Consider the following 144,179-nt stretch of genomic DNA (forward strand, 5'->3'; position numbering starts at 1 on the left):
TTGAAGTCTGAAGACATTATTAAAGAAGGGAAATATTTGTGCAAGTTTCATATGGCCAGTTTCTGTATTCTGCTTTGTTACAGTGCTACAAAGCCTTTAGTCCCACTTTTAGAACATTAGGCTTGTGAAGAACCTTGCCACGGTTCTATGAGACAAACTACATTTTATTCCATGAATAAACAGCTAGACCTTCTCTCTCTCTCTCTCGTCTACAGGTTCACTGAGCCCCCTGTAGTGAGTGTACTCCAGAACTTAACCAAAGAAGCTGAAATAAACTATATGACACGAAGCCACACTAGATTATAGGTGTTGTCCATTGTGGATCCGTGTAGAAACCCTATCATGTGAAGATGAAAGATGGTCCAGTATTACTAAATTACCAAAACGCGGCATTACGACCTACGAAAAGAATGTCAATTCTATCTTACCAGAACCTGCATCACAGTTGTATGCGCGCAGTCAGGTTTTCACGAGAACTCAAAGCTTGTCGCATCATCTGATAACATTAGCTATCTCCTCTATGAGGTGTCATTACAATCACTGGAACTGTTCATTGTCTAGCAATATGGATAAATGGTATATTAACGCTAGCTAGGCAGTCCCAATATTGGGTTATAATGTAGCCAAGCAATTGATGTCTTGCTGAACTAGCGTTAGGTTATATTCTGCTTACTAGGACAACTAGCTAGCCTAACAGCTAGGTTAGCTCGAAACAAACACACCCAAATTGCCACTCTCCACTTTGAAGGTCCACTTTTGGCTACAAATACGTTATTAGATAAATAAGTATTGCTAGTCATATAAACCTATGGATTACAACATTTTCTATTTTCTGGAAAAGAAAATTGTACCTTACAAACTAGGTAGCTAACTAGCTAGCTAAGTGACGTGCTAACCATACATTCAAGCACCAATAGAGCAAAACCGCTGGCTAGCTAGCTAGCTATATAGCAAACTGCACTACGTAAAAACACAATCTTAGGAGCATATTTTTATACCTTTTGAAATCTCTCATTAGTCGTCTTCTTGCTGGAGTAGACATGTCTCAAAAACGTGTAATTATATTAAGTCATATAATGGATAGGGGCCTGAAATAAAGGAACGATTCAAGAATAGATAGCCTGCTAGCTCGAGATACCGTGGTTTTTCTCTTCTAAACAACCAGTGACGTCATGCCCCATCCGCGGAGGAACAGGGATGTTGGAAGCGATATGTATGTTTAATAAATTGTAAGCTATTGGCAGTGTATTGAAACATTTAGAAAAGTATTTCGCACCCATAGTTTTATTTCACATAATGTATATGCTGTCCATCTGGGCATCATGCTGTCCATCATGCTATCCATCTGGGCACTCCATTACTTTACTGACCTTGACTTTCTGCTGGGTGGATCTAACTTAGTGGTGTTGTAGAACCAGTGTGCACTAACCTACAGGTAGTGCAGTGTGAGTAGCAGCTGCCCAATTTTGGGTGTCAAATCAGGAAAATAAAAAGGGCAACCAGTAAGTTGGAGTCACTAGGTTGCAGAGTGTTCTGTCAATGCATTAATCCCATCCCGCATCCTGTGGTTGTTGTTCTCAAAGTTTTCCTCAGTGCACTGCTTTTCTGCACACAGCATCCTTGATGTCTTTCTCAAGACTCCCTGAAGGTTCTTATTGGCCTGTTTGTCTTCTGACTTAAAAGCTTCATCACGTTCTTTAAGCAGTGCTGCACATTTTTCATCCATTGCTTCTGGTTGGTGAGCACTTTTATTGTCTTTTGTGTGAGGGCATTCGCACTGTATAAGTTTATGTATCCTAGGACAGATGTGGCATATTTGTTTAGATCCAATTCCTGTGCATAAAATCCCAATCTGTGCTATCAAAACATTCTTGTAGCATGAACGTTTGTACAATTCTATACGTGTCTTATGATTAGTACCTGAAAAATATTACTTACATATTTGTGCATAGAACAAAATCATTTCTGATGGGTACTTCTGATTTGGACCATTGTCAGCCAAACTAGAAGGTGCACTGGTTTATTGTCATTTGAACTGGTAGGTGCACAGGTTTGCTTGTCTTTATTACTTTAACTCTCAACAGGAACTTATTGCATCTCATCAGTGCATATGCCAGGTGAAGATCAGCAACAGCACAGGCTGATTCATATTATTTAACTTTGCAATACACAGTTTGGTTTTTTTTATCAAGTAAATGGTGGTTAGGGGATGTGAGTTTTATCTTTCCTATCTGGAAATTAAAAAGAATCTCTTGTGAAAGCCTTTTAGTCCAAGCCTAGACTGTCATCAGAAGCAATTAAAAAAACAAAAAACAAAAAAAAAACCCATCCTGAATATTTCTTTTGTTAATTGATGCTGATAAGAATAATCAATCACTGAAAAATATTTTGTATAGTCAAACAGATAAATTAAACATTGCCAAAGTAAAAGATAATTGTGCTTGCATATATCAGCCTTTTATATTTTTAGGAAATGATTGAGAATTTTATTACCTATTAGTCAAAACCAAGGCATCATTAGATTTAGTTTAATGAGGCATGCGCCCCAGTAAAATGTTTCTAATCCCCAATATAATCATGCAGGTTAAACAGTGAATATGAAAGCCATAATGTTTGAGTTTTAACCTGGAATGTTGAGCAGAACTACATGACAAAAGCATTATCAACTCATTTATACACTACAGTTGTTACATTTCCTATAATGCCACTTGACAGGGTAACTGTCACACTGCCTGATCCCCTAGCAGACTACATTACCCAGCAACCCATTTGTCACCTGGTCAACGAGTCAACCAATCAGAGGTGTCCAATCAGATCAGTGTCAATATTGAACTCACCTGTGTGTCCTGACTCTTGTTGTATATAAGACTGTTTTAAACTCTCAATCATTATGAAGTTGCTGATAGTTTACTAAAGCATACTGAGCATTATTTTGGATAGTCTTTCTGTGTACTGCACCCTGTCTTTGTATTCCTTGTTGTTGTATTTAGCCTGCCCCTCTTGTATTTTCTGCCTTGTTAATTTTGTGATTGGTCTTCTGGTTTCTGACTCAGACTGTGTTATTCTCTAAGATTTCAATTTTCCTTTTATATGCACTTTTGGTCGTCATCCTGAATTATTTCTCAACCCCTGAACTACGAGTAAATCAACCTCCTGTTTCATATCCACAAGCATCTGATTTTGCCCAACCCATCACAGAATACTTAACCAACATGCACACGGTGGATTCGGAGGCATTGAAGGAGGCTCTTACAAACCAGCTACTCAATCAGCACCTACAGGTGCTTGAGGTTTCACACGGTCTATGGACATGATGGCTAAACAACAGGCAGATCAACAAACACAAATGTCTGAACTCAGTCATTGTCTCAGGGAACTTACCTCCAGGCTACAGATGACAACTCCTTCTACCCAGTTCACCCCCACACTGGTTTCAGCTACTGCGGTCACCAGTTCTCAACCAACCTTCCCAGTGAGTAAGCCTGAGAAATACGACGGCTCCCCTGAAAGGTATCAGAGTTTTCTACTACAATGCTCCATATGCTTCAAAAGCATTTCCCCCCTGCTCTAGTCAAGATAAGATTTTGTTCCTTACCTCTCATCTATCAGACAAGGTGCTAGATTGGGTTACCGTTATATAAGAGAGTGTACAAACCTCTTCATACAATGAGTTTATCACTCTATTTATGGCAGTTTTTGATCATCCACATGAGGGAAGAGCAAGCAGAGAATTGCTAATCAAATTACGCCAAAGCAACCAAACTGTAGCTGACTATGCACACGAGTTCCGCACTATAGCTGCAGGTAGTGAGTGAAACGAAGCAGCTTTAAATGTACAATTTAGAGATGGCCTTAATTGCAAGTTTTTGCATGAGCTCAAGTTGGACGAACTTATTTTTCTGGCAATCCATCTGGATAATTACCTCCAGGAATGAAGACCACGGAAATCCGGTAATACTTGCTCCAACTACCCCCATCCTAGATCAGAATTTAGATGAGAACACATGGTGGAGTCAATGCAATGTGACTCCTCTCCCTTATCTGAGGAGGAGCGACGGCACTGGTACCAAGAAGGTCTATGTCTTTACTGTGGATCAGCAGGTCATCTGGTCAGGGAATGTTGTCTCAAACCCAACCGTAATGTGTCACAAAATCATAGAGGAAGCAAGACTTCCACCCCACAAGCTCAGGTAATGACCCTGCACAAACTTAGTATGGTTGCTAAATTATTCATGTTGCTAATGTATGTTGAATCTCACACTCCATCATTCATTTTCACAGCCCTAGTTGATTGCTGGGCAGAGGGCAACTTCATTCTTGCCCATCTTGTACAAGACCTAAACATCCCTGTAGAGCCATTACCCAAGACCCTTCACCTGGCCACTTTGGACGGATCATCCGTAGGGGCTAGGACCATATCTCTCTGCACTACACCTGTTAAACTCACCCTGCAGTGCACTCCACTCTGAACTCATCTCTTTTCTTGTCCCACAAGTCTCTTCATTCCCAGTCATTCTGTGCCTTCCATGGCTGGAACAACATAATCCAAGTATATCATGGCCCCAGAAGGAGATAACTCAGTGATTGGCTTATTGTCATAGGAACTGTTTGACCTTACCCACACTTAAACTCTGCTCCACGACGGTTGAGAGTCCTGCTGACGACCCGGGTTTTTTTTTTCCTCCTCAAGAATATCAGGACCTTGCTAGCAAGAAGAAAGCTAGCCTGTTGCCCCCTCACCATTCCTGTGATTGCTCTATTGAACTCCTGGAGGGTGCTACCTTACCCAAGGCATGCATATATCTCTCAAGTAGAAGAGAGAGCCATGTAACAGTATATAGAAGAGGTATTGAGGCAAGGTTTCATTCAGCCCTCCACTTCCCCCCTGGCATCAGGTTTCTTCTTTGTAAAGATGACGGCGGCCTTCACCCTTGCATCGATTACCGTAATCTTAACCTGATCTCCAAGAAGTATGCTTACCCACTACTCCTCATCCCCGTCGCCCTGGAACAGCTACAAGAGGCAAAATTCTTCACAAAATTAGACCTCAGTAGTGTTTACAACCTTAGATGGATCAAGAAGGGAGATGAGTGGAAGACCATCTTCATCACCACAAAAGGACACTATGAGTACAAGGTGATTCCATACGGTCTCAGCCTCACACCATCTGTGTTTCAATCCTTCACTAATGATGTCCTTGAAACGGTAATGGGGAGATATGTAATCGCTTATATCGATGGCATCCTCATTTACTCACCCAACCTTCAGACACACATCCATATTAGATCGGTATTGAAAATTCTCCTGGAGAATGGACTGTATGTGAAGGGGGAGAAATGTGAGTTCCATACCACTACTATGACATTGCTGGGGTATGTAGTAAGCTATAGGAAAGGAAATGGTTGACAAAAAAATAGAAGCCATCCTTCATTGGCTAGTGCCCACTACCATCAAAAGGCTACAGAGTTTCCTGGGTAATTGCAAACTTTTATCAATGCTTCATAAGAAACTTCAGCAGTATAGCAGGCCCCTCACAGCCCTCCTTAAAGGGTCCTCTAATAAACTTAGTTGGAATCAAGCAGGTGAGAGCACATTCATCAGATTAAAAGCTCTCATCCTTAGACACCTGGATCCGACGGTCCCATTTATAATAGAAGCTGTTGCTTCTTACATCGGTATCAGAGCCATTCTTTTTCAGAGGCTTAATGGGGACAAACTCCATCCCATGGCATACTTTTCTAGAAAACTGTCCCCTGCAGAACAAAATTATGGGATAGGAGAACACGAACTGTTGGCCATTAAATTAGCCCTGGAGGAATGGAAGAATTGACTGGAGGGGGCTAATCATCCCTTTTTAGTAATCATGGACCATAGGAATCTAGAGTATATGCGTATGACAACTGAATATGACATGACAACTGAACCCCTGCCAAGCCCAATGGTCATTGTTCTTTTCCAGGTTTAACTTCAAGATTATGTATCGTCCAGGAACTTACAATACGAAAGCTGATGCCCTATCCTGCGTCCATCTAGGGGAGCATAAGGAGACAACAGAGGTGAAAGAAACCATTTTATCTACCTGAGTTCACTTGGCATCTATCAGATGGGAAATTGATGAGGAGATAGAACAAGCCACACAAGGAACTGTCACCCCAATGGAATGCCCGATGGGTAAGCGTTACATACCTGCTTCTTGCCGGAACCATTTGTTAGCATGGGCTCATTCCTCCCTCACTACGGGTCATCCAGGGGAGACACGTACACGTCAGCTCCTAGCTAACTGGTATTGGTGAGAGAATATGACAAGTGGCGTTCACCGCTATGTTTCGTCATGTTCTGTCTGCAGTCAGAGCAAGACACTTAAGACCCTCGCTGCAGGAGAACTCATGCCACTTCCCGTGCTTGAAAGACCTTGGTCTGACATTGCATTAGATTTCATCATTGACCTTCCCTGTTCCAAGGGAACAGATATTGATAATGCATACATTTTAAGACTAGCCACTTATAACTTCTTAACCTACCAAAAACACATACGCTATATTGCCAAAAGTATTCACTCACCCATCCAAATAATTGAATTCAGGTGTTCCAATCACTTCCATCACCACAGGTGTATAAAACCAAGCACCTAGGCATACAGTCTGCTTCTACAAACATTTGTGAAAGAATGGGTCGCTCTCAGGAACTCAGTGAATTCCAGCATGGTACCCTGATAGGATGCCATCTGGGCAACAAGTCCAGTCATGAAATTTCCTCGCTACTAAATATTCCACAGTCAACTGTAAGTGGTATTATAACAAAGTGGAAGCAATTGGGAATGACAGTAACTCAGCCATAAAGTTGTAGGCTGTGTAAAATGACAGAGCCGTGTCAGCGGATACAAAGGTGCATAGTGCGCAGAGGTCACCAACTTTCTGCAGAGTCAATCGCTACATTCCTCCAAATTTCATGTAGTGGTGTAAAGCACGCCACCACTGGATTCTAGAGGAGTGAAGACATGTTTTCTGGAGTAACGAATCATGCTTCTCCATCTGGCAGTCCAATGGATGAGTCTGGGTTTGGTAGTTACCAGGAGAACAGTACTTGTCTGACTGCATTATGCCAAGTGTGGTGGAGGAGGAGTTATGGTGTGGGGTTGTTTTTCAGGAGTTGGGCTCCTTAGTTGAAAGGAACTGTTAATGCTTCAGCATACCAAGAGATTTTGGACAATTTCATGGTCTCAGTTTTGTGGGAACAGTTTGGGGATGGGGATGGGGATGGGGATTTTTTTGTCCAACATCAGTGTCTGCCCTCACAAATGCACTTCTGGAAGAATGGTCAAAAATTCCCATAAACACACTCCTAAACCTTGTGGAAAGCCTTCCTAGATGAGTAGAAGCTGTTAGAGCTGCAAAGGGTGGGCAGACATCATATTAAACCTTATGGATTAAGATTGTGATTTTACTCAAATTCATATGTGTGCGAAGGCACTTTTAGGCAATATAGTGTATTAGACTTCTAAAACAAAGGCATTAGCTACTTAATTTAGCAAAGGCATGTTATGTTAGCAAAGGGGAGCACTCAGAAAATGAGCAGGCAACAAGACTACAAAGAGAATTAAGAACATAGAGAAAGAGTGAAAGCAGGTGCAGAACAACTAGAAACAGTAAGAAAGAGCATAAAAAAGAAGCAACAGAACAGGGAGAAGGTGTGAGCCTTTATAAAACAAAAGCATATGCACAATTCTGCCTCTTCAACTCACTGGCAAGATAGAGTTTGGTTTGTGTTCCTTTTAATTATGTATGTGCCCCAGTTCAACAGGTAGTCTAAAACTGTCCTTGAGTCAAAAGTATTTTTACACTCCCCAGTCACTTTTTTAGGTACACCTGTTCAACTGCTTGTTAATGCAAATATCAGCCAATCACATAGCAGCAACTCAGTGCATTTAGGTAAGTAGACATGGTCAAGAAAACCTGCTGAAGTTCAAACCCAGCATCAGGATTGGAAAGAAAGGTGATTTAAGTGAATTTGGATGTGGCATGATTGTTGGTGCTAGGTGAGCTGGTCTGAATATTTCAGAAACTGCTGATCTACACACACATCACCCATGTACATATTTTACAGAGAATGGACCAAAAACAAGAAAATATCTAGTGAGCGACAGTTCTTTGGGCAAAAATGCCTTGTTGATGTCAAAAGTCAGAGGAAAATGGCCAGATTGGTTAGAGCTTATACAAAGGCAACAATATCTTAAATAACCACTCATTACAACTGATGTATGCAGAAGAGCATTTCTGAATGTACAGCATGTCAAACCTTGAAGCCGATGGGCTACAGCAGCAGAAGACCACACCAGCAGCCACTCCTGTCAGCTAAGAACAGGCAACTAAGGCTACAATTTGCACAGGCTTACCAAAATTGGACTATAGACAATTGGAAGTCTTGATTTCTGCTGTGACATTTGGATTCTTGGGTCTGAATTTGGCATAAACAACATGATCATGGATCCATCCTGTCTTGTAGTTCAGGCTAGTGGTGGTTGTGTAATGGAATGGGGGATATTTTCTTGGTACATCTTGGGCCCTTTAATATCATTTGAGCTTCATTTAAATGTGACAGCCTACCTGAGTATTGTTGCTGGCCATATCCATCCTTTCATGACCTACTTTATAGCTACTTCCAGCTTTCGGTTTTTGCAGTTTCTTAAATTCACTTTAAAGGTACTTACTTTTAGCACGATACCTATATGTTTCATATCAAAATGTTCAGAACAATCTCAGCTCTCTTTGTAATGAGGTAAAATTTGACCTAAAGCACTGCATAAAGAAATAATATGGCCCTAAATCAGATATCATATTTGATGTCTGATTTTGGAGATTTTTCAACTCGTGAAAACATTTACTCATATGAACCAACTGTTTTGGTGTTTGAAGGTTTACCAAAGTGTTTGGTTCACAAACATAGTGAAATATATAAACTGGTTTCTTTAACATAACAGTGAGTTCACTGTACTCAAATGGCATCAACAGTCACCATATCTAAGTCCAGTAGAGCACCTTTAACACATACATTTTAAGGATGTATACATTTGCAGCATCATGTCAATACGACCAAAACTCTTGTTGAATCTATGCCACAATGGATTAAGGCAGTTCTGAAAGCAAAAGGGTGTCCAGCCTGGTACTAGCAAGACGTACCTAATAAAGTGGATGGTGAGTGTATATTATCAAATTATACCTTCAAATGAGGATTATACACAGGAACTTTATTCTATCAGAATAAATGAAATTAGTATAAATGAAATTAGAAAAAACAGATAAAAGACAACTATACAGGATGCTGAAAGCAAAACAACCTTTAGTTATATTTTATTACATTTTCTCATTCCCAGACTAAAGAATCTACATTTTCAGCGTGCGTCCATATTTATCCTAGTGATAGGGCCTAATAGTCTTTTGTGCTTATTGATCATTTTAACAAAATCATTTCTGTGATTTGGAGCTTTATAGTTTAGTTTAAAACATGCATTTAAAACATTTGTGATTTGTATTTGTAAAGTACTATTTCCACACATAACAGTCCCAGGAACAGCTATGATACTACACAGATCTCTCAAGCTCCGGGTAGGGAGAGACTGCAGAGGCAGCAATAGAGTTTCTTCATTCCCCATCAAAATAAAGTGGCACAGTGTTGAGTGCGCAAAAGCAAACAAAAGAAAGCAGAAGCAAAAGTGCTGGCAGTAATCTCTAACTTGGCAGCTGTGGGCTTGGACAAGATAGATAAGATAGTTTTGGAGCAATGGGCAGCACTGGATGTAGGTACCTGTGGGCTTTAAATAGGCAGAAACAGAAACAAGGTAAAGCTGAAGGTGATTAATAAACTAGGGATTGTGAACAAAGTAGGTGAGTGTGTGTGAATACACTCTGGCTGGGTGCCGGTGCATAGTAACAGGACCCCCTCTCAAGCATCCTGAACACCTCTGGGAACATGGCCTGCCCAGCTGATGTAGTGCAGACTCGGATGGATACACACAGTGGAAGGAGGCAATCAGGTCAAGATCCAGGATCTGTGATGCAGCACCCAACTTCCAGACTGTACCTCTCCCAGTCTACCTAGTACTGCAGCTACTGTCCTCTAGGAGCTGAGCAGGGCACTCACTCGGTATGCAGGGCTTCCATCCAGCTCCAGTGGAAGAGTTCAGGCAGTGGTGATGTCATCATTCAGGGGCTCAATGACCACTGACTTCAGGGCAGAGACATGGAAGGCCAATCATGCGTGACTACTCTCCAGCAAGTCCACCCTGTAGGTGACATCATTGATCCATCTGATAACGGTATATGGACTGGCGTACTAGGGGCCAAGCTTTCCTGTGGTTCCCACCCAGCCCTCCTTAACCATTAACCTTGATTAACTCATCACCCTGTCCATTCGTTTGGACCAGCTCCTGTGTGAACGCATGACTCATAGAACCAGGACTTCTAATCCTCCCATTGCTCAGTGAACAGCTATAACATCAGAAATTCCTGCAATGAAGTAAAAAGGTCTGAGAGGAAACTAATGAACATATTGAAGCTGTCCTGCCGTGTAAAAATGAGATGGCAGACGATCATTGTGGCAGAACACTGTTATACCACCCTGAGGACAGAGTTTGGCTATCAACCCATGATTTTTGTATGTCAGAAGGGTGTATAAAACTTAACCTGAAGGTCATAGGTTCATTCAAGATCCTAAGAAAGATCAATGATGTTACTTACCAGTTAGACTTACCTCCTAGATTTTGAGTTTCTTGTTCTTTTCATGTCTCCCTTCTCAAGCCTGTCTTGGCAGGTTCATTGGACGAGGTCATGTCTGATGAGACACAACCCCCACCAATAGATGTAAATGGATCCCCTGTTTATGCCATGCACCAAATTTGCTAAACTGCAAAGACACAATGGTGCCCTACATTACTTGGTAGACTGGGAGGGATATGGTCCCAAGGAACAGAGCTGGGTTCCTGCCAGAAACATCCTGCACCATTTTCTAGTGGAGGACTTTCGTTGGCGATTCCCTGACAGGCCAGCACCTCGCCCAAGGGACGTCCTCATGGACAGCATATGGATTGGCACCGCAGACATGTCAGTGCCCATGAGCATTCTAGAATTTCTCCATCCTCCAGCGCCAGGGATTCGCCCAGGTCATCATGGGCATCCTCGTGCCTTGGCTGGCTCGACCTCCAGTAGCCCTAACCAATGAAGCTAACACCAGGGTTCCTCACTACATTCCCCAGAATCCCCAGGAGAGATAATTGTCCCAGAATACTGATGTGAAAGTTTTCTAGCAGTATTTAAGTCCTTTGTGTTGGGGAATGTATGAAGTATTGCATCTGTTCCCTGAGCATACTGAATGGTATTCTTGTGTTAACATACTCCTCGTGTATTGACAAGTTTTGCTACTACCTGACTTTGTTTTTTGGATTTTTCCTTTTAGATTTGGTTGCCTGCTAGACTGCTCTCTCTGGCTCTATTTTGGACTGTTTTGGCTTCTCTTCAGATGTACCTTTAATCTGATAATTTTATAGGGTTGGTTTTGACCTTGGCCTGGTTTTTGACTACAATTTTGGATTTTCCCTTCACTTATAAAGATATTTGGCTGATCCACACACATCTGGGTCATCCTCAAGCAGCATTAATATTATGTCTTTCTCTGCTTATGTTCAGACCTTTTTCTCTAACACCATTTTGTGTTTTTTAAAACACAACATGCTAAATTCGTACTACGATAGGAATTACTTCACCAAGTATGCCATTCTACTGACCTTATTAAGGACTTTATTAAATCGAAATGCCTGTGTATATGTATCATCATTGTGTAAGAATAAAAAAAAGTGGACTCATACTTTGACACATACAATAGCTTGACATATTTTTTTTTAATTAATTTAGACTGAATTAATAAATTCCTTCAAAATAAGTCTTGCAATAATGATAAAATCTAATCTAATAACCTATGAAAAGCAACTTTATTTTTAGGATCATATCAGTTATATTAGCAAATTTACCCTACCACCAGGTGAAATTCTCCCAAATACCTACAAACTCATAGACTGGGAAGACTTGTTGAAATGGCCACCAGTTCAGAGACCATATATCTTTATTTATTTGATTGAGAAGCCTTGTATTTATACTAAGGTGAAACTGCACTCATACAAGTAATACATGGCATACAGCCATGTGGTCATGTACAAAATGTCAGATATCATGACATATTTCCAAAATTTTGCATCTTGGAGTCACATGTTCTACCTAGTCAAGGACACAAAAACACAATATATGAGGCTTGGGCGATCATAACATTTATTCTTGTACTAACTGAATCAAATGCTCCTCAACCCAGATAGGATTAATGTACATATCGATTACAAATTAATGTAAGGTGATGTGTGGATCTAAAAGCAAAAAATACAGTGGTATGCTGTTTTGTCACAACTAAGTTAAAAAAAATAGAAGCAGACTCAAACAAATATACATTTCAAAGAAGTAATAGAAGATGCTCTGTTCAAACATGTTGACACTTTTCCAAAAATAATGTAAAATATTCTAAATTTAAAAAGTTTAGCAATTTACTATCATAACTTCTATTAGCCAAGTTTGAAGGAGACTTGCTTGTGCTTTCTTTCCTCAACACATCAACAGGCATCAATCCTATAGTACAGAAACTCCCATTTCCTGCAGGAAAAGTGAACATGGATTGTGTATTCTACAAATGGCAAAACTGTGTTCCCAGGACTGAGAAAAGACAAACATACATCAGGAAATCTCTGTCCACAAAAGAGATTTTTCCGAAAGTCATTTCTGATTCTGTTGAGCCTCCAATGAAATCAGATGATTGTGATAATTTATGTTGCATTCCTAGAAGTCCACACCCTCTATGAAGAAAGGCCCATTGAATAGCATAAGACATTTTAAAGGAAAGTCATAAAATCATTTGCCCTGGAAACATAGCTCATCTTTTCATCAGAACCCAGGTGAAAAACAGCTCCTGGAAGGGTTGGCATTAATGTAAAGTAGAATTCAGTTAAGGATAAAGAGAATCCTGTTGAGGATTCCAATCAATCATTCAAGTGCTACAAGAGGAAGTCTACAGTCAAATTGAAATGTATTCAAAGACATGACAATTTAAAAGCAAGAATACTGAAAGATAATGAATAGTTTTGAGTATGTTTTTTGGAATTTTAGTTTCACCTTTCCTTGCAATATTAATAAACATGCGGACAAAAACATGCGGACAAAGACTCTTCAGAGTCTTGATGTTAGGAAAATGTTTATCTGGCTGTGAAGTTATATATATCACATATACCAAGGACAACACATAGACATTTTAGCACATAAGAGCTGAAAAGCTAAATACCAGTGAATAACATTGTTCACAAGTTACATGCTAATCACAACGATAATATGCTGACTCCAAGTGGCTAAGCGAACATAGATTGCAGTCCTAGTATACTGAAAACTAAACAACATGTTAAACTCTTCAGTGCACGCACACACAAATAAAACAAGGAAAGGGGATCAGATGTGGCAGGGGAGTGTCAACTGACAAGCCCTGGTTTAAATACTACTAGTTACATGACAAGGTCAAATTAGCCAGGTCTCCAAATAAGATGTTCACTTTTGGGGCTGATCAATATGGTGTGTAACATGATAAATTTATTTGTAGAGTCTTAAAGTATATTCCACCAGTACTGCAAGACTTTTATTTCTAAAGGATCTTATTCAATCTAAATGCCTATGTATATGCAAAATAATTGTGTAAGGATAAAGTGGAATAAGGTTTTGACTTCGCACATACAGTCTTGATATATTATCTTTTATGAACTAAATTAGCTGTTAGAAATGGAATCACCACTGTGGGTCAATTACATAAATCTCCACTTACCACTACCCCATAATGAGCGCACATCTTTCTGATATCATCTTTCGTTACAAAATTCAAAAGCTCTATCTTATACGCGTCATCACTGTGAAATGAGATCAATAATGTGGATATAATGTGACACAATCTCCACTGCTGTTGCCAAAATGCGCGCGCATCTTTTTGGCGACGTCCCGAAACCGTATATAGTTCAACACCAATGTGCATCCGCCCACGGATCACAGTTTACTCAAGTACATCGCTCATCGGCGACAGGGTTTGACGGCCAGTTTTGTTAATGTATTTTTCAAATGTATTTATTTTGTTTAGTTAACGATAAAGAGGGGTTAAAAACAAAGGTATTTACTTCAGAATAAATATATTAGGCTCAATCAGAATTGGATATTGGGGTCTTTTCTTTTTCGTACTCTTTCAACAGAAAAAAGACGAAAACGGTGTGCTGTCTTTTAGTTTTAAATGCAAAACAAAAAGCATCAATTGACGGAACGTATACCTGCCATGTTCAATAGCTTTATTGATTAATTTCAGTTTTACAAGTTAAGAAAGAAAAAATATTCAGGGAAGGAGAAAGGAAAAATAAAGTATACCCAAAACAGGTCATAATTAGTTCGATTGTGGTCGTGTTGTTTTGTGGTGAAAATATTCACTAATTAGTTTACCTTGCCGTTTTATTTGAATCTTAAGATTCCCTAAAATTCCACACTGGGGAATCAATATAATTCGACTGCTGATCTTAACATTTGATAATCTCAACAGAGAAGAATAACAGAAGAAACACTACAAAACTACGCTTGCAAGTACTAAAACTAAGAACAAATCCCTTTTAGTTTTGGACGATTTCAGTTGAGGCGTAGCCAGCTAAAATCTGGTTGTTAAACAACGAAAAAGAAAAACGGGATCTTTTGCGTATGACCAATTAGGGCTTCTACACAGTACAGGCTCTATGAAGGAGGCTGGGTGGGGCTCAGGGTAAGACAGTGAGGACTTACGTCTTAGTGTTTCCTGGTCCAATTTGGCAATTTTTTAAATTATAAAAATTAAAGAGTAGCAGCCACATGAAACCCTCAGAGTAATCACACTTAAGAGAGTGGACATTCTCGGAAAGTGGATAAGGGCTGCGAAAGCAAGAGGTTTTATTTGTAATAAAATTAGTATATATATCGATTGAAAAATAGCTAAGTTAACAGAACAGATATGGATGAAAAGGCGTTTACGAAGGAACTTGATCAATGGATCGAGCAGCTTAATGAGTGCAAACAGCTGACGGAAAATCAGGTCAAAACGCTCTGTGAGAAGGTATGTATAACAATATAGGAGAATTGTTATTTTTGTAATAATGACTGGTTCCAAACTTAAAATACGGCAATCTGAAACAAATTGTGCCTCCACAGCTGGCTAGCTAGCCAAGTGAACTGAATTATAAGATGGCGCCGGAAGGTTTCTAAACAGTTGTTACCATAATACACTACAACTTTACCACAATGTGTCCGAAATAGTTTAACTTAATTCACAAATAAAATTCACTCTTGAACCGGATAGTTATTCGCGCAGTGACAATGCATAGCGATTAGTAGCTATCTAGCTAGGTTAACATTCTCGGACTTGCTAGCGCTAAGTAGCTTGTGCTAGTTCATTCAGAACCGTTGCTTTACTGGCGCTTTATCTGGTCAGTGACAATCGTAAGTCTAGCAGGGGCCTGGAGAACATCCAGCTAAAGCTTAATGCTGGCGGTTTAGATCGATAACGCTGGCTAGCTCAAAGATGCCATGAGCTATGCTGTATGGTTAGCTACTGAACCATTTAACATGTAACGTTATATCGCGTTGGAACGGCGTACATTCACTTTGGCTTTGTAAAGATTTTATTCAAGTTTCCTTTGTTCACTTAAATTACTGGATAGAGCTCTTGTTGACTGCGTGGATCCTCAAAATGGCGCTGTCTTTTATAGTCATTCGTTTGCTAAATTGATCAAATCGTGTATTTCCAAGTGCCGTGTTTTTATTCACGATGCTGGTTAAGGTTTGTTATGGTTTTGTTTCCTGTAACAATCCATTGTATCTGAACAATTAGAAAATCTGTTTGCAGGGCATGATTGCATTTTTTTAGACAGGTTTCTAACAGGATAAATCGTAACATGATACTGTCCTAGTTATAAAACTCGCTATGTTCTGTGCTGACAGATACCTTGTCAAGCAGTCGTTGAGCCAGTATTATAATAATTGCCAAATAAGTGATTTGAGAGCTTCAACTGACATGTAAAACAACTCGACCAACATTTATATTGTAATATATTTTAATTGAATCATATTGTACACTGTTGATATTTACACAAAGTGGTGGATTACATACATGTGGCTCTTATTTTTTTAAAGTCTTCATCCTACTGGGCTTCCTGTGTGTGTTTTAATTACAGTATTCTCAGCTGACAGTAATCAGTAGTCACACCGCTGAGCTACAAATATGTATTCATCGTATGTTTGTAACTAGTTTTAGAACTGATTCATGACACCAGAGGGTGGCTTAGCCTAAAGTCATGGACACACTGCAGAAAATTCACAGGCGTCAGATCGCTGTACTACACAACTCTTTATCTTGTAAACGGGAATCTTGGAAGTCGTTGTGGTTTGCACACTACATGACTTGTCGGCGACACACAAGATGTTTCAGTGTCCGATGAGAATGTCTGGCCTCCAAACTACGCTTTATCACGAAAACACGTGAGAGATTACACAGAATTATGCGATATCATGGGACTGTTTTCTCTGAAAAGTAATGTTTTTACATTTTTATCATATAATCTATAGATAGATACAAGCTCCCCTGTCTGGCATCTTTCTTGGATACTTCGTGTGTATTTACTTGTAGCCATCCATGTTGACCAAACTCCTGCCCCAGGTTTCTCCATATGTTGTGGTCTCATGGGCTGTAGCTTGGCATCTCACTCACTACTAGTCATAACCTTGTTGCAACACTTTTCACACTACAGGATTTGGACTTGCTGACATGTTCAGATATTTAGCTTGTTAGATATTTTTCGGGACTCTGCGAATGATCTGCAAGCCTCTCGGATTGTCTCTGAACAATTCACAGACAGAGCCGTTTTCAAGCACAGAGCAAATGCCAATTTATCCCCAATCTGGAACCTTTCTTGGTGACCTTGGTGACCTTGGTGACCTCCAGAACCTGTCAGTGAGCCAACAGGATAGAAGCGCCATTGATCCTATAAAATCTCGTGAATGTGGATGAAGGCAAATTGGCTGTTGCACCAATATCAGCAAGTGGGAACCCTCTAAGAACCCACTAGCCCATGATGCTGAAAGACATTTAGTTGAATTGCTTACCACATAGTGTCCACTGTTTTAAAAGACAAACATTAAACAAAGAACTGGTCAGTTTGATGAATAGATTTAGTAATTGACACACATGCTTGAACATGGTTAAAAAGTGAGTGCTGCTCATTCAAGATCTCACACAGACACATTGATCAACTGGTTGACAGGTTGGTGACATCATTTTTAAGTAGAGAGGATTGATTAGTTCATAAGGTGGCATCAGAAATTGGGCTTCCATCATGTTTCGGTGCAATAGGAAGTGCTTGCAACTAACCAGTCCATTTTTGCAGAGACTATTGCCAGTCAAAAAGTGGTCTTAAGAAAAACTCACCTGTAACCTGCCTGTGTCAATAGTATAAAATGTGCCGTGCACAATGAATTCAGCACTTGGTGTTGGAGGTCCGCTATGATGTATCAGATTTGGGTGGATATCACTAAAAATGCTGGGTTGGATATCAGTGAAGAGATTTTTAAGGAAATCAATCCAATTCAATCACAAATCCAGCCTGAAAATAGCACAACAGCGATTTGCATCAGCGCAGCACATGTGATGACTGCCAGGTTAGTTTTAGCGGTTCACATAACAGCTGAAATTTCAGCACAGCTTATACACTGGTGTAAAGTTCAATTAACGACTTAAAAACTATTATGTTCAGATGCAAATATACATGCACTCACACACACTTGATTTCCATTGCTATCATTCTGATAACCCAGTGAGGGGAACAGGCTACCTAACGTCTAGTGAGAGCGTTTAAACAAGATAAAATAGCATTTCAGCACTGTTCACTGTTGTATCCTTGAAGGTGATTTTGTTAATTAATTAATTTTTAAAAACAGTGATGTTTCCAATTTGACCTTGAAATGGAAAATTCAGGTCTGGGCAAAGAAGAAAGAGCAGCAGAAACATAGCTGGAGTGGAGAAGAAATAACCAAACTAGTAAAGTACTTGCCTTCTCTAAATGCACAAAAGTGAATTACTCTATGACTTTAGCATATTGAAACCGTTTAAAAAACTGAAAAAACCCCCAAAACAAACTCTTGATAAAGACTTGATATTTTGAATAAGAAGCTGGAGAATAAGCTAAGTTCAACTAACTATACATAGATTTATTTATTTGGCTAGAAAGAAGATACCAGATTACATTTCTGTTGGTTTACTCAGAACTTAAGTGAAGGGAGACTTGTAGTACCAGTACATCACTGCACACTTGTTGTGCGTTTGGTGTGTAGAGGGTAGAACAGATTTACCACTGAAATTCACGATGTTATGGTTATTATTTAGTCGATGTGAATCTGCAGTTGCACTCAGTAATAATTCATCTGCTAATTTTTTTTATAGTGTAAATTTCATTAGTGACTGAGCAGAGAGAGAGAGTGTGTATGGGGGTGTATGTGTTGCATGTGGGGGTGTGTGCTGTGCTGAGGGTGAGTACAGTAAAGCTAAGAACCAAACCATTTGGATGGTTTATGCCCAGTCATTGCTATGATGGTTAACTTGACCATTATACTGGGGAAATCACATTCATTATTTGTGAAGGGCATTCCACCTTTCAAAAAAAATTATTTTTGCAATAATTGCACTAATATTTCTTAGGAAGAAAAGACATAGATTTTTTTGGAACTCTGAAATGGTAAGAGCCTCGGTCATTGTCCCTAACTTTATTGCTTTCCTGCTTAATCTGTAAATCCCCTCTAAACTTTCTGCAGTTGTTCATTTTCTCGATTATGTTGTTCATGTGACAGCAAGTAATGTTAGTCAGTGTTACATGTTCTTCAAGGTGTTCCAGTTTTGTACTATATATGCTGGATCAAAAACTTAAATAGCTGTCTACTCCCACATGTATAGCAGAAATGGAAACCGCACAGATTTTCACTGTGGAAAGTCATTTACTTAACACAGGGATTCCACAATGTCTTGGTGGTACTTTAGAGTCTTGCACCAGCAAGACAATAGTTTCTGTTGGTTAGCATACAGCTCTCTTGTAGATGGAGCTGTCGCATTCTTAACAGTATTTCTTCCCCAGGGTCAAGTTGCTGCATTGACAGGGAGTCAGCTGCAGAGTTGAGTGCCCCAGGCATATGAACTACCCTTGGAGAGTTTAATCTGGGGAATGCCCACTTCAATATATGACAGGTCAAGTACAGAGCTGGTAGGGAGTGGGTACCACTCAGGTAGATAATGTGCACAATATATATCAGCAGCTGATCTTAAATTCAAAATTATTAATCATCAGTAGTTTGATTTTGCATGTTCAGCCGATAATTACAACCAATATTTTTTGCCTGTCCAAGAGATTAATCTCTGTATAATTTATTTGTATATTGGTACCATTATTTAGTTTTTTTTTTTGGTTTTGTTTTTTTGCTGTTTACTTTCTGCATGTATCATGCTGCACTAAGTTGACTCATGCACATCTCCTTTGCAATTTATCAGGCCCAGAAATTGTGCTTATTTTAACCCATTTATTTGTCATTTAATGTTTTTTCCTTGGTAGTTGACATAATTGCAAGATCAATGCCATACAGTATATAGCGATTACTGCCTTGACTGGCAAAGGTTATGCATAAAAGGAGTAATTATCTTAATTTTTAGGTACGCATCTGGGTCTGGTAGGTTTCTTTTAAATGGGCAATAAACAATGGTCAGAACAAATTGAATTCAGGTTCGTAGTCTTTGAAGTAAGGGTTGTAAGGTTGAGCAGTTAATTTTTAATTCTGTTTAATTTGTATCATGTTCTTTACAACAAACTGCCATAAAGCATCTTTAAAGAGCTGTAAAAACTGTAGTTTCTGTCTGCTTTTTCTGGAAGATTATTTATCATTCAGGACATATAAAGTTGTAGATTGTACTCATTATGTACTGACCATTGACTTGACTTATCAAATGAAAACACTCAAAGCATGACCTTTGCTGTAATGGAGGAAATTAAACATACAGCCTCATACAGATCCAGCGGCAACCTAGACTCCAGCAAGAGTTAGGGTGTTGAATAGATCATGTATGAAATGAACAAAAAATTTTTTAGATTGGTTTTCCTTTCTCAGAAGCAGGCTTATTGGGGATCATAGCAGTTGTGAAGCCTTTGGTACACCTATCTAATTATAGATTGTGGGCCTGTCGACTATCTGTGGTAGTTTTTGTAGTGTGCCCTGCAGCACTGGCACTAGCTGGATCTTGCCACTACCTGTTGGCTGATCAAACATGTTGGACCAGTGTTGGAGTACAGCAGTGAAGTTTGCTCTCTGGTTGGTGTCCAGGTTCATGAAAGACTGCTCAAGAAGTGAGAGAATCAGTTTTCTTTTTTTTCCCCTTCTTTTTTTGGGAAAAGTATAGGCTGCTATCACCCACTGACATAGAGATATTTCATTTCACATAGAAGCAGAACGCAAAGTGGTTGATACTGCTGTCACTTGCAGTCTGTTCAAATGAAATATTTCACTGAAGATATGAAGGAAAAAAAAAATCAGGTGTCCTTGTTTGTATGTTGAGTTTTGGAATGTGATTATTATTTAATTTAGTGAATTGGATGTATTTAGAAAGTTTTGCTTATATGCCTGTTCAATAAATCCTTGAGCAAATAATGAGAAGTTGTGTAAATTCCATTCCATGGGTTTTCTTTTGTAGGATTTTGAATGTTTTGAAATCAACATTTTATCAAATTGTAAGCACTAGAGCATGATCTTAATGTTTTCTTATTTACTATGATGCTTGGTTAATGGACTAATTTTATTACTTTCTGCCAGGCAAAGGAGATTCTGACAAAGGAATCCAATGTACAAGAGGTACGATGTCCAGTAACTGTATGTGGAGATGTCCATGGTCAGTTTCATGACCTAATGGAGCTGTTCAGAATTGGAGGAAGGTCACCAGACACAAATTACCTTTTCATGGGAGACTATGTGGACCGAGGCTATTATTCTGTGGAAACAGTCACACTGCTTGTTGCTCTGAAGGTACTTAAGGTTATTTGTATTGGGATAAAATACTGCATTTTTTTGTTTGTTTTGCAAAAGTGTTCAGTAAATGTTTAATTTTTTTTCAGGTTAGGTATCGTGAGCGCATCACAATTCTCAGAGGGAATCATGAAAGCAGACAGATTACACAAGTATATGGCTTTTATGATGAGTGCCTAAGGAAATATGGCAATGCAAATGTTTGGAAATACTTCACAGACCTCTTTGATTACCTTCCTCTTACAGCTTTGGTAGATGGCCAGGTACCTTTTATGTTCTAATTTGGTAAAATTTTAACAAGTCGGCAGTTTTTAGATGTACTGCATGTTGAGTCTATGCGAGGGGGAAAAAATCATGAACTTGTTCTTTTCAGATATTCTGTCTTCATGGGGGACTGTCACCATCTATAGACACACTGGATCACATCCGTGCACTGGATCGTTTGCAGGAAGTACCACACGAGGTATAGAGCTATACAGAGCTATGGCTTGGAATTGGAGAAACACATGAAGTTCTTCTCTGGCACTCTAGCCTTTACAGCCACACAGAGCTTCAAAAAAGTGTTTTGGAAAGAGTGAATTATAATTATAAATATTACAATATTATAAATTATAATACATTAAACACTCCCTTCTCTTCAGGGACCCATGTGTGATTTGCTGTGGTCAGACCCAGATGACCGTGGAGGTTGGGGAATCTCCCCTAGAGGTGCAGGCTACACCTTCGGGCAGGACATATCTGAAACCTTCAACCATGCCAATGGCCTTACCTTGGTCTCTAGAGCACATCAGCTCGTGATGGAGGTAGGTAGATCAGAATCTTTTAAAACACATGAAGCCTCAAGAACAATGTTGTAACACCTTTTATTTTTGTAATTAGGTTACACTTGCTCTTTTGGGCACACAAAAGAGTGTCCTATGAGTACCATTCCAAAGTTCAATGATTTGGATAAAAAACAATTTACTGGACTGAGTCAAAGTTTTTCCCCTTCCATTATAAAATTGATGGTCTGTATGTTGGGTAAAATTTACCCAACATAGGCTACACTGATGTTAACTAGAGAAAAGCTCAAATGTAGTTCAATTGCAAAATCCTCATTGGTTCATACATGTATGATTAGATTCCCAGTGCTTGCACCATTATAAATTCAGCACTGCTCAAGTCTGTGACAGTGGGCTATCAGTCAAGCATATCCATTTGAATATAAGATGGTTCATCAGTCCTAGCTGAGAACAAGTTTGGTTGCGTGTGGTTTTTTTTTTTTTTTTTTTAAGCTGTGATTTATTACATTTCTTCTAGTTTTTGATTAAAATCTTGCTAAATGTTATAATCTAGCACTCTAGTTTGCCATACAAAATTTTTTGTAATGTTTTATATGTTCCCTGGGTCTTTAATGCAGAAAAAAGTATTGTCTTAAGAAACAAGGAATTATTTTGTTTATATGGGCAAACTTATTGAAATGTGTGAATCACATCCAGCAGATCTTTTATAAGCATGTACTGAAAACCAACCATAAAAGTTTCCCACATGAGTCTCTGGATGCACTGACATAGCATTCCATTCACTGCAGTAATACATGCTTTTGTTTTCAGGGTTACAACTGGTGCCATGATCGCAATGTTGTAACAATTTTCAGTGCACCTAACTACTGTTATCGATGTGGAAATCAAGCAGCTATCATGGAGCTAGATGACACTCTGAAGTACTCTTTGTAAGTCTTTCAAAAGCTTACCGTAATTTTTCAGAAAAATTATATTAATTCTGTATATTGTTCACATCATATCATTCTTAATATTAATGTTATCTGATAAACAAAATAACCTGATATGTGCTAACTGGATTAGAAATATTACATTTTACAGAGGTATACAGTTCAGGTTTAAGTACAAGAACTCTCCAGGGTTTTACAGCTATATACATTTGTTAATTAGCTATAGTGAATTCAGAAAGGTGATATAAAACTTTAACTTTTTGGTATCACATATCAAGCATGGCAGACTTACTGCCACTCTCACAGACTTCTCACATCTTATTTTGTCAGTTTTTTTGGATTACTGTTAATACAGCTAAATGTCACACTAAATTCTTAAGCCGTTTTCAAGTTATTTAAAACACTAGCAGTAATTAATAATATGGCATAAACTTTGACTATAATGAATGTTTTTCCAATTTGTAACATTAGCAGTAGTGGATTCCAGCTTCAAATTCACTATAACAGGTGTACCTAGTAGTCAAAACACATCAGTTAAGTGAACTTAGCAGTGTTGAAACCTCCATGCCATTGATAAGGTAATTTAAAGCATTTGCTTTCTGCTAATGGAGAAACACTGCTAACTTTGTTTTCTAAACAGCCTGCAGTTTGACCCAGCACCTCGCAGAGGAGAGCCACATGTGACCCGCCGCACACCAGACTACTTCCTTTAGTTCTATACTGTGCAGTATTGCCATGATTTAATAATCTAATTTCACCTTGAATCCAGGGCAACAATATAGAAAACTGAAATCTTTTAAGATGGCTATTTAAAGTGACGACAAAAAAATAACATATTTAATCATTTTCAGGAAAAATGCCTGTGTACTTGGACCAAAAGGTGTGTGCCATGTCCAGTATCTTGACTATATTACCAGGACTGTTTTTTTTCACTTCGTGCTCCTTTTCTCCAATCTGTAAGCATAGCTAGTAAACAGACATTGTTGATCATTGTCCCTTCTATAGTATACTTTGTGAAACTCATGTTTGCACTTTTTTGTAATTTTTTTTTTCTTTTTTTTTTCTGTTCTTGTATTCATCCATTCCAGCAGTCATTTACAGAAGGAAGAAATAACTTGAGAATGAACATATTATTTAACAAATGTTAGCTCAGTTTGTGTATGGCAGGCAGGAGAAAAAAGGAATGAACTAAAACTTTTGTGATGGGTAAATGTCTGTACAATGGGCACCAGCTAGGTAATAAAGATGAAGTTGCTCCTTAATTATTTGTTCTGCTTCTTCACTTGACACAACTGCAGTTAAGCCTGACCATGCATCATCGCTGTAATCGTGTGATGCTATGGGTAAGAAAATAAGTAAGATTCAGTGCTGTTGGACACAAAGTTAAAAAATTCATGCTGAGAACCATAATTACTGGATGCAGGCAAGAGGGGTCATGGATTTTAGTGAGATGCTGAGGGTTGCTTGTTTTTGGTGTAAAATGCTAATCTATCAGTCACCACAGCTGTGTGAATGCCTAGCTAAGTACATTGATTTTGTCACATCTCTCCTACAGAGTGCCTTTTGTGACTATATTGATGGCCTTTGTTGCACTGGGCATAAATGTGAATAATCTTGGAAGTGACTATTGGTGACCTGTCCTTCAGAGCACATGTACATATTACTAAGTGAGCCTTCATTCATCAACAAAATATTGCAAAACTAAGAAATGTGCTATCATCTCATGATTGTACTATTGCAATGCCCTGGTAACCTGTTCAAGTAGGAGTCTAGACAAACTTCAGTTGGTACAGAATATGGCAGCTAGAGTACTTGCAAGAACCAGAATGTTGAGCCATTTTAGCCTGGTATTTTTAATACTTGATGGCCTGACATTTCATATTGATCACTAAATTGTTACATATGAAGCTCCTTGATGGCCTTGATCCTCAATACCTAAGTGAACTGATTTCTTATGAAGCATCACTCCTACTTGTATCAGAAGATATTGGTTATTAATATGTAGAATGAGTGTTACAGCGGAAGAGCATTTTAGTAGTTTTTCCCATCTTTGGAATAACCTTCCAATCAATCTCTGGGACTCAGACACTTGTTTATTCAAACTTTAAAATTAGTTTTCCTGTTAGACAAATGGCAATCGTGGGGTTCATGGGCATAGAGAATTAAGTTAAACTGAAATGTGGGTGCTGTTGCTACAGCTGTTTTCACATGTTTTGGGATTTGTTGATAACAGCACAGAGTTTCAGTGAGCCATCATGCCTGTGCTACCTTCCCATCTACCTTTTAGCTAAGCTGTTTTATCTTCTGGGGTCTGTGTCTCCTGCTTGCCTGCCCTCCAGACCAGTGTGACCAATGTGAACCTGCCAGCATGTGCCACAGAGCCTGAAAGGCTCATTTGCATGCGTCACACCCTCCTGATGACATTAAAGACTGTGCCTGGGCATCATGGAGGCTTTAGTGAGTAGTTCATAACCACCTCTCTCAGCTCGCATGTTTAACTGTTTCAATGATTCCTTTACAAACTCATCAGAACTACTCACTGATTCACACTGATGAATCTCAATACCTCAACCAAATGATTGTTAGTAATTTCTTAAGGCCTATCTGTTTATAGCAAAACAACTTTAGTTTGCCAAAATATATCAGCTGGAGGAGGATGGATTCCCCTTCTGAGTCTTGGTTCCTCCCAAGGTTTCTTCCTCTAGAGCTCAAGGAGTTGTTTCTTGCCTTTGGATTGCTTTTAAGGGGCCTACATTTCTGTAAGGATGACTTGTAAAACTAGTTGTAAAAAATGCTGTGTAATTAAATATGAACTGAATTGAGCTGACCACTCAGTGTGTGGCTATACATCTTAGTGTAGTGTTAAGAATAAGAGAGACTGAGAATGAAATTTTCATCTCAGAATTAATTATAGTGACACGCAGGAGTCATTTGACATGAGACATAGTACAATTCCTAGCAAGACTGACCTAAAAGGATACAGGCACAGATGGTATGCTTCTCAGAAGTTAAAGATATCAACCACCAGCACAAAGGAACCAGAAGGCTACAGGTGGATGTTTGGAACCTGGAATTAAAGCTGAAAAGGAAGATGTTTGATCCTGAAGCTTTAAACTATGACGCCTCAATTGTGCATCTATGATGGCAACTTAATAACAGACAATTTTTTGCAGAAAGAGTATATCTGACATATGGATTCTTGCAATAACTTTTCACATCCAAGTCCTTTGGCATAGAACTGTACACAGTTACAACACACATGTATCAGGCTCCATTTTGTGGAGGCTGTGGAACAGATGGGTGGTTGCCCTAATTATGTTTCTGCATTAACTTACAGTGAGTCAGTTCCTCAGTCATTATAGGCAGTATAGAACACTCATTGCATTTACATTATTTGGCAAACAGGAATCCTAATGTGATGTATGAGGTTCTGAAGACCATCATTCCATATAATGATCTTAATGCATGCAAAGAGTTACTGCAATTAATTTGTGCAAAACTACTCATGTGACTCTTATAGATATACATTTTCAGCATTTAGCAGACACTCTTATCCAGTGACTTACATATTATTTGTCAGTATATATAAATACTGATATACACTATATTGCCAAAAGCAGAATCCCAGTGAGCAAGCCAAAGACAACAGTGGCAAGGAAAGTCTCCCTGGAGCATGAGGAAGAAAACCTGAGAGGAAACAAAAGGGGTGGGGGGCCCATCCTCTGGCTGTCAACAGAGACAATAGCCAATAGCAACAATATAAACCATAAAGAGCAGAATAAGTAGTGAGAGAGACAAAAAACAAAGAAATAAGTAATCAATGTCTATTCTGGTTTTCTAGAAGTCCTAGTCTGGTTTCAATGGTGTGCATGTGTCCAAAACAAATCTCGCATTAGAATGTCCATCAAGGGCAACGTAGAAGTAGTTGTCTGGGGTGGAGATGTGGTGGGCTATAGCAGGGGGGCATCAGTGGGTGGTGGTAGGAGTCATGGCAAGCTGAGATGGGTTGAGTAAAAACATGATATCAGGGGTAGGTGTAGCTCGGCAGAAAAAGAAAATAGATTAATAAGCATGTCTAGATACGAGGGTGCGTAAAGATGTACTCCGGCAGATCTAGCTATGGCCGCACAGCTAAAAGGATAGTCAGAAGGAAACACGGGCCTGAGGGAACCCTGGAACATCAGCACTCAGCCAACAAACTTGAGTGACAAAATAGAGGACAAGTGAAAGCATCATAACATCCTAGTTTACCATAACTCTGAATGCCCTTGGACCCCCAGATCTACACCTTTACCCAAGATGGGAAGTAGTTAAGAAAATGCCTGACTGTACAGATAGGTTTTCAACTTGGTTTTAAATATTGAGATGGTGTCTGAGTCTCAAATATTTACAGGAAGGTTATTCCATAGTGTAGGAGCTTTATAGGAAAAGGCCAGTGGTGGATTTTCTTATTCTGGGTACTAGTAAAGAGCCTGCACCTTTTGATCTAAGCAGACATGGTGGGTGATAATGAACTAAGAGTTCACTAAGGGACTGTGGGGAAATACCATTCCATGCTTTGTAGGTTATTAGAAGTATTTTATAATCAATAAAATATTTCCTGTGAGCCAGTGTAACCTAGTTAAGATAGAAGTAATGTGATCAAATTTTCTAGTTCTAGTAAGAACTCTCGCTGCTGCGTTTTGAACTAGCTGGAGCTTGTTTAAGCATTTAATGGTGCAGTCAGATAGTAAGGCATTACAGTAATCCAATCTTGAAGTGATGAATGCAAGGACTAGCTTTTCTGCATCATGTGAGGAAAGTATATTCCTAATCTTTGCAATGGTCCCAAGTTGGAGAAGTTTCTTTCACATTAGTTATGTATACCCTCACCCCCATACACTTTTTTAAAAGTCTGGCAAGTGGTGCAGGCCATTTTGCACTGTTTGATTGCATCCTCTTGTTAACCTTTTGAGATAGATGCATGGAGCAGCACAGATTTCTGACTGAAAGTGAAAAGTATGTTGTTGTTTGTAAAACTCCCAAATCCTTCACTAAACTCTTAACAACGAGATCATTATTACTTTTTGAGTATTTTGCTTTGAACTTACTGTGTACGTAGCCTGTGCAATTTGGTGGCAAGCTTTAACTAAGAAAAATAGCAAGCAATACTGCTTGTTACATGTTTATGCGCCTGCTTATGTCACCCCCCCCCCCTCCTGGTTGTTCGATCGCTTCCTCATCGTTTCCACAGGCGGTTCGAGCTGTCACTCTTCATTCGGATCACAACGGCCAACCGGAGTGTGCCAGCTGAGTCTCAGGAGGCAGGACTTTACCTTTTTTAATCTTCCAAGGCCGATAACCTGGCAGTCTTTTGACTCGATGGTTATGTCGCTAATATTATGTTGGACCGGCTTTAGCTTTGATTATTCGCTTTGGCATCCTTTGCGTAAGCTTCTGCAATGTCACAACATTTATTTCTGTCCAGAGTTGCATTCATTTTTCCACAAGATCTTGTATTGATGGCATTGTCATCTTGGAAGATACCTGTGTCACCAGGGAAGAAAAAAATCCATTGATGGAATAACCTGGTCATTCAGAATATTAAGATGACCTCATTTTCTGGGCACATAACATTGCTGAACCTAGACCTGACCAACTGCAGCAACCCCAGATCATAGCACTGCCCTCACAGGCTTGAACAGTAGGCACTAGGCATGATGGGTGCATCACTTCAGCCGCCTCCCTTCTTACCCTGATGCGCCCATCACTCTGGAACAAGGTAAATCTGGACTCATCAGACCACATGACCTTCTTCCATTGCTCCCTAGTCCAATCTTTATGCTCCCTAGCAAATTGAAGACTTTTTTGCCGGTTAGCCTCACTGACAAGTGGTTTTCTTAAGGCTACACAGCTGTTAAGTCCAAATCCCTTGAGTTCCCTTTGCATTGTGCGTGTGGAAATGCTCTTAATTTCACTATTAAACATATCCCTGACATCTACTGTTGTTTTTCTATTATTTGATTTCACCACACATTTAAGTGATTGCCAATCACGGTCATTCAAGATTTTTTTCTGACCACATTCCTTCCTCGAAGATGATGTCTCCCCACTGTCCTTCCACTTTTTAATAATGCATTGGAAAGTTCTTAACCCAATTTTAGTAGTTTCAGCAATCTCCTTAGATGTTTCTCTGCTTGATGCATGCCAATAATTTGACCCTTCTGAAACAGATTAACATCTTTTCCACGACCACAGGATGTGTCTTTCGACGTGGTTGTTTAACAAATGAGAAGCAAGGTGCTCCTGAATTAGTAGTAGAAGGAGCCACTTTACATATGAAAAAGTGGATATTTGAATCATAACATTCATTCCATGAGGTTTTAAAGTTCCAAGAATGTAGATGAGTTCTTTTTCTTTGTGTTTCCTCATTTTATTGCTGCCATAGCAACAACAATGCAAACAGATATGTCATTAGTGCAATGTCCATAAGTATTAAAATGACTTGCCACTAGAAATGAGAAATCCTTAATTCTGATTATCCAAATCATCAACAAACTGTTTAGTAAGCCTTCTTTTGGTTTCTCCATTTTAAAGCTGATTCCATCGCTTACAAGTAATACAGTAGACAACTCCTGCTGTGATGCAGGAGGAATGGGTGATGACAATCAATCCTTTTGTGCCAGTTATTTTAGTGGCTGTGTTAATAAATTTACATGCAGCACATCTCTGTTTACATTTACAGCATTTAGCTGATGCTTTTATCCAATGCGACTTACAATTATGACTGAATACAACTTGAGCAATTGAGGGTTAAGGGCCTTGCTCAGGGGCCCAACAGTGGCAACCTGGTGGTGGCAACCTTCTGATTACTAGTCAAGTACTTTAACCACTGAGCTACCACTGCTCCCTACACATCTACCACATCTACAGTGGTTCCTAGTTAGAGTACCACAGCCATTACACAGCCACAGCATGTCTTTGATGTTTTTGTCTCATCTGTAGGACATTAGTGGAGGATCCTTAAAAAGGATTTGTCCTGCAGGATTTAGAAGTGTATAATATCAGCTACTGTTTTATTTGTAGAATGATAAGTCGGAATCAAGGTAAAACATACATATAATCTAGGCCAAATGAAATGCCGTTATTTGGTCATATATACATGTACAGTACATTGAAATGCTTCTCTTCACACATCCTTCTCTTCTTTGTGAACTGAGGTCAAAGCATTGAAGCCGAGAGGGCTAAGGGCCATGCTCAAGGGCAAGCATTTTGACCCACAAGCATCCAATTCATAGCCCAAAGAGTGGCTAAAAGGCAAACCTTGGATTTTGAGGGGGGGCATAGTGGCATTTTTATTGTTCGAAGGATTGTGTTCTTTAAATAAATAATAAAGCGTTCAATTTATAGCGCCTTTAACAATCCCGATTAGACATAACCAAGTACGCGTTACATTGGGAGTGAGGAGAGATGCCACCTAGTGGTCTCTCTGAACAAAGCATAAATATAAAACATCTGTAAATTGCTTCTGGGCATACATCATTCTGTGATTTGGGATGTTTCTTTGCCCACCCTCACAAGCACGATTATATGGACAAGGATGCTCTGTTTAGATCACCTGTCTAAACAGATACTTCAAATAACTGTGCGACTTTCATGGGGCCTGATACTAAGCATGTGTGAGGGCTACTATAACTATCAGTTTTTATATTTTGAATTTTCTTATTGTAAAAATGAGCGGTTTTTAAATCAGAATAAAATTGGAACAAGAGACACCTGGTGTCTCATGTACAGTTGGTGATTTCTTTTTTGTATTATTTGAATGCCTTGGATAAAATTTGTCACACAGAAATGGCTGAAATGTCGAAGCAGAAACATGAAATCAGAAAACGATATGCTAAGTGGTTGTTGGTATAAATGGAGAGAAATGTATGACGCAGGCAATGTTGTTGGCTGCTTTGACGAAGCCCCCTGCCTGCTTGTATTTCTGACAATGCGCCTGTGCTAACCACACAGTTGAGGTTGTGAACGGCCTTGTTGACGTTGAATTTCATTTTTAAATTGGTCAGCAACACAGTCACTGTAAGTACATTGTTATTTTAAATTGTCATTCCTTAGTCTTCATGAAAACATTTGGTATAAAAAATGTGGATCTGTCAGTTTTCTGCAATATTATTCATGAAAGTAATGGTTGCTAGGCGAGGCCTTGATATCACCAAAGTCGCTAGGTTAGATAGCCAGTCAGCTATCAACTCTTACGGAAGACTTTCTTACCTAGGTTAGCTCGCTAGCTTCTTAGAAAGAGGGTTGTTGTTCCACGATACAATCAATATACGGTAAATTAGCTATATAGCTAACTACAGTTACATTTACCTGGCAGGTCTTGTACTGCTAGCTACCTAAAACATGAGGGTTGTCCTGTTGTCTTTGTCACAGAGCTTGATATGTGACAGTTTCTAGCATCTAGCTACTAGCCTAACGCTTGATTTGCGTTTTGCTAACGATAGATTGGGTTAGCTAGCGTCAGCTAATTTTAGTTAATTGAGCGTGTTCATAAACTGCTGGTGTCTGATAGCTAGCGTTAGCCAGCTTGTTCCTAACCAGCATGCTAAACGTTATCTAGCTAGCTACGTAACCGTAAACACTTCTGCTAAAAACCAAGACAGCAGTCGTTTTTGACTATTATATTTTCCCCTAAGTTGTAAACTGTATTTCCCATAGTTACACAGATATCTAGCTACCCAGTGGTCTAATCCAAATTAATATGGTTATCTAACTAGATTAGCTAATTCAGTTTCAATATTAGCTAGCTAGCGTTAGTTAACTAGGTCAGCTAGCTATTTTAGCTAACATATATTCATCTTAGCCATGTACTTTGACTCAAAACACCCGCTTTGCTTTCTAACTTAAGATAGCGAGCTAATGTGACCACTCTGCCGGAAAAGGTAATGTTGAGCTACTTTATCACGTTTGTTTTTAACACTATCATTTCTCGTAGATGCCAACAATTAAACTGCAGAGCTCCGACGGGGAGATGTTTGAGGTGGATGTAGAAATCGCCAAGCAGTCCGTGACAATAAAGACAATGTTAGAAGGTAAACTGGCTAACTTCATTAGCTAGCTAGCTAAGATAGCTAACGCGTTAGATCACTGACTAATAGCTTCATTTTGTTAGCTATACTACTGTTATAATCGAAGCTTATTAATTAAAATACTGTATTTTGTTAAGTTATTTGAAATGCATTATCTAGCTAAATGGTGCATCTGCTGTGTTTCTGAATTGTTGAATTGCTGTTTGTTAGATTTGGGCATGGATGATGAAGGAGATGATGATCCTGTCCCTCTTCCCAACGTGAATGCAGCTATCCTTAAAAAGGTTCGATAAATGTTGAATGTGTAGTACTGTCTTTTATGTAGCGTGCTCTGTTTTTAATCTAGTAACACTGTATGGTCTGATTGTAAGGCTAAGTATTGTTCTGGCGAAAGACGCAAAATATAAATTGTGTGTATATTTAAGAAATTTATAAATGGCCTAAACCTAAAAGGTGTGTGTGTGTGTGTGTGTGTGTGTGTGTGTGTGTGTGTGTGTGTGTGTGTGAAAACAGATTTATATTGAATTCTAATTGTTTAAAAATTTCTCCAAATGTATGAGTTGGTTTAGGAAGGGCTTTACTTAATTGCAACCTTGAAGAAATGATCATTATAGTTTATAATTATTTGTAAACAGATCCGTAAGGCTGCTATTGACTACTAGCTGATTTGTAAATATTGCATTTGCATGAAACGCATTATTAAGAAAACAATGCCCAGCACAAAAAGAAACTAAAATTGATTATCCATTTTACATGACGCATTTAGAGGTTTCACACAAGAATGTGTTCACACACTGCATTTAAAGCTGTTTTTAGCAACTATGTAGATAACGCTGCCGGGTTTCAAATCTAATGTTATACATGTATACTTAATGAATTCACAATTTGGCATGTTTCATTATTTAACCTTAATGTAAGATTCCAATTCCAATATGGACATTGGTAGTTTGACTAGTTATCAGAAGGTTGTCAGCTCAAGCCCCACCGCTGCCATCAAGTTGCCACTAACATAATTATAAGTCACTTTGGATAAAAGTGTCAGTCAAATGTCATAAATGTAAATCAAAATTCTAAGAAAAACCCAGTTCACAGGTTCAAATGAGGAAACTTTTGTAAGTTCCCTGTGTACCAGTGTACTGTTTTTGCTTAACACTGTTTTCCCTTGTACATACATAATTTGTCGTGCTTCACATTGATTGTAATGCACATTAAGAATACCAGGTCACTCATTCTATAATATCAATACCAGATAACACATTATAGGCTAATAAACTTTTAATTGGTAATAAATAAATAATAAATAACACTGGTATTTAATTTGTGTATATTAACTAGACAAATATCAGTGATGTATGCACAGCACAAAAGTCTGTAATGCTAAAGCAGCTGTAGCCTGTTCATATGCAGCTTTCTCTTTAATCTCTGGTGGTTGCTGCTTGGACATCAAGTGGCTGCATGAGCAGGTTGTGATTGGTGGGTTCGGTTTCTCTTAAAGGTGCAGCCTCTTGTACACGTTTTGTAGATATATCAGTAATTTTGTTGTGACTTCTTTAGGCCCCTGTAATAGTGTAGTGAAACACTGATATCATAATGTCCCTTATAATCTGTTAATTATTGTGAGTAGTCATTGTGAGTTTAGAGTATGAATGCATGATAACATGCTCATGGTTCAACTGAAACTGTGTTTGCATGTGAATATTCATACATGCAGGTGATTCAGTGGTGCACTCATCACAAAGATGACCCTCCTCCTCCTGAGGACGATGAGAACAAAGAAAAGAGGACGGATGACATCCCTGTATGGGATCAGGAATTCCTGAAAGTGGACCAGGGCACGCTCTTTGAACTTATTCTGGTTTGTCATATCTCTTAAATTCTGTGACTAAGGCATTTATGAGCTTTGTGTCTATTTATCTTTAGAAGCAAGATTGGAATATGCTACTGATTTGCTGTGTAAATAGAATGAAAAGCTGATAAAATTGCTAGTCCACCTGGATGGTCAGAAATCATTTGCTAAATGCATTACATTTTCTTTTATTGTTCCACCTATATTATAGAGCACATCTGTAAAGTGTAGATTGAAAAAAACATTTTTTTTTGGTTATATGGTTCTCTTATGTATACTCTAATGTACATAATGAAACCCTTGCCTAAGTTAAATCTTGAAGAAATGAATGATGTTTGTTAATGTTTCTTTTGGGATGCTCTCGGAAGCTGTTTTCTCATTTAAACTCTGGACAGTGTCTGGAGAATTGAGTCTAGACGTTACTCACTTGTCCTTTCACATGTAGCACACGGCTAGAGATTGTTCCAGATCTCACTACAGGAAATGTTTAAGGCAAGGGACAGCACCTGTGTAGTGTGTGCGGGAGGTGTGGCATGATGCCAGAATTACGCTTCAGAAATTGCTGTGCTTTGTTTACGAAACAGTGGTAGGCCTACTGCTTTTTCAGGGCTTTTATTTTGCTGTTCACCTAAGCTTTTGTTCAGATAACACTGTAGTCACACAGCGACCAAATCTCTTGCCATTTCTTGAATCATTTTATTAGTCTTACTATTTTAACATCAGTCTTTACAGAGAGACGCTCACAAATCTCCTTGTCTATCCACTTTTTCGTCTGGTGGTTCTTTTGTTTTTATTTTCGGTTCCGTGTCAGTCGCATGATGGAAACCTCAACAGGCCCACTGTGAATTCTCTGGAACATTACCTACTCTATTAACACATGGGTTCACTTGGACATTACCTGGACGTTGTACTACGCGACTGTGTCCGGTACAACTGATTCATCCAGAGAAGTTCAGGGTTACCTTGCATGTCTGAAAAGGGTTTGAGAGAATACTACTATTATCCTTTGGTTTTGGATGTTGAGAGAATTCCAAACTTCTGAAAAGAAGCAATACGGATTACTGCCAAAGGGACACCTCGGATGTAGTTTATGGATGTTGCTGTGCAGAAGATGGCAATTTTTTCTTTGCATTTTCTTTCAGTAATTGGGGGTTTAAACCTAAAGAAATGTTATTTGCAGTGTGGGTCATATGGGGATTATAACAACCTTCATGCATTAAAATGCAAGTCTGAGTTCTTATAATACAATAACAGGGAAGGAAGACAAAAATACAACCAAGAAATAAACCAGATTATTAGTAGTAATACTCTTTGTTGATTTTTATGATTAATTAATGACAGAAAGGGAGCTATTTTAATATTGATTATATTTTAATGTTTAATATAATATTAATATACCAGTAAAAATAAGGAAAAAATGACAGTTTAATGCTAAATTTAACAAATGTTTTCTGTTTTTCTTTTTAAAATTCAGTGACAGAACGCATCTGACATGTTTATTGGTCATGTGTTCCAGATCTCTGATATAATATAGGGCATCACGATAGTAACAATTTTAATATAGGGCTTTTTACAGATTTTGTCACAAAACAGCTTTACCAATGTCCATCTCCATGCCCCCAGTTGCCCCCAGTGGGCAAGCCAAGGATGTCAGTGGCAAGGAAAACCCCCTTAGAGTATGAAGAAGTAGGAAGAAACCTTGAGAGGAACCAAGACTCAAAGGGGGGCATCCTCCTCTGGCTGACAACAGTCACCACAATAGTAACAATTTTAAGAGAAAAATAAATAATCAAATGGGGGGAAGCAATTGATGCCTAGTCTGGTTTTCTAGAGGTCCTAGTCTGGTCCTGAAGGTGAGTGCGTGTCCAAAGCCCATCCCGCACGAGAACGTCCATCAAGGGCAAAAGAGAAGTAGTTGGCTAGGGTGTGGTGGGCTGTAGCAGGGGATGTCAGGGGGTGGTGGCAGGAGTCATGACAGCTGAGATGGGCTCAAGCTAAGTAACATCATTGCATCAGGGCTAGGTGTACCTCAGCAGAAAGAGAGAATAGATTATTAGGCATGTCCAGGTACAAGGGTCTGTAAATTAGGAAACTATAATGTGCAAAGATGGACTCTGGCAGATCTAGCTATGGCAGCATAACTAAAAGGATAGAGCCAGAAGGAACCACAGGAATGAGGGCACCCTGGAACATCTGCACTCTGCCATTCTCATTCAACAAATTTGAGTGACAAAAGGGAGGTGAAGTGATGGCATCGTATCATCCCAGTCTACCATAACTCTCGATGCTCATGGACCACCAGATCTACACCTTGCCTAACATGGGAAGTAGTTAATAAAATACATAACTGTACAGATAGGTTTTCAGGCTTAGCCTGAAATATTGAGACTTTGGTCTGAGTCTCGAACATTTACATGAAGGTTATTCCATAGTGTTAGATCTTAATAGTAAAAGGCTTTGCCCCCTGTGGTGGATTTTCTTATTCTTGGTACTAGTAAAGAGCCTTCACCTTTTGATCTAAGCAGACGTGAAGGGTCGTATTGAATTAGAAGTTCTCTACAGTACCACAGGGCAAGACCATTCAGTGTTTTGTAGGTCATTGGAAGCATTTTATAGTCGATACGAAATTTTACTGGGAGCCAATGTAAAGTAGTTAAGATAGTAGTGATGTGATCAAATTTTCTGGTTCTAGTAAGAACCCTTGCTTCTGCATTTTGAACTAGCTGGAGCTTGTTTAGGCACTTAATGGTATAGCAAGGTAGTAAGGCATTACAGTAGTTCAATCTTGAAGTGATAAATGCGTGGACTAGCTTTTCTGCATCATGTGAGGAGAGTATTTTCATAATCTTTGCAATATTCCTGAGGTGGAGAAAGGCAGTCAGAGAAATATTATGTACATGAGCTTCGAACAAGAGACTGGGATCGATAATGACTCCAAGACCTTTAACTGAAGGAGAAGATGTGATTGGGAGACCGTTGAGGTTCACTGAGTAATTAGAGAGCATGGACCTAGCTGTCTCTGGGCCCACTAGAAGCACCTCTGTTTTGTCAGGATTAAGTGGGGGAAAGTCCCTCAACATCCAGTGTCTCATCCTATACGCATTCCTCAATAAAACTAAGATGATATATGTCCTCTGGTTTGGCAGAGACATAAGGCTGACTATTATCAGCATAACAGTGGAAACTAGTAGTGTTTATGTATAATGCCACCTAGAGATAGCACGCATGCATATGCACACACACACACGCAAACACACATATATAAAATGAAAAAAGAGCAAAAAAGCCAACCTTGTTTTATGCTGAGAATTCTCCATTTACATTAACAAACTGGTAGCGACCAAATAGATAAGATTTAAACCAGGAAAGGGCTATTCCCTTAATTCCAACAATGTTTTGGAGTCTTATCTAGTAAAATGTTGTGGTCTATAGTGTCAAATGCTGCTCTCAGGTCAAGCAATATAAACAAAGAGACATAACCCAGGTCAGAAGCCAACAACAGGTCATTAACTACTTTAATCAGTGCTGTCTCTGTACTATGACGAGGCCTAATCCCTGAGTGAAATACTTAATGTATCTGGATCTGATTCAGGTATGAGTTTACTGTTAAGACAACTTTTTCTAGGATCTTGAATTTTTCAAGGATATTGTGTTCAGTCATTGTTTTAAAAATATTTTTCCCCAATTATTTCACTTAAAAATGCAAGGTTAAAAACTGGTCTGTAATAACAAATTAATGAAGAATCAAGGTTATATTTTTTTCAGTAAAGGTCCTACAACTGGTGTTTTTACCTATTCATAGTGTTTTGCTGTTGATTCCACGATTGCTAGCTTTGAGTTATAAAATGTGACTGATTATTAATGATTTAAAAATAAAAAAATTAGAGATGGCACTGATCCAATATTAACGTATCGGAATTGGGCCGATATTGGCAAAAATGCTGGATTGGATATTGACAGAACTATTTAAGGAAGCCAATCCAATACCATCACAAATCAAGCCTGAAAATAGCTTTGCATCAGCGCAGCACATGTCATAATAGTCAGGTTAGTTTGAGGAGGTCACATGATAACAGCTGGGCTATTTTGAGTTTATACACCGGTGTAAAGTTTAACTGTAGTGTTTTCGTCCCAACACAAACTCTTATGTTCAAATTGAGATAGCAATGGAAATCATGTGTGCATGCACATGGATATCATGTTAATAACCCAGTGTGGGGATGATGCTACCTGAGCATTTAAACAAGACAAAATGGCATTTTAGCACTTTTCACTGCCATATCTGCAACCTAAGATAGTGTATCTAGTTTGACCGTGAAGTAAATTAAATTCAGGTTTGGGCAAAGGAGAAAGAGCAGCAGAAACCTGAAAAAGAGCCTAATAAAGTACTCACCTTCTCTAATTTCACAAATCTAATTAATCTATGGCTTTACTATATTTGAGCCATGTGAAAAAATGGAAAGGTAACACCTGCTGGGTTTTAAGGTAGACTTCTTATTTTAAATAAGAAGCTGGAGAATAAGAACACTGAGACTCTGACTATAAGGCAATGGATGTGAAAAATGTTTCAAAAAATGTCTTGTAAACCAAGTTTTTGTTCATCATTTAATTTATTTTGTCTGTCATATACATTAATGTAAAATAGAATATATAATACATCTTACACAAAATAGTTCCCCCAAACAACTAAACTGCAGGTCCCCAGTGTTTTTTTTTTTTTTTTTTTTAATGAAAAATATCGGAATTGTATTGATATCGGATGACATTCAAATGCGTATCGGTATCAGATTGGTGCTAGAAGTATCGTGCCATCTCTTTAAGAAACAGAAACATTGCACCTTTTGTCAAAGCTTAAACCACAAATGATATTGATATTGGCACTGTGCTGATAATGAAAGGAGTATTTTTATTTTATAAAGCTATATGATTTTGATTTGTTTCAGTCAAAAATGTGCTATAAATGTGATTTTGCTTCGAATGTAGTATGTTTATCCCCTGACAGGTAACTTGTGATGTGGGGCACTGTTAAATTAAGTTACTGGGTGTAGAATTCACTGTTGTCATGTAGTTTTCTTGAGGCCAGAGCCAGGTTTATATCCCCCGTAACAGAACACCTGTACTTGCATAATGATCTTGCATACACTGTATGAATGTCCTGTAAATAGCACACAGTAGGCAAGATTGTCATTTGAGTCCCAGAATGGGATACAAGAAGATGTTTACCAAACGTATAATAAAGATGTTTAATTTGCATCATTTTGTAATACGTTAATCCACCATGCTTTCCTTACCTTACTTTCATCTTTACTTTCCTTGGTTAGGCTGCCAATTATTTGGATATCAAAGGCTTGCTAGATGTCACCTGCAAGACAGTTGCAAATATGATCAAAGGCAAAACCCCAGAGGAGATCAGAAAGACGTTCAATATCAAAAATGACTTCACAGAGGAAGAGGAAGCTCAGGTAAAAAATAGATTGTCATCATGTAATGTAGTCTGGTGTATGAGTGGTTATGATTAGTTTTCTCTTTATTCATCTCCTGTCCCAAATACCTGATTGATATTAGGTTTATGTACCTTTTTTAAAGTTGATCAGTGTGATCAGTGTCAGCCATTTTTAAAAATGATCTCAGAATAATTCATCTAAGCACTCAAATCAGATAAGTCTGTCTAGAAATTCAACGCTAGTTTTGGATTTAATTTGATTGTAGCTTGATTCCTAACATTTAGCCTAACTGCATATTAAATTTTTCCAGGTACGCAAGGAGAACCAGTGGTGTGAAGAGAAATAAGGAAGCTCCTTCTGACACTAACACACTGTAAGGATTATTCCCAAAAAACAGATTTACTGGTTGCACTGCGCTGTTCATACTTATTGATGCTCACCTGTAGATGAGAATGAGACCCATTGTGTATTCATAGCATGATCATTTTCATTGCTTGTGTGGTGCAAAAAAAAATATAATTTAAACTCTTTCCTGTTTTTATTCCTCTTTGTATATTCAGCAGAAATAAATGGTCTTCACCACTCCCTTTTTTGGATTTTTGTTTAACCAAAAGAAGCTTCTTTATGAGGCAACCAATTTGATTTTTTTGGAACATAAAATTGGTAATGCTTGATCTTTAATTTTTATAAACATCCTTTTGTGTGCCGTCTTGTCATAAGTCATGCTGAAGAAGAGAATAAAATTCTAGGAATTACTGGAGGTATAGAAAGATCTAGGGAATTTAACATGTCCTGTGGACTGGAAGTACTTGTTTTGAGAAGTAAAGTGTTGGGGTTTTTTTTTGGTTTTTTTTTTGTTTTGTTTGCATATTTACTATGCTTATTAACATTGTATAGGATCAGACACATTTTCTTAGTTCTGCTTACAGTGAAGCTTAGAATATGAATCTTTTAAGTTCCAAAATAAAACCAAGAAAATGTGCTTGTGTATTTTTCATGTTGCTTAGGGGAATCTGTGCTACTTAATCTGCTTAGTGTCAACCAGACTTATATTTGTGCATAAAGTGGGGTAAAGTTGCATAAAAAAAATTGTAGCATGAACTCAATGCAGACCTCAACACCAATTTGAAAAATACTTTAATATATTCAAAATAATGAATACTACACCAAGGAAAAATGACAGAAAAACAACAAAACCACCTGTATAAAAAATCACTTGCATGAATTGTCAATCTTGGAACAGTTTTTTTTAATTTTTTTTATTTTTTTTTTATTTTTATTTTTTTTTTGTTTATAGAGCAGATAAGAGGAGCAGCCTTTCAGCTCCCTCTGCTGTAAGAGATGAACTAGCACAGTACTTTGATTGCAGCAAAAGTTACTCTGACACAAATGAATGCTCCATTATAAATTTGCACTTTTATTCCATGTTAGAATAGACTCATTTAATGAATCCTGAGTGGTGTGCATATAGAGCAATTTGATAGTGCAGATATGAAAAGCAAAATAAAGCTGCTTTTTTTTTCTCTTTTTTTTTCAACTATTTCTGCTGCTGGAAAAACATGCACATAACTTCATTTAACACAGTGTTTGATTGACAGACATACTATACACTTTTAGATCTATGGAACAAAATATTTTGGAAGATGGCAGTTTTCTATGTTTGAATGACAATTATGAAAACCATGTTTTTTAACATATGTTTAATTACATATTCAAATTCCATATCTATATATATATTTAAAAAAAACAAAAAACAAAACAGATTTACAACACTTGAAATACCCATATGATCATTTAAGAAAGTTTTTCAGGAAAATGAAACAGGGCAAGTTTCCAGACACATTAGTATTGTCTTTTCAGTAACACATCACCAAATGGCAGAATACTTTAGCTGTGACAAGCTTTCAGCTGTGTGCAGAAACTGGCCCTTGATCTTTTGATAACATTGTGATACCTTGGCAAACTATGTCCAAAGCAGGAAGATGGCTTAGCTCAGCCACAACCCACATTCTTCCCCTTACATGAAGAAATCACTGAAGCACAGACAATCTTGGACAAGATTTAAGATTGGCTCTTGTGTTTTGGGGATAGGAATAATGAAGATCCTGACAGATGAAGATTAGTTTGTTTTGGACACAGGGTGATGGGCCTGGATGGTTAGTGGACCTGGGGTATAGGGCAACCTGGCTGAAGGCTGTGGATTGCAGTCTCTGTTTTAAATCTGCTGAAAGCAAGAGAGAGTTTGTTAGGTCTGAGTGTTGAGGGACGAGGGTTGAGATGTTTTCTGGTTGGTGGATAAAGATTGCTGGCTGGCGATGTGGGAGAAGAGGAAAGACAGTTTGAAGGAGAGGTGGGGTTTGTCAGGTGATGGACTGGACAAGAGGGTGAGTCTATAGCACTTCCATCGGAAGAATGGGGGCTGGTGCACTGTCCTCCTTGAAGGTAGCGAATGCATTTCTTTTTCCTCCTAGGGACAGTCAAGAGAGTTATCTGTGAATAAAGCGTGGATGTAAAATGTCACAAATATGTACTCACAATTCATCATAATGACACAAAAGGCCAAAGGCACTGCAAAATATATCAGGGTCACTAAACAGACTAAATTAAGTGTAGCGAAATCAATACACACACACACACACACACACACTGCCTGGCCTAAAAAAAAGGTCACCACCTGGATTTAACTAAGCAAATAGGTAAGAGCCCCCCATTGTATAATTACTGCATGGATGATTGTTTCAGCTGGAAACAAGTTATTTAACCCTAACTGATGCAATGAGTAGTTTCTCATTTGTTAAACAACCATGTCGAAAGACACATCCTGTAGTCGTGGAAAAGATGTTAATCTGTTTCAGAAGGATCAAATTATTGTCATGCATCAAGCAGAGAAAACATCTAAGGAGATTGCTGAAACTAATAAAATCGGGTTAAGAACTGTCCAACACCTTATTAAAAAGTGGAAGGACAGTGGGGAGAAAAAAACCTTGAATGATCATGATCGATGATCACAATGCGAAGGGAACACAAGGGATTGGGAGTAAACAGATGGGTAGCCTTAAGAAAACCACTTGTCAGTGAGGCTAACTGGCAAAAACGGCTTCAATTTGCTAGGGAGCATAAAGATTGGACTCTGGAACAATGGAAGAAGGTCATGTGGTCTGATGAGTCCAGATTTACCCTGTTCCAGAGTGATGGGTGCATCAGGGTAAGAAGAGAGGCAGCTTAAGTGATGCCTAGTGCCTACCATACAAGACTGAGGGCAGTGCTATGATCTGGGGTTGCTGCAGTTGGTCAGGTCTTGGTTCAGCAACATTATGTGCCCAAAGAATGAGGTCAGCTGACTACCTGAGTATATTGAATGACCAGGTTATTCCATCAATGTATTTTTTCTTCCCTGATGGTATGGACATATTCCAAGATGACAATGCTAGGATTCATCGGGCTCAAATTGTGAAAGAGTGGTTCAGGGAGCATGAGACATCATTTTCACACATGGACTGGCCACCACAGAGTCCAGACCTGAACCCCATTGAGAATCTTTGGGATGTGTTAGAGAAGACTTTGCACAGTGGTCCAAATCTCCCATCATCAATACAAGATCTTGGGGAAAAATTAATGCAACTCTGTACAGAATTAAATGTTGTGACATTGCAGAAGCTTGTGGAAATGATGCCACAGCGAATGCATTCTGTAGTCAAAGCTAAAGGTGGTCCAACAAAATATTAGTGTGACCTTTTTTTTTGGCCAGGGTGTGTGTGTGTATAAGTTCGTTATATAGCAGGAGCTTGGTGGAAGGTCCATATACATACTATATTCTAACATGCTATTTTGTTCACGTTTACTGAGTAATTTAAACTATACTTGCACACATAGTGTATAGTTTTTCTTACACAAAAACTGAGGAGTATTGAAAGAAAATCTATTAATACATTTTATAAAAGCATAATTATTTGAGTGGGACAATTTGTTAATTTTGAAATGATTTTCTTGCTAAACCTTTTAACAGTCAATTACAAAAGCATGTTAATGTTTAACATTTTTATTGTTAAATTCTGAGAGCAAACAGTTTTAGTGAGTAAGACTTCAAAACAAGGAAAATCACAATATTTTAATATTGGTTTATGGTAGCAGACCAGACAATCAAAGAAATATCACATGAATTACTCAGTATAACAAACTGCATGTCCTTGAGCTTAATTTTATCCTAAGGTCAATATTTGAATTCAGATTTGTGTACGAATTATAAGGGGTATTTAAAAAGTGTTTCCATGTGTTTAGGTAAAGTTTTACCAAGTAACATCTGCCTTAACACAGTGCAGTAAAAGTGAGGAGAACAGGAAGAACTTTCATGTCACAAAAGAACAAAAGTGTCAGCTGTTACGGCCCTCCTCTGCAAGTTTCGTACAAATCAAAGTAGTACACAGTCTCTCTGCTCTGCTTGAAATTGCCTCAGCCTTCCTCAGAGAAGAACGTTACTCTCGGCTACCGCAAAATGGGTACGTCTCACTGTGAGTGCTCCCTCAGAAATGTCAGCGTGTGCCATCAAATGCATCTTAGGCTGACCGCATAGTGATAACGAGAGAGGAGAGAGACGGGGGGCGGGGGCCAAGGGCAAACAATATGGAGGGGGAGTTGTGGGGAGATGTCTAGGTGTGAATGGCATCAAAGTACAACAGTTTATCAGGGCTCCGGGTGATGTTTAGTCTAGGGGTTTACTGGAGCTTTCTAAACCACAACCATTTCGCTTTTTTTTTCAGGTTGCAAATTGTGTGTGAAAGACTTGCATCGGATAGTTTCCATGATGTGATGATGGGGGAGACACATAGATATGACAGGATTTGCAACACTAGCCCTGCTGATGAAAAAGCCCACAAAACTGCTACTAAAGTATTGATGACTTCTACAAAAGTGAAGTTACAGTGTATATTTGTGAGCTATTTCTGTTAGATTTTTACTGTATTTTATTTAAAGTATATGCTGTTTAAAGTATAGTACTGTTTTCAGGAGAAAATGTCTCCTTGTTTTAAAATTACAGTCAACATGTTAGACAAGATTATTTCCTGCTATTCCTATTTTCTAAAATTGCTTCTAGAATCTTTATTTTTGATCTTCCAGATCTGTTGAGCTGATTCCGAAGAACTTCACTTTGCTGCCTAGCTATTTCTACCTCTGGACATGTTTAAATATTAATTTCAAAAATGTTTACACTACAGAGCTGGTTCAGAACAACAATGCCCCTCGGTGTTAGTGAGGGAAGAGCATGCAGAGCAGCAGACAGCAGCGACAGACAGATAGAGGATAGGCTGGCTGGATGGAAGGACATGAGGAAAGGTACACACCTGCAGGGGCCGCACCAGTCCGTTTGTTGGTTGAGGCCGAAGCGAGCTCGGCATTTCTTAGGGGAGCCAGGGTCTGAGCGCAAGGGAGCATGCGTATATGCGTAGAAATGAAAGGAGCAGGAGGGAGAGAGGGAGAGAGGAAAAGAGGAAGAAAGGGAGAAAGCAAGAGAGGAAGTCAGGAAGAGAGGAAGAAGGCATGGTCAGAGAAGTCAAGCATTAATAGACAAGAAAGAATATGAAAATGCAATAAAATTCAAGACCTCTTAAAGAAAGTCACAGGGCAAATATGAAGGGAAATTTCACCTCAAAATCTATTTTCACATGTCACATGTTTTGGACTTTAATAGTTTATAAATTGTTGCATGTTCACTTCTGGGAGGTCTGAGGTTAATCTGCGTGTTAGAACACATCATGGTCTACAAATGTGCTAAACTGGCTGTTAAAATGTCAAAGACAGACATTATTGGAAAATATGTTGTGCTTCCAAAGGTTTTCATTGAATATCAGCATGAGAAACCTGAAGCAAAAATAAAAGTGATTTCAAGGTGAAATTTTACATTTTAAGTGAAGAGCATCAGCTTCTTTGAAGTATGTGTTTCGGATCCATCTTAGCAGCATCCTTTTGTCTTAGTAAAATGACATTAGCATGAACTGAATCTTGCTGAATGGCAGTATGGTTTGACACATTCATATCAGAGGATTCATATCACTTGGATTTAAGTTGCTCAACAATTGCATACTAATCTCAGCAAAAGTATAGTGCATTTAATGAAAGACTTGGATGAATTTAGTGTAGACTGCATTAATACACAGTAGGTTTCGCAGTTTGCTGTGTTTAAAAACTTGCATGTATATGTTATTTGCAGAATATAATATTCTGTTGCTTTTTGAATTTTTTCAGGAACATAGCAAAGAAAGAACACTAAACTGAAACATTGCTCTACCTGTAGTAGAGTCTTGCTGCTTTTCTCTTTTTCTCCTTTTCTTTTTGCCCTGTGGAAAATAAAGAGATGAAGGAGTAATTTTGATAAGGGACTCTTCATGGGAGAACTGAGAATAAAAACTGACAATAATGTTTGAAATGTATGCAGTGGACGTTAGGAAAACTGGATGATTATCATGACCAGCTAATCAGTGCAGCAATATGCTCTCTCTCTCTCTCTCTCTCTCTCTCTCTCTCTCTCTCTCTCTCTCTCTCTCTCTCTCTCTCTCTCTATATATATATATATATATATATATATATATATATATATATTACTGAATTCAATACAACCTCAGCAAAGGCAGAATCAGCAAACAGTAAAGGCAGAATCATTTGGCAGTGTTTATGGCAGTCATTACTAATTTGAAAAGCATGTTGAAAGCGGGAGCTCAGCTCTCACTGCTGAGATCTCTGCTTTCTCCCACCCCCTCTTTCCAGAATCCGGTCTTTGTTTCCTGTTTGCATGTCAGTGATATGACAGTGATGGTAGACCACAATCCCGTCACACTTTCTCTCCCTTGTTCTCTGCCAGAGCAGGGGCATGAACAGTTTAAGACAGACAAGTTCAAGTTTCAACTGTCATGTTAAATTAGTTGCAGAATTGTTAAGGAATTTTGAAGTCCATATGTCAATCACTTTAGATAATATAGGGACACTATAACTACCATAGCCTTATCAAACTTAGTGACACATTTTACATTGCTGATGATTATGACGGGCAGGAAATCAATGTCTTAAAAAGAGGAAGTTGTATCACAAAACCCCCCAGGCTATCAAGGTCGAGGCTATGTGAGATAAACAAGGAGTGGTAACAGTTGCTTGTCTACATAACACTGACGCTCTAAAATGTCTGCCATTTCCTATTAGTGCTCAGATTTTAATCTTTAACTGATAATCATGATTTGGCTAAAAGAATGTGAGGGCACTTTCTTTTTTAATGACACAGCTTCTATCGTCACTCATTTGTGGGAGCCTTGCTTTGTTCTATGAACTGTCCACATGGTGCACTACAACATAGCACTTAGAGGGAGTTTAGAAATGTTATACTTTTCCTGTGTTGCACTCACTAAGAAAATTGATCTATTACCCAGAAACAGATGAAGAAAATAATATTTTATGTATATTTATATAACATGTATTTCCTAAGGAAAAATAAGTTGCGCTAGGTTTAAATCACAGGGTAGTTCTATCTGGAGCCCCCATAGGGATGTTTAAGAAAGTAAATCTGTGGGCAGAAGTTGTTTCCTACTCCAGCTCTATACAGTTATACAGTTAGCTACCCTTCTAGCCATTATACGCCCTCCTCGAGCCTCCTGCAAGACCATGGTAATAGCTTTATGATACCATACATGTGCACTGAGTTTAATCACACAACTATCTGGATGCTCATTGAAGTGGTACATTGAAACACATTATTTTTCAGTTATGGAACAACACGGCCCCTGGTCCCAAATTTTAAAAACCAATTGTGTTCAGCGCTCCTGGTCTGACACAGACTGATAATACCTTTTCCTGAAAAGGCACCAAAATAGCATAGGTTCATGACATGGACATTTTGGAATAATTCACACATCTTTGAAAGCTTGAACTGTATCAGTGGTTGTTCTGACATTCTTGGCAACAGCCAAGGCTTGAACTTGAATAGACTTGGAAAGACATGACCACAAAGCTGCGTGATTAAGGTAAGATGAAAAAAGGCCTGTATTTTGTGTGGTAGTGTGTGTGTATAAGCACTCACGTAATTGTCTCGTGCTGACCAGCTGGGGTAGAGCTGCATGTGGAGCTGCCTCTCCTTCCTGGCAAGCTCGTAGTATTTAGCCTGCTCCTCACGGGTCAGAGCATGCCACTACACAGCACATACACATATGCACACACTGTGAATTATATTTCTTATTGGGAAAAAAAACAAAAAAAACAGAACCTTCCTCCAGTACTGTACTAACTGGTGTATGTCAACAGCAAAGATCCTATGTTAGTAAATTCTTATCCAGAGAAGTAATCATTCTTAATTATTTCTATAACACCATATAACACCATTCATAAATTCAAATCTGGTACAGCACATGGTTAGCAAAAGCATTTCTAAATGCCCACAGATTATGTTTAGAGATCTCTCACCCTACGACCCAGTATCTGGTTGATAGCTGCGCTTTCCTTCAAGGTGCATTCTGCAATGACCTTCGCCCTCATTTCCTTCATATAAAGCATGAAGGCATTCAGAGGCTTTTTGATCACTGGCTTCTTGGGCTCTCTGTCTCTCTTGGGCTCTGGATGAGGCTTACTACCATACATGTAAAAAACATTTATACTGGTGTCAAACATATGTTAAATATCTTGTGAATACTCAGAAATTTCAGATAATGTAATGGCTTAATAGTTTGAAGTACAGGATGGTTGGAAAGCTATTTTATATACAACAATAGGAGTTATCATAATAAATGCTGTTGGACTCGCTGAATTATGAATTCAATCATTTCCTGACCATGAAAGTCCTCCCGCTATGTCTCTGACGTATATTTTAATTTTCTATTAAAAAATACTTTGAAAGATACTTACACATACATGTTCCTGTCAAACTGATCATGCTCTTGTTTGCCTGAAGGGGGCACTATAGCTGGATGTGGGATGCCTGTAGGGTGCATGCCTGATGACCCCAACATCAGAGAATGAGAGAACCTTTATAAATCAAACAAGGAAAGCATAGTTATTTCATTTATTTAAAAAAAGAACTTTGAGAACTGTGCTATTAAGATATTAAAGGGAATCTCAAATATTAACATAGTATGGTTGCAGTTATTTTCTTGTAAGTTGACCTTAATTATCTTAAGCATAAATTAAAGGACTCATCATATTCCAACACATTTAGAACAGGATCTATGTCTTGAGTTCCCCATTAATAATTTAACAAATCCAATAACAGGCTGAGCTAATCCTTGAATCCAATCTCTGGCGCTCCCTCTTGTGAACAGCAGATGGCACTCTACTTGCGCCGTCAATGGCAATTTTGCAAATGGAGCACAATGAACATATATCTTTGAAAGCAGCCACAGAAGGATGGCTTCTTCTCAAATAATATTTGAGATATTAATCTGCTATTTTATAGCATTTTATCAGATATTATTTTTTATCAGATATGTGTAGAATTGTATATTTTTCACCGCTGGAGCACCTAAAAGTCTAAAAAACTAACAAACAAGCAAAACAAACAAACAAACAAACAAACAAACAAAAAACCCCAGATAAAATCCTGCCATTCCTGGAACTTTTGTAATAGCAATATTCAGAGATGATATAAAGGCTATCTAAGTTGAAGGCGAAGTAAAACTATCACTATAACTGAAAGTTTGGCTTTGAAAAAGAAAGCTTGTTCATATTCCTTTCATTCAAAACAAAGAAGCAGTAGCTGTTTATTCTTGTTCCCCTTTCATCAGCAGGAGCAGAGAGAATATGTACGACACCCAGTTGTCTGTTGATATTCAAATATCTGTTTGGATTTATTAGTTCTCATAAGTAATCTTAATGTGATTAGTTCATGTAAATCCGGTCTTGGGTTACAAAGGAAGGATTTCATGATGGAGCAGATCTCTAATGGGAAAAGCCACAACAACACACTGCAGGCGCTTGGCACAGCTCAAGCACATTCCTTCAGCAATATCAGCTTTAGGGATGCCTTCTCCCATCATCCATCTCAAGACAAGGCATGGAGCTAATCGCACACAAAGCATTGGGCTTACACAGCAAAAAAAACAACAACAAAAAAACAACAACAACAACCGAAGCAATCCAAAAATATTTACCTGCACTAATCTCACATCTTATTTAATTTTTTTTTTTTTAAATTACAGACCTTTGAGTGCTTTTAAAATTGATGGATGGTCCTTTTAATGGCCACAAATTTCAAAACAAAGACATATTGTGATGCCAGTCTTGAGACCACTCAAAACTAAATAAATATTAAAGGACAGATTTGCAAGTATGTGAAGTGTTTGGTTAACTGTACCTTAGTCCCACACATTGCTCTGCTGATCATCAATGAGAGTATATACTGTATACAATATAATTAGTATTGGTATTACAGTACACAAGTGATTTTGGGCTTTGGACTACAGGGTCAAATCTTGGTTTGGATCTTCATTTATTCTTTGACTAGAGATTATTTATTATTGCTTATTATTATGCTTTGACCTAAGTTCCTCCATTGAGATCACTCAGACTGGTGGTGCTCTAGGAGTAATCTAGAGTCTGCTTTACATCAATGTAATCAAGTCGATGCAGCTTGTGCACAAAGACATTGCAGAAGCTTGGGCGAGCTAGCCTGGGCAGAAGCTTGGGCGAGCTGGCCTGGGCAGAAGCTTGGGTGAGCTGGCCTGGACAGCAGGTAGGGCAGGCCGACCATGGGGCATAATGCGGGTTGGCTGGATCCCCAGTCCCAGGCTGGCTTCAGTCAATACTGTACCTGGAGTATGAGGAGCTGCTGGGGAGACTGGAGGTGTAAGACTGCCTGAAGCCACAGGAGTGGAGTGGATACACAGACTGACTTTGCCTGCAGGTCATTGGAGGGTGGAGGAAGAGAGATAAGGATTGGGTTGAACTGAGTTTTTGACTGCCAAATGCAGTCACATGGACTTCTGACCTTAATGAGGACTTTTAATAGTTTCGGATGAATGACCTAAGAGGGTCATATGTGTTCCAGCTAAACCACATTCTGTGCTTTTGATAAGATCTCTACTCTTAGGTTTTTGCCAGTGAAGACTTGCAGATAGAGGATATTTTGGGGGAAAAAGGTTTTCAAAAATTTGCTGCTAATTCAATTCACCCTTCCTGCTGCTGTTTTACAATCACATTACAAAACACAGAAAGAAGGCAATGTAGAAGAGCACCATTTTGATTCTTCAATTGCTCATGTACATTTTAAATCTGATTTGTAGACAACAGGAAAGGGCTGTGCTATTCATCAAGTGATCTGAGGATATGAGGGTAAAAATAGCACCTTGATTTCCTTTAACCACATCACTGAATTATGTGAACTAAAGTTTTTATATATCTTCATTTGAGGCTTTGGGTTGAGGCTTAGACAGGACGTTAAACACATTGGGGATGATGTTGAATAGCACCGCTTTTGTTATGGATGGGTGTTTGCTCAACCCCAGGGAATTCCATCAGAGTGGGAGGGCAACATATGCATTTGTGTTTTACACAATAGGGTGAGGTTGAACAGGGATTGACTTGCAGATAGCCATTAAAGATTAGTTAAGCAGCTTCTTTGTTGAAGAATGATATGAAGTACAAAGTAAGAATTAAATTATACAATGCAATTGTCAGTTTCCTGTGCATATAATAAAGTCTTGGCATACTCTAGCATATTCTTACTCTACTAGTAGAGATGTCTTAAATAGTTAAGTGGGTTAGGATATAACAAAGCATTGAGCCCTATTAGTGTTGTGGCACAGGGACGAATTAGAATTATGACCGGGTAGGTTATAAATTAGTCATTGGATAGAATCTCTACATATGAAATACATTTTCTTGTTGTTTGACAACCATTACATGAGGAGTAGCTGTGTGGATTTGATATATAATTCTTATATAACCATGTAATTGTGCACAAGAGTTTGGGCACTCACGGTGAAGATATTCATCAGAAGCTTAGTGAAACTGGCATTCTTATTAATAAGAAGGGGCAGTGGTAGCTTAGTGGTTAAGGTACTTGACCAGTAATCAGAAGATTGCCTGTTTCAGCCCCAACATTGGCAGCTAGTACTGTTGGATGCCTGAGCAAGGCCCTTAACCCTCAATTTCTTGAATTGTACTCAGTCATAATTGTAAGTTGCTTTGAATAAATGTTGTAAATATGTTTACTTCTGTATGTGTTTCTTTGCAAATCGTGTGTTGTGTGTGTATGTATATATACATATATATAAAATGAATTGACAGTGGTCTGAAGAGTGGATGCAGGAACTTACCAGCTCATGGATGGGGTGATTTGGCTAACTCCCCCAGGGGTTAGGGGATAGAAGGTGGAGAGGTCCTGGGACTGATGCCTATGAACGCCTGTGAGGAACAAAGACGAGACAGTGGGGATTGGGATTGTTAAATAAGAAGCCTTGGACCACTAAGGGCATCATTATTAGGCTGGGAACCTGTTATTACGATTGGCTTATCTTAAAGGTCAGTCACTTCTCAGTTAGCTCAGGTAGACATGGAAGAAATACACAAACATTAGTGTTATATTTACAGATATTGTATTTGCAAATGGTGTAAAGGATTAGGATTTTGGCCTTATTGATATGCACATATATTCTTTTGTAAAATCATGCTGATGCTACAATATTATATTTTTAAATTCCCCCTTCACTTGTTTAAATTTGTCAACACTCATAAACTATTGGTGACAAGGAAGAAATGTCTCTAAAAACAAGCATGAACTATGCATGTGAAACTGGTCCTCACTTGAATATATACAACAATGTTAGTGTCATCCAATTAAACTGTTTTCCACTCACCAATACCTAAGGAACAACCAGCTACTACCTCCATTTTGAAAACCCTTTTGTAATCCAGCAATGGTAAAACAACACAACATTGGAGTGACCCATAACAAGAACACCTAATATTAGGTGCTTTTATCCTAATACTAGGATACTAATATTGAAGGTATGTGTTCTTATCCTAATATTAATACTAGAATTGACTAATACTAGGATTGAGTAAAGTCATGTCTAAGGATGAAATCATCTTTGGATGAAGACATTTCACTTTGTTCTTACAACTCTTTAAAAACAAAAAGGGACCTTGTGTGCTTCAAAAGGAAGTCATTTGTCAGCAGCAAGCACCTAGCATTTACGTGTAACCTAAAGGCAACCTGTGTTTGTTCAGAAGAATGCTGCTTGATGACAGTCATTTGCCAATGCTTCAGGCCTGTTTCTGCACTCAGCCCTCTATAAATCTGTTGATATGGAATGCGACTGATTCAACCTGCTTTGTCTTTGTCTCCCCTGCAGAAAAGCTTGGTGCCTACCCTTCTGCTGCACTCTCTCACTGTGAAAGTGTTGTCTGCTCAAGCTTGGTAGGTTTCTATTTCAGAGGAGTTCAAGCCATATACCAAAAAGCCCCGACACACAGGCCTAAACGGCAAGCAATGTAAACTATTTAGATCTATTAAAATTTGGTAATGTTAGCAATATCAAAAGTGAAAGTGTATTTTTTGTAGATGCAAATGAAGAAGTTTACAAAAAATGAACAAAAAGTTTTCAGGAAATTATTCAGTGTTATCATGTCTAAAGTGCTTTCTAATTCAAGCAGGGGGAAATTTTTTATAATGGTTATTCTTGGGGTAGAGAGCTTCACTAAATGACAAATGAGTAGGATTCAAATAACCCTTCAATACACAACAGATAATATTTTGGTTTCCAAAACCAGAGAAAGTGAGAGTGCTTCTAAGTTTGAGATGACTGGAGAGTATCCCTAAAAAAACTCCATCGGTGTGTCAGGTGTACAGCCAAATACAGTAAAACAATTTTTACAGTACAGTAAGAGCAATACAAAGTTACAGAGTTTTCATTTCCCCCTGTACTTTACCTTGATGTATTGTCAATACAGTAATGACTGTATTGACTGAAAATACATATCACAGCCTCATCCTGTAAGCCTGCAGGGTCGCGGTTGGTAAGTTTGGTGGCAACTGACTGACTGCACTCAAACACCCATACATAAAATCAAAAAGTTAAGATACATAAATGTAGAAAAATGAAAGAAACAGATAAACAGTCTGAAAGCTAATATCCCCATTCCAACCTAAACACAACCTCAATTCCCCTTTACACACACACAGGCAGAGTGAAGAGGAAGAGCTGTTCCAAAGCCTCTTATTACAGGTGAGTCAAATGGCCCTGGGCATGGTCACCGCACCTCAGTCTAGACGAGACAGAAACACTAGCAAAACCAGCAGGGGGAATTCCAGCTGTACCTCTGCACAAAAAAAAAAACAAAAAAAAAACGTCCCTGATTCTCATCCTGCCTGCTGAACTGTGTGATAGATACTAACTACTTAAATACTTGGCTACACCGTTGAAGGATATATCAACACTACATGAAAAGGACACATACAACAAAATAACAGCAATTAGTACTCCTTTCAGTTTGGCAACAACACTTTGATGACAACTTTTTTTTGGCCAACATTCTCATGTTGTTTACTATGTCTACACAATGGCATATGAATATTAATGTCATGCCATTGGCCTGAACATTTTATAAGCTAAAAAGCTGAACCACTCAACTCAGTAAAAGTACCGTCCTAAAATTAGACCTCATGAATTTATGAGGACTGGGACCTGCCTCCTAAAGTTTTTGCTTTAACAGTTGTGTGTACTTATATGTCAAAAGCAATCCCCTCATCTCATATTTGTTCTTTTGTCTTCTGACACTTGTTCACTACTGTCTCCTCCTTTGTTGTGAGTTCAGAGCAGTCTGTATGGCCTTGTATTTTAACACCATACGCCTGTTCTATCACTTCTGCGTATTGTGTAGAGTAGCTTGTGTATGAGAGATAGTTTGGAGTGTGAATATCACTCGAATTGTTTCTGGCTTGTGAGAGTGTGTGTTTATGCATGCATTTGTTCTCCCATATATGTGTGTGTGTGTGTGTGTGCTGGCTCATGCAGTGGGAAGCCTGGCATCTCTTCTAGCACAGCTGGAATTCAATAGGAGTGTGGTTAACTCCAGAGCCGCAGTCACTGCACTCCAACCTTCTGGTGCCTGTGCTGTAACACAGCATATTAAGGTATAGCTGTTAAGATAAGCAGTGAGATGGCTGAAGATGACATTGAGTTTACTGGCAGTTCACCTCTTGAACTGCCAATTCTCTTCAAAATCTTAGGACAACTTCTATCAGTATAAATATCTGAGCTTCTAATATATAATTGGTTAAACTGTGATGATGCGAGTAGTTTATCTCATTTGAGTCATGTACCGTATTATTTGAGTTGTGTATCTTATCATTTGAGTTGTGTATCATCGCTCTGAGGCTGGAGTCGTGTATTATGTCATTGCTATGTGGCTGGAGTTGTGCATTTTGTCATTGCTCTGAGGCTGGCATCAAGAAACATTTTTGAAGCCTCCACAGAAAATCAGAAGTTCGACCCCAGTTATTGCCTACATCAGATAATTCCCTGTTGGTTATTTATTTTCAGAAACAGACAGAAGAAGGAAACGAGAAGGAAAGCTCTGATATTTAAAACACAGAAGCAAAAACATGGATTAAGAGAAGGCTGGAACATAAACTTAACTAGGGCAGAAGGGAGAGAGTTCTAGACTTTACACCATGAGCAGAGTTATAATACACAGGATTGCTTTCTCTTGTGGTTTTGATGACAATTTTGTGCAACCTTCACCTTATTTGTCCTTGTGTAACACCTCAAAAACAATTTGATCTCTATTAAAACAACTCTCCCTTTCAGTGGGATAGTCATCTTAGAATTTTCCTGAGAGTGGAAATTGTTTCCTGAATAAATAATAGCCATTTATCTATTTGTACTATGGGCACTGAATATATCTGCTTACAAACATATCTGTATGTGCTATACCTGGTTTCTATTTGTGATATACCTGGTTTCTGTATGTGTTATACCTGTTTTCTGGCTCATGTCTGCTGGCAGGTGTGGAGGACTAGGGCTAAAGTGTTCATTGCTGTATGGCAGAAGCGATGTAAGTGGGTGTACTCCATGAGGCTGCTGCACCACCGACACTTTGTTAGCCTGCAAAACCAACACACACACACACACACACACACACACACACACACACACACACACACACACACACACACACAAACAAAATACAGGAGTCAGTTAAACAGTGCGGCTTGCAGCAAATATGCACTGGATGTATACATTTGCTCCAATATCTTTTGCTGAGGGAATTGATGGAAGGAGGGCCCATTTGATCAATAGTTCTTTGATGATCAAGAAAGGTTGTGAGGGAGCTAGTTTGCTTTCATGTTTCTGTTCACAAATGGTTTGCAATAACTCATGTGAGTCCCAGTTGCTGCTAATGCATGCGGAATGCTGTGTAACATACAATATGTTAAAGTCAGTTGAAATATTAGAGGAAGCTAAGACGAATTAGTTCTTGGATACTTTTAGCACTAGTGTGCTTTTTGCTCTTTTTTTTTTTTTTTTTTTTTAAGCTTTTTAGCTATGTGTGTTTGAGAAAGAAAATCTAGGAAGCATACAGTCCAAGCTCAATTAGTTGGGATTCAGCAGACATGTTGTTTTTCATGCATATTTACATATACATGAAAATGTTCCTCCTTCTCTTTTTCTGCAAAGTCAGCAGCAAAGGATGGAAATAGAGGAGTTTTAAATCCCCTGCTGTTTTACAAACTGAATGTTCTATTATTCCTGGCTTGTCTTTTCTCATTTACTGAGAAGCATTAAACATACTTTCTTCTGTACATGATTATCTCATCCAAAAGCCTGTTGTGGAATTTCAAAAGTATGTGCTGAAGACAAATCTATCCAGTTTCTCAAAATGTTCTGTCCTGGCTCTTCTTGTTATGCAGTTCCTGCTATAAGATATTTTCCATTAAAGCATATTAAAGTTTTCTGGGGAAAATTACATATAGAGATGCATAGCAACTGAAGTTTAAAAGTTGGAAAATATTGTTTTATTGTTAGAGGAATATATGATGTCCATTTTGAAATATATCAGTGAGTGGCACCGTGTTTATGGAGAACAAAGACCCTACATGGGCTTTTTCAAAGGATCGAGGTTGGTGTGAGACATAATGGATGCATAATTTTATACTGATGTTTCTTGACGTCTTTCCTTTCCTTAAAGCAATTAGCAGCTCTTGAAGTGGTTTTCCATGTTCATTTCTTTCTTACACAGCGTTGCTGAGATTAAATGAGTATACTTCTTTAACATATAATTACCAGCATGCCAAGGCCCAGATCCCCACTGCACCCCCCCCACCCCTTAAGATAATTATATTTCAGTAGTTATGAGATATAAAGCAGCATGAACGCAAAGTACAAGCAACAGGATGATCTTTTGGCCACTATGACATCAAAGCAAAATTACAATTAGATATCAGAGCAGTGTGCTAGTCATTGAATATAATCTAATTGTGTAATCGAACAAAATATATTAGCATAAGCTTTTTTCCTTTTATCCCGCATTTGTTTGAACAAGAATTCGGCTTTAAATAAAAGATGGTGTTTGACGGAGCACTAGGAAATTAATAATGGCTGACCACTGAGGAACATCATGACCCACTGGCCCTTCAAGACACTTACAATACAGATGAAACACTCTGCAATGTAATGTATTCTTTGGTTAAAAAAATATAAGTAGCTGTTTTGATGCGGAAATTAGTGGTGCTTTTGGGAACAGAGAGCTGCTTTGAGTGTCACATCTTTAATCTCCTATGTGAGCACTGATACATTTTACGCACAAGTTGTTTGCACACCCTCACTTGAATGGAAAGCAATCACTTTGAGTAAATTGATTTTTTCTTTTATGGAGCCATTAAAGTGACTGTGTATTAAATAAGATGATCTCTTCTAATGACTATCCTCTGGATGTGCATACTTCCTATGTGATTCCATTATAAGCAAGTTAGTTACTGTGGAAATACAATGCAGTGTAATGCAATTTATGTAAGTTTTTCCTTTTACCTGTGTCCTAACAGACTAAGGTATATAAAAGAAGAAACAGTAATAGTAAGTTCTTTGTTTATGTGAGATATAACAACAACAACAACAACAATAATAATGTGTTAATAATAATAATAATAATAATAATTATTATTATTATTATTGTTATTATTATTATGGTTGTTGTTATTGTCTCACAGGAGGATCACCACAGTTTGCATGCAGACACTGAAAAGGCCAAGTGCAAGTCCAAGATGCTTTCCGAGGCTCTTGGCTTTCAGATGTGTGGTCTATGTGTCTGAGTATCAGTCAGTCTGTGGGAGAACAAAGTTAGTCATCAGCTTTCAAAGCTGCCCACACTTGTTCAACCAACAAGGTAAAGCCGGGGACAAGGGACTATGGAAAATGTCTGCAGAAAGTGGCAAAAGACTGGTAAATGTAAGACTGGTAAATGTGATACTAGGAACTGTAAGACTGGTAAATGTAAGATTGTAAGACTGGTAAAAGGTGGCACACAAGGGCAATTTTCCAGTCTTTCTTTTTTCTTTTGCATAAGTTTTACATTATCATGGTTTCATAAATTGGCACAATATTTTCATGTGAGCAGCACATTTGTTTGTTCTTATGATTACTGTAACTGAGAAAAAAGTCCATTTCCTGTATGAGTGAAAGTGAGATTAACAAAAATTCCACAGTGGTCTTAAAACCTTTGTATCTATTCCTGTTGTCTTGAGGGTAAATGTATGCGGGTTTATTAGAATTGAGGTCAATTTAATCACAATTTCCTTTAAAATTGATAACTGAAATGAAAATTGCATTGGTACAGTGTAGTTTCCAAACCCAAAAAGTACTTCTTGGACATTGATTTCCACTGATAAATTTACTGGGAGAAAACCTCACAAGGATTTAAACAATAGTTAAATCTAATTCAACATGCCTGTGTGATAAACAAGGATGTATTCTACTTTTGCTTGCTCTGAAACATTATGAATGACAGTAAGATCATGCTGGCACTGTGCCACAATCTGGAAATGATTCAGCATCTCCAAGATGGAGAATATGAGCGCCACTTAGTTGGAGGTTTGGAGAACATCAAAGACACTGCAGACATAACATTGCAGGCATGTTTAAACACACTAAAACCAATATTTCCCTTTGCACCCACACCTGATTTGACTCTCCTTCCCCACCCTCAATCTCCTCTAGAGGGACCATCACTCAGTGATGTCCTGTGAAAATTGATATACACATCAGTTCAGTAAAGATGAACCAAGAAATCTCATAGTCCTAAATATCTCATCTTTATGAGTTTGGGCAAAAACAAGAAAAATAGGTTAAATTATCTCTCTGACATGTTCCCGTTATTATAAAATTCTTTCTTTGGAAGAGCAGTCCATGGTTTTAATTGATGGTTGTTCTATGAGGAGTGATTGTAGAGCTGTAGGAAGTGGAACTTCAGCTTTCTGGGTGGCTTCTGTCTTGTACAAAAAAATTGTGTGTGTGTGTGTGTGTGTGTGTGTGTGTGTGTGTGTGTGTGTGTGTATGAGGGACCTCTGTCCGAAACGTTCTGTTACATACATGCAATATATATGTTTTTTTCACTAAACATTTACACAATGTTTAGTTTAAACATTAAACTAAACTGAATTAATTAATAAATAAGCTATTAGATGAACAAAAGATCATAATAAGTAATGTTTTGTGCTCTCCTTAAATGATTCCCTGCCTGACTTCAGATATGATTAACGGCCTTATTTACACTAATTTGCAGAAACAAATGATGATAAATAATTTTTGGGAAACAAACTAGCCACAAATGTCATAAATCCAACAGCAAAACACACTTCCCTCTCCTCATGTTTATCAACACAATACACAAGATATGTCATATCAGAGCAAAATAACCAGAGTTGCATTAACTCTTATAATGTTTATCTCAGTCTGGAACTCTGAATGGTGGAAAGTGCAATTCATTCAATCACCAGTGTTTTACTCTGAAGAAACAGCATGACAATGTCATAATCAATTATATAATTTAACCAGAATCATTTGTTTTAAATGATTGTAATTTAATTTTTTGCTACCAATAAGCAAACCTAAAACAGAACATTTGTCAGACCTTATCACTCTCTTCAAAAAAGGTTTTAAAAATGTATTACAACAGATAAATTGCAACAGATAAAAAGAAAACTCCAGAAACGAAACAAAGGGGAAAATAGCTGGAACATACTTCTCATTAGTCAACGTCAAGCAGACTCGAAAATAAACTATTTCAAACATGCTGAGAAGGCTTTTAGAGTCATAGTGAAACCTCTACTTAAGCCTGTTTGAATTTGCCGGGTATTTTTTAAACCAGCCTTTATGCCAAAGGGAAATACCTTAATGTATCAGAAAAAACCCTTCATCTACACTCAATATTACCTGGAAACAAAGAGGTACGCTTGCACACAGCACATGATCTAAGTACACAATGTGTTGATCGAAATGGATTATGTAGGTAAATTAAGTAATTCCTCAGTGCTCACTTAATGTTTCTAAAGACATGAGGTGGCTTTTAAAGACAAGATGTCTGCAAATTAGTACTGTCAAATAAGCAGTAGGAAACTGGACAAGAAAGTTATCTTTAATGATGTGGGATCATTTCCATGGAGGAGACATCCTAGGCACATGTGAGGCCATTTTATGTTTGGAAGCTTATCTGGTACACCCTGGCAGAGCTGTTCCACTGCCAGCAGCTATGATGATGATAATTATGGCATCGTGCAAGCATGGCACCCAGAGATGAAAGAGAGCATCCTCTCTGACTGTCAAGGTGAGGCAGGTTGGAGGCTGTTGGTGGTAATGTTTCTGCAAGAAGGAGTTTATAAGTGCATCCATGTGTGTGTGTGTGTGGGTGTGTGTGTGTGTGTGTGTGTGTGTGTCTGTCTGTCTGTTCAGACAAGGTGGAGGGAGAGGCCCTTCTTACCAGAGTGTCATTGCAAGCCACTTAAAGGTCTCTTTATTAAATGGCTGGTACATCAAAGACCTTGGTGAGAAGATGGACACTTCTCTAAGAGGATGTGTGACCACACACACCACACAAACAAACAAACCCTTGCGCATAAAATCAGTAAGTTATATCTACCTTCGATAGATCCATCAAGAAGTGAATCTAAGTCTGAAAAACCTAGCAGCTTTCCTTTTATTCCTATTATGTCTGTATACTTTTAAGTAGCACTATTTATTGTGTAACAGTAACTTTATCAAAATCCTAAACCATTCGTATATGCAGTCATGTGCAGTTAAAAATTAAAATTAAATTTGAAATTAAAACTCTATCTTAACTCTAGCTCTAGTTTAACTCTTTGAAATTAAAAATAAGGCTTGACTCACAATAAAGCAGACATAGACCTCAGTGACTCACAATCACAACTGGCTCAAACGCTGTGGTCAATCAAACCACTGTTAAAATGAAGATCACAAACATGCAGATTATGACTGGGTGGATTATCCATAAATATATACCATAATATACATTTATTTTACAAGGCAATGAAATATATCATAATATGTTTGTTTTTAAAAAAAAAAAAACAGTTTGGATTACCTATACTACATAAGCCACAGACAAGTGAAGTATTATTATCATACAAATTTAAACAAGGTCAACTATATTTGTTTCGTTATATTGGAACATCCTACAGAATATCCATTTGAATGAATGCAACATTTGGATGCCTAAAATCTTTTTAGTGCAGTTTTACTACAGAATTTAAATGATTTGGATAATTAGCATGGCATTTTCTGCAGTTTCCAGTAAGCAGACAACACTAAACTACCATTTTTTTCCAGAGTTAATTCAATGGCAAAGCCTAATAATGTAATTAATGCCACTTCATATTTAGACACTTCACTTCACAAGTAGACATACTTCTTTTAAATCATTGTTGTCATGTAAGCAAACCACAAAATTAAAGAATTCCCTAATTAGAAAGCAGATACCATCTGTAGTTTAAGAAATTACATTTGGATTAGATTTTACTAAAAAAATATATCTTGCACTATAAGCAATCAACTGTTTTATAATGCTTAGGTGTTATTCAAATCAATCCATTTCAGTGAGAAACTGCAGCCAGATTGAAAACAAAACAGAAAGACAAAAAACTAAACAAAAACCCTGGCATTAGCGATGAGATAAATAAGCTCTTCCTGTCCAAAATCCCTTTAATTAATTTTATAGCATTTGCCTGCTTTGATTTAAAACCATTTTTACAATTAGAAATTATATGTGGAAGTATATTTACAGGGTTGATATTATAGGCCAGAAGAGAGAGTCAATATTACAATAATTCAACAAAACATCAATAATCACAGAAAAACTAACAAGACAAAACAACCTAAATGTGCACATTGAATGTGCATCAGCTTTGTACAGTCAGGATCCAAATTCCATATAGCATTGATGATATACCCCATGTTTAGCCATACAAATTTGCACTGGATGCTATGATATGTATGGTTTTACCATTCTAAAGTAACACAAATAAAAGTATCTGACATAAAGAATTTAATTTGCAATTGATCAAATTTTGACCAAAAACAAATAAGAGAAGGAGCATACTCTAGTGAAGGAGGTCATAGGCGAAAGGGCACAAGAACACCCTATATACTCAATGAGATGAAGTAAGATATTTAACAAAAATTGTAGACTAAACCTGTAGACTAAAAACTACTGGCCTGATATCTAAACATATATATTTGATAATTTGCAGTTAGACGAGCTTTAAATAAAAAAAAAAGCCACAGAACCTAATGCATGCATGGAACAGGAAATACAGCTCTTTCATGTTGTAATTTATTCCCTCTGATTAATTCACCCAGTCCCTCTGGATCAAGCGATTATGGGGGAGATCCCCCCCCCCCCCCCCCACACACACATACAGACACACCCCTGCCAAGGGTAGGTTTGCAGCCCACCTGCTGGGCAGGGCCCTTGCTACACCAGGATGAAGTCATGATGTTCCCATGGTTACTGCACTGTGCAGCTGGCAGGCTCTGGGGCCTGTTCTGAAATCTGTGCCAAATGACATTTATGGTTTATGCCAAAGATAAACGGCACAGACTATGCTGGTCTCAGATCAGTCCAGAAGCTCACAAAATGGCTTTGTGGAATGCAGAAGGTAAACTAAGAGGTGATCATCGGGCAGTTAGATTCTGCATTACAGCAATAAATTAAAAGAGTATCTCTCTCAGATCCAAATCTACATTAATTGGAAAAAATCTTACAGTGTCAGCCATTAAAATCAAGTGATAGTCCTACTGACCGTTGGCAGGTACTACAGTATTATAGTAGTAGTCTAGATTAAGCTTGAGTATTTTGCATGAGAACTCTTTCTGACATCTGTTATGAAGGACTACAGTAGTTGCCTGTTTGCAGTATGAGAATACAATGTTTACTGCATGTCACTTGATGTAGTCCTTGATGAGAAGAAGACCTCAGAAATGAAAACAGAGATGCCAGAGTGGCTATTCTGATAGAGAAAAAAAATGGGGATTGCCCCTTGAGGCACAGTCATTTGTTTCTGAACAAGCGTGACATCATTGACCTGCTCCCCAGAGGCAGACCTCATGGAAGGTTTTAATCCACTTATGATTCCAATTTAACTTGGTCAGTTAGAATATCCCACTGCTGGTCTCAGATGTGGCTTCAGATATGAATGAAACTAAACCAGAGAAAACCTGCATTACAGAGCAGATTCTCAGTAAAAGATAATTTTTGAATGCTGTGTGTATTTCCTAATTATATTTACCATAACTGAGAAACACATGTTGGTCTCATTTATGGTGTCATGTAACACAGACTGATATCACTCTATATGAGGAATATGGTAATTTATATGTTTTAAGATACTGCATAAAATGACAAACAGTACACTACTGACTTAAGTGTCGACGTTTGCACAGTGACAAACCATTTAGGAGAGGTTGGAGATGTTTTCTGTCTGTTAAGACAGAAAACTGCATTGCTAAGATTATTCTAGGGGTGTCTAGAAGATGACCTGCAATAGCATTGTAATGCTTCAATTTCATCTTTGAAAACAGTGGTGTAGGTTCTGAAGGAGGATGTGAAGTAATCAACCTTTATCAGTGACTCACTTCTCGGCTTGGAGTGTATAAATGTTCACAGATCCATAATGACACATGCATGAGGCCAACATAAGATCAAGAACTTTATCTTCAGTAGTGCATGAAGACATCATTTGTGTACATTTTAGTAATTACATGCCTTTCATACATTGTATTATGTACGGTTGGAGCAAAGAGATGTGACTATTCCTCAGGCAGAATAAGAAGGCCAAGACAAGAACTAGTAGCTGCCACCATCAAGAGCCAACCAAGATCCAACATCCAAAGGCTGTATGCCAACCAGAAGGAAGGGGAAAGGGGCCAAGAAAGATCCATTGTCCAGGGTGAGACACAAAATATCCCTGAATATGTCCAAGCAGTGCCCTCCCAAAGATGAACTGATGAGGGACAGCCTCAGTCAGATGGGGGAAACAGTTGTCATAAAAGCTGAGGAGGTGCCATAGCAACATAAGCCCCTCCATGGAATATACCTCCCAAAGATGTGGCTGATATAAGACAATCATACGGATGTCTGAAAAAGACACCCCTGATGCAATAATCATAGCAGCACAAGATCAAGTACTAAGTACTAGGTTGATCATGAGAGGTGCATCACACCAGAGATGCAGACTGTGTAAAGGAGCATCTGAGACAATCCAGCACCTAGTAGCAGGATGCAAGATGCTGACAGAGAAACATACACTTAGACACAACCAAGTGGCCAGGATCATATACAGGAACATATGCAAAGCATATGAGATTGACACCCCAAAGTTCAAATGAGAGGAACTGCAGAGAATGATGGAGAGCAACAAAGCTAAGATCCTGTAGCATATCCAAATCCAGACAGATAAACAAGTAATGGCAAACCAACCTGACATTGTGATAGAAGACAAGATAAATGAAACAGCAGTGGAAATAGACGTGACAGTCCCAAATTGAGGAAGGAATATGAGAAGATGAAAATATACCAAGAAGAAATAGAGAGAATGTGAAAGATTAACACCAAGGTTATTCCAAAGCTGACAGGGGAACTTGGGTCTTTGACCCCTGAGCTGGAGGAGTGGTTCTAACAGATCCCAGGAATAACAACACCAATCTCAATCCAGAAGTGTTCCTAGGAACAACAAAAATACTGTGCTGCATCCTCAAACTCTTCGTCTGGAATGGAGTGTGAGGAGAAAGATATGAGCACCCATTAGAAAGGAAAAATTCTATCAATAATAATAATAATAATAATAATAATAACAATAATAACGATAATAATAGTTAATAATTATGACATGTAGTTGTGACTGTGTATTGCCTGTTTGCCTGTTGAAATCAATGTCCACAAATATGCAAAGGCATTCAATTCAAACATGACACTGTTATATTAGTCCATCATCTTTCAGCATAAACAGTTCATTGTTTTCATAAACAATTCAAATCACAAACCAAAATTCCCTGTTGCTATTCTGAAACCAAATCTATCTTTTACAAGAATTCAATGACATTAGCAATTAATGAGACTGTCAAGACATCACCTACAATAGTATTAACCAGAGGGAAATAATACTATAATACTACATTTTCTCCATGTCTTCCAAAGTCACAGCAACACATTTTATTTAATTCTCCACCTAGGAAGCTTAGTAAAATACCTTGCCTTAATAAACCACTAGCGAAAAAAGCATTCCAAAATGGCAGCTCATCTGGAGTGAGTGTTAATGCATTTTAAGTGATATTAGTTGATTAAAGGATCAGTGCAACCTCTGAGGTGGATACAATAGTTTCTGAAGATCTGCTTGTGATGGGGAGTGCGGTGTGCCATTATGACACCTTCATACACATGAATACTATTCTTCCTTCTCCTCCTCACATCAATTAAAGCCCTTTCCATTTGGCTCCTTTGTATGCTATTAGCACTCTGCAGCCAGCTCCTGAGCTCTTTAATCTCTTGTACATGTTTCTATTGATGGAAGTATTGATTTGATGTTCAGGCTCTTCCTTTTATCTCTGAGACCTCAAAACGCAATAGAGACCCTCATCTTGTGTGGTTTATTTGAACCCTTTCATGTTATGGCTGAGTTAGAGGGTTTAGTGATGTACTGTGGCAAGGTCTATGTTATATGGCTCTTAGAAACATGTAGTCTAGTTTATCAAACTAACAAATTGCACAAGGGTGTGCAGTTAAAATAACTGACATTTAATTCTGACAAATTAAAATGTGTTGGGTTGGGAGTTTTTAATAGCACTCAGATACTAGGCTATTTGATATAAATTTGGCAAAGACAACATTTTGCGGAGGTGCAAGGTAGCAAAACAAGGCAATTTTGGTTTGAAAAAAGATGCCACCTTATATTCTAGCTACAATCCATGATACTTTTCTTTTGTTAAACTGGAGATATGAATGACTATGGTTAGACCTAGTGGAGGGATTAGCAGTTGCAGTTTTTAACTTTAGTTAAACTTTTTAAAAACTTTATTGGTATGAAATGTAATTTATTTTTTAAATACATGCCATGTAATTAATGTATTTGTTTAGAAATATATAGGTAGTGCTAGCAATGAATTCAACAAGTGTAATGTGATTTCAAAAATGTAAACAATACCTCTCTACTTAGAAAAGTGTTTCACGGAATATTACTAGAAAAAAATTCCAATGTCTAAATATACTTTGCTATAATTTCTTCCCCTTTATTGTAAATTTGGGGTCCTGATTTTAGGTGTAATGTTGCTAGTCTTTCTTACATAACGTTTATTAAATCTACGAATTCCCGCTTAAATGCTTCCTTTGCAAGTGAGTAACCTATCAATTGAAATGAAACTCTCAAGTGAAAGCTAACATAACAAATATGGTCTTTTGTGATTTTCAAAATCAGCATTGGCAGGTTCTTACCTTAAAATTCCTAATATTCCTTGCTTATGCTACTCTGAGTAATATTGTATTATTAGCACCATGCCTTGAAAGCTCATGTTTAGTTCTTAGCTAATTCCACTGTTTTATTATGTTTTTTTTAAAATCATAACTTGATCTCATCTTTGCTGAATTTTAAATATAACACAGTTTGGTATCATACAGATTTTTAAAAATATTTTTAAAATATATTCCCTGGGACTAAACCTTCAGATCTCACTTCAGAATGATAATGGCAACCAATTACAGGAATCTTGTAGTATGAAATGTTAGCCATATAATTCTCTAGTCTGCACACTCATAGAAAAAAAGACAAGTCAGTAGAAAATTTTAATGGCCCTCCAACTTTGAAATATGATTTTAGTGAGGAGGTGTATGTCTATCTTAATTTGTGAGGAAAGAAATCTGCTTTAGTTAATTTAGATTTAGTTAATTATTCCTCTATTATGTTTAATGATGACAGCAACTGGACTGGATTTGGATTTTACTTTTTTCGGTGTACTGTTTGCAACTGAGTCATCATTTCAAACTAGAGAATGGTTTTGGGCCGATTCTACCTGCTTCTGGTGCAACTACATATGGATAGTGCAGTGGAGATAAACTGCATATAACTGTTAATTTCTACTGCACCCCAATTAATAATACTTATGCTGGGGCTGATTATTGGATATTCATAATAGCTAGGGAAGGTGCCAAAATCAGTAAATTTGGCAATGATACATTCAACAATTAATGGAAATATTAAAATAGTGTATGCATTTTAATAAGCTTCAGATATATCTTACACCACTTCCTGTTTTGTACATCTTCAATTGTCCCAGAGTATACTGAGTAGTAGCCATAGAAAGGTTAACAGTTGGAACTTGAGCTGAACACCTGCATCTGTGACCACACTACAGTTAATCTGAGAACTGTTTTGTTCATTTTAGCTATGAATTAGGTTAGGATTAAATTGATATTATGATGTCAGTTTTTGTAATGACTGAGCTAGGATATTTAAGAATCTATCTTGTGATTGCCCATAGTCTGTTCTGAGGATACTTCTGCTCGCCAGTTCTCAAGGGAATGTGGTGATGGGAGGTTTTGCAGTTGTGGCCAAGCTGTCTCTTAGAGGGTGGTATTCAGCAATTGATCATCTGTGCAAATAACACAGCAAGGCACCCCACCATGTAATTTTCACCCTAAAATAAATTGCCATGGTCATTTTGCTTACTCTCCTGACCTGAAAATAGTGTCCGTAAGGACAGCAGACTGCTTACAAAAGCTTCAGTGTAAATTGAATTTGACCCACCCCTGTGTTCGTTATATCCCCTTCGGAACAATAGCTTTTATTTGTCCTGTGGTCACACGAATTGTTTTCTGATGATTTGTAATGTAAATATGTGGTTGGCTACATAACGATGCTTCCCCGGAAGGGGCCCAGCTGCTGCCTGCCTGGCTGCACCTCTGGATCCCATAACTGCCTCCTCTTCTCCCAGCTCTTCGTCCTCCTCGTCTTCCTCCTCTCCCAGTTCCTGGCAGCGACAGCCTAGATGCTAACCGAGACCAGGTCCCTGTCTGCCAGTGGCTCCCTCTTGCGTGCTTTGCCATGCATAGACCTCAGATGCCATAGATAAGTTGCACTGTTTCATCACTAGCCAATGGCAACACAGAAAATGCAAGAGCACTGAGTTGTGACCATTGCTTCTTCCAGGCAGGCTTCTATGCTCCTGCAGGCACATGGCTTGGGTCAGCTGCTGACATGGAACTACTGTGCTCCTTTCTGCAAAGCACTAAACATGCAGATTTGCAGATGTGTTTGGCGCGAAAGAGATTCTGGAGTGAGGACAGACACCTTGGAGATGTTGGTCAGCAACATAATCAGCAACATAATTTCTATTTAACTCAACTCAACTGAGACAAACTGTGCAAAGAGTTTTCTCTTTATCTTGATACTAGGGTTAGACATGATCTCATGTCAGATGTCATCTCTAAAGAGAGAAATAAATGTCAGCTTTACCTACATTTTATCAATTCCTCATTATATTATGTGTGATTTAACTAGCACATAATAGCACCACCAGTCTGTTCAGATTATATTTCATTAAGATGTATTCAAAGTAGTACTACCAAAGCTAATGCTAATTATTTATAATGGGTTAAAAATATTTGTTAGGAATTCAGTTTGCCCCAAGTCCATATTGCCGCAAGTGACTGTTGTTGACCAAAAAAGGAAAGGCTAATCATCAAAGATGATTTTACCTACATCTGCTTTCTACATAAAGTGATATGATATGTAGGCATCAATTTCATCTTGTGCTTCAATGCTTGAAAGATGCAGGTTATTTGATTTACCCAGTATACCATTACTTTGATATCACTTTTTAAATTAGTGGCTACTTTTTCATTAAAAAAGCATATGTCTCTGTGGGTAAGCAATGATTTTTACGTGCGTACTCTTTGCAGTTTTTTATATTTAAATTAATTTTTACAAGCAGCACATCTTAAAACTTTATATAAATTAAAGATTCCTGAATATCCTCTGTTATGCTACTGTTACTGTCCCATAAACATACAAGGGAAGAACAGTGCTTGAATATTTGTATTTTGTTTGTTCCATTGCATAGCAAATTAGAGAACTGTATAGGTCTGGTTGAAAACAAACATTAAAGCACATAATTTTACTGTGTAAATGCCATAACATATACTTTGATTGAAGAACAGCACAGGTGATATCACTGAAGGAATTGTGGAGAGCTTGAAATTTTCCATCTTGCTGTTGCTTTGTTTGCTTTGTCAGGTAAAAGACAGAGGCTTGCCCGTGTTCTGTTTTCCATGGTAAACCACAAGACCTGACAACTGTACTCACACAAACCCAACATTCATATTGAATTGTACGCCAAAAGACGTTAGCCAAAACATAACCCCCTCTCCTGACATCTCTATCTCCTGTCAGCTAACTTCAGAAGCATAATGACCTAATTCAACTAGCAGGTACACATATTAGAGTGAAGAGTTTCACGTGTGAGGCCTTAATCTGCATTTAGCATGTTGTCTGGGGACTAAGCCAGCTGCATGTCTTTTCTAAAACACAAAAATGAGTTTTTCAAAATAAATTACATCCTCTTAAGGTCATTTATTAGCATATCCTGCAACATAATTATGTAAACTGACCAACAATGTAATAATATGGGTCATTTTGACCTAGCAAGCTTTATGATTTATTTAACAATGTGCCAGTATTTACACATATATGTTCAAACAGGGTAAAAAAAAGACAAAAATATTATCCTGTGGCATGCAGTATTTAGCAAAAAACAAAATCAGCCTTTTGCTTCCTTTCATCATCTGGGCAGAGCACTGAAAAAACACTTTGTTTGTATAATTAAAATCAGCATTGCCTGATGTGGCACTAATTAATGATGAGCAGAAACATTTTAGTGCCTGAATGATGCCTTGCTTCAAATAAGGAATAAAGCTATGGCCATTTTTCAAACTTGACACATGGGTCTGAAAGCCCTGGGAGAGGACAGACATGATGCTCTGCTATTCTCTTTGAGAGCCTGACCACAGAGAGTATGATCTCACTCTTCATGCTGCTGCTGTAAATCTCACTTATATTTGTAAGCAGATGAAGTGTAGCTCCTATAAAACAACAGGGAGTCCCCATCTCACCACAGCCCTTCAGTTCCTCGGATAAGATCCATTCATACAAACATATGCAGAAGCATTATGTCGCTCTTTTTAGCAAAAGATTATTCTCAGTACTGCTGTGTTTGCCAGTTATTTGCGAACTTTTTGTTTGGAAACCAGCATCTTCAATGTTTCCACTGGGCTACAACATTGCTTGGGAACAGAACTGATGATTTTTTTTCGACAACTAATATGAACTACAGTGAGACAATGGCAGTGGAGGTTTGGGCATGCAGTGTTCCTTGAGAACATGGTTGTGAAATGGTTAATGGTGCATATGAGATTGCCTCTGACTGTTTGAAGTCGTTTGAAGTGAGGTATGCCAGGTGTGCTGCGTGGTTACTGACATCTCAGTGTTTACTGCTGACTCCCTTCCGCCACCACTCAGCCTCACACACTCCGTTTGCTCCCACCCGCCCACTCATCAGATAAGACCTAGTGAGAGTGTCAGAGAGTAGAGCAACACTGGCTCTCTTCTCCCTCTACTTCTTTCCCACATACAAGCATCTGTGCAGTTACACAAATCCAAACAAAGATACACACCACATTTTCTTTCTCAAGCATAAACATCGAGACAGCTCTGCCTCTAACCACATTACACCTCACCTTCACTCTACTCCAGTAGAAAGGGTGGCCTTGATATCACCGAACACAGGATGTAAGATGTATGTCAGCAGCACAGCTACCACAATGCTTATTTATGCGCCGTGCATGTGCGTGCTAATCGCAGCTGAATGGTGATGACAACACACACACACAGCTCAAAGAATGCACTATGAATGTCTGCCAGGGACATATCTATCAGTTTTGCTACGACTTGAAGTATTCTACATTATACCTGTAAACATAAAAAATTGTTTAAAAAAACTGTTGGGGGTTTCCCTGTGTGGCTGCTTTCCCAACCTTCATGCACAGGTCTTTTCAATTACAAAATTAATGGGTAAATATCAGCAGTATTAAAACACATCTCTTGAATCTGAGGTGAACTGGCTGTGCATGTTCGTGACTTTAATGTTCACCCATTAAAAACATGATGCTATTTTTGAAGATTCATTCCCCCTTTTTGATATCTACAAAGACCTTGTTCTCAATGCCACAAGCAGCGCTCTATTTATGGTAGTAAATGGTTTCCAGTTGGACCCAGACGATCACAGGGGTACAAAAACCACACGGAAAGCCACATTCCATAACATCTGAAAAGGAATGAGCAGCAGAAGTGGAATGCCCCTCCTTCTGGATGAACAACTTAGCGGTGGCACACTAACATTTCATTTCCAGCCGAAATACACTTTGGAAATGGCCAAAGCACACAGGTATATGCTAACAGCCACTTTCTCCTATAACTACTACATAAAGTGAAGAAGCTGAATTAGAGCGTCCATACCAGTGCAAGGCAGACCTTAAGAAGCATACTGGTATGACTGGAAAATCTCAGTAGAATATGTTCTCCTCATATAAAGGGGGAATTGAGCTTCAGAGCTTTGCCTTTTCACATGTGCCAGCAGTGTACCAAGATTATAAGAGCACTGGCTCTTCATTCTCACACCTGTCCTAATTTGCAGGTTCCACCTCAGCAGAACTCACTGCCAGGAAAAACGGCAAAGGTAGTAGGAATTTGTATTCATTTTAGGATGATATTAAATATAAACTTTCAGTAGGATCACTGCTTGTTTTTATCTTCTTTAACACTATCAAAGAACATGCTGGATTACTGTTTCACGTAGCAGAAAGAATAAAACAGAACCATCTCTTGAGTCTGATATATATAATATAATACACATTCAAAGACAACATACATACTTGTTCCTCAGTAATTCAGGATTGCTAAAAGAAACTCTCGCCAGTTCCTCACCTATAACGCTGTTAATTGCTGAAAAATGGCAAAAACAGAATCATTAATTTTGAGACTTCACTCTAAGTGTTGCCTATAAATGAGTGAAGCCCTTCTTTTAAGTCAGTAATGAAAAATAATTCAAACAAGCCATCCAACACAGATTGTAGATTCAGAACCAGTGCTGGACCCATATAGCAAATATCCAAAATTACAACAGTGTCTAACCAATTAACTTGTTTTTATCAAATATCACATCAAGTATACCACACAGAGCATCAGCTGCCTTTTGATTTAAGAGGACAGAATTGCAGTGTGGCACACAGCAAAAACTTGTGATAGAAAGAGAGAGATGGAAAGGAAAATAGAGGAAAAAAAGAGTTCTGAATGGGACATATGGAGAACTTGTCCCACTTCCCGCTGCTGGGGTCAGCCAACGCCCCCCACACCCTGAATTAGTGTGAGCCCAGACCCACTGGAGCCTCCCCAGCCACACAGGGCAGGCCCACGTGGGTGTGATCACAGCAGCTTAATCCCACTCCCATCTGATATCCATCTAAGTAGCAGGCCTAGCCGAGTCCCTCTGACTGCCACAGCTGGGTCTGCTCCCGGGAGCCTTGCTTGCACACATATGGTGGCACACATGTGTGCAGGCCGATGAAGAGTATGCACACTCTTTGTATGTGTTAACACAGGGCTAATGCTAAAGCATAAAAATGTCACACACTCTGCTATGTTTTCTCATTTACTGGTGTGTCAGCATGCTAGGCTTGTGCTAGGCTAGAGCTTGGAGGGCATGTGATGGATACCACTCAGTAAGGCGGCATAACAGTTGATGTGACAAAGATGACTTTAGTAATGGCTATTTAGAATCTTCAAAGCTGACCTGATGAAAGGAACTTGAGCAAGTTAGACATATGTGGCCAACATACCATGCTTACGGGTGCCTCAGATAACATTTTAATGGTAATATGGGAACACCCTCCATGTGATTGTATGAAATGCACAGGCACCAGCAAACTAAAGAGCTGGAGAAGAAAATTGTAACCAATTCTTAACATAAGTGGCAAAAGTGCTGTAGCAAATGATGAAGCACAAATGCAAAGAGGTCATAAAGTTCAGATAAAAGGCTCAAAAAGCTTCAATTTCTATTCACCACAGTAATTTGTGTAAGATGTGGGGGATAAACATGTCAACAAATCTAGCAAACATCTCAAAAAGGCGTGCTGGTGACTTCTCTAATGGAAAAAAAAAACGTGGCTGGACTCCAAAGATAATGTGGTTGTAGTTTTAAAACTGTTCATATCATATAGCCTGCTAACATCATATGTAAACCTCAATGTGCACCAGTGAACACCTTCAAAATGTAACCATGGCCATGGATGGAACACAGCACAGCTAGCAGTACTTTAACTGGAGCCAAACACAGACAAGCCACAGCTCATAAGTATAGCACATTGTATATTCACCCAAACATGAATAGACATGCATTTTTTGTTTATCCAAACACTAAAAAGCAGGACAATTATATTATGAAGGAGTTATACTCATTTTACCAAAGATTTTCTGCTGTCAGTTGATGGTACATCGTAAGACATTATATATCGCTGACATGATAACAACAAAGAGGAGAAAATAAGTCTGGAGGACCATAACACCTCTAAACAGTGTTTTCTCACCTTGTCCTCCTTCCCTTGTTTTAACCACCCCCCATTCCTTGTAGTGGGGTTGCTATATTGATTCTAACTGTGGGGTTACTATACTGATCTACCAAATGGGACCACAGGGTTTTCTGCACACCTGGGTGAGAATGAGGCAGATGTGCTCTGGACGTTATGCTCTTGTCACTCCTCTGTGTCTCAGGCCCTCCACACTCTAGACCAACAGGCTGACTCAAGTCAGCCTTTGAAGATTCATATATTGCTACTTTCAGGTATTTTGTTTTTTGTTTTTCATTCAAATGGCAAAAAGATTATGCTTTATGGATCATAAATGCGTCACTAATCAAGCCTTTGCTGACATCAATGGTTTATGGACAGGGAGTCATGGTTACCTTGAGGTGGGGGAATTTCTTTCATTTTTTTACGGCACTTTTAAAAATAAGCCTATCAGACTGAGTCACTCAGTGAAAGTCTTTTGATGAGATGAGGTACAGTAGCAAAGAAACGAAGAGAAATCAGTCTGGGGTAAAACGAAACTAACTATTTTAGACAGAAAACTGTTTTGTTGACCACTCCTTAATTCTATGTGGTTTATAAGAAATATTTGGAAAGCTCAGTTCTTATCTACTGTAAATGATGTCTCTGTTAATCCATGTTCCTGGGCTATGCTTTAGAAGCTCCACACTACCACAACATATGCATATTTACATGACTGGGCCTGCAGACATAAAACACCTCCCCCCCACCCCCCATGATCCTCTTCCTGTAGTTTATTAACTGCTCCCTGAGAATTCAGCAGCTGTGCTGGGATGGCCCTCAGCATGCCTTTGTCAACAGCAGCAGTTTGGCCCCCTCTTAGGCTGGCCAGTCTTTGTCAATGAGTCACCTGGGTGCCACATCCCACCCCCATGTCTGTAGTAGACCTTCAGCAGACATACAGGAATGGGATAGCAGTGCCTCGTGGGAACATCTAAATGTTGGGGGAGGTCTTCTGGAAATCAGTCTCCACCACTGTTCTTGGAAGCTCCTCACTCACAATCAGGAGAATGATTTGTTCAGTTAATTTTCAGACCTAAGGAGGTATAACGTTATAGCAGTGTTCTCCTACTGTCCTTTCCCACTCAAACATACTTAAACACTCTCTCCCAAACACCTGTTTTGCTTCTGCCATTTTCTGTCTTTTGCTAGAACAAAAATAACTGCATTGATATATTCAGGTACTAAAAACAGGGGAGATCCATCAGGCCCAACGATTTTTCAAAAACATAACTGCATCTGCAAATGAGTGCCCCTTTGAGGGTTCTTTAAAGTAATCTACTTCAAAGAGCAGATGACTCGTGGTTCTCATCATTATTTGTATTTAAATACGCAGACACCCTTCCTTCTTTTTGCTACAAATAGAGATTATACCTACCTGCCTCATAACTAGAAATTGTGTTAAATTACAGATGTGAAATTGAGCCATATATAGTATTTGAGCAATTCAAATATATGACATATTCTAAGGCAATTTTAAGTGGACTTCCTCTAATCTAAGGTTTTAACTGACGTCATAGCGTTACATTGTCTGACATGACTAAATCTCTAGGAGAAGCGATTTACTCAGCTGTTGAAAAAGCGCTTTTCTTGAAGATGGGCTAATCCTGTGCTGGCCCCTTATCACTGTCTGTCAGAGGCACAGTGCACCAGACCCAGAGCTTCTATGGCTGGATTACAGTGCATAAGACAATGTTCCTCCTATTGTTTACACAGAAACCAAAGTTGGTTGAACAAGCCAGAATCAACACAGCCTCACAATACAAGACAAGGAAGCATGGGTTAGGAACAAGCAATCCATGGCTTTACAAGTAATGAATCCCATAAACTAGGGGAAAAACAAGCAGAGGGGAAAGACAAGAAGAGATATTTTGGAGCAAATACATAGATATAGGGAACCCCCAGAAATATGGGTAAAATCAAGATAATCCCATTTTCTGCATAACAATGAACCAAATGTTCATTCTCTGTCAGAACACTGGAGTTACATCTTAGTGTACAAATTGGCCCATGTCAACTACAATGTGAAGTCTTCTGGAAACCAGTGCTTTCGGTCTCAGTTAAGCAGCCACATCGGGGCAAACTGGACATATTCAAATATCAGTAAATTCTAAAAAATAGAAAAATAATAATAATAGCCACACACAAATACTTTTAATCAGGATTTGGATTCTGAAAATCCAAACATTTTCAGAACAAACAAGCTTTCCTTAAAAGAAAATTTGGAAAATGCAGACTGAGAGGTTTGCATGGAGTAATGTTAAGCAGAGACTAAAGAGAACACACAGAGGACAGCTCAAAGGTTCTATAAAAGGTCAGGTTTTTTTCTTTAATATGACCAGAAGGCACAGCTCTACTGATCTTAATTGAGAACTAATCTCTCCTGGTTCACTTTTTCAAAGCACTAACAGCTCAAGTGCAGTCAATAACATTGTCTGTCCAGGAAAGCTAAGGAGGCCCTCCAAATATTTTTTTGACAATTCTGTATTACTTCCTTTAGTTTCTTTTCAGTGACTTCAGTTGCAATTCCACTAACTGTTAACCCACAAATTCCCTTCTTTGCTCAAAAGCTCATTTCACTTATGTTGAACAAAATGGTAAAGTTTTTACTTAAAAGGTATACCTGTCTAATTCATTTTGAATTTTGGAATTTGGCCAAGAAATTAACTTGCCAAAGACAATGTCCCTGTCGAGACACATAGAATAATAAATGAAGTTACGTTTACAACTGTATATGTACCATGTTATGACAAATGAGATCTTACCAAAACTTTGTGCAAATTACAAAGAATGAGAAATGTCCTTGGATTCTATATGAATACAGATGTTAGAAAGGATACAACTGGAAAGTCTAAACACTAGGACCTAAACCTAACCATCTATAACTTTTCATAAGAAGGATCTTTAAGTTTCAATGTGATTTTCAAAGAACTATATCTCCATGAAATATTAAAATCACTAGAGAGACTTCAAACTCCAGTTACTGTAATGATAGTTTCAATAAATCTATTGTGTGATTTCCCCACACTGCCATGCCAAAGACTAACATCAACAATGCAATGTACAGGCATAGAATATCTAGTAAAACTGTTCATTAGAACCAAACAAGGTGTTAAACAAATAAATAAATGAGAACTTAAGGGTATTAGATATATAAATGTTATATAAGGTAGGAAAGAGTTGAAAAGGTTACTTTTCCCACAGTGTTCGATAATAACACTAAAAGCTGTTTTCTTTCAGTGACAAAACAAGTGCCAAACCAATGTGACTGGCCATGTTATTGTCTAAAATTATTTTAATAGCATTACTTACACAACCAAATACACAACAATATATTTCTGATGGTACCACTTTGAGACACCCCTTTGCCAATTACTTATATTTCTCACCTAGAGTTGACATAGGTGTGGCTCTGACTTGAATGTGCGCCAATAATAATAGTAATAAAAAGTTAATAAAAATAAAATTTTGTTTGCTAGTTTTGGGGGAACAAGCACTCAAGCCTTTCCATCATTACTTTCCAAAGTTCAGTTTAGAGGGATAGGGTAGCATTGTAGAAATACTGTGGCTTTAATATCCATAACAATGAAAACCAAGGTGTATGTTATATGACACGTAATGGCATAATTATTAGCAAAGATCATTGTCTAAAACAGGTAGTATGGCACAAATAATTAAACACTGAGTGCTCTCTGTTGGATGTCAGCAAAATGATGCTTTACCGAAGACATTTTAAAAGGTTGCACATCAACTACATCAACAGGACAATTTAATGAAAGATTGGCTATAATCTGACCTGCTCAGTTAAAAGCATCCCACCAGAGCATGTGTAAACTCTTCAACTCATTGAACACAAAAAGAAGTTACTGACCTTCTACGGTTATACAAAGAATGTAGCCCATCTTTGTTACAAGACATTTTTGCCTCATACAAAAATTATACATATGCATTAACCTAAACATGCATGGATACCCAAATACACATGTGCACAGTGTATGGTATCAAAGACCGTATTTAAAGATTGTGATTTAGATCATAATGTTTTGTAGGAATTATAAATATGTCTTTAAAAAGGGAAAAAAATACAGTTATGAAACAGATATGAAAATTATTTAATGGCTATTTCAGTAATAGTTGCATTCAGTGTACCCTTCGTTCTGAGATCAAGAGGTCAAATCATCAAGTATTTTATACAAAGAAACAACTTTTAGGTTCAGTAAAGTTCTTGAAATAAAATATACCAAGTAAGCGATTCATTAAGCTTAAAAGTCAACAGTACAAAAAAAACCTTTAATTTAAATTATTTTAGCTATAGCTGCTTCGGCAATAAAAAATTATATGATGAATTTAAATACTTCTATCCACAGAACACATCTGACATAGGATTAAGATTAGATCTCTTTTGGGTCATTTTTCTTCTAGACTAGGTCACTGTTATGATTAACTTTCAACATCAGTTTCACTAGACTGGTGTCATTATCTAATCAGAACTATCGTCTAATTCCTGCTGGCTAAGCAGACATCTCTTTGTTTACTTGACTGAGAAAAATCAGGATAAGCTTCGGTTATCTGCATCATAAAGAAAAACAGGAGGAACTTACAGTGGGAGAGACTGGCCCATTGGGAAGATATGGGTCTGGCAGCATTAGAAATGGGTATCCAGAGTATGCAGGTGTTTTATACATTCCTCCATCTTGATGCTTTGGGACTAAAAGTTAAACAGATAAAAGTTTTTTAAAAGTTCTCCAGCTCACCAAGCCTAATAGTCAGTTTAGAGTTATGGATCCAATAAATGTTTAAAAGAAATGTAGAAATGTGGTATAGACTTTCACGCATAAATTAGAATATCCTATATATCCAATATATATTTACATATTATCCAATATATTTATCCAAGGATATCCCATATTAGAATATCCCCCCATATCCCAGAACTTTACGAATCTTACGTAGCTTCAAATATCAAAGAATTAAGGCATACGCGTGGTAACTTTCTCTAGTTTCTTAGCCCAGTAATAAAAACAATACTGAGTAATTGACGACGCAATTTGTCTAGGAAGCCTATTTGGTTTCCCACAAAAGGTAAAAAAAAAAACCCCATCAGCTATATGCATACACTATGGCGAAAAGGCGATGGAATTTTCAGTAATATATTTTCATCAAAATCCCTTTCAGAGTTAAACGGTCCCTTCATCTTTACAGTACACACTGTAGAGTATGAAGCATATAGACTTACCGTCGTCAAGAAGTTCCCTATGTTTCTCCGCGTACACTCTCTGTTCGTCTTGATGTCCCCTTCTAACCACCTGCATGCATCCGGGGGAATGCCAGAAAAGATGTTACTTTGTTAAGTGTGTCGCTTTAGCAAAACAATAAAAACATCAAGCGAAATAACGACTGTCCGTTGCACCAGAATGCGGGGAGCTCTCTCGTATACCTACCGCTGCGTTTGTGTTCTGATTTATCTCTGATTCATTCACCAAAGACGACTTGAGGTCAGCCAAGTCCCTCTCTGTAAAAGCGTTTTCTTGTATTTTCTCGTCTTGTTCGCCTTCATCTTTGAAGGAAATCATTTCATCGTTGGCTCCGAGATCATCCCCCCCTCCGGTATTGAGCTGCGGCATTTTGCTTTGAAAAAGAAATTAAAACACTGCCTTTTCCTGTTATAAGCGAAACAAACTTTGTATTATTCTTGTCCTTTTCTTAAAGAGCTCACTGGATGAGAGAAAAAGTTGTTACTGTGACCTATGTAGGATCTCCGCAACTTGAAAGTATTGTAGCCCGACAGCAACAAATAGTGCTTTTGAGCTCAAGACAAGGCTAGTACTGAGAACATCAAAGCGCACCGATCGGTGACTGACAGACTCAATGACTTGTTGGGGGTTGTACAATTGTTTCAGCGTAGGGTTCCGCTCTTAAAGAGACACACTACTTCAGTATTCTGACATTATTCATGAGTTTTAACACTTAGTCAAGAGTTTGTGAGAGTATACCCTTTAACCACGAAGAACGCCTCTACAAGCTAGTAAAACGCACAGACTGTGTGTATTAACATCTGGCATTTAGACTGTTGTTAGCTCTGCAGTTGGTACTATAGACATTCTCACCGATTTCATGGCATAAAGCACCCTTAAACAATTGGTAAACAAGTTATATCCGTTATAAAGAGACAGCCAGTCCTAGTGGTTTGTTTTTTGAATATCTTTAGCCAGTTTCACACAAATACGTAGAAATATGTAGAAAATTCTTATGATTAAACATTACGTTTAATTCAGGGAAATTTATGAAATTAAATTGACAAACCAAAAAAAATATTTACACAGAAGATTTTATTACGTTCCTTCTTAAGCAGCTTCAAAACACAACCAACCAATCAAACAAACAAATAAAGTAACTTTTATACAAGTACACTACCTTCATGTGGCTATTATTTTGGACAAGTACACTACATTCCTGTGGTTATTTTTTACTGATGAATTTTGGGTGAAGTTTTAGTTTTAGATCACAGCCCTATGAGTTTGGAGAAATATTTATACACTCTCATGCTGCCTTTTAATATTTGAGTTATTCTATTGGCTTGAATGAAAAGTAATCACAGCTGGGAATTAGAATTAAATACAAACAGAAATTATGCCCAATATTTGCATAAGGCTGCATATTTATACAATATCATCCATGCATATTAATAAAACGATTAAAAACAAGCATCTTAATGCATGCAAATTTAAATTATAAATGAGACCTTGTTTATTCGCCTTGATTAAATATAGACAGCTGTTTTTCACAGAACCAGTTTTTCTACATCATTTACCTCATGATTTCTTAATGCATTTCACCACTTTGCCTATCAGAGCTCATGCTTCTTCCAATGGTCTAAATATCTTCTTTCTCTTCCTCTCTTTTGTGGTTCTTGGACTAAATCAGTTTTCTATGTCCATGCTTTGGAGTCAGTTTCAGGTTGCCCATTTAGTGTTAGAATGACTCATCCTTTTTCATCTGATTATGCTTTTATCTAGTTTATAATTGTAGACAGGCCACAAAATATAAGTGTCTAAATCAGTTTTGCCCTGAAGAAACATGGAACATGGAAAGTCAGTAATAAAAATGCCCTGCATTTACTTTTTTATAGAGCAATAATTGCTGATCATGTACATGCAATTGTGAAGTACTCTGCTTGTATGCAGAAAAATTGTGATCAGACTGATATACACAACAGTCAGCAATGGAGCTGGACTGTATCAAGGATTATTATATTTCATAAGTGATAGCTTAAGTATCTTGAATAATTTAGCAAAATTGTTTTTTTTAGGAATAACAACAGTCTGAAATGAATCTGCAGAAAATACATTCACTTAAATAATGTAGAAAATTGCTTTTTAAACTTTTCAAATATTATATTTCAGGTTTGTATTTTTACATCTATATACATTTATAGAGGACTAGAAGATGTATAACCTGTTTCCCAAGAGTTAATGTGTAGTTTTAGGTTTGGCTGGGAAGTACAAAGAAAGATATTTTAAAAGTACAATTAGCTTATTATTGACATGTCTTTTTACATTGTGCTTTATTGTTGAGTACAACCAAACATTAAGTTGTATTCCTACAGTAGTTTTTCTATTGTTTGTTGAAGAGAAGAGAAAATCCCAAACTATGAATAAGATGATTTTTACTTCATTGTGATATAATTTAGCTTTTAGCATTTAGGTATTTGGATAACAAAAAAAGTTATTTCATGCTTAGCTAGAGTGGCCTTTTTTGCACAAGCTTTGCTGGTTTAAATGATAAATTGGAGTTCCTAAAAATTATATACTGCAAGTTCTAAATAAACTCCAGGCACATTAAAGCAGAAAACTAATTACATCATATCCTTTCACTGAGGTCAACCCACATCTAAAGAAACACAGCTTAACTCAAGCCACTTGTGTACATTTTATTGGTCATTCCTTCCAAAAAAATCTCTCCCTTGCAGTATCTAGTATACTATAAACACGCTTATGAATCTTTTTTTGTTCCTTTTTGAATGGAGGCTACTTTTGGGTTCAGGGTTCTGATAGCCCACTGATTATTGAAAGTGGAGGATTTATTTGATGTTGGATTTAAGATTAAGGGCAGAATTTTGTCTTATTCTGTTCAGAAGAGGTACCACATAATTCATTGAAAAATAATATTCACTATTAATTGAAAATGGTTTAAGATAGCACCGATTTTAAGTTGACCTTTTCAAATTTATAATTATCTAAAGCAGCTAGCCGCTTGACTGGGCTGAATTCTTGATTCTTTTGAGATGATAGCAAGTATTCCATGATAGGTGGGATTATTATATAGAGTGATGAAACCCCACAGACCAAAGTTGAGCAGTTGCGTCACCCTCTCACATAGCTACAACACTTCTGCTATGGAGAGCTCAACTGCCTTACTGCACAATCAAGCGCACACACACACACACACACACACACACACACACACACACACACACACACACACACACACACACACACATTTTCTTTATTGCCCAAAACACTGTACACATTAAACAAGATAAACAAAACCAATGTGCTGTCCATGAGTTTCAATGACATAACATGTTTACCATTCACCAGAAGAATTATTACTAATTTAGTCAGACATTTAACATAGGCAGAATAATTCAACACATTTTTGTTTGGTCAAAAAGCCTTATGTTTTAAGTAGAAAAGTAACAATTTGAATCTTTGAATTTTGGTGCTAATAATTCTAAACCCCTTACAGTTATATATACATTTTCCCAAATTTTAAAGGCTTATATGATTGTTTTTAGTATTTAGTAAAAGCCTTGGTGTTGGTGAGTTTTCACAAATAGTATAATTTTTTTGGCTGTCTAGAAGAGGAAAAAGCTTTGAACAGGAGGTTCCATGCTCTTCGTAGCATGGCCATTGAGGAGGAGACCTGTTGTAATTGGTGTTGCAGGAAACAAAGAGCCTTGTTAATGCAAAGACTTGGTGGGGCCTTTGATGTGACGCCAAGCCCTTCACTTCTCACTGCTTACGCACTAGATACACACATACACAGTGAGACATATGCACACTGAAGACTACAGAGGCACAGAAGCACACACACACACACACACACACACACACGCGCGCGCGCACACACACACACACACACAAATGTGTAATAAAAAAGTGTAATCTCTCTTTTCTTTGCCTGAAAGCCAAAGCGTGGCTTCTATTTAAAGACACACAAGATCAAATCAACACGCTTGTGCTGCGCTGTTGCACTGATGCAGGTTTCCTCTGTGGAAAGAACAGTTAATCTATATGTGTGTATATATTTTCTCTACCTTGTAAAGAAATTCCATTACTGCTATAGACCTCTTATCAACTGCAGTTGCCTAGTATGGAGATGTCTGTTTGTCAAATAAATAACCCTCCTTCAAGAGGATATATTGGTTTGCCAATGGTCTTTTATCTCTAAAATAGGAGTTAGTAAACTGTTCTCATACCTAGATGACAGCTTCTGTGATGCAGCAACAAATAGGCAGAATGCCTTTAAAGCTAAATCCAGATTAATTTTAAACCTTCAAATCTTGAAGTGTGGGGCTTTCAATAATTAACTTTGTAACAGGTAACCTAAAAGTAGCTTGCTGATACTAGTATTAACAACAACCACAACAACTATCCCACTTAAATATTTCACCTGCTGATTACATATCTGAATAACAGACAATATTTATTTTGTTTATAATTTTGAGCATTTGAAGCTCACACTGAATATTATAAATCAGTTACTCCCAATGACATGAACAACTATTACTTAATTCATTCGGCATGGTTATGGCAGTTTTACATTCATTATTGTGAATAAAATCCTAAATTCATAAATTTTTCAGATAAATGAGGCATATAATAGAAACTCATAATGCCAAGAAAATCCACAACAAATCCCAGTTATAACTGCTCATATATTTTTTTTATCATATATATTTTCTCTATTTGTCGAACATTCACATTAACAGCCACATGAAAGGGTATTTTAAAAAATGTTTGGTTTCACAGAAAAAGCATTGTCAGAAGGCCTAGATAACAAGCTTCAGCTCTAATAATAACAAAAAAAATATTCAATGTTTTTGCTTCTTGGACAATGATAAATAAAGATGACATTTTTCTTGTTAATGCTGGTGTGAGCAGCAATTAAGCAATGTTTCTTTAACAATCATTTTGAGGTACACAAACTTAGAAAAATATATATTTACATTTTCTGCATTTGGCAGTTGTCCAGATAAACTTTCATATATTATATTATAATTGTGTGTATGTGTGTGTTCATGTGTGCGTGTGTGAGTGTGTGAGCATATGTTCAAAGCACGCTGAAGCATCATAAAAGACTGATTATTGATATAATGCATGTTCCCTTGCTGATAAACAAATACAAACATATCACCTAATAACAATTACACAACATCCAATAAAAAGGATAATTTGTATACAATGGATATGTTAACAGATCAACAACAGCAGTGATGTGGTGGACCAGCAAAGCCTGGTGACCACTAATTGAGGGTTTTTCCTTTGTGCACATAATGAGGAAATTTAGGGAGTAGTAAAACAGTCTTCCGGGGACTCTATTTGGTCTCATGACAGCACTAAAATGATTCTCTCTCAGTGGTGCGTTTGTAGTGGCGAGAGGGAGGGTGGGTGTTGAACTGATGGTTAACAGTGGGTTCTGGGGCCCAGTGGGTTTTGAGTTTTTCCACTGAACACGGACACTGATGTGGCCCTGGAAAGGATGTGGATTTGTGTGATGGATAATTGTTTAGTTTCTCTCTCTCTCTCTCTCTCTCTCTCTCTCTCTCTCTCTCTCTCTCTCTCTCTCTCTCTCTCTGTCTCTCTCTCTCTCTCTCTCTCTCTCTGTGTGTGTGTTTGTGTGTGTGTGTGTTTCTGGGGTTCCTAAGTCCAGAATGTAATCAATGAAGTATGTGCATATATGTTTATAAACATATATGTGAATCTAACACAAAGAATACTTAGCTAAATTTATATAATGGTATTGGTATTTATTGGTATATACTGGTATTTTTCAATAAATTAGAATTCATGCATATCACAGACAAAATCAATATATTTTCAACATGTATTTGTTGTTTCCTTGTCTATTTGTTTTTATCATTCTCCTGTCATTTTCAAGGATTGTATATAAAAAAGAACTTGTTAAAGAGTTTATGTTCATATGCTCATTGAGCTTTATTACATAAAGTCAAAACATACAACACTCTCACTGCATATACAGTAATGACCATAATGACTATCAGCAGGTCCTTACAGAAACATATACTAGAGTCAAAATTAATATTGTGCCTCATAGCAGAAAAAGGGGCCACACACCTAAAGTAACTATTGATTACATTTTCACACTATTAAATTTGTGGGGGCTCAAGAGAAGTATTCAAATGAAATGGCTCTGGCTACCTGTGTGGGACTGACCCCTTGAGGTGCAGCAGAGGAAAATCATGACAGAATGTCTGAAAGGACTTCATGTGTTCATGTGCTCTTTTGTTTTCTATTGCCAAAATTCTGCTGTTGGTATTTGTGACAATAATACTGAAACATCTTTCATATGGGAAACATCTTTTAACACCACCCATTCTCAGTCTCACTGAGTCCCATCTGCTTTTATTCCAAAAAGCAGATGTGGTATGGTTTAAAAAATAAATAAATAAATAAATAAAATACAATTATGGTTTTATATGACAAAAATTGGAACAGTCTCTTCTCTTAAATCATTTGTGTTTCATGTACACACATGAATCATTGCGTCATGCGCATATTTAAATAAATCTCCAAGAACTGATAAAAAATCACCCAAAACCTTGGCTCCCATATAAACCAGACACTTGTCCATCCATATTTTGACCACCTATATAAAAACTCCAAACCAAGGTCTGTTTTACAGCCAGGGCTTTACTAAGGGGGTCACAAAAATAGGGGGTCACACCCACCTACCTATTTTCCTACCTACTTAGGGCACTTCCTACTTATATAACCCAATTCTCCACACTGCCAAAATCGTTTACTAGTGGGGTTGAAAGTCAGCCTTGACCTTGGTGGCTGAGATTGTAGATATGGACTTGTGGAGGAAAGGGTTCCTACTTTTGCACATCCTTAGTTAAATGGTCACCAGCCTTTAAAACATGATTAACAGCAGCCAATACTTGTGGTTCCCCTGCTGCCTGTACACCCCATGCTGAAGTTATGGGACTATCAGCCTTATCTTCTTTCTCTAAATCCCTTTAAACCTTTAACTCAATTGTCAAAGTCATTGGTAATTGTATGTTCAAGCCTTTATGGACACTGGTTGAATAGTTTATGGACAATGATCTCACACCTAGAGAGTATTTATTATATGATTTATTAGTATGACATAAAATAAATGGATACTTGAAGAACAATTAGTAATGGGCTGAACACTTATTTTCAAATAGCAATGTTGTCATTGAACTGCTAAAATAATATTCTGTTTAAACATTGCTCAGCCAAATGTTTTGAAAGTACATCACACCATGGTTGAACATACAGTACGAGCTGTTTCACTCCTTTATTTTTTCAGTTTTCAGTTTCAGTTTATTTTCAGGAATATAAGACCAACTGGCCCATAGATCCACACACACGTGTGTATACAGAGGGAACCGAGGGAATTGACACCAAGCATGCAGACAGTGAAACTTAACACTTATTAGACTACAGAGACATGTCTAAAACAGATATACTTGACACACATAATACATGTATACACAAAATATATAAATAGGGATATATAAATCAGTAATTTTGTATCACAATGACATATATGATAATCTTCTCTTCCATAAAAGATATAACGTATTAATTTCCATGCATGTTCAATGTAATCAGTGTAAACATATGTAGAGAAATCAGTGTAAACATATGTAGAGAAAAATAATTTAGATATTTATTACATAATAGAAAGAACAGTAGCACAAAAATGTTTCTACTCTTCTATCACATAACTTGTAATATTTACAAATCCTATCTTCCAGAGGTGTATTATTTCATCTGCCTGTTTTTATAGCTAAATAGTGTCAGGAACATGTACGTGACACTTTTGTCCAAAGCAACTTACAATTCTGATTGAACACAAAATGCAATTGAGGGCCTTGCTCAGGGGATCAACTTGGCAGTGTTGGGGCTCGAATTGGCAAACTTCTGATTACAAATCAATCAACTTAACCATTGGGCTACTGTATATAATACAACATAATATATAACATAATGATCATATTAACTGCATGTATGACAGTAATGCAATGCTCCACTTCTATAACTATATAATCCAATTCTAGTTATATTGAGAATATATATTCAATTTATTATTATTTTTTTGCCCATTGCTAAAGAGCCTATGTGTATGATTGTGTATGTGTATGTTGGTGGTCTTATATGCAAATTATTTAAATTGTTTGTCAAAGCTCAAGAAAGCATTATGATTCTTTAAGAATGGAGTCCTGCAACTCTTTGTAGCTTTTACTGTTGTGGATCTATCACAGTGAGGTAATAAACACTTCTCTATAACCAACTCTCTAACTTTGCAACCATGAAACACTTACATTTTATGAAACACTTTAGAGACAATTACTGATTGTATGAGCATATTAAATTCAATTAAATTATGCCATTATTAATTTAAATCTTTTTTCTGAATAAATATCATAACAGATCTTACAGGTTTTTTTTCATATCTACTCAGGGCAGAGTTTAATAAAAACTAATTAAGTGAATGCTACCACTACTTTTTCTCAACTGCTTACACATTGTTATTGAACAATTGCAGAAGTCTTCAAAACACTGATGTCTTTTACCTGTATCAGTGGTGTAAATATCTAAACACTTTTTATTAGACATGTCTCTCATTACAGACTCCTTAAATACTTTTTGGTGCATAACCCTTAGTCTCTAAGCAGACAGTCTCCATATTCCATATATTTCCATATGATAAACATGAATATGGACAATGTATACATTAGAGAATTGGTGACAGAACTCGGATGGATGTGTATTATAAAAAAGAATAATGAAATTGCGGTCTACACCTGCCAATCAGTGGACCTTTAAGGAAGACGTCTGGAAATGAACACACAAATAAACACAGTAACAAGATGTAAGAGCAACTACTGTGAAATGCTTGGTGAAAAGTTGGAGAAATAAGAGAGGAAGAGGATGGGCGAGAGTCAGAGGCAGAGTAATAGCCTCACCCAAGAAGGCAAAGAGTTTCAGATGAAATTTGGGCAACACTAGTTTAAAATATCATCAACTATGGCTTAAGTAAGAAAGGCTGAATATTATTGGATTCCATTTGGAAAGCACAGTCATTCAACGGATTTCAGTACTGTGTCACATAGGATTGTAACCATTCAAAGTGACTGCAGATGTATGTTAACATGCACATGCAGCTGCTATGGCTCCTCCCACCACCCCATGATGCCCCCATGCTGTAGCCCACCACCTTGCCATCCCAGCCAACTACTTCTCTGTTGCCCTTGACAGACATTTTCATGCAAGATGGGTTTTGGAAACATGTACATCTTTGAACCCAAACTAGGACTTCTAGAAAACCTGAATAGACATTCATAGTTTGGTTCTTTATTTATGCTATTATTCCTTTCTCTTACTACTTATTTTGATCTTTATTGTTTATATTGTTGCTATTGTAGCATCCATTGTTGGCCAGAAGAGGATGGGCTTTGAGTCTTGTTTCCTCTCAAGGTTTCTTCCTCATGCCATAGGGAGTTTTTCCTTCCTTGGACTCAGACATATTTAAGATGCCTTTTGACAGAAACTGTTGTAAAAAGCACTATATAAATAAAATTAATTTTGATTTTGAGTTTGACATGCATGTACATATAAAGGCAACAGTTCAACACCTTCAATTTCATCTTAAGACACAATGAGCAAAACTGATAGTGTGAAGAATCTGTCAGCAAGAAAGCTTCATGCTGCATATGGTGCAAGCACTATGTAGCTAGTCTTCATCCGAGCAAAGTGCTACAAACAAACCAAAATATGAGCCTTAGGTAATACTGAAAATTGCATTAGCAGCTGTCAGTCACGTAATCTGTATTGAGTTATACATGCTCGAACATTAAAGGTGCAAAAACAGCCCACTGATCACCGAGCCACTTGTCCCTTTGCTTAAAGAGAGGGATGATGGTGATGCTATTCATTCATTTCCAGACAGAGCTCTTCCGAGACAGTTAAGTCACTCACCTGAAAAAACAAAACATATTATTAAGCACTCTGGTCATTATCATTTTCCAAACAAATTAGTATTTGGATGCATGAAGAATAAAGGAAGAACACTGTTATGACATCAGAAGTGAAAGGAACTTCTAAAGTTTTAAAGAAAATCTTTCTGTGTGAGTTCAAAATAGAATAAAATTAGAATAAAGAATAGAAATTAGAAAAGAATAAGGCTAGAATAACAATGACATTCATAGTTCAGGCTGAAGCTTTGTAATTTTGGTTTCACAATGTTGCAGGCAAAATGTTGTCATATGAAATTCACATTGTCACTTTGATCTTTTATTTTTTTTTAATTGCATCTATACCTCACTGTTGATGATTTATAACATTTAAAACACTGAATAAATAAGTTATTGAATATAGAAGTAAAGAACATTGTGATTATGCAGGTTTCCTTTTGCCATTTTTTCATTTTTTTTTTTTCCCAGGACATCAAATCTAAATGTTGCATACTGGAGGGTAAATATATGAAAGACTGTGAACATTAATTTCCATCCACCCCTTCCCACAATCCGTCATCTTGCTATGGATCATTGCTGGGAACAAACACCATTCTGCAGTTTCACATAACTCACTGCACTTACACCCTGTAAGTGTCACTTCCTACTGACTTTCCATGACTTTTCCATGGCAACTGATTACAGTGTAGTTGAGGCATGGCAACAGTTGGTTTGCCACATTTATATTAATTTGGTTTTTTTTATTTATTGAAAAATGCACACTGGGAAAACAATTCATCAGACTGAAACTGAGCCTTTAGATGCTCCACAGATGAAGCCTACTGCCTGCTGTTTTATGAGAGATGAAACGGAGAGGATATGACATCATGCAGAGTGTAACAACTTTGTCAATTGCTTGGTTGTATGTCTGATGCCACATATTACGCTATTGCATTTCAAAATCGTGCTTTAGCAGTCTGTTACCTCTGTAGTAGAAGTGGTGTAAGGAATTGTATATTTGATGTTAAATGGAATTCTGAAAAGGCCAAAATTTGTGCCTTACTCATTTATACTTTGTCAGATTCACCAGCAACAATCTGCTGACATTCTTACATAGAAGAAGCAGATTGGTAAAACAGATTCTGGAACTTTTTTTTAAGGAAGAATATGGCAAGACTCATACAGATTTACCTCAAAGAAAAAGATCTGTGAAAAAATGTATATAACCATTTGTATAAGCCCATTTGTATAACCATGTAGGCTTTAGGAATACAGCAACCGTACACTCTGCAATAAATATTTCAAAAGGTTTGCTGCTAGAAATGAAAGAAAAACATATTTATATAGTTGTATGCACAAGCATTGCTACTTGGTGCAAGATTTCCACCAACCTCTGTGCTACATTTTTTACATTTATTTTTCCTGCTTATAGATAGCGGGTGGAAAATGTTAGTATGAAGAAGGTAAGCGCTTCATGGTTAGGTGAGAGATGTGTGGGAGGCGAAGACCTCCACATAAACACTTACTGAGACCGTTACCTGGCACTAAGCATTTCCTGCCCTCATGCTATAATAAAACGTTTAAGCAATCACGGGTTCTGTGTGCTCCACTGTAAGGCTGCCTTCACACAAAAGTGCAAATAAATAAGCGGCAGTAGAACTAGTCAGTTCTACTGGCAATAACACTTTCACTCAATTCACAGCAAAAGAATTACAAGAAACTAACAAGTACTAGTAACAACTGTCAATGGCAAGCCACATTTTCAAGCTCTGTGTAGCATTTGCTTGCAACTTCCGTGTTTACAAACAAGGAGTCATAAATCCACTCGTTTATAATCAAGAAGTGGCAAAAAATATATAAAAAAGCTGACCATACATAGTGTTATACTTAGTGCCATTAGCAGTGGAACAACAGTGGAAGTTATAAGTAATATGTTTACTGTATAATTTGGATTAAAGTCAAATAAAAGTAAACTCATGTTTTACCTTATTGTTTTTATGTGTATTTATATGCATGTATTTATATGGATTTTAGTATTTCTAGCACTTTTTGCCCATAAACATTGGGCCAATTGACCCCACTGTTTAGACACTACTAACATGAAAAACTAGATGAAAAATATAGGAATAACACTTGAAATCACAAAGTATAGACAAACGAGGCTCAGTAAATATGGAAACAAATATGGGATTGTATACAAGGGAAACTGAGAACTGGTGACAGTGTGATTAATAATCAGGTGAACTGGATTGGCTGAAGGTAACAGTGGGTGTGGTCCAGGTAGCATAATGCTGGGGCTTGGAGTCCAGTTCAGAGGCTGAAGGTGTGACCAACATTAAGATGCTTGACAAAAATTTGTGTTTAGTATTGCACTGCCTAACAATATTTTGCAATAACGTTATACTCTTCAAAAAAGCTATATTTAATTCTGCTCAGACAAAATTGCAATTGTACACTGCAGAACTGATCAAGCATATTTATCAACCTTATCTTCACAGTCTTAACTAGAAATGGTTGGTAGTCCTTTGTTACACATTTTGTCACATTTTATCATTGTAACATTTCATCGCTTTTGCTAGAAACAAAAAAGGTGAAACAAAAAACCTAAAGTGTGACTCACTGTGGCAAAACATTAAGTTAAAAAGAACAAAGTAACAAGAAGAAAAAAAAACACACACTGACCACATATGCTTGACATTTCTCATACCTTCTGGTATTTACCTCAGTTCAGACAGGAAACTAGCATCTTTCTTTTTTTTTTTGCACTTGAATGTCAACAATTTTTGGTGACGTTTCCATCTGAGCTGAGGTAACCACTATCTTTGCAGTGTTTGTGACATCACATCCAGTTTAAGATTCAGCATGTACACCAGCTCCTCCTCACCGACACAAACATTTTTGCATCAAATATGATTATATTTACAAATATAGGCTGCTTTGATTAAAATCTGCAACCTAAAATGTATAAACAAAAGCAATCTACAATATATTTATGCAATATGTTAATAACACTTCATACTTCACTGTACTTCATGAAATTCACCATACTTTTATAGTTTAATTAATGAATTAGTTTATTTACTGTGTATGAACACCAAGCACTAAGCAGGTATTACCAAGCTTCTTCAAAAAGAATACAGTGAAAATGACTACAGAGAACAGTAAAATAGAAATAATCCCTGGCCCCCCCCCAAAATGTAAATAAAAAGACAACATAGCAAAAGGTCATGTAGAACATGTAGAACAGATAGAATATGTAGAACATGTAGGACAGGTAGAACATGTAGAACATGTAGAACATGTTGGCTGCAAATAAGGCCAACAATTTATAAGTGGAGGAGAACAGTCCGCTTTGGAATTCATTTAATCAGTGATTTGGGAGAGACAACTTTTGAAAGAGCACTTTATTTACTCATGTTGCAAATTATGCCATCTGTTTATGATTTCTGCACTGTCTTTGTAGATGTGGCCCTGAGTTTATTAATATTTTGGATCTTGTTTGTCTTCTTTGGGAACATGATTGGCAGTTGGTAATGGTTGTTTGAAGTTTGTGTTGGTTAGCTTTGATGGTGCAGGATGAAAAGAACATCTAGATATTACTTGAGGATAGACCCAATATGAATTTGGCTGCATCTACATGGGATTAGAGACATGATGCATTCAAGTCATTAGTAAGTATAAGAATGTAACATAGCCTCTCTTTTTCATTAAAAATAGGTTTTAAACATATTATAAAACTGTATTATAACACTAATCGGAGAACTAGGTAACAGAAAATAGAATTCACTAATTAGTTTACTAATATTACTTTATTACCTTACTAATATTTCTTTATTATGCCATGTTTACATTTTCAGGACATTGAAATAAACTAATATATTCCAACAAACAATAAGTAACTATATACTAGTAAATAAATTTTTTACAGTGAAAATAAAAAACACTTTTTTTTATTTTTAACAATACACAACTCAAAGTTTTTGAATCCTTTGTAAATAAGACTCTTAATATATTATTTCACACTCATTCACTCATTCACTCAGGATATATATATATATCAGCCTTATCAGTTAAAACACAAAAATATTGTAATGAAAAAAGAAAAAGGATCATGATTTTCCTATAATTGTCACATGCATTTAAAAAAATAAATAAAATAAAATTATATATATATATATATATATATATATATATATATATATATATATATATATATATATATATATATATATATACACACATTTATTTTATTTTTTCCCCCACACTTTCACACTTTTTTGTTTTGATTCAATTTTATCTTGAATTAATAATGAATGCATGTACTTCAGATGTCTGTAGGGTATTAAATTAGTAAAATATATACTAGAAAAGTATACTGTCACCTGCAATATGAATCAAGACAAAATGTCTTATTTGTTCTATCTTCATGGACATCTCCATGCCAACAGTCCTTTTGTAAAAGTTGCCACAAAAAAGCAGATAGAAATTAAGGTGCCTAGAGATAAATGTCATTATCTATTTGCTGAGGAGTAGTGGCCAAATGAGTATAAAATATAACGTTTTTGGGGACATCTTAATTTTCTGTGGCTGCTTAGCTGCCAGCGGTCCTAAGATCATCTGAAGACCAAGGGTATCATATCATATGCATAAAAATAATCCAAAACATACTTCAAGAAAAAGTTGAACAGAAAAAACTGAACAGAAAATGCATGATCACATCGTTCCATAATCATCATAGTCTTTTATTATTTTACTTTATCTGAATGACACTGAAAATCCATTGTTTTAGCTGAAGTGCTTATCAAGGGGTGTTGATATTATAATTCCACAGCCCACTGCATCTCTCAGATATTAGCATCAAGGAGAGGTCACCCTTCTTCTACAAACTGGCCATGCATGATTAGTTTAATATTTGTTGTTGGCATGGAGTAACTCCAAGTCATATCACTTTTGTTTTTTGCTTGTTTGAATTAAAAAATAATGGATCATGATTGGCTAATCTATGAAGTAAATGTAAACAATTAAGTATCACCAACTTGATAAAAGATTCATAACTGAAAAGCATGAATGTTTCAACAAATTCTGATTATTTATGACTCTGATATTTATAAGTGATTGATAATCTCACATTATTAAAACTTTGTATTTGTCTTTGTCAGCATGCACACGCAATCAACATACACAAAACGATCCACAAACAGGGTATCGCAAATTAGTGACTTCAAATAAAACTTAAATCTCCATTAAGTAGTTAAAAAGATGTTTTCGAGAGATTTGAAATCCAAGGCCAAGCTAAGGTAAGATATCTTGTAAATAGCTCTGTCATTCATTAAATAGTAACTCAGAAACGCAGCAACACTAATTCATATTTACATCTACGGCATCTATGTCCTCTAAGACGATCCACCAATGCACCTGATGCAGTGTACACTGCCACCTTCTGTTTCATCGTGTTCATAACAACAGTTATAAACAACTTCAAAACTCCATCTTTGTGAAATGAAACTCGGAGTGAAGAAAGAAATCTGATGTTAAAATGAAACAACAGCAACAACATAGAGTTGTTAACAACTAACACAAACCTGGAAGTGTTAGTGCGGGCAGAGGGCAAGGCCAACGAAGGCATAAAGAAAGTGACACAAATGTAATTCATGTATCAAAATTACATAGTCTGCACGACATTTATTTATATATCTTTATATTTTTAACCTTCCAAACTCATAAAAGATAGCAGTCGCTTTTGATTCACAGGAGGTGTCAAAGGCAACACTCCTCTCACTTTATGAAATTTGTGAATGAAATGAGCTCATCTAATTTCTTCCCCTCAATGACTACCACCAGTTTTTAACAAGAAATTCATTTTATCACAAGGCAGAACACAAACAGCAGACTGTAGTCAATTCTCTACCTAGACTCATATCTATCCGTACCTTTTTATGTTTATAAGCAACCTAGTCCACATACTATCATGCTGAAAGGATTACTGGCAATGTCTCTGGTGGAGGTTAAAGAAGACGGCGTTAGTCACTCGATACTCAAGGATGCGAACAGGACGAGATTTTTTGCGAATTTAAGTATATCACAAACTACGCATGCGCTACTCAAACAACGCAAGAGGTGTGGTGCCTTCGAACGCGGTTTGCACAAGATCCTATGTGTATAGCGTACTCTCTATACTGGTTTTCTTCAGTCGACGGACCAGTCTCATCGGACTGAATTGAAAAGCGATTGTTCAGGTATTTACAGATTTGACATCGGTTATGTTGTTTTATTAAAACTGTTGAACACTGCCCTCGGTTTACTTTAACTTTGCGTTGTTCGCTCTCTTAACTGAGCTATAGTAGCTCATGCGCGAAGGTGATGCTGATGATGTTGCAGAATGGTGCAGTGCATCCAGGAACTCGGGACAGCTAGGACGATAAGCTAGGCTTGGCTAACTAGCTAGCTACGTGACCACGGCCTACTAGCTCGTTAGCTAGTTAATCTCGATATAGTAGGTAGCTAACGATAGCTATGTGTCAGTGATATCAAGTTAAACAAAACTGAAAGTACCTTCTGCTAGAGCTATCTAGTTTTTTTTATTATTTAAAATTCCTTTTGCAGTATTTTAAATCACCAAACATCCATTGTCATCCTTGATTTTTATTCAATGCGTTCACCGACTAAGCCGGCTAGATTTCTGGCTAAGTAGGAAGCTAGCTCCCAGAACAAGGGAGTGCATGTTCTTGCTACTAGGCACGAGTGGCTATCTCTAACCACCTTGATGATATCCACCACTTGTGACTCGCCATTTTAACAATCCATATAAACAAATGCATCTAAATCGTCTTAACAATTTGAAGAAATGTCTCACATACTTCCCTAAGTGTTTCTATTTGACATTTGCTGTTTGACATTGTAGCTACTGCAGTTCATCTCTCGATTGCATCAGCTGTCAGTTCACTCGGTCGGTAGACGAAGTTGCCCTTGAACACGCGCCAGCACATCAACCAGGCGATTTACGCTAGTTGTGGTAGCTAAGATAGCATACCTAGCTACTGTTTCATTTTTGTAGTTGCGTTTGTTCAGCACGTCCGCTGTTATTACACGGAAACTACGTTAAACGTAGTTTTCTTTTATTCCATTTTTCCCCATTTTGCCGAAGTAACCTGGGGAGTAACCTCATTTTCATTAGTAATCTGAGTGAGTCTTTGGGTTTATCCTAAAAACAGTGAAAAGTCGTATTAGATCTAGTACGTTCAGTATTGTAATACATTAATTGAGGACACATGATTTACTACTTAGTTTATTAACCTGCTTATTCACATCAGGTTCACATTAGTAGGTAGGTAGCTAGGGAGATAATCTGGTTTGTTAGGATAGATCATCGTTGGTATTTCACGAGGACCTTTACGTGATAAGTCCGAACTGGGAAACTATAATTAGATAAACTTGTTCACCTTAGAGTTCACATCCATCTCATGATTGGCATGTAAAATCTCTTATAAAGCACCCTTCTCTTGTTTTAATCCCAAGTATTCAGTGTTAGCTACTCTTCATTTTTTAACCTCACAAAACCTCCAGTAGTGGTGGTGATTTGCTGTAAGGCTTGTTTTAATAGGAGTTTTACAGTTACAGTTTTAAAGTTACTCTTGCATCAGCATACTGTATTTTCAAATATGTATTATGGTTAAATAGTAACTATTTAAGAGGTTGAATTTGAGAAAATGGTTTACACCATGTTATCAGCGTGTCCACTAACTCCAGTAATTTTTTATAACACTGATCTGTTCACATCAGATGGTTTGCTGTGCAGTGTAGGTAATCCTCTCTTTGTCTTTGCAGGCTATGGCCATTCCATCAGCATATGTTGACTTGGGCAAGTCTGCCAAGGACATCTTCACAAAGGGATATGGTATGACTTTATAGTTCATAGTGCTAGCCTTGATAGTTACTTAATAGCACTAATAAGCAGTCTATGTATGAACAATGGTATTTGAGCAGGCATACCAGTTCATTGACATAGTTGGAAGCAGATCTTTTAGACAGTTGGTTGGAAACTGTTGTGATATAAAATGGTTAGAGTTGCCTGTAAGCTTGGTAGCCTAGCTTTGTGTGTGTGTAGCTGTAGTTTTGGGGGCGCCGGAGGGGACATGTCTTCCTCCCCCACCCAGTGATGTTGGGGTTAGGTGGTGTGATCTGTCTGTGTGTATGTGTGTGTATGTGTGTGTATGTGTGTGTATGTATGTGTGTGTGTGTGTGTGTGTGTGTGTGTGTGTGTATGTATGTAATTTGTTACTGTATAACATACTTTATGCTGTTCAAGTAGTGTGTAACTACTTTCTTAGTAACCTATTGTTTTTGGTTCTTATAGGCTTTGGTCTTATCAAGTTGGATTTGAAAACCAAGTCAGAAAATGGACTGGTAAGTATTCAACAGTTTAGGTTTCAGTTCAAAGCATACAGCTGTTTTACAGTCAGCCAATGGTATCATGCTGAGGTATTAGAATGTGTCTAGGAAAATGATTGTGAAGTAGATTCTTTAATTTCCTGGTTAAATGTAGATGAGGAAATCTGCACAGAAATGAGAACAGTTATACTTGGGATGTAGGCTAAATGTTTGGGGTGAAGTACAAAATATATTCTTAAATATGTGTAGTTTTGGCCTGATTGTGAATGGCTATAATAGTTTATGGTGGCTTATGGCATAAAAACAAGCAGTCCTGTTGTAAGGAGCACTAATAAAGAAATGAATATGGTAGTGTCCCATGTTATCTTATACACGGATATAATGCCTAGTCAGTGCTGATAGTACTTGTAATTAAATAAACAATCCTAATAATCTGTGATCTTTTCTTGTGGTGTACCCCAAAGGAATTTGCAACACAATGATGAACTAACAACTAAACTGAGCTCACTAAAACTATTTACAATGTAATAACATTACTGTGGGTCATTAGACTGAATTTAACTGTAATACCTAGGAAACCACTGTAAAAACCTATAGACAGTAGGTTCTTGTTGCTTGTGTTAACTACTTTATTCAGAATGTAAAATAGGGTGGTGCCATATATAAATTATTTAAAACAATAAAACATACTCCATGACATTCTCAACTGAAGACAGGGTGATATAAATGGTACTGAACATTGTATATTAGATTATTTCAGTCTGAGGATGGAGACTCTTATTAGTGAAGTGTCTATCACAGAACTGAAGTGTTGCCCTTGATATGATTGTCAGAGAGAGCAGCTGTGAGTGAGATGAGACATGCAAGCATTGCATATTGGTTCATAAAAAAACAGGTTCAAGTTTCAGTCACAGTCTAGGAGAAATTGAAGTTGTTAGGCCATTGATGAGGTGTTTATATTTCTGACACTTCAGTTTCAGTATTTTGTCCATTATCCTAGGAATTCAGAAGCACAGGCTCTGCCAACACAGAGACCAGCAAGGTCTCTGGAACATTGGAGACCAAGTATAAATGGGCAGAGCATGGGCTCACATTCACTGAGAAGTGGAACACTGACAACACTCTGGGCACAGAAATCACCCTGGAGGACCAGGTGAGAGAATCTGAGATTTTGCCTGCCAGTTCTTTTTAAACTGTTTTGGTTAAAGGATTGCTTGGTACAGACATAGGTAGCATTGATTCGAAGCTAAGGGGATGGCTTAGATAAGCTTAGTAGCTTTTTTACTTTTATTAATTTTAGATGACCTTATATGTTAGTCAGCAGGTTATAACTCCTGTCTTAGTTATGGACCATGGTTTGTTGCTTATGCTTTCACTAGCTGGCTAAAGGACTGAAGCTGACATTTGATTCTTCCTTCTCTCCAAACACTGGGTATGTGTCTCTTACTCTTATCAGCTTTTCAGTATTACATATGGACTTTAACCCAGCTTAACATTCATTGCACATTCTTTAAAATTACTTTATGAGCCTACAATTAAGTAAAACTTGTAAAATGAAAATAATAATTTATGTAAAAGAAAATAAACATTTAAAAAGTCTGATCCTGGAACTCATGTTTGGATCCCATAGATGTTATTCTTCATGAAATGCTTTTTTTCCCCTCATAATTTTTTTTCTTCTATTCTCTAAGTAATACGTTTTTGAACAGACAGTTTTGGACAATACCTGTTTCTTGATTTCTCCACATAGCAAGAAAAGTGGCAAGATCAAGACCTGCTACAAGCGGGAGCACATCAATCTTGGCTGTGATGTAGACTATGACATCAATGGCACTGCTGTGCATGGTGCAGTGGTTGTGGGGTATGAGGGCTGGCTTGCTGGCTACCAGACGACCTTTGAGGCTGGGAAGAACAGAGTCACCCAGAGCAACTTTGCTGTAGGCTACAAAACAGATGAATTTCAGCTCCACACAAATGTGTAAGCTTAATTAACTTTTTATTTTTATTTTTTTAAATGATCTTTAGGTCACAGCAAGTTGTCTTATATAACACTACAAAATCTTGCAAAATGGGTACACACTTTGGAGGGCCATCACATGATTTCTCATTCAAATTCAAAAGTCAGCAGAATGTGCTTATAGGAGTGCTGCTAACTATTCTATTACATAGATGACATAGCAGCTATACTCTCAATTTCCTATCGACAAGGAGTACACAGTCATTCTTTTTATTGAATTAGAGCACAATACTCCCATGGACTTTTAATTATAAATAGTAGTGGTATAACTTGAACACTGTAGTAGAATGCAGTCTTCAGTTACCTTCAGCTAATGTTTTTGAATAATGCTGTTGTTCCCCTTGTATACACTGGTAGTAGGATCCTTAGCCCATCTGCATATGTCTAGTACATGGCTTATAACCTCTCGATATGGTGTTTACAAAAAATAAGTGAGCTCATGTTATTGTCATTTCTCCATCATCCCACATATGTCTGACCCATTATATCTAAAAACCAGGTTGTTTTTAAACACTTTAATTCCTGATTAGTTAAACTGTCAAGGGCTTTTCAGGCGATGCAGGGTGCTATAATGTTTTTGGTGTCCTGCTAGGACAGATGACAACTTTTTGTTACGATTGCACACACACGAGGGAGAGGATCTAATTGCAAGAAGTTTTATTGATGAAACTGAACAGGTTAGAGGAGTCAGGCAGGTAATCATAGTCAAGTCAGTCTGAGGTGGATAACGTGGGGCAGAGTCCAAGAGGTGTTCAGAGGTCAGGCAGGAAATTGGGTCTGAAACACAGGCAGTATTAAAAAACCAGGAAGTCAAACGTGTATCTGGAATGCTCGGTATGCAACATGGGGTTGGCAGTACTTCATGAAGAGAGTGCAAAGGAGGGGAGCTTAAGTAGAGGGGGCAGTAATGAGGAGAATAGTTATCAGGTGTGTACTAGTATTCTGGCGAACCAGATCAGAGACGTCGGCGAGAAGAGGTAGGTGTGGCAGGTAGGACTGCAGGGCTGAGCGTGGTTCCTGTTGTTCGTAATAGTTTTGAAGATGTCACTTTCAGATCAGTGCCTACTTTTAAGACAATAATATATTTCAAAATGCTGCATCAGTGCAGACATTGATTACCCAGAATTGTATACTAATTGTCTGGTGTAATTTTTAAAATGCCATTTTCTTTTAACTACAGGAATGACGGGACTGAATTTGGTGGTTCCATCTATCAGAAAGTGAATAATAAACTGGAAACAGCTGTCAATCTGGCCTGGACTGCTGGCAACAGCAATACCCGCTTTGGCATCGCTGCCAAGTATCAGATCGATGCGGATGCTTCGTTTTCGGTATGTGGTTTGTCTCTGCTGTCATTAAGGCCACACAATGACCATACAGTGAGTGTCCCACTTTGGTTTTGCCTTTTTGGCTTCTATATATACATTTTTTCCCCTATCTATCCTGTAGGCCAAGGTTAACAACTCCAGCCTTGTTGGTCTGGGATACACTCAGACCCTGAAGCCGGGTAAGTATAACAAAACTTTAACTTTACAGACGTGACTGTCAGCCTTCTGATAAGAATGTTTCATGCAAGGTCTTTAGCCTCTGTTACCTTGTGGTAACTTCTTTAGAAAATATTTTTTTGGGGATTTATATGATTGTCTTTCATCTTTAAACAGAATACAAAATGGTTGACATTCAGAAATACAATAGCTGTCATTGATTGATTCCCCCCCCCCCAATTCCTACTTTAGCGATACAGTACTGATATTAAACCATCATAATGAAGCATTCTTAGCATTTTTATAACCATTTTTTAATTTAGGATTTAATTATGAATGCATGTGTTTTGACTTAGGTATTAAGATGACCCTCTCTGCTCTGTTGGATGGGAAGAACATCAATGCTGGTGGACACAAACTGGGTCTAGGGCTTGAGTTTGAAGCATAGAAAAAAGAAGATTGCAGCTATCACAAACCTCAAAAAAAAGAAAAGAAAAAAAGTACTAGATACATTTGCACACTTTGGGTTTCTCTTGTATGTGAGAAGAGCTGTTACGTTTTAAAATCATGCTACAGTTGAACTGTGTTAAAGGACATTTGAAGATAAACTCAATACTTTTTCAGAAAGGAAACAGTATTGTGTTTGGGAGGTCTCACAAAACAATAGCAGCAGTAACGGTTTGCAAAGATTTAAAATTGTTGCATTTCACTAGACACGCCTGATTCAGATTAAATTATTTATTACAGTGCGGAAGGTGGAGATGAATATTTTTCAGAAAAACGAGTTGATGGAGTCTAAAAACACTAAATAACACTAGATAATAAGTCAGAGATAACAAGTATTGAATTTCAACATTCCTTTGATACTTGGAGGCTATTTCTGTAAAAGGTAGAATTTTTTTACACATAACATCTACTGTAGAAGGAAAATGATGTTAACCTTCACAATGACTGATGGTTCCCATTAATCTCTGCAGCATTAGACTCCAGTTCTGGGTAAATCAGGTGTTTTTGTCTCAAGTGTGTGTGTATGTTGCATATAGCAAGCTATTGTTTTAAATATGTCCTTGTATGCTATCTGTAAGGTTTCACATAAAACCCCTTGTCAAATGTACATGAAAATAAGATGGCTAATTCACAGGCCAACCTTCTTATGGTAAATGTTGGGGGGAAAAACACAATGCATTTTAATAAGGGATGTAGTCTTTCGATTTTGCTGTAAGTCCAGAATACTCTGTACTTGGCAGTATTGGCACTACTTTATGTTCAATAAAAAGTGGTTAAAGAGGAGTGCCACTCTCATCTCTCCTGGCTATACTTTTGGGCATTGGGGACACAACTTTGACAATGAATCAATACTTTTAACTTTTAACTGCTGCCCAAAAGATATTGCAAACAATGAGGTAGGTACATTTTGTAAGTAATTGGTATTGAAGTAATTTGTATTAATGGTAATAATGGCTTTATGTATAGTGTACGGGTTTTTATCCAGTGTTGCAGAACTCGAAGAAAGTCCTAATTACTGAAATCTGGTTCTGAATGATTGGGCAAAAATTCTACTAGAGCTTCAATTGAAATGCATAGGTGGAAGTGTACAGTTTTGGTTGCATTATAGGTTAATGGGTTATTATTACTATCATTTTTCCGTTTACTGTTATCGTTGATTTTCGTATGCGCGTCAATTAGTATAAGCGCTCACTTTAAGGGATGTAGTCATTGATTCGTGTGACGACAACGTCCTCCAAAGAGGCGGGGTTAATTTCTCAGGTTCTACACGTTAGTGGAAGTTTGCCACACCCACTCGTCTACGCCAACAGTACAAGATGGCGGCAGTAAAGATGGAGCTAAAATTATCTGTTTGTTTATTAGTAATTTTGGTCATTCTGACGCCATTACCTGTTAGATGCAATGACTTCTCTGATGGTGAGTTATAGATTCCGCTTGCTATATTGATAATTAGTTTTTTGTCATAAACTTGGGATAGGTGTTAATATTGCTGTTTATATGTTAATAGCTCACGCTAGCTAAACTAGCTTATCTGGCTGGCTAACTACCCTACCATGCTATACAGTGCTGTAGTTAATGATCTAGCTTTATACTTAGTTAGCTAACTTATGTCAGAATGTGACTGATTTCAGCGGGCTAATTCACACTTCATAGTGTATAAATATGACTATTCAAAGACGTTAGGTTAGCTAGCATTAGCTAACCCAAAAGTCATAGTCACAGAGGACAAGATATGCACACACTTTCCCAACGTTTATGATTTATAAATGATTGCTGTGTGTCTGTCTCCAGAATGAAATGCAGACAACGAGCTGATCGTTTCGTACGTTTGTAAAGGACACCATACTTATGTGACGCAAGAATTTTCCATAGACCAGAATTAAAATTTAGATCATATTTCTCAAAATAACCTGGTTTTTAATGCACAGTTTAGGTACTAAATAAAGGTATGTCTAGGTTATTTTATTTTCAGTGATTACATAGGCCTTTCATTATTTATTATTTATTTTTGTAGGAATTTAAGGAAACGTCATGTTGCATATGAACGTTGATCTAAAGAATGAATTCCTTGCGTGAAATTATTTTGTGTATTTCAGGTCAGTCTGCTTGTACCTGTATTTTTATGGTATTTCAAAGTATGTGTGTGTATGGAATTGGGTACTTTTCTGTAGGTCTCACATTTATCAACTGCTGTGCCTGTGTCCAATTGTAGTTGGGTCTCATGCTACACAAGAAGCAACAAACATGACAACCTCTGTCCCTAACAACCTCTCTGCTCTCATAACAACACCCAACAAAGACAAATCAGCAAACCAAAACTTCACCACCACTAGTGCTGCCCTGCCTACAACACTCAAGCCTACTGATTTTGATGTTGCTACTGTGGGTCCAGAAAGCACCGAGTCTACTGAGCTAAAGCCCACTGACACCTCTGAAGCCAAACTAGCTAGCCCCTCTGTCTTTGAGAAAGAAGAGCCAGGCCCAGCCTTTGATTTTGAATCCACCACCTCTCCTATAGGGATGACTGACATTTACAGTTACGATGATGAAACAAATGATGAAAACTCAAGGTTTGCTGATGATGGTCAACAGTCAAACCAGATATTCACACAAAATCTGGAGGAGAACATTGATAGCAATGATGTGGATGAGAGGCCTGAAAAAATCGATGTTCATATGAAGGACACTACCATCTACACCACCCAAGATGAAGACTCGCACTTCTTCTTCCACCTGGTCATCATTGCTTTTCTAGTGGCAATAGTCTACATCACTTACCACAACAAGAGGAAGGTATGTTACTATTTTGTTTTAAAATTTATTGTAAGATTGTGGAAAACAGTCCCTCTAGCTGTTGAAAATATTATCAATACCTCTTAAAAAGACATTTAGATAATACATATGCTTTATTAACCTAAATGAATCTCTGCAACAATTGTTTCAGCACTCCCATGTTGGAATTATTTTAATAACATCTCCAATGATGGCCATTATCACTTGACCGATAATTTCCTATTGAAAATGGACAGTTTGGCAGGAAATAGTTCTAAAGTTTAACATCAACACTGTGTAATAGACATTTTACTTATATATTGCCATTTGTTTTTATTGCAGTGTGTAGATTTGTATACTGTTAACACAGACAAAAATGTAACGGCTTTTATTTTTAAATCCCTGTGTGGATTCTGGAAATGGAACTGACAAAAAACTTTAAAAATATGATGGCTACTGTGATAGCTTTCCAGCAGCGTTAATGGTTGACGATTAATAATCCATGCTGCTGTATAGCACTTTTAAGCATCTGTCATAGCAACCACGTAAACACTGACAAATGCTGTCAAACCTGTTAGTTTGGTGCAAATAGCCACTTTGTGACTGTTGGGAAGACGGTTAAATGTTCTATCCCATTTAGACGAGTTTATTTGGCTTGTAATTGGAATTAATTGGTGTGTAAAGGCCTTTTCTGTGTCATCTGGGTGGACAATGTTTAATCAGAAGAGTTAAGGCATATTACATTAAATATACTGTGGTAACTGTGTTCAACACTACAAGTCAGAATAAATACAGAGTATTTTGTTTAAGGGTGAAATTGTGTGATCCAGGAAAATTATTGAAAGATGTTTTAATATAGTGAAATCAAACAGACACCATCATGTAGCTTTTATAATTGAAAAAGCTTTGAGTTTTATTAACATGATCCCAAGCCAAAAAAAACTATGCAAACTGCCAAAAAAGTGCAGTAGAGAAAGACTTAATTTGGGCCAGAGGAAGAGGCCTTTTCTATGATGTAACTGAATATCATAAGATACCTCACACAACAAAAGAGTTCTGCGACAGTACTGTTCACAAAATGAATTAAGCACCATGCACGAGCTAACTGTCTCGCACGCTTGTAAAGGACACCATACTTGTGTGACGCAAGAATTAACCAGTTTTTCATAGTCCATAAACTTTAGATCATATTTCTCAAAATAACCTGGTTTCTAATGCATAGTTTAGGTGCTACATAAAAGTATGTCTAGGTTATTTTATTCTCAGTGATTACATAAACCTCCCATTATGTATTGTTTGGCTTTTCTATGTTGCATATAAACGTTGATCTAAAGAATCACTTGCTTCGATGAAATTCTGTGACCATGTGACGCACTCTGTATAGGGTGTGTGCGCAATCCATTCTGTGTGATTGTTTGTCTTGGCTGCAGCCTGTTTTGAGTTTCCTGAATGTCTGTGCTAACTGGTACCTTTTGCCAATGTAGATCATGCTTCTGGCTCAGAGTCGACGCTGGAGGGAAGGCCTGTGCTCCCGTAGTGTGGAGTACCATCGGCTTGACCAGAATGTCCACGAGGCGATGCCATCCCTCAAAATGACCAATGACTACATCTTTTAAACAGCTGCCCACTATAATAAGATGGACGGGTTTATTACTGATTAAATGCAAGTGTGTGATAATGTGCACAGTTAAACGAGAGGACACTTCTATGCATTCTTGGAGCAGGAAAGGAGAAGCTTCATGCTGCAGTAACCTCATGCATCTGGGCAGTGCAGTTAGAATATCTTTGTTTCTGTGGGTTAGTTAATTTCAACATAATTCTTTGTTTTTCCCATATTGTAGGGAAGAAAGATACGTTAATAAACTGCTTCAATGTTGTACATCTTTTTGGGGAAGAGGGTTATGTATTTGTCAAAAAGGTGTGCCCACATAAATACATGATTATTGTGCTTAATATTTCATGTCATTTAGCTCATCTCACATGGTGACAACCTTAGAGTGATAATGTCTGTTCTCTTTGTGTATGAAATTTTACTTTGGCTGACAATTGTGAAACCATAGCATCAAGACACTATTGTAGCCCATATTTTTTAACATTTAATTCAAGTGTTCATAGTTTATGATGGCTGTCTTGGCATTTGTTGACATGCAAATGTTTCCCCTTATAGTTTTAGATTGCACAACATTCTGCATTGTGGCTTGATTATTATTTTATGTGCTTCTCTTATTCCACTAAATGCAACACCTATCACTACAATAAGGAAAGAAATCATCTAAAGCAGACAAATCTTATTCTATGCTGTGTAGTCTTTGGGCTGGTCCCACTTGTGATTTTGTTATGACTTCAGTGAAGTCTATTACAATACACATAGTATCCTTTTAACTATACTCCATGTTCTGCTAAACATAAAAGCCCTAGTTTATGTACCTACATTCTATTGAATCACATTTAAGTTCCTGCTTGTGCTTAGTCTGATAAATGATTCATACAGGGAGCAAATTTGCGTATACGTGCATACTATGATTTCCTAAACTGAAAACAATGCCATCTGTAAGTAGTAAGAGTTATTGTGACTCTACGCCGTTAAATTGGTTTTGAAAAGAAACAATGACTTACATTAAAATGTATAATGCCAGGTTTAATTTATTGTTTATATATACATCTGTAAAACAGGTTGTGATTCTTTTTATATATAGTTATCCTGCTTTCATTGCCTATGAGTAATTAACTTGAGGGTTTTTTTTGGGTACTTGTGTGTCATTACATCTTTCATAGACTTTAATGAATAAGGATTGATAAAAGGTTCAGTTGATTCTAGTGACATTTGAAGTCTAAAGATGCTCTCTATCAACATGCAGACCAAATTCCAGCATGGTGTCATGAGGCAAAAAAAAAAAAAAGAATTCCCGAATCAGACACTCCAGAGCCCCAGCTGTCAAAATCAGCTGTTTAATGCATTATTAAGAAAGAAGAATGCAGTGGTAAGCTTAGCAATGGCAAAAAACCTAGCATCGATGACAGACTACAGTAATGGATGATTAAAGAATACGTACATTAAAATGGTTAAACGGACAAAGCAATATCCAAGATGTAGGGATAGATATGCCAAAGACTCTTGCAAAGGTTAGCATCTACATGACTTTATAGGTTTATCCAAAATAGAACTTCTAGACAAAAACAGAAAGGTCAAGTAAAGTTGGGTTAAATGTGCAAGATTTATATTAACATGTACAGAAGTTATGGAATGTGGAAACAATGCAATAACTTAATTACACGCACCACTTCATTTTTGAAACCTGGTGGCTTATGCATATATGGATGCTAGAACAGGCTAACTTGACTTTGTGACTCTTGACCACACCAAATTGTGAATTGATGTGTAGAAGCATTCCAACTGTTCAGATACAACCGAATGGCTCAAAACCCTGCGTGTCCTTGCAGGTGGATGATTATCTAAAGCAGACTATTGGGAAATTTTCCAGGGTGAAATGTGGAATGCTCTTGGCTGGCCAAGACAGCTGATCAGAAACTTGAGCATAAATTCTATTTACAAAAGATCAAGCATTACAGGCTCTGCCAACCATTACCTGTGTCTGGCAATATCTATGGGCTTCAGATTTCAGTCATTCATTGATTGCAAAGGATTTGCTACCAACTGTTAAACTTGTCAATTTACATTAGTTTGTAATATATTAAGTAATGTTCATCTGAAATAAAAGTGTAAAATGGGTTGTAGCTCGGGTTCACCAAGTATAGCTGAAGACAACCTCAAATTAAACCTAATATTCTGAAATTCATCCTCAGTCTGTTTAATTTCAAATCAAGATGCTTGAGTAGAGCCAAAACAATTCTACAGACTGCACTCGATGTACAGGCTGCATGTAATATCACTACATATATGGGTCTTAAATATGTGTATATAAAAGTTATCCGTCCTGTATAAACGTTTTGTCACGTTTTCCTTTCCTTGCATAAAACTAAAATATTAAAAAAATGTTTCTGTTGGCTCAAAATCCAGATAAAAAAAATTGCATTGTACACAGGCATGCATTCTATGCATGCATGTAACACTATATATGTTGTAAATCCATTGGTCAAAACAGAATTTTCAATAAACTGCAAAAAATTAGTTTAACCTTTGTCAATAAACCACGTGTAAATGGTTGTATAAATTGCCTATTTTTTTTTTTTCTGAAAAGGATCATTGTTGTTTCTTTAAAGGAATAATAAATTGCAAGTTATCTTTGCAAAACATTTTGGAGTTTTATCTTTGGCAAATGACTGAACCACAGTGAAGTTTTTAAAACATTCTGTAGGGTCTAAAATAATATAGATGACCCTAACTACACATTAGGTCCTAGACGCTAAAATATTTTGTTATTGAAGTATAGTTGCAAATATAAATATTTTTGCTCTGTAATAAAGTATTCTTTTGCAAAACTTTTGCAAGTTTTTAAACTACTTTTAAAACTACTTCTGTGTTGTGTAATTTTACTTATGTATATTGCCTTTTGTTAAAAAAAACCCTATTAACACAATCTAAAAACAAAATTAACCAACTGAAATAGCACAGTGCGTGGATGAAATTTCTGAAAACACTTCATTGTTAGTAACAAGGATAAGTGAGATTCTGGTGAGGCACTGGGCAACAGGGTGGACTGATACTGGCTCAGCACTACCACCTGAATCTGTCAGCTTCTGGTGTTTATCCATTACAGTACATTCTATTCCATTCTACACAATTTTCACAAATACACAGTATGTATTTCTATGTGTATTTGTATGTATGTGTATTTGTATATGTATTTGTATAAAATTCAATATCATGTTATTATTAATTGCCCGAGATAATATCGGTTGTCATTTGAATATTGGATGTAGGGCCTGTCATTAAAATTCGTTTACATAATTTAATAGTTTGTGACGCTGAAACGAACAGTCTTTCCGGATACCATCCTCCGTGCTATTTTTGATAGCGCAGACTCTCAAGTTATATAATACGTATTTTTTGTCAATTTTCATCTTCCTCCTCCTGTTTTAAACAAAGGGCGTCATCAAATCGAACGCACTCTTGAGGTAAAAAAAAAATGTTATTAAATCAGGTAAGCTACAGCATCAAAATATTTCTACTAACACAGATTTCTGAACCTTTGTGTTTTTTTGTTTTTTTTAAACAAATATAATAAAAAATATGAGTAAAACCGTACTTATAAATCATAATAAAAACCATGATTGTGAAGTCAAAATATTTTATATTGCTACGTTTTCGTTTACAGATCTCTGAAAGCCGGAAAGTGAATAAAAAAATAAAATTCAAAAGATAGCATTTTTATTACACTTATTTTATTTAACTGCTAATATTCAATTCTCATGAATGTGCGCTATTGTACGAGCAGAGTATTTACGTGGGTCGTTTTAGATAGAGTTAAAGTTAAGAGCGTTTGCTGATACTGACGTGGCACAGTCATGCCTTTACGACAAAAGTAGGAGAAATGTAGGTTAGGAATACGAAAATGTTCTTTCATTAGGCCCATTGCTCCGTTTAACATATCGTGGAAAGCTAGTTTTATTAAGCATTGTAAGATCGTTGTCCACGGCCTAGTTTTCAATATAAATCAGTAAAAACTTTTATGTTCAAGCGTAAAAGGACCAATGTTGCAATGTGTAGCCACTTGATGGCTCTAGAGTCTCAGGAGTTAAACAGATTCGGATATATCAAGCTCCACCCCCATGGTCTGCCAAAAGGAAAAAAAAAACAATGTTACTGAAGTCTTTTATCAGACATACATTTTCGATTTCTGTGATGCTTTTATGAGCTTGTACACTGAATGACCTTGACTACATTTAAATATATGGTTTGCTTCTCAAACTGCATTAAAAAAGGTTGGCTTTGATAATATTAGGACTCATTTTGAAGACAAAGCTAGTGTCTTCCGTGGCAAAATTTCCCCATGGGAATGTCACATTCAGACAAAAACACAGGCAACCTCAGAAAGGTAGTTTCAATAACCGAATTAGTAAGCATTAAAAAGGATAATCCTATTTGTATTTCTAGGAAACCCTTATATAAATAGCTGTTAATGTAAATTTAAAGTATTGATCAGGAATTTAATGCTCTTTGTCTCACAGAAATTGAATTAGATTGCCCAATTAGTCAGCTTTAAAGGTGTACACAGTCTTAAAGAACTGGGAGGACAGCAATCAGTGGTTTCACTTTTCAGGATGGAACTTGATGGAACTGGCTTTGATACAAGTGATTGTATATATGCATTGTCTGCAATTGTTTTTTTTTTTTTTTTTTGTCCTGGGTTCACAGTGTATGCTTGCAAAAGTGCGGTGTATTCAAATGTGAATTGTATTGTCACAGTTTGAAAGGTACAGGGAGTCATCCTTAGTTTTAATTCTGTTTACCCTTATGGATAAGAAGGACATTATAGAGACTACTTTATGCAATGATGTAATTGTATAAAACACACCACCGCTCATGAAGCTTATTTCTAGGACTGCCTTTCTCCACCTCAGGAACATTGCAGAGATTAGGAACATGCTATCCTCATATGATGCAGAAAATATGCGTTTATCACTTCAAGATTGTACTACTGTAATGCATTACTATCTGACTGTATCACTAATGCCCAAACAAGCTCCAGCTAGTTAAAAATGCAGAAGCCAGAATTCTTATTAGAACTAGGAAGTTTGATCATATTACTCCTATCTTAGCTACATTACATTGGCTTCCAGTAAAATTTTGTATTGATTATAAAATACTTCTAATAACCTACAAAGCACTGAATGGTCTTGCCCCACAGTACTTTAGAGAACTCTGAGTGCATTATACCCCACCATGGCTGCTTAGATCAAAGAGTGCAGGCTCTTTACTAGTACTAAGTATAAGAAAATCCACCACAGATGGCAGAGCCTTTTCCTATAAAGCTCCCACACTATGGAATAACCTTCCTGTAAATGTTTGAGACTCAGACACAGAGTCTCAGTATTTAAGGCTTGGCTGAAAACCTTTCTCTACAGTGAAGCATTCCCATCTAAGGTAAAGGTGCAGATCTGTGGGTCCATGGGCATTGAGAGTTATGGTAAACTGAGATATTATGATGTTGTCACTTCACCTCTCTTTTGTCACTCAAGTTTGTTGACTGAGAGCGACAAAGTACTGATGCCAATGTTTCCTTCTAGCTGTATCCTTTTAGCTGTGCTGCCATAGCTAGATCTGCCATACTCCATCTTTGCACATCATAGTTCCCTAAGTTACATACCCTTGTACATGGACATGCCTAACATGCGGGGTGGGTTTCCGACATGCGCACACCGTTGGGACCAGACTAGGACTTCCAGAAAACCAGACTAGACATTGATTGTATTTTTAAACATTTTAAATGTTTTTCTCTTTTTTTCATTACATATTCTGCTCCTTATAGTTCATATTATTACTTTTGTAGTGTCTGATGTTGCCCAGGGGAGGATGGGCCCCCTCTTTGAGTCTTGGTTCCTTTCAAAGTTTCTTCCTCATGCTCCAGGTTTTACCTTGCTACTGTCGCCCTTGGCTTGCTCACTGGGGGCATAGACTCATACATTTGTAAAGCTGCTTTTTGACAACTGTTGTAAAAAGCACTATATAAATAAATTTGACTTGACTTGACACTGGAGTCTGTAACTGTGGTCTTTGTAGTTGATGAATCATGCTTCATTATCTGGACTTGGCACTACCTTCTACAGTGGACAGTGCCAAGTTTGGTGGAGAGGGGATCAGAGTTCAGAGCTTTACACACCCTATTCAAAGAACACCCTATTTAAAGTATCTGATTCAAAGTTACACCTACATGCACTACCTTTATCCCCAGTCTGTAATATGAGTAGTAGAAGAAACCAGTATAAAGCACCTTCGCTTCATGTAAGTACATCCTGTACAAAAAATGCTCCACTTTCATATTCATTGTACCTTTTCAAAGGATATGAGAGCCTCTTACCTCTTGATTAAAAATACATTTTTATTGCCTTAATTATCCATTTGTAAACTGTTCTACTACTTTATCAATAATAGCAATAATACTATGCTTCACCTTCATCTCATTTTTTTTCAACACTATCTCCAGTTGCAAATATCACAATATTGGCCTTTTTACTGGCTTCTGCTTGTCAGGATCTTGCCAGCCAGTTGTCACTGGGCTCCTCTATATGGATATTGTATCAACTGCCATTTTAAGGTGTTTATTTTCCCCTTACTTTCTTTTGGCAGACAGGGTCTGGTTGTTGACTTCATGAGACCTGTTCAATTTAAAATAATCTACTACTGCATGTGAGAAGACAAGACTGCAACCCCCCCCCCCCCCCCAGCCCCCAACCTTGGGGGAACCCCAGGCACTGCTGGGGTCTGCAGGGCTTTTTGTACTAATTTAGTTGAGCTACACTGAAGGATATATTCAGCATTTACAGACATTTGGTGAGTCCTTCCGTTCACAGAATAGTGATGTTTTTTTGGTTAATCATTTTAAAAAAGGTTTTAACAAATTTATTTCTGTACTGAATGAAAACTACATGAAATTATTCAACAATGTTTAAAATCTTACTTCTAACTGCAATTAGAGCATACATAGCAACAGAAATTATGTAAAATGTGTAAATGAAAATTTACACCTCAGTGTTACTTTGCTTACCATTTTAGCAGATTTTTCCCTAAAGAAACACCTCTTCCCTCACCACAAGAGGCATATTTATTACGATCTTGCCTGTCTGAAAAGACAATGGCAGAACTATATTAAAACTGAAAAGACTTATTTACTGCCACTCTACACCAACATGGACTTTATAGCTGTCTACACTTCAGAGCTGCAAACACTGCCCACTATACATATGCACCAAAGGTTTTGAGATGCAGTATATTCTGTATTTGTTATGAAATAATTGTCTCATTTAAAACAGCCACAAAACCAACATTAATTCCAAGTTTACATTTCAGAACAAAATAAACTAAACCAATTCACAAATGGTTTACCAATATATGTGAATATGCTAGCAATCATATGAGCCAAACTCCTCTGATTCCTCTAAAGAGACTAAAATGTAAATGAGGAAATGGAACACACCTAAAGAAACAAAACAATGTCCACTTTGCTATTTACCAAACACTCACGTCTATCTAATCTTCCATTCTATTTCTGACAGACCTTTTGCTGGTAGCACACAAGGGGGCATCCTTTCCTCATCTCCAGAGAACTGCAAGGGCTGTTCCAGGCCTTTTGCATGGCCCTAAATGAGCTTGTTCATGTTCCACAATAGAACTGCAGGGTATGGAGGAAATTACAATGTCAGTGACTACTGATGGGGCTCCTGATTGTGGTCAGTTGAAAAAAAGATGAAAACCACAAGAGGGAAAATATGAAAAACATGACATTAGACGGATTTGAAACAACACAAGTAATGTTGAAAGCAATTTTGATTTGAAACACACACACACACACACACACCACACACACACACACACACACACACACACACAAAAACACACACCCCACCACCCACCCAGCCCCACACCCACACCCACCCACTGTGATAAAATCCACCCTCTGCCATTTCTGCAGAGGTCAAATATTGTTTTTTTTTTTTTTGTTTTTTTTTTCTCCACACCCCTCCTGTAGTTCCTGAGATTACAGTGGCAAATCTGATAAATCAATATCTGTCCAGGGCTTTGCCCAAATTGGTTTCCAAATTGGTTTCTGCCCTGTCAGTTTCATTTACTTTAATACATATGGATACATTTTTTAACAATTAACTGATGTTTAGAATATTTAGTAACACACATGATGCTATTTAGCCTAATGATGACCTTTAAATATTCCTTTCTTTCAGTGATGTGTTTTTTTAGCAAAATTTTAGCAAAAGGTTTAAAATTCCTTGGGCAAGCGGGATTAAACACAATAGCATGGTGATGTTAGGCGATCTATTCCATGCTGTCAGCATGGTTTAGGCTTAGTGAGAAATGCTTTATTGCTCTCTTAAAACTGAAACACTGGTCTTGCCTTCCTGAGAAAACTGTAATGTCTGCACCAGTGTTATCTGTAGCCTTGTCAGTGAGCTGCTTGAGATGTTCAGTAGGATTGTTAGTAGCTAGCAAAGAACTTGTCAAACCTTGATGTATTTTTAGCTCTTGTGTTCCATCCCTTGTCTCCTGAATCTTTATTAAAAGTGAGATTTAGAAGAGTAGCTCATCTACATTGTGCTATTATTGTTAAGAGTGAATGAACAATCTTGTTGTTACTTAGTGTAGCATCATAGCAATTTAGTTTAGTGGAACAGATGATGTGCCAGGTAAAATCACTATAATTTAAGGTCAATAGATATTAACACCTAAATGATTTGACTCATAACCAGATTTTTTTTAAGACAGTCTGATAAAGCCTTTATTGATTTCCTTTGAGAAGTACTAGATTCAAGTTTAGGTTGTGATTTAACTAGGCTGCAATTTTAACTTCAGGTTATAACCTAATATGATATAGTAGTGGAAAAATATCTGAAATCTGTTTGATTTGTTTGACTTAATTCATAGAGATTATAAACTAGCAGTAGCTTTAATCATGTGGGAGAACATTTTCACTTATGTCAAAGTGTGAAGTACTTCATCCATATGTTCTTAAAACTAAGAGTTCAAATGTTTTTGATAATGACAACTACATATCTGGCCATCCTTACAAGGCATCTCAGTAAATATTACTAGCACTTTCTACCTGTGACTTTAGAAAATGATGGCACATCTTATCTGAGGATTGAACCACTTTGCTCATATATGTCTCCAGCATACAGGAATACAGCATGAATCTTAAAACCTAAATGTTACTTATTTTGATATTTACTTCTTTTGACATATGTTTATCACAACAGCATATTTAAATGGGCTTTGGTCTGCTCTCACTAGCATTTAAAGCATTACAAAAGTTCAGTGGCAAAATATTTATTACTTGTCAAACCAGTTTAATCGATTTTTCAGATGCATGTTGTGTCCCACCCCCATCCCAAGAGACTCTGCACCGGCTGAACTTGCTGTGTGTCACAGCATAGACAGTACCATAAAGAAGAATGCCAGTCCTGCAGACAGCAGCTCAGCTGAAACTAATGAGAAAAAACAAACAAACAAAAAAAACAGTAAATCAAAACACCCCAAAATGAAAGGAAAAAAAATAGCACAAAACAAAACTAAACAAAGCAGGTAAAGTACAGCTTTAACTAGCGGGGCATCAGGATACGGAATTGCATGAAATATTTGCAGAGAAGGTAAATCAGAATAAAAGTCTTGGCTATAAATGGATACAGTTGTAGTGGCATCAATGCTTTTACAGTTATTAAAAATAGCCATGTTTATTTCTGAGCTGCAGGGAGATGGTGGGTTTTCTTGTGATTTTCTAGGAACATGTTGGCAAAGCAGCAGCTGGATGTGCACCAGGTAAATGCTGATACAGTCAACCGACTCCTCTAGCTTGTAGCGGTATCATTCTGTAAGACCCTGGTCACCCACTCTGCATTTTTTCCAGCATTAATGTTTATTTTTGCCTTATTATCAAGCACAGGGGTTGAATCCTGTCTGATTTATTTAATTTTATTCCAATAAAGCATTTAAAAGACTTTATCTACAGTTTGTATAAGACATAAATCTGATGGTAATAAAATGTTCTTAATCTCTGTTTGGTAGGTTTAGATACACTGGTGAGATGACAATGGTGTAATCACACAGGACTGGATGATTTTTCAGAATGCTGTCATTCTATTGTTTGGCAAGCAGAATATGAATGAAGCAACACATGATTTTTACATGTTTACATGTTAGTGTTTACATCTAAGTGTCTATTACTATTTCTTTCATCAGTGATGTGTTTTTGATATTAGATCATCATAGACCCTTGCCTGTGGGGCCTAGCCAGGGTTGATCAGTCCCTTCTTGTGTCCAAGTAGCGTGGTGCCCCAGGGATTGCACCTTATGCTTTTTCTGCAGTTCCAGTTATCCAGGGTTCTGTGTTGTAACCCTGTGATGCCAAAGAACCTGTATGTACAATGGTGGGACTGGCCTGCAAAACCTCTGCAGTAGGCTTTCCATCTCTGCCCTCTGCACCTGGCTACCAGTTGGAATTCCATTAAAATATGGCAGCCTGGTGGCTTGGTGGTTAGCACATTTGTCTCTCTATTTGGCTAGAGTGTCTGTGTTCTCCCTGTGTCTGTGTGCTTTTCTCTGGGGTCTCTGGTTTCCACCCACAGTCCAAAAACCTGGAGGTTGATGGGATACTCAATCTCTCTCTCTCTCTCTTTATATATATATATATATATATATATATATATATATATATATATATATGCCTGGGTCGTAACCTCCACCCCTTCCCCTGCACTAGGTGAAGTCCCCTAGGGGGCTGTGGTACACTGTGTGCAAATTGGCTGCCAATTAACATTGGTATGTGAGTGATTTGGGTGTAAAAGCTGGTTTCTATCTGTAAAGTGTCCTTGAGTTTGAGAAAGATGCTACATAAATGTGTAATAATAATAATACATAATATAATATGGAATTCACTGCTCCTTTGACAGGCTCCTTCAGTTGTGGCCTTTTAAAAACAATTAAAACATATTTACTTTAGCATTTAACTAGTTTTAAAACTAGTATTTTAATTTGTTTTTATGCGATTCATTTTTTTTTAGCATTTTATCATTAACTTCTTTATGTTGTTTTTTATTTTTTATACTTTATTATTTATTATGCTTTATTTTTTTTATACTTTTATTAATCTTTTCATTAATTTTAAGGATTCTTTAGTAAATGTTTTGATTTTGTAATTGTATTTGTTCCGCACTTTGAGCTGCATGTTAACATATGAATGGTACTATATAAATAAAAATTATTATTATTATTAATATTATCATTTTTATTATTCGTGGGCCTCCACTATCTGTTCTTTCCTAGGAACAGTGTGTTCCAATAGAACCACCTACTTGGACATCTCAGATGTTAAGACCAGAGCTGGCCTGCTGTTATTATTATGTGTTCTGGGACCTTCAGTTGATCCCTAAGTCATCCTTCTGCAGGCAGGCACCAGCTTTGGTTAGCAGCCCAGTGGGGGTTCTGTGTTCTGATTGGGGTTCTCTTGCCCTGACTGATGTGATGTTAGGCCTTGCTGGGAATTGATTCTTGCTCTGTTGGATTCCTGTGCTGTCAGTGTTTGCCTCTGCCTTATGCACCTGGTCATTGCACCACAGGTTTCTTCCCTCTCCCAAGGCTTTCAGGCAGCAGCTCAAGATATTCTCCAAGTACCCTCTTTTCAGGTATACTGTAGATGCTAGAGTGATGGATAGGCTGGATGGACTTCAGGTGACATCATATATGGACTGGACCAGGAACTTGAATCTGGCTGTTTTTTGTCTTCCAAAGCTCTGACCAGGTGATCTTAGGGGCAATTGTTATTAGTGTGTGTTGTGTAAATTTGTGAATATTCCAACTTTATGTCTTCATGATTGTGAATGCATGCAACTAGATAGTTGAGTGAATGAGTGAATGATTCATATCAGTTGTAGTACTGTTAATTGCATGTTTTATTAAAGCTAGTGTATATGTGGTGTGTGATAAAGAGACAAAGAGAGAATGAATGAATGAAAAGGAGAGTGTATATGTGTATTTAAGTGTGATAGTGGCACAAGGGTCATCCCACACATATGGGTCCACCTGGTCACCTAGGGACATGTTCAGGGGACATGCATGTCCTTACTGCCAGTAAGGCTGCAGCCTTAATGGAATGAAAAGAAAGGAATGGAAGACAACCATTCATAAACAGCTGCTGAATGTCACACCCACTCACACAGGCATCCCCCCCCAACACACACACACACACACACACACACACACAGACACACACACACACACACACACACACACACACACACACACACACACACACTTTCTTTCTCTTTTTGGCATGTCCTCCAAGACTTACTATCAAGCTGATCAAGTCATCAGTACCTCTAAAGTGGCTGACAGGTAATTGCCTTTTCCCTCCTCCATATGTTGTACACAGTGATGGTTTATTGTAATGACAAGGCCTCCTTCACAGTAACACTAACTCATAACTTAACATGGAAAAAGGAGTTTGGTCTTACAATCCTGGCACTTTCATTCAGTGAATAGTTTGAAGAGGGCTTCACCAAGTCAGCTGATGCATTCTTGATGGAGTCGGTCCTTCATTGGATCATCTGTCATGTTTCTTATCATCCAGTTGTAGGGATACGTCACTGGACTGCTTCTGGCAAGCTCACCGAGAGGCTTTCCTTTGATGGCCTCCACATAGCTATAAAGCAGAGGAAAGAGGGAGACACAACCAAGACACCTGATCTATAGTATACGAAATCTGCTTGACTATCAAATATTACCTCCTTTTGGTCTTAAAAACAACAGTCCCAAGGGGATTTATAGCAGCCTTGGGGATCAACCTTGTTCCCACTCTATAATGTCTGATGGATTGGCCTTCGTTGGTTCTTGTTCCCGTCAATTGTGAAGGTTTCAGATGCTATTTAAACTGCTTTTTTTTTTTGGGCAGGTGTGCCAGTTATTTAGGATTTAGTACTTCCTACCTAGCAAAAGAGCAGTGCAGAAAAGACAAATGATGGCTCACAGCTGTGGAATTGCATTATATCCATTTCTATAAATGCAAGGTAGAGAGAGTGCTGTTATTACGGCACCAAAACTGATAATATTTAAGTCAAGTCAGCACTGCGGCCTTGGCCAGCCAAAGATGAAGCATGTGCACGTTAAGCAGATGTAAGATAAAAGACTGAGAAAGAATGAAAGAGGTTGTGAGGGTAGTGATGATGTTGTAAGAAAAAAGAAAGAATATATTTTTCCTTTGCAGATTCTCCTGGGACCATTACCAAGCTTTTCAAATTAAAAAAATAAGAGCCAGAATATTTTTGTAATGCATGGCTAGGGTGTCAGGGAACTGAAAATGTGACATGAGATTAAGTTAATCTGTAGCTTGCTGTGCCTCTCTATGGCCATGTTGGATCAAAAGCACAGATTTTTCTATTTTCTGTGGATGTGGATGTTGAGGTCAATTTGAAATCCCTGAGTAACCTGCCACTATGGGTGAAATGATTACCAGTTTCATGGTAAACCACAGTGAAACTCCAACGTTTAGTATTACTGTTTCAAAATGTAATTATCATTAAAACTGTTGTTGATTACCATGGTTTGAAAAACATTAAATACTGTCCCGCATCACAGTTAGTAACAGTCTTCCAAACAGGCACAGCATGCATCGTGGGTTTGCTTTGTGTCAGTGAAAGCACTGACAACGTTCTGGAAAGGCAGTGACAGTGCTCTGGAAATTTTTCTGACGTGTGCTTATAAAACTCTGTATTGGGCAGAATGTCAGGTTTCTTCTGCCTAACTTGGTCATAACTTGTAAATAATGTAAATCAGGTAATAATGTGAGACCAGGTATCTTAACCTTTGCATTTAAAAACGTGCAATTAATTTTAGAGTGTTTTTGTAGCCTGAGAAAGTAATATAATCTATAAAAGACCTAATATTGTACACTAATTCATTTCAACAGACAGAATAGACGTAGGCTTGTTTATTGCACACTTTTGATTTTGACGATAACAGTAATAGAACAAACAACAACAACACAAATAACGACGACAATAACAACAGCAACAATAATAATAATAATACTTTTTGAACATTTTCAGCTAATTTTACCAATACCACAGTGATACTGATAACTGTGATCATTTTGGTCACTATAATCGTGATATTACATTTTCATACGGTTTCATCTCTACCTGCCACTAATATATATATAATTTATATATATAAATTGTTTGAGTGGATATAAAATGGTGGGTTGTTAGTATTGGTATGTTTGCTCAGAATGTGTGTGCCCAAATAAATTATAATCAATTAAGGCCAAATCCTTTTTACACCATGGTCAAATCTTGAAATAAAGGAACCGAAATAAAGAGACTGCTGTGAATCCTACAGAAGAAGACTCACAGGCTTGGCCATCTGTTTATTAAAGGGAATCGCAGAAAGTTCTAGGCTATGGTTCCTGCCCAAGCAACAGACACTATACTTGCTATATCAATGTTGGCTGTTCTAGATCACAGTTTGTCAGCTTGTTCTCTCTCTCACTCTTGCACGCAATCATGCGCGCATGCAAAATAAGCAGACAGTAATGTGCACAGTAACATACAAACAGAAACATTGCTTCACAGTCACTGTGTTGTATGGTTGCTCTGAGGCACAGTAAATTGAAACATGCATATGCATGCACATTAGTATAGAAATAAATTTTATATAACCAATAGTTTCTGTACCTGCACCACCATTTTGGTGGGGGGTAGCAATAATAACCAAACACATTCACAAATCTTTGAATTCAACAGCAGCCTATATGACTGAAGAAAAAATGTTTACTAAATTGTCAGGCCAAGTGGCATATCATTATCCTATTTTGTGGTGTTAAACTGTGATAATGATAAGTCTGGATTACAGCCTTGTCCTTCACACTGTAAAGAGTGTGGGTTTCCTATAACCCCCCTCACCCTCTGGCAGCTCTTGACTTCTCATTTGGAGATGAGAGGGAAATTTACCCCTAGTGTTTGAACTCCCGCTCTTTCAAAGCTGTGTCGACACTCACTGACACATAGCACTGTGATAGCGTTCAAGGAGGATCGAATCTCTGATCAACTTGAAAAAGCGTCTGAAGCTTTTTCATCTTCCCTCAAGAGTGACGGTGAGAGATCCCCCCTCCCCCTGAAATATTAAAATATGCATACATTTTTCACCAGCTCCTCCATGCTGAAACAAGAGCAGTGGGGCAAGATGGAGTTGGGTGGAGTTTTCAGTTTAATTGCACAGTTTCGTTCTGTGGTCTGACCTCTACTGCCTTGGGTCTTACTATGTGGGCAGGAAAGGGTGGGAAAAAGGATGCCACTTGTCTTAGGCCAGGGATGCATTAATTCCTTGTAGTGGCTGTGCTGAAGCCAATCCTGCCTTATCATTCTAAAGTGTTAATGATGTTTAACACTTAATAAAGTAAGATTTCTCTTTGACATTGCCAATGTCACACAACAGAGGGCAGGGGGAGGTGGAGAGGGTGAAAGGCAAAAAAGTGAGGAAGAGAGAGGGAAGGAGGGACAGAGAGAGCAAGAGAGACAAAGATGTAGAGTGTAACTGCTGATTTTGCTTAAATTCACGCTTGACTGCACAGAAAAATATTATGCTTTAATAATTACACTAACAGTATGATATTTACTGAAATATTCTATGACCAGGTGGTTTTATATTGGTATATTGGTTTTGCCATGAAAATAAAGTATACTGATCTTTTATTGAGATTTCATCTGTTCAGTTTTGACCATTAATCCCAGTTTATCATAATGATTTAAAATGAATTTTTGTAGACACTTTTAGTAAATTCACCAATATTTTACCTCAAGCTCAAGTCTTTCACCCTTTAACTGGTGGTTATAGAAGAAAATATATAATAATGTGTTTGTGTGGCTGAAGAAACACAAGGGAAAATACATAAATACATAACACAAATACATGAATACAATAACCTCATATTAATATGCTGTTCTGTACAATAGCATAAACTTAAAAGGCTTGGCTTTCTAGTTCAATTTCCATTTACTGGCTCAAAGTAGATAACAATACTGATAATATTCAATAAAATGTCTTTTTTCATTACAGGAAAAGAAACCAAATGATCAAAGTGAACAGAAAAAATATGCAACTGCATTGCACATCATACTTAATAGCAGGCTAACAAGCTAGCTCTCCTAGCTAACTAGTTAATTGGTGGGCAAATGTACATCTTACCCTACGTATCAGCTTCACTAGCAGGTTTGCTAACAGACTGAGGAATTGCACAAAATGTTCCCATAAAAAGTCAGTACACTATCAATAAATCTTTTACATGTTAAACAATAAACTAATATGAAGTAAATTCAACAGCTTTACTTCAAACGTTCTTTGTCTATTTTATATAAACAAGGGAAGGAAAGATTGCTTGCAATTGGTTGTAATTATCTCTGCTGGCTGTGTAGCTCATAAGGTAGTGGAGTGTATGCTGATTATGCTTAGAGTCTAGTGCATTTACATGTGACAAACTGACCAGTGGTCTGCTTAAAGCATTTTCTAAAGTTTGCTTGAAATGTTTCATAAACCCATTAAGTCATAGAGGAAAAACACTTACTCTAAGAGATAGATCAGATGTGCAATCTTTTTGAGTGATTTATAATGGAAGCACATGGTTGTGTGTGTGTTTTAAATACCATACAAGAATTTATATATGTGTGCGTTTTTAACAAGACCCAAGAATTTATTAATACTCGCACCATCTTATTTATGTCAAATCTGTTTGCTTGAGGGGTATGTGACAATGCAATAATGCAACAGGTGTAACACTTAACCCTGTTACTGGATGAGAGCTGTTGGATCCACCAGAAATCTCTGGACAAACAGTTTGAAGATAAAGGACCAATGAGTGTGACTCCTGTCCTACTTAATTTGTCACTTAATGGACTGACACATACCTAGTCAGTTTCAGTGTCACTTCTGTGACATACGATTTGAATGTACTAACCTTTTAATATTGTGTATGTAATGCAATGAGAAGCAAGATGTTCCATGCTCTCATGACATGCAGAGGAAGTAACAGGCTTTAGTCGTTATGTCTTTGGCTCAAAGTACTGCTCTGATGATCTGTCCACAGGCAGAGAGGGACTTTATGTTCTGAAGAGCAAGAGATGGAATGAGATCACATGTAAAGGGGACTTCTGCAGGGCAAACAGAGCATCTGGTTCCAATACACGATTTTAAATTCATCTCTCTAGTCATGACAAAGCAATTGACAGCCAGTTGGTTGTGCAGTGATAACTGGGAACTATCTTACCTGGTGTTACTGTTTGAAAACAACTATTAGAAAGGCCATTCTGATCTGGGGACAGCATCAAAATCCATGATAAGCTCCACTTATCAAGTTCACATGGATCAAGTGCTACCTAGCAGGAAGTATGAACATGGTGTCAAATTTTTGTGACTTTGACTGAAACACAAATCATTCAAACATGAAGGTCCTACACTATTGAACTTTATTTGTTCAATAAAGGGGAGATAACTGTAGGTACATTTCAAAGGGCTCTTAATTAAACAATCAGCTGCTTCAAGATGATTGTTAAGAAAGATTGCATATAATGAACACCTTTATGACAGTGTTTTTAGAGAACCATGTGTGTATCAAACTTATATACACCAATCCAAAGGAATCTATTGGTAAAGGAAATGTTGACTCCCCAATGAAACCAATACTAACAGTGTTTGAATTAAGATAAATCCCTTTGTCAAAATAGAAAGTCTGTATAAAGCTGCATTTAGTAGCAATTATTATGCATGCTGTTTGTTGGCAATATTGGGAATTTTAGGACATAAGTTGAGAAAGTAATAGTGAATAGGCACTAAATTAATTAAATCCTTAATTATTTAAGTGCCTCAGTCTGCCCTTTAATGGTGATTGACTGTGTTGACAAGCAAAGGGAAGTAATCCTCATGCACTCTCAGTAAATAATAACTGCAGTGTCACCCCAGTGATAGAAACCAACACTAACCCAGATTAGGCTAATTTAGTCTATTGATCTTCTAATGGCCCACCACAATGAATAAGAAAGGAAAGTGATTTAAAGGTTTAGCTATTACATCTTACTTATTAGTTTATGATGAAAAAAAATGTGTCACATTCAAGGTTACAGATCACACATTTCATTCGTTTCAGTACTCAGATAAATACTGTTGCCATAAACCTCAACCAGTACGATTTATAACACAAACTGCAGATAATTTGTTGGAATGTACAGTTTGAGTGAAAGTGTACCTAATTAACTGATTAAATAATCATTGAGATAACATTTTGGTTTTAATATCTCCATCTGTCATTAATATTAATTTATAAATCAGTTTCCACTCAGCCCATGGTAATGTTGCATTTCTGTGAATTTTATTTTTAATAAAACAGCAAAAAAAGTGTATTTTAAGTGAAAGTTTGTGTCAGTGTAATTTTGTGTGGATGATTTTGATTTTGCTCATCTGTAAGATCCTGTGCTGCTGTGCATTCTCTGTGGGCTAGAAGGTGCTATGGTCCACTGTGTTCTGAGGTGTTGATGAAGGCAATGCTGTCCTTCATCTGACAAGTCTATTTTCCTTAATAGCCAAGAAATTGATATGTGCTCTTTTTTTAAAGTCACACTTTTAAAATTTTAAAACCACATTTGTTTGAACTGATTTTATTATCCTTTAATACAATTCATTTTACTAAGATGCTGTATAAGTAAGATACTCTGCCGTTTTATGTTGTTTTAAAAAGTGTTTTTGTTTTGTGAGCTTATGAAAGCAAGAAAATAGCTAAAAAGGCACTGTTCCATCAATGGAATATTTAGAAATCGTTATTTTCACCCCATAATAACAGCTGATAATGAACAGAACACATTTAAACTTATAACAGTTTCTTACCAAAGAACAGCTGTTTGCTGGGTATTTTGGCTAACTGACTATTCTCAAACCAATGCTGACACTCCAGCAACACTGCACATTATTGTTACTTTTTTGTTGAGGATGGTTTGCTACACAAATTAGAATTTGGTCAGCAGTGGTTCTGTGGTTGGACACTGCCCAGTGATGTATGGGTTTGAGAGTGGCTGTCAGTTTGTAAATGTATACCTACAAATATATATTTATAATATAGGTGTGCCTAATGAAGTGACCAGAGAGTGTAGGTGCAAGATAATAGGTGTTTCACTCAGTGAGTGTAGTTTATAAACCTCTGGATATGCAGTTTTCTCTCAAATTTTATTTGATCCCAAAATGTGATTTCACTTAACTGTTTTTGTGCTTGCAGTGATACAAGATTTGATCCTGAAGCTCAGTGTTCAATACCCTGTAGAAACATACGAAAGGCCATTTTTGAAGTAAAAAAAAATGTGCATTGTTCTCCCAGGTAGGACCTGTGCTAGGAAGTTACATTTGGTTATTTGCCATTAATAGATATAGATAAATCTCACTGATTTGAATTTAATTTATTTCCTCCAGTGAATAGCTTAGTCTGTCAAAAATATACACTGATTTCCAGGTGACAATTTTGCTTGCAGTTACCATGTCATCAAATCATTATTTGTTTCTTGACAGTCAGGGGAATCATCAGTGCTTGGATTCATGGCATGGCATATTGGTATACTTTTCAAATGATGGTCAACATGGTACTTGGTAAGGAGCTTGGTCGCCAGCCTAGGGAGCCAGAAAGCTCTGGCTTTCCTGCCAGCTGCTGGAGTCTTCTGAGTGCTTGTCTTCCCAGGAGGATTAGAGCAGCTCACATGGTTTGCTAATTGAAGCCCTGAAGGAACATGAGACTCTGACAACAGGACATGGTACACAGACTTAAAGCTCTCACAAAGCCTGGTGCATTCACTCTCTACACAATCTAAAGGTATGCAAAATCATTTTAATAACATTTGGTCCTGTTGAGGTAAGCAAGCTGTGTTGTGCCAAAAATAAATGAATTAAAATGGAGTGAATATTTGGTTTTGATAATTGATTTATTAATAGTGGATGCAAGTAAAGGAAGTCATCAGACCAATTTGTATTTGGAAAAAAAGACAACATACTTTTAAAGTTTCCAAAAAAGGTTTTACTATTTTTGGGGTATCCATGTAAATGGAAAACTACCATCTGAAATACATTTGACACAGAGAAAATATTACAGGTTGAAAGTCTGGTGTGACTCCACAGAAAACAGAACTGTGTTTGTATAGCTGCTCAGGTTTCTCCCTTTCTTTTATCAAAGTGAATCTGACTGATCGTTATTGTTTGAACGGCCTTGTCCTAACTACTGGGCCATTTCCAGCATGTTTTCTCTTGTTCCTGTCATACATCTCACTTGTCTCTTTTCAAACAAGTTCTGTCATTTATTAATATAAATTCTCATAAATAAAGAGGCTTCGTTTTGCCTGACTGAGATTAAACAGCCACCCTCGACTCTTAATCTGCCATTATTGTGTCCTTGTGAATTATTCATCCATGTCCTTTTTTTCAGCACAAAAGAGGAGACCAATTTCACCAGGGTGCACAATGGAGTAAAATCGCTATCATCGTCAGCCTGTCACTTGTTCCAGATTGTTGATATGGTTGAGCATTTATTTGACATATGTCTGCTAAATGTAAATAGGAACTTATTTCTCCCAGTATTTTCTGCTGATGTAAGTTCAGCATGACAGAATGTGCTCAGACTTGAGGAAAACCATTTCTGATCCCAGTCCTGGGCTGAATATTCATTTTTGAGGTTTGAGGGTAGTATGCAGATGGAGGAAGCAGATGCTCGTTACGGCAAGTGTCAATTTTCAGGGATTTGCATCAATGACAAAACAAATAAAGTGAAATTGGGGATAGCAAGGCATATCTCAGCTGGCAGCACTGCTGGCTTATGCTCCTCAGATGGAGGTTAGAGATGGTTGACAGGAAACTTTGTCAGAAAATAATTAACAGGGCAATGTGGTACCTTTAAAATGCCATTTCTGTTCTCAGAAATTATAGGAACTACAAAGTCATATATGATCTATTGGGAACTCACTATTTTACTATGCATTTTTAAAAATAATTTATTTTAGTTTCCCTATAAAAACAACATTCCTCTGCACAATAAAGCAATAAAAGTATTTTTGTGTGTTGGGCAGGGCGACACTGGTTTGAACCCTGAAATAAACATAAGGCATGTAGCACAACTTATGAGAGCAGTCTTGTTGGTAATCTTGTCATGGAGGTAATGACATGCATAAAGAGCCAATTAATTATTGAAATGCTTGATTTGTGTTATAATGGCTAATCTTTGTAAAACGATTTAGGATAGAGGTCCTTTATCAGCTGTGCAAGCAAACGAATACGTTTATATTTGAAAAACAAAACAAAACAGATGTTTAAATCATAACATTCATTCAATATTATATATTTAATTTTGATCGATTAATGAGGTGTATTTGACTATAAAAGACCTCAGACCTCTGAGATCGGCCTTTAGTTCTATATTTGAATGAATTGGTTTTGCCCAATGTATAAGAGAACCCATACACTCTGGTGGACATAAGCTTGAATTAGTACTGACATACGGTATAGACATAGAGAACATAATTATAGTACCCCAGTCAGATGCCATCTCAGACCATTTTCTCATGTCATTTGAACTACATATATGTCAAAATATAGTAACCTTACCTCATTACCACAGCAGATGCAGAAAATTAAGCAAAATTAAGCACATTTGAGAATATTAAGCACATTAGAGATAACATTCAGAGTATTAACGTGACATCGGGCAGCTACTTAGAATTCAAAACAACCAAAAAGACTCTAGAATTCTTTACACCTATCCAAGAGCCAGAACTTACATCTCTGATCTTACGCTCAAAATCCTCCACTTACTAACTAGATTCACTGCCAACTGACTTTCTTAAGGAATTCCTACCTGAAGTAATTGAACCTTTACTTAAATTAATAAACTCCTCCTTGAACACTGGCTAATCTAACCTTGACCCATTTCAGCTGTCAAATTACAGGCTGATCTCAAACCTTCCAATTATTTCCAAGATCATAGAAAAAGCTCAGCAGATAAGCACATAGCTGAATCAGAAACATACACATAAAGTCTTTCAGTCAGTGTTTAGGCCTTATCATAGTACAGAGACAGCACTTATTAAAGTAGTTAATGACCTGTTGTTGGCTTTTGACCAGGGTTATGTCTCTTTGCTTATATTGCTTGATCTGAGTGCAGCATTTGACACTATAAATCACAACATTTTACTAGATAGACTCAAAAATGTTGTTGGGATTAGGGGTATAGCCATTTCCTGGTTTAAATCTTATCTAGCTGCTCCCTACCAGTTTGTTACAAAAATGGAGACTTCTCAGCATACAACAAGGTTAGCTACGGTGTCCCACAAGGATCTGCTCTAGGGTCTCTGCTTTTTGCTTTATATATGCTACCGCTAGATGACATTATATGTAAACACTGCTAGTTTCCACTGCTATGCTGATGATACTCAGCTATATGTCTCAGCCAAACCAGAGTACATATATCAGCTTAGTATTATTGAGGAATGCATAAAGGATGACAGACACTGGATTTTGAGAAACTTTCTCTTACTTAATCTTGACAAAACAGAGTTGCTTCTATTAAGCCCAGAGACAACTAGGTCCTCACTCTCTAATTACTCAATAAACCTCAATGGCCTCCCAATCACATCTTTCCTAACAGTTAAATATCTTGGAGTTATTATGGATCCCAGTCTCCCGTTCAAAGCTCATGTAAATACTATTTATAGTACTGCCTTTCTCCACCTCAGGAACATTGCAGAGACAGGAACATACCTTCCTCACATGATGCAGAAAAGCTAGTCCATGCATTTATCACTTCAAGATTGGACTACTGTAATGCCTTACTCTCTGTGCCTAATCAAGCTCCAGCTAGTTAAAAATGCCAGAATTCTTACTAGAACTAGAAAATTTGATCACATCACTCCTATCTTAGCTACTTTATATTGGCTCCTAGTACAATTTCTTATTGATTATAAAATACTTCTAATGACCTACAAAGCACTGAATAGACTTGCCCCACAGTACTTTAGAGAACTCTGAGTGCATTATACCCCACCATGTCTGCTTAGATCAAAAGGTGCAGGCTCTTTACTAGTACCAAGAATGAGAAAATCTACAGCAGGGGGCAGAGTCTTTGCCTATAAAGATCCCATATTATTGAATAAACTTCCTGTAAATGTTTGAGACTCAGACAGTCTCAATATTTAAGGCTTGGCTGAAAATCTCTACAGTCAAGCATTCCAATCCTAGTAATGGTTCAGATCTGGGGGGGTCTGTGAGCATTGGGAGTTATGATAAACTGTAATGTTATGATGTTGTCACTTTACCTTGCTTTTGTCACTCAAATTTGTTGAATGAGAGTGCAGATGTTTCAGGGTGCCCTTATGCCTGTGGTTCCTTCTGGCGCAATCCTTTTAGTTATGCTGCCATAGCTAGATAGAGACCATCTTTGCACATTATACTTGCCTCATTTACACACTCATACCCGGAGATGCCTAATAATCTAATCTTTCTTTCTGCAGAGGTACACCTACCCCGATGTCATGATGTTACTGAGCCTCAACCTTCCTCAGCTGCCATGGCTACTTCCTCCTCCCCTTGATGCCCCCCTGCTGTAGCCCACCATACCTCCACCCCAGTCAACTACTTCTTCATTGCCCTTGATAGTCAGTATCATGCAGGATGGGTTTTGGACATACGCACACCATCAGGACAAGACTAGGACTTCTAGAAACCAGACATTAATTGCTTATTTTTTCATTTTTATTTATTTATTTTTCTCTTTCACTATTTATTCCTCTGCTTATTGTCTATATTGCTATTATTGTGGTGAACAATGTCAGCCAGAGGAGGATGCCCCCCCCCGAGTCTTTCTCATGTTCCAGGGAGTTTTTCCTTGCCACTGTTGCCCCTGGCTTGCTCACTGGGAGCTTGTATCTGGACATTTGTAAAGCGGCTTTGTGACAACATCGGTTGTAAAACGCGCTAGATAAATCAATTCGACTTGACTTTGAATTGTGCCTTGTCACAAGTGTAAAATGTGCAGGAAAGCAAACTGAAGAGTTTTATAGAACTAGTAAAAACGAAACCTAAAAGTGTACTATCCTGTGCTAAGGAAAGCGTAAAAGTATGAATCACTGACAATGGTTATACAAACAAAAAGAGTGAATGAAGCAAAACTCGTACCACCTATGAGGGTCTGGTAATAAATCAAAACAGAACATGTGTAGCAGAACATGAAAAACTAAACAAAAGCCATGCGCAATGCCACTGCCATCTAAAGGAGACCACAGATGGGGAGGTTACCATCACAGCACCCCCCACAAAACCCATGCCTCCTGATGTGCAAACACCCATGCAGTGGTGGCAAAGGAAATGGAGGGAACAGAGGGGATACAGCAGGCACTGCTCCTAGTGCATGAAGGGCACTGCACCCCTGGAAGCCTGGGCATGGAGCACACTATTCCTCCTGAAGCCCCTGGGCATGGGGACATTGCACATGCCTGGAGCATGTTGGCTACTCTCTTCCTCCATGGGGCCCCCTGTCATCAACCAATAGGGACCTCAAGATCAATATCAATAGGGACCTCAAGACTTTGCAGTGAGACACAGTGCCCAGTTTCCTTGACGGGGCCCCTCATGGGGCCCTATTTGAGCATAGAGACATTTATCTAACAGTGTGCAGACAGTGTCCTTTTTCATTGTCTGGACCCACTCTTTGATCGGATGCAGAGATGTCACCCCCCCTACATTGGTTAGACCTCATTTCTTGGACAGTGCATTGGGCTCCTTGATCAACCAGGCAATGGCCACCATGCTTTTGCCCGCAGAAACACAAAGCACAGCTGGATACAATGCCCCTGGACAGCCTCCAGACTGACTGGCCTGGCTGCATGACTGTCAGGCATGGACCAGTCAGGCCATGGAAAGCAGGGTCCAAGGGCCTACTAGTCCACCCAAGAAATTGCAGGTCGTATCACCATTCCTCGAACTGAGGTGGTTCTGGACACCAAGCCCTCAGTCCTCAGATGTAGGCTCCAGAAGGTTTTGGCGGTGGCGCTGGTACTCATGTCATGACTCCCTGTTGCCTCAAATAAGGAAGCTGGAACAGGTCACCTGTTGGAGGATGATAGTGGTAGCAGCATCCCCAGCAAGCATCAAGGAACCATCTATAGCTTCTGAGAGGACGGAAGGACTTGCAAGCCCACATGGAGAGCTCCGGGGTGAAACGAATCCCTGACAAGCTCCAGGGAACACCGCACTTGCATCCACCATGTTAACGAATCCACTGTAAAGAGAGAGAAGAGCCAATACGACATGCAAAAACACAAAAGGAAAAAAGAAAACAAAAAGCAGATAATTTCTTCCAACAATGGTCGGTCATTCTTTCATAGGTATAGAGCATGCAGAAAAAAAGGAGGAAGCAAATGCAAGTTTCCAATTGAAGAGTTTAAGGAAACTAATGAAAATGAAACTGAATATAAAAGTGCACCAACCAGAACTAAAGAAAGCCAATGTAACATCAATGACTGACAATCGGTCAAAGAAACACAAAGGCTTATAAAGGGACAAATATAATAACATAACAACACCCAGGTGGTGTGGTGAAGGATGCGCAACCTTCTGAGGAGGCATGGCAGGAAACCAAAGCAGAGAGTACATGTGAAACAAAGCATGAACCATTGTTAAATTGCCAGGCAGGGCAGACAATCAAAGGTCAGGAGTTATTTGACAAAATAGTGTTTGATATTTAGAATAGGAAAAAACCAAGACCACAATAAATTAAATTCATGATCCTAAACTGCAGACAAAATGCTCCCTTGATCATGTCACATTCACACTTTTCACTTAGAACACTCAAGCACTGCAGTGAATACAAAACCAGATAGAAGTGCTTAAGTGACTATGGTAGCCATGATGTAGTGGGTGTTAATTAGCTAAATGGAGCAGAATCATATACAGTAGCTTAATTAAATAGTGTGGGGTAAGTGGATTGGTCTAAAGCATGGTAGCACTGAGAAAGAGAATCTATTGAAAGCTCCTACTACAATAAAGTACTGTTTCTTTGTGACATTGGAGTCTATAGAGAAGTGTTCTTCAATCCTGCAGCTCCACAAAACTGCACATCTTGTGCTTCTGGTCACGCTTATAATTTACTAAAGAGAAACTTTTTTTTTTTTTGATAATCACATTCGTAAAAACAAAAAATAACACTGCAAAAAAAAAACTTTTCAATTAATTATACAGATATCACTCATACAGAGAAGATGGTAAATTGTTTAGAATGTTTTTTATTGTTAGTTACTCAGTTACTTACCTTCCTGAGAGAAGTAAAACTGATGAATGTGATACTAGTGGGAAGACCACATATTTGTGTGCAGCACATATCACTTATTTGCATATTCAGATCTGATGGTAGTGATGTTCCATTTGGCTTTCTACAAATCCATTCGGCATTTGACATAAAAAGAATCTTCAGTTAATAAACTTGTAATTCTTGAGTCCTTGAATATTTGTGGTAACAAAGAATGTTTTAAATGAAAGTCTATTCATCAAGAAGGGTTAAATAGTTGCTAGTATACCCTTTTTGGATGCAGTTTGATGCCCTCTGATAGCCCTCTGTAATGTTTATTTTTACAGCATAACCACCTCAAAAACCACATGATTATTTCAGTTTATTAATGTGACCTAACTACACAGTCTAGCTTCCGTTTTTAACAGGAATCATCAAACACCTTTAATTAAACAATTCATTTATCAACTCAGAGGGAGGTAGCAACCATTTTACACTTGCTACAAAGTGTTAGCTCTGTTCATGCCACACTTAGTTTCTACATCTGGTGTCTCATAAATAGTTTTCTTTAAAATATGTGTTTAGCTGATTTTGCTACCTCTCTTTCCAAGACATACAAAGATATTTATGAAATCACTATTTGAGCCTTTGTCACTCTTTTTGAAAAGCTCTTTGGTTTTGCCAGCACATCTGTTGAAAGTGAATGTGAATGTGTATGTAATTATAAATTACCGATAATGTTCTTTGAAACAGCTGAAAATGAGATTCTGGAAACATAGTTGCTCTGAGTTATTACATAATTAATCATTTTGATTCAGAATCTCTCAAATATCTCCCTCAAAACAACTGTGAGGATCACTACTTTTAAATGTTGAAAAAAGCAGTTTGATACAATTAAAGGTATCAATTAAAACGGCACACATATATTATTATATTTTGCTAGAGGACAACATTAATAATCAGAACTATTAGTTATATGTAAACTATAGTTACTATCTATCTATCTATCTATCTATCTATCTATCTATCTATCTATCTATCTATCTATCTATCTATCTATCTATCTATCTATCTATCTATCTATCTATCTATCTATCTATCTATCTATCTATCTATCATAATTACTTTGATGCGTTTTACATTCTCATGTACTACTAACACCACAAATATTTATTTACTTTCAAGCAACAGGCTCAGTGTAGAGAATAGCAAGTTTTGTAGAGTTGAACATCAACATTAGAAATAAAAGGAAATCCTTTTCCCCACATTCAAGGGGCTTTTGCAATTTAAAGGGAATTACATTAGTTGTTGTCATTGATTTCAATGACTGATTTGGGCCCTCCTAGGCTGCTGTGGTTTTCTACTTATTCAAAACCAATTACCCTGTGATGATTAAAGATGTTTAAGGATATAAGATTCCACTGGACTTTAAAATACTCTGGAAATTAGCACACATTATTCAAATTAGACTTCCTTTGAGGTAGTTTCCAAACCAATACATTTTTTGATATTCCTTTAAATATGTACTTTACAGTTACTCTCAAGGGACAATTTATGGCATTTTCTAATTAATCCTTTGATTACTGGCTTAAATATGACTGTAATTTTTGACTGCTGTATTTGTCTGTTTAACCTATTAGAGTCTAAACTAAATAAACCTGCAGTCTCAAGTACTCCACATTTCTTAAAGTAGTTTATTAAAGCTGTTTAACACAGGAATACAGGCTGAATTCTGAATACTGAGTTCTATTTAAACTCAGCTTGATCTTAATCAAATTGGGCTGTTCCAAGCAATCCCTCCACAAAACAAACAAAACAAAACAAATAAAAAACAAACAAACAAACAACAAAGAGAAGCTCTTTAGTTGGAAAATACCTATCAAAACAGTATTCCAGAATCATAAAGTGTTTCAAAATGACTGTAAGCAAGTATGGGGAAAACTGACTGCCTCATATGCAGTATGTGCAGTTTGTCTGTAACTTCACTGGTTACATTTTACTTTTTTTTTTTGCCTTAGTGTTGCCACCAGGTTCATTAAAGTGCTGATAGCTCTCAGTTCAAAGCACAGACTGTAACAGCTGTGATGATGGCTGACTCACATAGCTTGATATCCTGGCAGCCCTACTCCTTCTCACCTTAGTATCCTGGAGGACTTCCAGAGAATTCAGCACCTTGATGAAGGACAGCCACTTTTATGCTATGAAGCTGTATTATGATGGGAACCATCTCTATCTCTAGAAATGACAGATAAAATCCCTTCTTTTGAGAACTGAGGCAATACCAAACTATAAATATTGTTATAACAGCACACACATTAGAAATTATTATAGGTTTGAATAGGACAGCTTGTTTTAGGCAAATTGTTATTATTTTTTTCTAAATAGCAAAAATCTTATAGTGTTAAAATAATGAAACTTGAAGTCTTAAGTACTCTGATTTTCTGAAAATATTTGATCCAGTTGCTTAACATAGGAATACAGTCTATAGTTCTGTTTAAACTATAACTTGAGCTGAACCTTGCATACTTCCAGCCAAAGAAAATTGTTGTCCTGAAAAGGTATAAACACTGAGAAGCCCTTTAGGTGTTCATGAACCTCTCACCTCTTTCTCATCACTCTTCTCTTTGATGCCTCATTATTTCTCCAGATGACCTGGCCAGCAGAAAGGGAGCTCGAGTCTCTCATCCTTGCCTAGAACTACAGATTTGCATGCCTGGCAAGCCTTTACATGTCCATAAGCTCCACACTTACCTTACTCGACTCACTTCACACAGGATTTCTGCCAACTGTAAATAAACACCCCTCTGGGGCCTAACTGTGGAAAATGTGTCTGAATGTTTGTGCCAGGCCAAATCTCATCACATAGCTCATTGCTTGTTAAAGTTATCAATTATCCTGACATAATTTGTACAATGCTAACTGTTGGCTATTTACATTAATTCAGTGTTGGCAATATTAAACTGTTAAGCTATTTTTTGTCAGTTGACCTCACTAAGGTAATTCAGTTTCTCTTAATTTCTTTTCTTAAACCTGTTTCAGTTTAGTTGCAAAAACCTCATGAGTTCTGAGACAAACTGATGATAAGAATTATTAATTTCAAATGTATTTAGGAGTAAGACATACATCTGATGACCAGATGAATTTAATGAGTCATCCCCTGTCCATGATTATGAATTTAATTATTTCACTAGGTGATTAATGGTGTCATTTCATTGACTTGAAGATCCTTCTTACATGTCAATACTGCTGAGTCAGCTCATTTGAGTCATTTACATAAATAATAATAAAAAAAAAAAATCTAAACAAAACATGTTCCTTGAACTCATACACTTAGCATCAGTAACATCAGCACTTGTTTCCCTGGGAAATCCCTTGAGGTTTACGATGGAGGTAAATTTGCCTCATATGAAATTAATGCCTTAATTATTCATGTGGCAGAGCGTAGTCTCAAAGCACTCTTGGTTATGCCATCTGACAGCTTTCTCTGTTGCACAACTGACTGGACTACTATTGTGTGTATCTTTGTGTGTATGTATCTGTGAATGCATTTTTGCTTGATGATAGCCTTCTAGTAGTCTAAAAGGTTTTAATTTTCCTGATAACATCAATGAACTTCTTACAAAGACATTACTGAGCTAATTGCAAGTCTCTATTTTGACGAACATTATTAATGTGATTCAAAGTCAGGTTTGTCTGAATTACATTATATTGTTAGTGATCTTGATTGCAGTGTATTAAACATCTGAAAACATATGTGAGTGCCACTCAAATTCTTTTTGAAATCTAGGTATAAATGGTAAGACTTTAAACTATAGTGTTAGGGTTAGGGTTAAACACAGAGACACTGAGAACTTTAATTCAGAAATACCTCACAAAAATCAATAGATAAACACTATAGATAAAACAAAGAACTCTTGTGTCATTTGACTCAGGTTAGAATTCCACCTGCATAAATAAATAATTCTGATATTCTTTTATATTTCCCATAGACTGAGCACAAACCACTCCTCATAAAATGCTTAATATGGGTCCCCCTTCCTACTTATTGAGCTGAGGTAGAAGTGAAGTGAACAGAGTGAATAATGTAATGTAATGGATAGAAAGACATTGTTCTTCATTTAACTTTATTGCTGAGGCTGGGAAGAACAGAAAAAGACACTTCATTAAGGTTGTCTTTTAATAGACCCATCTATCTAAATCAGATAGGGTGACCCACCATTATTTTTATTTTATAAGGACTTTGTGAAGTCTTACAGTCAACTTCGACCCTTGAACCTGGCATTTGAGGCTTGCATTTTGATGCATTCCTCAACACCAGTGTGGACATTAATCTTAATAATCTAGCACATAGCTCTACTTTTTCATTGAGATTAGAAATAGACAAGAAGAAATGTTGATAAAAGGGGGAACCTATCATTTTGGCATTCAAAAGGAAAGTTGAAGACTGCTGATGGACAGAGTGACCCCTGTGAAGTGAGTGAAGAAAGACAATCATGTGTTAGCAATTGAATTTAAGAGAATGTGAGTAAGCTTGCTGATGGTTGGCCCCAGGCTTTGGTTGAACTCCTGCATAGCCTTACATAACAGGCCCTGGTGAGTTTCCTGTGTCCTCAGAAACAGTGAGGCAGGAACTATAGAAATGTTTCAGGGAAAACATTAGTCGCACACTAATATGGTTAGCCAATTTAGTGTGGCAGATCCACTGTTTGCTGGGTATATTTTTTAAATGGAACTCCCTAGGAATTGGCTGTTTTTTAATTTACCACTTTATTTATAAACTTATACTGTATCTTAAGCACAAACTATTCCCACAAGTCTCTCCTGCTTCAGCAAGACATGGCATTTGAAATGTTTGCATCTGTCTGCTTCTTGGAAGAAAAATATGTACTAATGGATATTCAGGGATTATAATGCTGAGCATTATACTGTGAGCAGGCTGTTAGAGAGTTCATTACAGAGTGCACATTGTAGTTATTTTCTTGTTTAAAAGAGATCCTCATAGCCTTCACTCATAGTTTTCTGTCTGAAGGATGGTACACTTAAACAGTGTTCTCACTGTTTAAAACAAAAACATACAGCATGGGATTTGAATGTCAAGTGCATATGTGACATTGGTGGTGTAAAACATCAAGTTCTATGTCTTCTTTGGGGTCTTAAGTAACCTAATTTCACCACCTTCATTTTTATTATATAGCCATAGCTCAAGGAAGGCTTAGGGACACTAAAAATCAGTATACTTACTGCCCTTGGACAATCGATTTCCAGAGTACGATATCGACCCCCCCCACCCCACCCCCTGTGGCCCTAATACTAAATGCATTCAATCAATAGCCCCAATCACTGATGGGAAACCAACGTTCTGTAAAAACTCATTTCTGTGTGCAGCACAGGGGCAGCAGCAGGCGAGAATCATTCTATACACCAGGCTAGGCTATTCCATAAGAGTGGCAAAATTGGTCACATTTCAAATATAGTCTTTTAAGTGTTTATCATTTGAGTCAATTACTTGAGGGACTATTTCGTTTTTGCCAGTAACCTCAACCATGGGACATGCTGCGTATATCAACACATGACTTTCATGATTGCTTTCCTCCATCAAGGTGTTGTTATGAAACATTTTATTCAATCATACCACTTCCACTGATAGCTATAGGAGAGATGCTTTGGTCAGTCAGGGCTTATTTCTGACTTTTTCTTACACTCTTTGTGGAAATTTGATTCTCTAGACTTTATTTAAATTTGATTTAGTTTCAGTTCATTGACAGGACACATACCACTAAGTGATTTTATTGTCCATTGTTTCAACTCACCTCAAAATTGTAGCACATTTACTGGGAGTAGCACTTTTGGGTTATATAATAACATATAATGTAGATGATTAACTGGTATTAACCAGTAGCTAGTGATGTAAGAATAATGGATAAAAAGGATTAATAATGGATAAAATAATGGATAAAATAATGGATAAAAAGGATTTGGCAAGATTTTTTTTTTATTATTTGGAGAATTTCTTTTCTTGTGATAATCACATTGATTCTCTGTACACAGTTCAAAAGAGTTGAAGGTTAGAGGCAAGAGAGTGAGTGCTAATTATACTATCTTGAAAATACAAAATTTTCTTCTGAGCTTCAGAAGGTCCTCAAGCTTTAAAAATGGGATGGGACTAGATGTGTTTACTGTGCTATTTCTGGGTATCAAATAGTTTACCAGAATAAGTACCATAACATCAAATGAACTAAACTGCTTTGATGCTTGAAAGAAATAAAGTGCTATAGTCAGTACTTGAGAAACTGAAATATGAAGTCAACTAAAAAGTATCATGCAAGTATCCATGTATAAACTCTTTAAATGTAGTGTGACCCACCCATTTATATTACTTATATGAAACATAAGTTTATACCATAACAGATTTTTGTTTAGGGCATTTATACAACATTAAATATCTTTCCTATAATAATTTTTCATCTCTCTAGTAAATCTTTAACCAGGTGCATTCCTAGATATTGATTTGTGTTTTTCAAGTGTATATTATGTGCCTGTTTGATGTCAACTCAAACTGTTGCATTTGCCTTAATTTCTTTGTTTCAGTAACTGTAACTGATTTTTCTTTACAGATATTTACAGTTATATTTGTGTGTATTATATATCCAATATGCTTTAGTGCAAATATGGTGTCTATGTAGTGTGTAGGTGTGTGTTTATGTGTGTTTACAGTACCTTGTGATTTACGATAATGAAGGGAATACTTTTTCTGTTATCACTGCACAATTCTTATTTGCCATTAATCTAAACCTCCCTAATTAGCATGGGAATCCTTTACCATTCATTAGATTGCAATACTACAAAATGAGCAGATGCAGCCTTTTTTGTCTGCACTATATAAATAACATAAGCGTGTCCTAAACTAATAAATAGTACTTTTCCTAAATCCACATTCAGTCATGTCCCTGTTTGGTGACCACTGCTTCACACCCTTTGTAGAACACTCAGTTTCTGATTGAAATGTGAATATTTAATACATATTAATTATTCAGCAAATTACATATAGCTTCAGAATTCCTTTTTGTCTGTTCCCTGAGATGTCCTTGTTTTTCAGCAATATATGAACAGATTGGTATAAAAAAGCGAGTGCTAACTTCATTTTCCTCCATGAGTTCTGTAGTGAGAACTTCATCCTTCTCTACACCCACACACAATGGCAGAAGCATTCACTAAAAATATATATTGATACAAATAACAATTGTTCACTCAACAAAGATAATACATTAAATTGCTGGTGACAACAGATTATTAAAAGACATGGTATTTGTACTACTGAAATAAATAAAAGGTCAGAGTTTGGGGTTTTGTTTACTGGGGGAATAAAGGTGCTGTTGAGAGCAATAAATCAATACATAAATGAATAAATGCATATATCCATTCATAGTGAACACTACTAAATTAAGTCTGATCTGCTGAATTACTGTATTGAACTGCTTATTCCCGTGGCACAAATCTCATACTAAATATACAATCAGACAAAAAAGAAAAAAGCATCTTAGACAACTTATGCTATGTATATTTTCCATAATGAATTCATAGAAAATCAGTCCAAAGTGGCTGGTCATGCACAGGGCAAATAATTTGTTGAAAATCATTTGTTAATTTGAAGTTTCATTTAAAAGCAATTTTTCTATATTCTGTCCAATTTCCACTGATTAGAGAAAATCTTTATGGATCGCTAGATATGTTCCAAGATTGCGGACATTTGCTTCCTGGTTCTGAAATGAAACAATCAGTGCCTGGCTGCACTAGTCTGTTTCATTAAGCAGGACAGCTCAATGGGAAGCATTTGTTCAAATCAAGCCTTTCTTTCTATAAAGGGTGGCATTAGCAATCAGCCTATCTTTCCATGTCACTGCATAGAAGATAGAGCAACTTGTCAAAGAGTAAACAATTTTGTCTACTTTTGGCTCCATCTGATATACAGCTCAAAATTGATTGTGTTTGCCAGTTTTTACCTTTAATCACTGCAGTAGAGGCTCTCACATTCTATAGCCCTGAGCAGCAAGCAGACTGAAAACTTCTTCCTATACTGCTGGAAGGCACATTTTTGTTACCTTTATTGATTTATTTTCTGAGTGTAAGCTTCACTACCCTATCCACACAAACGGTTCACCAAAGGTACGACACTTGCATGAGGTCAGGTGGTGCATGTGAGTATTTGTTTGTGTTGGTACTAGACTTTATGAAACAAGCTTCTGCTCCAGTAAAAATAAATAAATAAATAAAATAAAAATAATCAGCAGTTACTGTTTTCCCTACCAACTGATTTCCTTAATCCTCTCTGTTGTGATTCATTATGCAGGACTGCCTTCATGTTTCTAATATGCTGCCTAGGCCACTGCTCGAAAAATAGATGGTCAACAAAACCAATTAACCTTTTCTACTCACCATGCTGTTGGTCTGCCTACACTCAACCTTAAAATTACTTGCACACATCACCCCCAACTGAACTGGAGCAAATGACTGGTTGTCAATGTAAACCATTTTGGGGAAGGGTGTGTATGTTTTAAAAGCTATTTATAATTATTGCTTAGACAGAATATTATGAATATCTTACATTTATGAATATCTTAAGTATTATTAATTAATCTTTATAATTATCTCACTTCTGGAATTTACCTCTTTGTAGAGGCAATAACATTCGAGGATTTTTAATGAACAGTTCAAGGTCTTCTATGAGCAGTGAAAAGTACATTGCTGATCTCACACACTGCATTCTATATATGACAAAAAATGTGACAAGGATTGCACTAAAGAGTAGAGTTATTCTAGATTATTTCTGGTCCTCCATATTACAGTTGATAAAAATGAGCTAAAGTGAAACATCTCTCTGAAAGTACAAATACTGTGCAATAATTCTTCAGTATATCAAACAGATACCCCCCAAAAGAGCTGATTTTCAAAATACACAGGTCTAAGAAACACTGTGCTGCAATGGCACTACTGTGGGTACGCCCTGTACATTTGCTGTAGGGTCACCACGATCAAGAATATTTTGGGTCCATTGTAATTCACAAAGTCCCTCAGTTCTATCTGATTATATGTAGTTGTCATGCCCAGGAGAATAAATATTAGTTCCCCAAGACACAAACAGGCACAAAACAGGACAGGGTTAAATATATGGCTAGGTTTAAAACTAAACTAAAAGTATGTTGAGTGATCAAACCATAGGGTTATGGTTAGCTAGGGTTATGGTTAGATGAGAGTGATTATAGTGACAACTGTAAGATTTATCTCAGGACTTCAGGCTCCTAAGTACAGATCTGTTAAAAGAGAAAAGAAGCAACTTTTTGTAACACAGTCAGTAAAAGTACTGCAAGTTTTCTGCTTCCTGATTGATTATCTTACTGAGTGATACTTCAGGTAGTGAATATAATGCCACATTTTGTTGACAAGTCAAATCAAGTCAAATATATTTATATAGCACTTTATACAACACACATTGTCATAAAGCAGCTTCACAGATGTAATCCCTTATGAGCAGGCCAAAGTCGACAATGGCAAAGAAAAACTCCCTGGGGAAAATTAAGGAAGAAACCTTGGGAGGACCAATATTCAAGAGTGAACGCATCCTCCACTGGGTGGCCCAGCTAATAACTAGTCCATGCTTTATTATGTTCTTTTTAGTCCAAGTAGCCACTTCAGTAGAGATATGGAGCCTCAGTCACTCCAGTCACTCTAGGGTGGGCAAGCTGTTTCTCTGATGGCACCATCGGTTTGTCTACAAGTGAGACTGGGCATTTTCTTAGATGCTCTGTCGCTGATAAGCAGGTCTAGTCCAAAGTTGGCATCATCTAGCACATGAATGTCTGCCCAGGGTGATGGAGAAGTGGGTGGCTGGAGTGGAGGAGTGGGCCACAGCAGGGGACATCAAGGGTTGGGGAGAGAAGCCACTGTAGCTGAGATGAGTTGAGGCTCAGCAACAACTTGGAACCAGTAGTGGATGTACCTCAGCAGAAAATCAGGATAGATTATTAGGCATGTCAAAATAGTAAGTGCATAAATTAGGAATCTATAGTATGCAAGGATGAACTGAGGCAGATCTAGCTATGGCACCATGCATAAAGGATAGAGCCAGAAGGAAACTCATACATAAAGGCCTGGAGCATCAGCACTCTACAATCTCAGTCAGCAAACTTGAGTGACAAAAGGAGGTGATGTGACAGCATCATAACATCCCAGTTTAGCAGAACTCTGAATGCCCATGAACCCCAAGATCTACACCTTCCCCAAAGTTTAGAGGTATTTTAATAAATAGGTTTTCAGCCAAACCATAAATGTTGAGACTGTGTCTGCCTCTCACAGATTTAGAGAAAGGTTATTCCATAATGTGTGAGCTTTATAGGAAAGGGCTCCGGCCCCTGTGGGAGATTTCTTTATTCTAGGTAGTAATAAAGAGATGCACTTTTGTGACGGTGGTGACACAGACGGCGTGAGAGATGAGGCTGCTAGGAAGTGCTCTTTATTTTCCATAGTGTACACACATAGTGTAGAACAAATAACAATGTATTCTGTGAGGCAACGTAGAGCTCCGTCATATACATCGGTCTTAAGACCATCAATGTGCAGCATTGCCTTCTGGGACCTGTGGGTTTAAATAACGAGGGACTGGAATGTGAAACAAGTGAGTATGATTAATATGAAGGTGATTGGGAGTGGGGCAGGTGTGTGCTGTGATCCTGAGCCAAAGTGGGTGTGTCCTTCCTGCTGGATGGCCAGCCACCCATGACAACTTTTTGATCTAAACAGATGTGGACAATCTTAGTGCACCAGGAGGTTGTTGTGGGGCAAGACAGTTCAATACTATGTATGTCATTAGAAGTATTATATAATCAATCCAAAATTTTACTGGAAGGCAATGCAATGTAACTAAGAGTAATAAGGCAGTGGTAGCTCAGTGGTTAAGGTACCTGACTTGTAATTGGAAGGTTCAAGCCCGACCACTGCTGGGCCCCTGAGCAATGCACTTAACCCTTGATTGCTCAAGTTGTACTCAGCCAAAATTGTAAGCTGCTTTGCATAAAAGCATAAGCTAAATGCTGGAAATGAGTAATATGATCAAATGTTCTATTAAGAACTGTATTTGCAGAATTTTGAACTAACTAGAGCTTGTTTATGCACTTAGTGGTACAGTGAGATAGTAAGGCATTAAAGTAGTTCAATATGGAACTGATGCATGCATGGACTAGCTTTTCTGCATCATGTGAGGAGAGTATGTTCCTAATCTTTGCAATGTTCCTGAGGTAGAAAAAGCATGTCCTAGAAATACTATTTACAAGAGCTTAGAATGAGAGACTGGGAGATGTAATTACACTACGGTCTTTAACTAGTAAAGATGGTGTGATTGGGAGACCATCAAAGTTTATTACATAATGAGAGAGCATACTCCTGGCGGCCTGTGGGCCTAACAGAAGCACTTCTGTTTTGGCAGCATTAAGTGAGAGAAGGTTTCTCAACATCCAGCATCTTTTACACATTCCTCAATAATATTAAACTGATATTTGTCCTCTGGTTTAGCTCAGATATATAACTGAGTATTATCAGCATAGCAGTGGAAACTATCACAGTGTTCATGAATATTTTCACCTAGATGTGGCATATTATATATATATATATATATATATATATATATATATATATATATATATATATATATATATATATATATATATATATATATAGATATATAAAGAAAAAAGCAATGACAGATCATTGTGGAACACCAAAACTAACCTTTGTGTAGGTTGAAAAGTCTGAAAAGTCCCCATTTATGTTCACAAACTGGTAATGATCAGCTAAATAAGAATTAAACCAGGAAAGGGCTACTCCCCTAATCCTAAAAACACTTTCAATTCTATCTAGTAAAATGTGATCTATGCTGTCAAATGCTGCATGGCGATCAAGTAATATAAGCAGAGACAACCCTGGTCAAAAGCCAACAACAGATTGTTAATTACTTTAACTGAGGCCTAAACCCTTACTGAAATCAAAATAAAAAAAAAAAATCAAAAATGTATTTATATAGCACTTTTTACAACAGATGTTGTCACAAAGCAGCTCTACAAATGTCCAAGCCCAAGCCCCCAGTGAGCAAGCCAAGGGTGACAGTGGTAAGGAGAAACTCCCTATAACATGAGGTAGAAACCATGAGTAGAACCAAGACTCAAGGGTGGGGGTGGGGGTGGGGGGGTGTATCCTCCTCTGGCTGACAATGGTCACCAAAACAGTAACAATTTTAAGAGAAAAATAAGTAAACAATAATAAAATGGGAAAAAAAAGCAACTAATGTCTATTCCAAATTTCTAGAGGTCCTACTCTTGTCCTGAGGTG

General features: G+C 37.4%; 6 protein-coding genes across 8 annotated transcripts in view; 4 read left to right on the forward strand and 2 right to left on the reverse strand.

The window, feature by feature from the left end:
* The window catches only part of ube2b (ubiquitin-conjugating enzyme E2B (RAD6 homolog)), a 17,693-nt gene extending 16,523 nt beyond the window's left edge, over positions 1-1,170 (reverse strand). Inside the window, exons 1-2 of the mRNA XM_035527209.1 lie at positions 999-1,170; positions 1-7 (exon numbers count right to left, since the gene is read on the reverse strand). The exon at positions 1-7 is cut by the window's left edge and continues 74 nt beyond it. Coding sequence (XP_035383102.1) covers positions 1-7; positions 999-1,042 — 51 coding nt within the window. The 5' untranslated portion in view covers positions 1,043-1,170. The remainder of the gene's footprint in view (positions 8-998) is intronic.
* A 13,660-nt stretch (positions 1,171-14,830) lies between these two features.
* On the forward strand, positions 14,831-24,155 carry ppp2cab (protein phosphatase 2 catalytic subunit alpha b). Its single transcript, XM_027011012.2, has 7 exons — positions 14,831-15,189; positions 20,973-21,182; positions 21,272-21,445; positions 21,556-21,645; positions 21,824-21,985; positions 22,775-22,893; positions 23,534-24,155. Exons 1-7 carry the CDS (start codon positions 15,088-15,090, stop codon positions 23,604-23,606), a joined length of 930 nt encoding a protein of 309 aa, XP_026866813.1. The 5' UTR covers positions 14,831-15,087; the 3' UTR covers positions 23,607-24,155.
* Positions 24,156-30,845: 6,690 nt separating this feature from the next.
* Positions 30,846-40,244, forward strand: skp1 (S-phase kinase-associated protein 1). Its single transcript, XM_027011013.2, has 6 exons — positions 30,846-30,954; positions 31,871-31,967; positions 32,175-32,248; positions 33,676-33,819; positions 39,132-39,272; positions 39,565-40,244. Exons 2-6 carry the CDS (start codon positions 31,871-31,873, stop codon positions 39,598-39,600), a joined length of 492 nt encoding a protein of 163 aa, XP_026866814.1. The 5' UTR covers positions 30,846-30,954; the 3' UTR covers positions 39,601-40,244.
* A 1,167-nt stretch (positions 40,245-41,411) lies between these two features.
* On the reverse strand, positions 41,412-79,287 carry tcf7 (transcription factor 7). Of its 3 annotated transcripts, XM_027011003.2 has the most exons (11): positions 78,878-79,287; positions 78,673-78,742; positions 78,038-78,144; positions 55,204-55,330; positions 51,539-51,626; positions 50,032-50,118; positions 48,132-48,251; positions 47,694-47,856; positions 47,314-47,421; positions 45,538-45,586; positions 41,639-41,744 (listed from the first exon to the last, which is right to left on the reverse strand). In XM_027011003.2, the coding sequence occupies exons 1-11, from the start codon at positions 79,058-79,060 to the stop codon at positions 41,722-41,724; spliced, it is 1,125 nt and encodes a 374-aa protein (XP_026866804.1). In that variant the 5' UTR covers positions 79,061-79,287; the 3' UTR covers positions 41,639-41,721. The 3 variants fall into 3 exon arrangements, with proteins under 3 accessions (XP_026866801.2, XP_026866803.2, XP_026866804.1); XM_027011000.2 differs by lacking the exon at positions 45,538-45,586 and having other exon boundaries at positions 41,412-41,721; XM_027011002.2 differs by lacking the exons at positions 45,538-45,586; positions 50,032-50,118 and having other exon boundaries at positions 41,412-41,721.
* A 15,484-nt stretch (positions 79,288-94,771) lies between these two features.
* Positions 94,772-101,847, forward strand: vdac1 (voltage-dependent anion channel 1). Its single transcript, XM_027011016.2, has 9 exons — positions 94,772-94,904; positions 96,493-96,562; positions 97,022-97,071; positions 98,057-98,209; positions 98,436-98,488; positions 98,807-99,034; positions 100,254-100,404; positions 100,523-100,580; positions 100,914-101,847. Exons 2-9 carry the CDS (start codon positions 96,496-96,498, stop codon positions 101,003-101,005), a joined length of 852 nt encoding a protein of 283 aa, XP_026866817.1. The 5' UTR covers positions 94,772-94,904; positions 96,493-96,495; the 3' UTR covers positions 101,006-101,847.
* Positions 101,848-102,363: 516 nt separating this feature from the next.
* On the forward strand, positions 102,364-108,028 carry c6h5orf15 (chromosome 6 C5orf15 homolog). Its single transcript, XM_027011015.2, has 3 exons — positions 102,364-102,480; positions 103,277-103,857; positions 105,321-108,028. Exons 1-3 carry the CDS (start codon positions 102,381-102,383, stop codon positions 105,450-105,452), a joined length of 813 nt encoding a protein of 270 aa, XP_026866816.2. The 5' UTR covers positions 102,364-102,380; the 3' UTR covers positions 105,453-108,028.
* Positions 108,029-144,179: the final 36,151 nt, after the last annotated feature.

Source organism: Electrophorus electricus, chromosome 6 (assembly GCF_013358815.1).
Source record: "Electrophorus electricus isolate fEleEle1 chromosome 6, fEleEle1.pri, whole genome shotgun sequence".
NCBI lineage: Eukaryota > Metazoa > Chordata > Actinopteri > Gymnotiformes > Gymnotidae > Electrophorus > Electrophorus electricus.

Coding starts and splice junctions, on each gene's coding strand:
- ppp2cab (XM_027011012.2), top strand. CDS start 15,088: ATGGATGAAAAGGCGTTTACGAAGGAACTTGATCAATGGATCGAGCAG. Junction 15,190..20,972: donor TCAAAACGCTCTGTGAGAAG/GTATGTATAACA, acceptor ACTTTCTGCCAG/GCAAAGGAGATTCTGACAAA. Junction 21,646..21,823: donor TGCAGGAAGTACCACACGAG/GTATAGAGCTAT, acceptor CCTTCTCTTCAG/GGACCCATGTGTGATTTGCT.
- skp1 (XM_027011013.2), top strand. CDS start 31,871: ATGCCAACAATTAAACTGCAGAGCTCCGACGGGGAGATGTTTGAGGTG. Junction 31,968..32,174: donor AATAAAGACAATGTTAGAAG/GTAAACTGGCTA, acceptor GCTGTTTGTTAG/ATTTGGGCATGGATGATGAA. Junction 33,820..39,131: donor CGCTCTTTGAACTTATTCTG/GTTTGTCATATC, acceptor TTCCTTGGTTAG/GCTGCCAATTATTTGGATAT.
- tcf7 (XM_027011000.2), bottom strand. CDS start 79,060: ATGCCGCAGCTCAATACCGGAGGGGGGGATGATCTCGGAGCCAACGAT. Junction 51,627..55,203: donor AGACATGAGCCAGAAAACAG/GTATAACACATA, acceptor TGTTCCTCACAG/GCGTTCATAGGCATCAGTCC. Junction 50,119..51,538: donor ATCACCCCATCCATGAGCTG/GTAAGTTCCTGC, acceptor AATGACCTGCAG/GCAAAGTCAGTCTGTGTATC.
- vdac1 (XM_027011016.2), top strand. CDS start 96,496: ATGGCCATTCCATCAGCATATGTTGACTTGGGCAAGTCTGCCAAGGAC. Junction 100,405..100,522: donor ATGCGGATGCTTCGTTTTCG/GTATGTGGTTTG, acceptor TCTATCCTGTAG/GCCAAGGTTAACAACTCCAG. Junction 100,581..100,913: donor CACTCAGACCCTGAAGCCGG/GTAAGTATAACA, acceptor GTTTTGACTTAG/GTATTAAGATGACCCTCTCT.
- c6h5orf15 (XM_027011015.2), top strand. CDS start 102,381: ATGGCGGCAGTAAAGATGGAGCTAAAATTATCTGTTTGTTTATTAGTA. Junction 102,481..103,276: donor ATGCAATGACTTCTCTGATG/GTGAGTTATAGA, acceptor GTCCAATTGTAG/TTGGGTCTCATGCTACACAA. Junction 103,858..105,320: donor CTTACCACAACAAGAGGAAG/GTATGTTACTAT, acceptor TTGCCAATGTAG/ATCATGCTTCTGGCTCAGAG.